The 109,546-nt window shown below is 43.3% G+C and overlaps 1 protein-coding gene across 1 annotated transcript; it reads left to right on the top strand.

The window, feature by feature from the left end:
- Positions 1 to 13,849: 13,849 nt before the first annotated feature.
- LOC124720356 (ankyrin-3-like) lies at positions 13,850 to 73,830 on the top strand. Its single transcript, XM_047245684.1, has 6 exons — positions 13,850 to 13,947; positions 25,975 to 26,089; positions 26,212 to 26,259; positions 45,412 to 45,973; positions 50,386 to 50,535; positions 73,168 to 73,830. Exons 2-6 carry the CDS (start codon positions 26,002 to 26,004, stop codon positions 73,673 to 73,675), a joined length of 1,356 nt encoding a protein of 451 aa, XP_047101640.1. The 5' UTR covers positions 13,850 to 13,947; positions 25,975 to 26,001; the 3' UTR covers positions 73,676 to 73,830.
- Positions 73,831 to 109,546: the final 35,716 nt, after the last annotated feature.

Here is a 109,546-nt window from a genome sequence, read left to right as displayed (position 1 = left end):
CAAGCGTAGCTAGCGACTGAAAAGAAGCGCAGGTCATTTTCATTTCGAAGAAGGTACATAAGACCGAGGTAAATAATAATATGCCTGTATCGTTGACATCAACCAAGAATTACGGAATATGAACTACGCTCACGGAAGCCTACTGTATAAAAATCAACATGGATTCCATGTATAGAGATCTTGGGACACTCAGCTCGCTGTGTTCTTCCATGAGGCCCACTACGGTGTATACACCGGCGGCCATGTTTGTGACGTTTTCCTTGACTTCAGGGAAGCATCCGACACAGCTTCACACTGCCGTTAGTGATAAAGCAAAATCGACGCTGTTATTGTGGGAGACCAAACACTTCCTATCTCAGACTGCACGAGCGTCTTTATAGCATCTGAAGTGAGCTGCTGAGCATTGTCATGAAGAGGGTCACTGCCCAATGGCAGGGTTCCTCTTCGCTTCTTCTGGACTGCCCCTTAAGGTCGATTCTCTCGAATCGCCTTATCCAACCAGTGAACAAGGACATCGGCTTTCATTCGCTTCCTTCCCTGACCGCCTGAATCATGGACATCCTGCTTCAAAGATGTTGCATAACTGCCACTCCTTGCTATCACACGTGAGAGTTGTGTTACATGGGCCGTATGAAATCAGGCGGAATCCCTCAGCATAAAGAAATCGAACTGCAGCACACACTTCTCATCTGGAGCGTGTCTCTATTGCTTACGCCACCAGCAGCTGCTCATTTTGTGCTCAGAGCTGGAAAGTGCGACGAGGCGCGACCAGAGACACTGCACAGCACAGCAAAGTTGCCTGGAGTCCATTTGACAATGAAATCCAACAAATAACCAGCATTTTTCCGGAAATATGCGCAACCACCGTTGTGATCCTAAACAGCAGCGAACGAAAAAAAGGAAAAATAAAACCAAGTGCAGAAAAATCGTCCAAAGAAATCTTAAAGCGATTTTGTACAAGCTTCAGTTATTACTGCTTACATTGATCAAAACTATGTTTGCTTCTAGATTTACGGCAGCATCAGGCCTAGGATGTATAGTTGCTGTTTCGTCCGTACACTGGCCGTGAAAGACGCTCTCCCACATTTGGTTTTCAACACAGCTTGGAACGCACAAATTGGTGTTACACTTTTGCCAGTGTGATAAACTCGGCCTTACAATATATCAGGTACGGTTTTAGTGAGAGGGAAAGTATCTGCGAAAGTATGTCGAATGAGGGAAACTAATACCTTGAATCATGATTTCAAATCCATGAGCAGAATTAAAGGCTTCATCGTTCTACTTATCTAGAGCTATATTGTCGTTGAAAAGTGAAGCTAACTGTCTGCGATATGAGGATTTCACCAAACGATATGCTGTACTGCACCACACGGCTCATGCTCAAGGCATTCGTTTGTTTAATTTCTCCTATAGAGCTCAAGTGAATTAGGTTCAGGTGTAACGGAAGGAACTAGACGATTTAAAGTGAGGAAACTATTACTGCACTTACCTCTGACAAGACTAGCAACAGCAATGAATTCAGATGACGAGCGAAACGGTGACCCAACATTGCATTAGAAAACGTGTCCACACAAATAACCGATAATAACTGCAGCTCCGTCGTAGCTCTGAGAATGTTCATTACCTTTAAAAAAAATCTTTGTTAGACTTCAGCTACAGCTGTGACCTAGCGAAGTATTGGGAAGACTACAAGAAAAACTAAGGCAAAATTCGATTCACATATCCCTTTCTGTATTTTATGCGTGAGCGTCTCTGAAACAGAAGTATTCGGTTCATTCTGTGTTAGATTTTACACTCCTGCAGGCACACCAAAAAGCTCCTAAATTTTGCTTAAGCTGTTTATTTGTTGTATTCACAGAAAAGAAATTCAGCAGTCCAGCGTTAAACCAGCTTCTTTATATTAGAACATCTTGAAAGCCTCTTGCGATGTATGATTCAGGTGTAGGTTACTCAGTGTTATGTTCCTCTCCTGTTGCGAACTGCGGGCACAAAAACTGTGCCGCAGAGTCCCGCGCACACACTAGTGCAGCCCTGCTTGAGGTTCCAAAGTTTCACCGCCTGGTTGTGGCTGCGCGGGGTAGCTGCGCGGTCAACGGGGGCGCGTTTCTACGGTTCGGGCGGTTACCCCCGTCGGAGGTTCGAGCCCTCTCATGGGCGTGTGTGTGTTTTTCTTAGCGTAACTTACTTTAAGTTAGGTTAAGTAGTGCGTAAGCCTAGGGACCATTGACCCCAGCAGTTTGGTCCCATAGGAACCTACCACCACCACCGCTTGCCTGTCCTCCTGTGAATCGGTGCTTAGTTACTATTTTTTCTAAGAATCATAAAGAAAACAGCATTTATCGAAATCTATTGTATAACATCGAATGTGATTTTACCGAATATTATGTCTGCCCCCTGTAGCTCAGTGATCAGCGCGGAAAAAGGGCAATACGAAAGGCCCGGGTTCGATTACCGGTGGAGTCGGAGATGCTTCCCCGCTCGGGGACTGAGTTTTGTGTTGTCCTAATCATCCCTATTTCATCCCCATCGACTCGCAGGTCGCCGAAGTGGCGTCAGCTCGAAAGACCAGCATCCAGCGAACGGTCTACCCGACGGGAGGCCCTAGCCACACGACATTTATATGGAATATTGTTATTCAGTATGTATAGCGAGCAAGCAGTAAAGCAAACGTAAGAAAAATTCGGAGTAGGAATTAAAATCCATGGAGAAGAAATAAGACATTGAGGTTCGCCGATGACATTGTAGTTCTGTCAGAGACAGGATAGTAACAGGAAGAGCAGCTGAACGGAATGGACAGTGTCTTGACAGGAGGATGTAAGATGAGCATCAACAAAAGCAAAACGAAGGTAATGGTATGTAGTCGAATTAAATCAGGTGATGCTGAGGGAATTAGATTAGGAAATGAGACACTTAAAGTAGTCCGCCGGCCAGTGTGGCCGTGCGGTTCTAGGCGCTTCAGTGTGGAATGACCGCTACGGTCGCAGGTTCCAATCCTCCCTCGGGCATGGATGTGTGTGATGTCCTTATGTTAGTTAGGTTTAAGTAGTTCTACGTTCGACTGATGACATCAGAAGATAAGTCCTATAGTGCTCAGAGCCATTTAAACCATTTAAAGTAGTCCATGAGTTTTTCTATTATGGAGGCAAAATAATTGATGATGGTCCAAGCAAAGAGGATATAAAATCTAGGAAAGCGTTTCTGAAGAAGAGAAACTTGTTAACATCGAGTATAGAATTAAGTGTCGTGAAGTCTTTTCTGCAAATAGTTGTATGGAGTGTAGCTATGTATGGAAGTAAAACATGGACGAAAAATAGTTTGGACAAGCAGAGAATAGAAGCTTTCAAAATATGGTGCTACAGAAGAATGCTGAAGATTAGATGGATAGATCACGTAACTAATGAGGAGATACTGAATAGAATTGGGGAGAAGAGTAATTTGTTCCATAAGTTGACTAGCAGAAGTGATCGGTTGGTAGGCCATGTTCTGAGCCATGAAGGGATCATGAATTTAGTATTTGAAGGCAGCGTGGAGAGTAATAATCGTAGAGGGAAATACACTGTTTCAGAAGGAAGTGGGTTGCAGTAGGTACTGGGAGATGAAGAAGCTTGTACAGGACAGAGTTTCACGGAGAGCCACATCAACCCAGTCACTGGACTGAAGATCACAACAATAACAACAATACCGAATTTGTTAAACTATCTAAGGAGTGATATTAAATTCAAATTTTCGTTTTGGCTTCACCTCTGTTCAGAGTTTTAAGGTGATGGGGTGGTGGTAAGTTCCTTTGGGATCAAACTGTTGATGTCATCGGTCCCTAATTTTACACACTACTTAACCTAACTTACACTAACTTACGCTATGGACAACACACCCACCCATGCCCGAGGGAGGACTCGAACCTCCGACAGGGGGAGCCGCGCGGACCGTGACTAGACGCCTGAGACCGCGCGGTGTAGAAGCCTCTCCAAGGTCCATACCTTATGTCACTTACAGAGTTAATTATGTGTGTTCCTTGTCATATTCCATACCGTCAACAACTATTTTGTTAATTGCTGTTCTTCCTGGTGTAGCGATTTTAGAGGAAGGCAGTCAATATACCGAAGCAGAAGTTGCCTTGCCATCTGGGCAAGCGAGAACATGGCTACTGTGCATCGAGTATACTTTTCAGCTAAAACAAGTTAGCCGTAACAAGCATTGCCAAAACTGGGGTTTAATGTCTCTTGCATCAGGGAGTGAGGGCTGTATCTAATTCAGTGGGCAGGCTGTAGAGCTGAACTTAACAACGACCTGCAATAAACCCTAGAGCCAACGGCCTCGCCGCAGTGGTAACACCGGTTCCCGTCAGATCACTGAAGTTGAGCACTGCCGGGCTGGGCTAGCACTTGGATAGGTGACCATACGATCTGCTGATTGGTGTTGCCAAGGGGGCTGCACTCAGGCCTTGTGAGGCAAACTGAGGAGCTACTTGACTGAGAAGTAGCAGCTCCAGTCTCGTAAACTGACATACGGTCGGGAGAGCTGTGTGCTGACCACATGACCCTCCATGTCCGTATTCAGTGACGCATGTAGGCTGACGGTGACACGGCGGCCGGTCGTTACAGTTGGACCTTCATGGCCTGTTCGGACGGAGTACAGTTTTAGTTTATAAGAATCCCTATTGTGTGTCGAGGGAACATAGATGTGTGGAGAATACATACATACTTCATTAAATATTTTGTCGTCTTTTGACGCTGCAGGATCAGGAAGAAAAGCTATTAACAAAATATTACTAGTTGTCTTCACTTTTCTGAGCGCCTGCAGCTTTGTGGAAATGTGTGTGAAATCTTATGGGACTTAGCTGCTAAAGTCATCAGTCCCTAAGCTTGCACACTTTGTAACCTATATTATCCTAAGGACAAAGACACAAACACACACACACACTCACATCCAAGCTCGAGGGAGTCCATGACTGCAGCGCCTCAGACCGCTCGGCTAATCCCGCGCGGTGCCTGCAGCTTTGCTGTATAGTTAAATAATGAGGGCACACTGTCGGGTAAAATGTTATGGAGGTATGGTAGTCCTCAATGAGGATCTCTGGGCGGGGGAAACTCGGGAGGATGTCATCAACAGAAGAAAAAAACGAAACTGGCGTTCTAGAGGTCACAGAGGGGAATATGTTAGCCGTTTAAGTTGGTTAGAGAATATAAAAAGAAAATGAACAGGTTCAGTTTATATGCAGTGGGAGTAGTGAAGTGTGGTAGGACGAAGGATAGGACTTCTGGGGAAGTCAATATAGGTTTACCAACACAAAGTCAAATGGGGTAATGTAGATGCAGGTCTAACAATGAAGAAGAAAACGGAAACGTGACTAACGCACTGTAAACAGCGCAGAGAATGCATTATCATGGCGAAGATAAACAGGAAGCTAAAACCAACCAGAGTAGTACAAGTTTTATACGTCAACCAACTTCGCAAATGATACATAAAATGAAACAATTTAATATGAAACAATAGAAATTATTCATAAGTTAACGGAGAGCAAAATTTAATATTGGTAGAGGACTGGTATTCGAGTGTAGGAAAAAGAAGAGAAAAAAAATTCGCAATGTGATCAAAAGTACCCGGACAGCAGCAAAAACATACGTTTTTGGTATTAGGTGCATTGTGCTGCAACGTACTACCAGGTCCTCCATACCAGCGACCACAGTAGTCATTAACCACCGTGAGAGAGCAGAATGGGGCGCTCTGCCGAACTCACAGACTACGAATGTGGTCAGGTGATTGGGGTGTCACTTGTGTCATACGTCTGTACGCGAAATTTCCCCATACCTAAGCATCCCTAGGTCCACTGTTATGGATTTGATAGTGAAGTGGAAACGAGGAGGGAGACGTACAGCAGAAGAGCGTACAGGCCGACCTTTTGACTGACAGAGAGCGCCAACAGTTGAAGAGGGTCGTAATGGGTAATAGTCAGACATTCATCCAGACCATCACACAGGAATTCCAAACTGCATCAAGATCGACTGAAAGTACTACGACAGGTATGTGAGAGGTGACTGAAACTTGGATTTTGTGGTCGAGCGGCTGCTCATTAGCCACACATCACGCCGGTAAATACCAAACGACGATTCGCTTCCTGTAAGGAGCGTAAACACTCGACGATTGAACAATGGAAAAACGCTGTGTGGAGTGACGAATCACAGTACACAGTTTGGCAATCCGATGGAAGGGTGTGGTATATCGAATGCGAAGTGAACGTCTTTTTCCAGCGTGTGTCGTGCCAACAGTAAAATTCAGAGGGCCAACAGTAAACTTCTACACGTGTTAGCTGTAAATAAGCTGGAAAACAGTAACACTAGACAGAACGGTGGACGAGTATACTCCCATATCTTGTTAGGCTGGTTTCTCAGACCCCAGCTTCCATACCTCAAATTGTTCAGTGGAGCAATCTCTATGTCCTGTTGAATTTTTGTTAGGCCTTACGGAAACACCCGGTATGTAATGTTAACAGTAGCGGTCCTTTGACACGTCCTTCTGATGCGAATGAAATCACCTTTCCACTTGACGATGTAGTTCCTTTAAGAGCAGCGTGCTGAATTCTGGCCGCAGGGAAGGCTTGAGCCTGGTCCCCTGACCGGCGACGTCTTGTTTCCTCAGCAAACGGAGAGCCGGCACTGTCCCAAGTGACTTCCTGAAGTCAGTAAACTAGGAGGAATCAAGCTGGCCGCCGATGTCTACAGCGCTGTGACACTCAAGGAGAGTATGTGATACGTGAGCATAAAACTTGTTCCATAACTCAACAGCAGCTTGACGTCAGCAACGATTGCTTCTAATTTAATTCTTGGAAAATGTCACGACTTGTGCTTTTTTCATTTACTTCGTTGCTCCACTTGTTCTTGTTTTAAAGCTGTTCTTTTGGTTTTTTCCATTCGAATTTTCATTAGAACGGCAACAAGAAATAAACTCTCCTTTACTTCGTGTTATCTGGTCGCAAAACGGCACGCTCTGGTGAAGAGGAGGCCAGCGCTATCGCTGGCGAACCCTACGCTGTTGACCCGCGACGAGTCCAGGGAGCGCCTGAGTGTTTTCCTGGTGGACAGTCACTCATCAGTGCAGCTGGCCAGTGGTTTCAAGCAAGCTGCGAAACCACAACTAAATAATTCGACTGTCATTCTACGACGAAAGGAGTTCCACAAAACCTTCAAAAATAATTGTATCTTAATGTCTGATGATGTGTTCATTGCACTGGTATGATTTCACGTTGTTACATTTCATCTCTCTCATTCTATTAAGTCCATTCATTTCAGATAATTTATTTTACTCAAATATGATATATTATATTTATTTTTCTCATATTAATTGAAAATATATATGGGTTTTGGGAAGATCAGCTATTAACATTACCATATCTACAGCATTTATTGCAAAATTACAAAAAGTCTTAATTGCATCATATATCCCCTAGGAGCTGAAGATACTGGTACTCCTGCCTATTTTCATAGAGGGCCCCAGTGAACACGCAGAAGTGCCACAACTCGACGTGTCATGGACTCCACTATTGTCTGAAGTAGTGCTAGAGGGAACTGACCCCATGAATCCGGCAGAGCTGTCCATAAATCCGTAAGGGTACGAACGGGTGGAAAGTTTTTCTGAACATCACACTGCAAGGCATCCCACATATGCTCAGTAATGTTCATGTTTTGGTAGTTTTGTGGCCAGCGGAAGTGTTTAAACTCAGAAGAGTGTTCCTGCAGCCACTCTTTAGCAATTCTGGACGTGTGGTGGTGTCGCATTGTCCTGCTAGAAATGCCCAAGTGCGTCAGAATGCACAATGGACAGAAATGAATGCAGGTGATCATACAAGATGCTTACATACGTGTCACTTGTCAGAGTCGTATCTATACATATCAGGAGTCCCATATCACTCCAACAGCACACGCCCCACACCATTATAGAACAGTGAACAGACCTCCGCTGACATGCAGGCCCCATGGATTCATGAGGCGGCGTCTAGACGCTAGATACAATTTCAAACGTGACTCTTCCGACCAGTCAACATGTTTCCAGTCATCAACAGTCAATATCAGTGTTGACAGGCCCAGGTGAAATATCCTCAGACCACTGGAAGAATGTGAGAGTTCCTATTTCACATAATGCAGATGCTCACAAGTGAAATTTCTACAGATCCACAAATTTAGTGAGGTACAGTCGCTATATGTTCAGACGAACTATTTACGGAAGAATGGAAAAAGTGACAAAAAACCCATGTCAGGGGAGATAAGCATATGCTCCAAGGAAATGCAGGCATACACCAGGCTGCACTTACCCTGCAACTTTCTCTAGAACAGAAAGGCAAACATTTTTTATAGCGTTTGTAGATTTAGGGAAATTTTTTGACAATGTTGATTGAAATACCTCTTCGAGTTCTCAAAGACACTGAGATGAAATGTACACTCTGTGATCCAACATATCCGGACGTCCCCAAAAACGTGCGTTTTTCATATTAAGTGCATTGTGCTGTCACCTACTGCCAGGTACTCCATACCTTCGACCTCAATAGTCATTAGACATCGTGAGAGAGCAGACTGGGGAGCTCCGTGGAACTTACGAACTTCGAATGTGGTCAGGTGAGATTGGGTGTCACTTGTGTCACACGTCTGTACTCGAGATTTCCACGCACCTAAACATCCCTAGGTCCACTGTTTCCCATGTGATACTGAAGTGGAAACGTGAAGGGACTCGTAAAGCACAAAAGCGTACAGGCCGACCTCGTCTGTTGAGTTACAAAGACTGACGACAGTTTAAGAGGGTCGTAATGTGTAATAGGCAGACATCTATCCAGACCGTCACACAGGGATTCCAAACTGCATCAGGATCCACTTCAAGTACTATGACAGCCGGGAGGTGAGAAAACTTGGATTTCAGGGTCGAGCGGCTGCTCGTAAGACACGCATCACGCCAGTAAATGACTAACGACGCCTAGCTTGGTTTAAGGAGCGTAAACATTGAATAGTGGGAAAACGCTGTGTGGAGTGACGAATCACCGTACACAATGTGAAGATCCGATGGCAGGGTGTGGGAATGGCGAATGCCCAGTGAACGACATCTGCCAGCATGTGTAGTGTGGTGGTGTTACGGTGTAGCGGTGTTTTTCTTGGAGGGGGCTTGCACCCCTAGTTGTTTTGCGTGACACTACCACAGCACAGGACTAAATTGATGTTTTAAGCACCGTCTTGCTTCCCACTGTTGAAGACCAATTCGGGATGTTGATTGCATCCTTGAACAAGATCGAGTAGCCGTTCATAATTGACGGCCTGTGGCGGATTGGTTACACGACAAGAACCGGGATGAACTGGCTTGCACATAGCCCTGTCCTGAATCCTATAGAACACCGTCGAGATGTTTTGGAACGCCGACTTCGTACGAGGCCTCAGCGATCGACATCGACCCCTCTCCTCGGTGCAGCAATCTGTGAAGGATGAACTGCTGTTCCCCAAGAAACCTTCTAGCACCTAACTGAAGGTATGCCCGCGAAAGTGTAAGCTGTCATCAAGGCTAAGGGGGGGGCCAACACCAAAAGGAATTCCAGCATTACCGATGGAGGGCGCCGCGAACTTGTAAGTCATTATGAACCGGGTGTCTGGATAGTTTTGATCAGATACTGTACGTAGTGAAAGGTTATTCACATTAAGTACAGAAACAAGAAGGTGGTTATAAGTGTCGAGAATGGAGAGAGACAGGATTGAAAAGAATCGCCGCTTCTATTGAGTCTGTACGTGGAGCAAGCTTTGAAGTAAAATCAGGAGATATTTTGGAAGGTAATTAAAGTTCAGGGTAAAAAAATAAAAACATTTAAGTATGATTACGACATCCTAATGTTATAAGGCTTGCAAAGGACTTGGAAGAGCACTTGGAATAAATGGATAGCGACTTGATGATATATTATAAGATGGACATCGAGATTAGTAATCAACGACAATTAAGTGTGGCAGAATTACATGAGGCAGTGCCATGGTAATTCGATTAGGAAATGAGACACTAAAAGTAGTAGATGTCTTAGACTGTTTGGACAGCAAAATAACTGATGAAGACTGTAGTGCAGAGGATATTCAGTGTAGAGTGACAATAGCAAGGATAGCTATACTGAAGAAGAAGTGTTGGTTTAGGTGTAATATCAGTTTAAGTGTTAGGGAGTATGACATGTAGATATTTGTTTGGCAGTAAATCGTGGATGATTAGCAGATCAGACAAGAAGTGAATATAAGGTTTTACAGCATGGTTCTATTTTTAAAAATGTTGAAGGTACGATGGACTGAATAACAAATGAAGAAGATAGAAGAGACAGACAAAAATTTGTACCAAGGCTGGGATTTGAAATGAGGATCCTGCGCACTTCGGAGAAGCAGTAACCACTGCGCCACGCTGGCACAATGGCTTTGCACAACTCCACAGACTATCCTAGAGCACCTCCCTCCACAAACCAAATCCATATTCACACCTGAGGCCGTTTGGTAGGAATGGGAACTTTAATTGAACATTGAGGCATGCAAGGGTAGTGCACACTGTTCTGCAAACCCACTGTAGCAGGGTGCCGTACTAACGAGCACATCTGCCTAGTGTGCAGGCCAGGCAGCTTCAGATTCCGGCCTTGGTATGAATTTTCATTTCTCGCTCCAGTCTACACACACACACACACACACACACACACATATATATATATATATATATATATATATATATATATATATATATATATATATATATATTACACAGATGTTTCAGACTTGAAGAGATCTCTGGAACCATATACTTTCATTTGATTAGGTGACGAAGTACTTAACGGAATTGTATATATTACACAGATGTTTCAGACTTGAAGATCTCTGGAACCATATACTTTCATTTGATTAGGTGACGAAGTACTTAACGGAATTGAGGGAAAGGAAATTTATGACGCAACTGGTTGATAGGAGACGTGTTGATACAATAATGAATTGTCGATTTCATTGTGGAAAGATACGTGGTCAATGGTGGTAAGAGTTGTGGAAGGAGACAGAGGCTTCAATAAAGTAAGTACGTTGAAATGGATATAGATTGCTGTAGTTATACAGAAATTAAAAGACTGACGACCTCATCAGAAACAATCAAGGGAAGTATGAGGTAGGACTACAACTTGAATAAAGGTGGCTGATTTGAGTGTATACCAAAGCGGACTGCCCAACGTGTCTTAACGTTCACCTCCATGTAATGCGACGTGGGGACAGTGATCGTAAGAAGCAAGACGAGTGTCACACCTCGTTAATGACAGCAGGCATCAAACCTATTATTAATTGCTGCTGCCACTGTGTGTCTGGCCACTTCGACAAGTTTGCGAGTGAACTTTGCGAATAGAACCGTATACAATGGCCATTTGGCGCTAGTAGACAGCAGCACACGAGACTGCAGGTCTTCAGCTGTGCCAGACAGCACAGGAACAGGGCAGTGGCCGGCTGGAGGTGTGCCGTTTGACCCGACGTATCACAGGTCTGCTCCCTCGTCAGATGACGCGAGGCCCTGAGTGCACCGAAGAAGCAACGAGGCGTTCTGCCCGGTACGTGTGGAGGCTGCAGTTCACGCTGGAAGCGGCTCAGTCAGCTTTTGCGGTGTTTCGTGTACCGTCACTCAGGCCCGTTCATTCAGGTTACCGTGAACGTGGACCACCGTGTGTACTTTCGTACAATCTCGGTGTCCAGGTGTTGCCGTTACTGAGCCGTGATTTCCTGCCTGCGATGCTCTTGTCAGGATAGTTTCCCTGTCGAAGTAACGCACTTTGCGGCGTCCAGGTTGGCCAGCGCCCTCTAATTAGGACGGCCGCGGCTCTGGAGGAGAGGCGGCAGCGACAGGGGGAAGGAGGCAGCGCGCGGGGCGCCGCGAGCAGTCGGCCGGCGCTGCGTGTACTGCGGGGACGCACCGCGCTGACACTCCGGCGCCTGGGTCTGGCGGCGAGCGCAACTGGAATGGAGAAGCAGTCACCGGCCAACACAGGCTCTGTTTGAGAGCTGGGTCTGTCTGGAATCCTGAGCAGAGCGCGGGAATTTACCCTGGCGTGCAAGTTAACGGCGATCTCCTGGACTAACTTTAAATGGTGAGCCATTTGTTGTAGAACTTTAGAATGTCGTTGCTCCGTGTAGCCTCTTTGATTTTCACTAGTCATTCCTTAAATCACTTGGACGTGGGTTCGGGATATTAGTCCATCTAACTGCCCTGGTTCCGTTGCCTTACGAGTGTGGCCGATAATTGACGATTCCTTCTTTTATTACGGTTGCTAATTCGTTAAGTGGTCAGTTTTACGAATCAAAGTTTATTGTCAGTATAAAACTTCAGCCACCAATTTAAGTCGGAATCGCCAACTTCCTTGTCGCTTTCAACTATAACAATTACAACTTTGCACCGTCAAACGACGCTTTGGTATTTAAGGTTGTATGCGGATTGTCGGATCATTATCATCTTGAACTGGTTGTGGTTTGTAAATTTATCAAGTGAAATTTGACGTCAGTCGAGATTGTGTAATCAACTATTGCTTTAACAGTAACTGCAATTGACACACTACAACGTTTAACATCTCCTCCTGCGTTTGGAGCTATCCAGTGCTCGGCTGTTAGTTTTAGTATTTTTGTGAACAGTGTATTAATACTGGGCCTGTGTGTTCTAGAAGCCGTTTTTGGCGTGCGCAGGTCCTCCTGCGTGTCGTTCTCACTTGAGCTCTCGAGCATGGAATTCACACGCGCGGCCATCGAGAATGTGCTGATTGATGTGTAAATCTTTCAGGCTATCATAACATCATATTCCAGAACGTTTCCCATAATAGTTAAATCACGTATTTATGAGACCTTGCTGTTTGAGTATTGTTCTTGAGTCCAAATACCTTTTACAAATTGTAATTTTTCATATTCACAGGTCACTAGTGAACTCAGATCTGTAGTTATGATACGGTTATATTTGTGTAAAGTAATTTTTTATGAATTTAAAGTTATGGCCATGTGGTTGTTTCTCTTTAAAATTATGTTCTGAATTATTCTCATTGTTTTATACAATTGAATAAACGCTGTAGATCATCCCAATTTGCAAATCCTAATTAAACACTGTGTTGTTAACAGTGCTCTGTTTTAATTATCGTTTTGAAAATAAATTCTTGTGTCCACAAATGAGATCAGCATTCCACTCCAGAAGCCCATGTGCCCTGCGTAGTGTTGTACCACCTTACCACTTACTTCTGCACTTCCTGCTGACCGTGCTGTAGACACTCCCGTTTGGATAGATGCGAACAGCCACATTCACAGGACTGAATGGACACGTCCCCCTCTTGACAAACGCTCAGGAACGCGATCACATCTTAATAGCCCCACTAAATAAATGGATCTTAGTCCCATAAAAATGCGAGTCTGTGAGTTCCTGGGACAGCGTGTGATCGCAGCCCATCACCGACAACTAGCTCTAGAGATGTAGTCATCATTTAGTGTATATCATACGAAATCCGTGAAATTCATTAGTCGCCGAATGGAGGCCACTGTCAAGGGCACACGCAATGTTGACGGTATTTGCATCCTCAGGGCGTGCCTCTCAGGGAATGGGCTGGAATGGGCTCTGATGTGAGCAGGTACCTGGCTAACACAGAGTCGTTTTGGAAGATGCCGCGAGGTCAGAATGAGCAGCAGAGCGGTTGCCATAGTTATCACGTGCCCTTGAGGTCAGTGCTGCGAGGCGTTGCGCAACAACGCTTCCAATGTCGGATGTCAGGAAAGTTTGACGACGCTTGAGGGGGAGGGGGGGTGAGAGGGGGAGGGGTTGTGGAGCAGAGGGCAGACTGCAGATACAGTAGGTGGGAGGTGTCAGCCGAGTCCAGCAGTGGCCAAGATAAGGATAAAAGGCTGTCTTCGCGACAGCCCACTACACTGGCTGCAGTGGCACAGAGCAGAACTCACACATCTGGTAAGTCTCTACGTGTTTCTTCCAGCACTGCGGCGGAGTGCTCAGCGTATCACTTTCCTCAACTTGACGGTCTCCTGCTCTCAATGCTACCCCCCTCAAAAACGGTACCTACGACCTATAGCGCAATAGCTCTTGATATGCATTCCGTCATAGGTTCACGTCATCTACGCATTTCAGCAGCTACTGATTCTTACGGCGTAGTCTACGTAATGGCGTCACTAGCCGCACTAATTATTGGTATATGTTGTATGCCGTCGAAACAGATTCATGAAAGCATTGTACTTTCGATACAAACTTGTCAGATCGGACAATGGAAGTAGTAGAGATCTGCTGGAATACGGCTGTACAGGCCTAATTTACAGGGTGATTCACGAAGATATGAAAATACTTTAATATGTTACGCTACGTTTAAAACTAAAGAAAAAAGTTCATAGGTCCGCTAATGTTTAGTTACGGAGCTACGGGTAGTAAAAGATTTTGCCTGAAATTTAGCAATTTCGCTAATATGAAGCCATCGCAAATCTATAGATGGTTAAAGTAAAGCATGATTTAAATTTATTTTGTTGTTATTGGTCTGGCGAATCTAGCAAAACATGTCCCATATGCACAGTAGTTTTCCAGAACATCCAGAGAAGCAAAGGCATAATTTCGTAAAATTTTGAATTTATTAACTACCTGGTCTAATTTGTTCTTTAAATTCCAGACAACTGCACAAAGTTTTCAACGGAAGTGTAGAGAATTTAATTTTGGAAAATTTATGGTAAAAGCGTTATCTGAAACCGTATGAATGTGTCACATAATCTGGTGTTATGTATACCACAGCACACGTGAATTCGTTTTAAACCGAAAAAAAACAAAGCTCACTGTTAAGAAACTTGTACAAAGTACATACAATTTCGCAATACAATCACAATCACAGTAAATGTTCAAAAACGTCTCCACCTAGTTCAGTGCATTTAGCTGCACGTGTACAGATTTTGTTGCTCGTTTCAGTTTCACAGGGTTGTTCTTAATTTCTTCTATTGCATTCATAATGTGACCGAGTCGTGCCTCACGTGTATTGATTTTGTCATTATAATCATTATCTTTCACCCATCCCCATACACAAAATCCGTTGGTGTTATATCGGGAAATCTGGGTGGCCACAGACGTGTAGCACCACCACCAATCCATCTCTGGGAAAAATGTTCATTTAATTGTGCAGTAACTCCGTTGGCGAAATGTGGAGGCATGCCGTCATGTTGAAAATACATTTGAATTTGCGTAGCAAGCAGAGTATCTTCGAGTAAGTGGGGCATTTCTTCTTGAAGGAATTGTAAGTACGACCCGCCAGTTAGACGTCCTGGGAAAATGAATGGTCCAATAAAGTATTTATACCATCTCGAGTAAACTGTGCCTCATCAGAAAATAAAACGTATTTGTGTAACTGTCAATTAGTTTTTAACCAGTTGCACAACTCCAAGCGGAGGGCTGGATCTCCCGGATAACTGATGCACTTTTTGTTTATGGCAGAGACACACATTATTTTACTTCATTGTACACCATATCTTACATTGTGAAATGCCTAATAGTTGAGAGATACGCCGTGTACTGTACACAGGCTAAGTTGAACAGCATCCATAATATCCTCATAATCGTCTTCACGTATCGAGCTCTCGTACTGATTATGAAAGCTAGGTAGAGAACATGTCTCCCGTAACATCGAAATCCACTAATGATTCGTCCATTTGGAAGCCATCGAGTTGAATAACGTGCGCCATATTCGTTAATTTCAGCTGTATCATTGCCATAACATTTTCCATAAATAAACACCATAGTGGCGTATTCCTACGTCGTAAATTTGAAAGGCATTCCTATTTCATAAATAATCTACAAACTACAACAGTTACTATGTGGTTTTACTTAAATACACTGTTCTCATTGTGTTCTTTCACTGAACAGTACAGAAAACTAAGTCGTTTCAAGGTTAGGGAACGTCTGCAACAACTCACTAAAGGTAGCCAACAATGACACACACGTTTCTACATTCTTAATGAAAAATAAACAAATTTACTTGTGTTACAACCTTTCCTTCTCTGGACGATACACTGCAGGTACACGTCTGGGACATGTTTTATTATATTCAGCACACCAGTAATAACAAAATAAGTCGAAATCGTGTTTTACTTTAACCTCTTAAAGTTGTGCGATATCTTCATAATATCGAAGTTGCTAAATTTCTGGTAAAACCTTTTATTACCCGTAACTCCGTAACTGAACAATTGCGGACCTATGTTTATAAGACCTTTTTTTCTATATTGTTACATATAGAACGACATATTAAAATATTTACATATCTTCGTGAATCACCCTGTATGGAAGATGTATTTGTGATGTGGCCCAGCTTGAGACACTCAGTATTGATAACTGACCCAACATGCAAATTCTTGAGTTTTGTTTTCGAACGTCGGACGTCATTAAAGCTTGACAACGGTGCGGGAGGAGGCTTCATATCAAAGGCCCCGGGTATGTGCCACCAGTTTCTGACGTTGGACCTCTTCTCGCCAGGTTACCTGCTGCATCTGACGAAGGTTTTGCCCCCCGTAGATGCCTAATGGACTCGGGAGAGCGCACCAGACTTCTCTGCAAAGACGTTATGCACTTCAGTGAATGTGACACTCGCAATATTGAAGACATTCTGCTGTACAAAACGTAAAATGTGATTAAAAGTGTCTGGACACCTGGCTGAAAATAACATACAAGTTCGTGGCCTCTCCATCTGTAATGCTGGAATTCAATATGGTGCTGGCCCACCCTTAGCCTTGATGACAGCTAACCCTCCCGCAGACATACGTTGAATCAGGTGCTGGAAGGTTTCTTGGGAATGGCAGACAATTCTTCATGGAGTGATGCACTGAGGAGAGGTATCGATGTCGGTAGGTGAGGCCTGCCACGGCGTTCCAAAACATAGCTAAGGTGTTCTATAGGATTCAGGTCAGGAATCTGTGTAGGCCAGTTCGTTACAGGGATGTTATTGTCGTTTAATCTCTCCGCCACTGGCAGTGCATTATGAACAGGGGCTCGATCTTGCTGAAAGATGCAGTCGCCATTACCGAATTGCTCTTCAACAGCGAGAAGCAATGAGATGCTTAAAATATAAATATGGGCCTGTGCTGTGGTAGTGCCACGCAAAACAACAAGGGGTGCAGCCCCTCTATGAAAAACAAGACCACACCATAACACCACCGCCTCAGAATTTTACTGTCGGCACTACACACGCCGGCAGATGACGTTCACTAGGAATTTGCCACACCCAGACCCTGACATCTGATCTCCACATTATCTACTTTGAGTCGTCACTCCACACAACGTTTTTCCACTGTTCAATCTTCCAACGTTTACACACCTTACACCAAGCGAGGCGTCGTTAGACATTTACCGGTGTGATGTGTGGCTTATGAGCAGCCGCTCGACCACGAAACCCAAGTTTTCTCACCGCCCACCTAAGTCATAGTACTTGCAGTGGATCGTACTGCAGTTTGAAATTCCTGTATCAAGATCTGGGAAGATTTCTGTTTATTATACATTACGACCCTCTTCAACTCTACGCGCTCTCTGTCAGTCAACAGAAGAAATCGGCCTGTACGCTTTTGTGCTGTATCACATTGGAAACAGTGGACCTAGCGATATTTAGGATTGTGGACATCTTGCGTGCAGGCATATGACACATGTGACACCCAATGACCGGGCCACATTCGAAGTCTATGAGTTTCGCAGAGCGCCCATTCTGCTATCTCACGGTGACTAATGACTACAGAGGTCGGTCATATGGAGTTCCTGGCAGTAGGTAGCAGAACAATTTACATAATATGAAAAACATATGTTTATGGGGGTGTCCCGATACCTTTGTTCACGTAGTGTATGTCTATGATCTCCCATTAAATCACTGGACCCATTTCACCGAAACATGGCAAACAAACAAACTACATGACTGTACGAGCATCATCACTGCTTGTCTTGTAGCCTTCCAGCTCGACAGGAGTGGGAATAGAGACAATATCGTATTTTGTCAGCCCATGCCATATTGGCTGAGCCGTATAATAGGCAAGTTGTGTTTAAGTAGTAGTGGATGGCCTTAGGAACCTGCTTTACTGTGAAGCCTACTAACCGAGAGTACGAAATGGTTTGACAGTGGGTAGGCTGTACTGAACGATAGTGTGTTGGGTTCAAGTAGAACCGACCTGCTTTATCGATCTTCTTTGCATGACAACTTATTTGACAGGAGCAGTGATTGGTTTCAAGCCCCTGATGTGTAAGCTGCACTTCACAATACGTATGTGGTGGGAATATTATCAGCCTGCTTTGTCGACATGTTTAGTGGGGGCTACATTTGTGAGTGGGCATGGCTGAGGAATGTTGAAATAGATAGAGGAGGTGATAGACTGAGGTAGGGACCAGGAAATGATGGACAGGGTAAGTGGAGGCAGGGGGAGATGATAGGAGGTGATGGACCGAGAGAGGAGGGGCAATAGAAAACATAAAGGGAGATGGGTGTGGGAGGAAATGAACACTGATAGGCTGGGAGTAGAAGATGAATGAGGAGAGGGGACTACAGTAGATAGGTGGGAGAGATGGGCAGGAGGAGAGGAACAAAGATGGGGAAGAAGAGATGGTTATAAATGGCTCTAAGCAGTATGGGACTTAACATCTGAGGTCATCAGTCCCTTAGACATAGAACTACTTAAACCAAACTAACCTAAGGACATCATACACATCCATGACCAAGGCAGAATACGAACCTGCGACCGAAGCAGCCCTGTAGTTCCAGAATGGAGTGCCTAGAACTGCTCGGCCACAATGGTCAGCGAAGAAGAGATGGGTTTGGAGAAGAGGGAGATGAGGACAGAAAGGTAGAGAGGTGTAGGTGATGATGGAAAGAGAAATGGTGGCAGAAGGAGATGGATAAGAGAAAGAGGCCAGGAGGATATGGACAGGGAAGGATGGAAGATGCGAAGGGAGAGGGTGCAAGAGGAAATGGATATAGAGTGGGGGCAGATTTAAATGGAATAACAGACTGGGGGCAGGAAGAGATGGAGAGGGAGGGTGAGGAGAGGCTGTTGACAAAGTGGGGTGGAGGATATGTACAGTGAGAAAAGGGGAAGGAGAAAATGGAGAGAAGGGGTGGAGAATATGGACAGTGTGAGAGAGGGGAGGAGGAGATGTAGAGAGAGAAAATGGAGGAGATAATCAGAGATAGAGGGAGAATGAGATGGGGGGATGCAGGAGCCAAATGAATAGTGTAGATGAGTAGTGGTAAGATGGAAAATGATGAGAGCATAGGATTAGATGGACAGACAGAGGGGTGAAGTGGAGATGGGTGAAGACAGCGAGTAGGCAGAGATGTATACAATATATGAGCCATACAGGTTCGCAAGTGAAACTGTGGGGACAGTGACATACAACTGGTCATCTAAACTGTACACATATATTACAGACATTATAGTCAGTACGATTTAGGAGCATACGGGCTGTTCCAACTTTATAAAGTACCTTGAATTATTGGCACATGGACAGCACTGACTCGGAAAATATCTTTCTTATGGAACGCTAGTGGATTTTTGTTCACACAAAGTAATTACTGCTATCGACAGAGGACCTGCAGTTGATTTCATAATTCTAGGCCTACCGATAACTATTGAAACAGTTGCTTACAACCAGCTTCTAATAAAATTACAGTCCTATCTGCGACTGAATTCGTGATTTCACGCTATAAAGCTCTCATTATTCATCTCTTGATGCTCCATCTCTCTTTCCATTCCTCTTTATCCCAATCCATCACCATCTGCCCTTGTCTCTAGCATCCCCTTTTCCATGTATTTCAACTTCCCCCAGCCATGCTCACCCAGACATGTAGCCCCTATTAAACGTGACGACAAAACAAGCCGATAATACTCCCACAACACACCTATAATACTGGGTGGCTTGAAACCAATTAATTCTCTTGACATATATGTGGTTGTGCTCTGTATGGCGTCTGCAGGGTGAACCATCTAAAGCTTGGACTGCAAATATTATGGAAATGGAAAGTGCTATTGACGTGCAGTTTTCACAGAATGAATTCGAAGCCAGGGTCTCGTACTGCTATCCAATAAACAGATTGTAATAATACTTAGAAAGTGTATTTTCTGTACCTGCGAGTTTCCTAATGAAAAAATCTTATTGCCAGTAACAAACTAAAAATAGGGTAAACTAGAATTTCGGTACTGTTTGCTGCAGAAGTCTAGTGCAAGCCAGTTATGAAATACCACATTGTGAGAAGTTTCCACACTGACACTTCTTTGTGCCATTCGACCTGCGTAGTTGTTAGATCGATGTTGTTATGTTCGTTTACAGTGAGCTTGTGTGTTCCCAGAGAGCAGTGCTATCAGTTTTCTATGTGACAGTCTAAGCAGTAGCTCATGTGTATACAACGGGATTTATCAGTGCAGGAAAAGCTGACATGCTCATGGTGCATGGAGAGTGTAGGAAGAATGCAGTTTGTTCTTCTACAGTGCTTGCGGCAGGATCCCAATCTCGACCATCTTCTCAATCAGTTGTGTGAAAGTGATAGTGTAAGAACTAGGGAACGTAACAGAATGAAGCAAGTGATGACAGAAGAGCGGGAAATTAACGTTCTTCCTGTTGTTGCAGTTGATCAACACATTACCTCTTGTGCAATCGCATGTGTAAGTGACATGGGTCAGGCAAGTGTCCTACACATTCCCCATCAGCCTAAATTCCATCCCCATTACATCTACCGCAATGAAGAGCTCCATGGAATCAATTATAAGAATCGTGTTAACTTCTGTACATGGGAATTGCGACTAGTACTCCATATGTATTACGTACCTTGTTTAGTGGTGAAGCGAGGTAAACCACCAAAACGTGCGCTATTGGTGTGTTGACAATCCCCATTGGCTTCCTCAGGTGGAACATCAGCGCCCATGGAGTGTAAACAGTGCTGTGGGATAGTAAACCGTCAGATCATAGGCATGAGTTTCATAGATAGAACACTGAATGCGTACAACTATCACAGCCTCCTAACAAACCATCTCCCACAGATACTAGAAGGCTTTCCTCTGCACACAGAGAGGAACCTGTGTTACCAATATGACCGCTGTCCAGTACATAGTGCGTGGAGTATTACAGCATGTCTTCACAAATTGTTTCCAAAACGTTAGATTGGATGCAGAGGACCAGTACGTTAGGTGCCCCATATTCCAGATTTGATGCCTGTTGACTTTTTCTGTGGGGAAAGCTGAAAGACGCTGTCTGCAAGGACATACCAACTACACCCAATGATACATAACGACGCATAACTGCAGCCTGCTCGGAGATGTTCGACGAAACGCTAGCATGTGTGCAGCAGTCGCTCCATACCAGATAGGAAACGTGTTCTGCCACTGCTGGTGGTCATTTTGAACACAACCTGTGATGGACAGTTACCTCGTTACGGCCCAGAATGCACATAACTAGTGCATGCATTTGTGTTGTTCTTTGGTGTGTACTACTACAGGTATTGTACAAGTGACAGTGTGGCAACTTTCCAAAGTATTTATATTGTAAGCAGCTTGCACTAGAATCCTGCAACAAATCAACTAACATAATTTACGCTATTTTTAGTTTCTTAATGTCAATAAGAATTGTTCCATTCAAAAAGTGTACTTTTGCACAAAAAATACACTTTATAAATATTATTACAAACTGTTTATTGGCCAACAATAAACAGCCCCTGACTATCTGCACGTTCTGTGATAACTGCGCATCAACAGCACTTTCCATCTCCGCAATATTTTCGGTGCTAATTTTATTTTAGTCGCCCTGTTTGTATACTTTAAATTTTCTTTTACACACATATCTGCAGCCAAGCTGCTATCCTGGAAACTAGCATGAGTTTTTGCAGCGCCTATGTGACCAATCGGTACATCCGAACATTATGAAGCACCGAGAAGAAAACGATTTATTGACACATAATCAGCACGGACTCTGAAAATATCATTATTTTAAAACACAACTAACTCTTTTTACTCACGAAGTAATAAGTGCTATCGACAGGGGATTCCTATTTTTAGATATCCAGAAGGCTTTCGACACCGTTCCTCACAAGCTTCTTCCAACCAAACTGCGTGCCTATGGAATATCGCCTGAGTTGTGCAACTGGATTCGTGATTTCCTGTCAGAAGGGTCACAGTTCGTAGTAACAGACGGAAAGACATAGAGTAACAGAAGTAATATCCGGCGTCCAACAAGGAAGTTTTATAGGCTCTCTAATGTTCCTGATCTATATTAACGACATAGGGAAAAAACTGAGTAGCCGTCTTAGGATCTTTGCAGATGATGCTGTCATTCATCGTCTTGTAATGTCATCGGATGACCAAACCGAATTGTAAAATGATTTAGATAAGATATCTGTGTGGTGTTGAAAATGGGAATCGACACTGAATAAAAAAAACTGTGAAGTTATTCTCATGAGTACTAAAAGAAATCCGCTAAATTTCGATTACGCGATGACTCACACAAATCTGAAGGCTGCAAATTCAAGTAAATACTTAGGGATTACAGTTACAAATAACCTAAATTGGAACGAGCACATAGATAAGGTTGTGGGTAGAGCAAACCAGAGACTGCGATTCGTTGGCAGAACACTTAGAAGGCGCAACAGGTGTACTAAAGAGACTGCTTACACCACGCTTGTCCGCCCTATTCTGGAGTATTGCTGCGCGGTGTGGGATCCCCATCAGGTGGTACTGACAGATGACACCTGATAATTTCAAACAAGGGCTGCTCGTTTTATATTATCGCGAAATAGGGGAGATAGTGCCACAGAAATGATATGTGAATTGGAGTGGGAATCATTAAAACAAAAGTGTTTTTCGTCGCAATGGGATCTTCTTATGAAATTTCAATCATCAGCTTTTTCCTCCGATTACGAAAACATCCAGTTGGCTCCCACCTACATAGGGAGAAATGATCATCACTATAAAACAAGAGAAATTAGGGCTCACACAGAAAAATTTAAGTACTGGTTTTTCCTGCGCACCATTCGAGAGTGGAACGGTAGAGAGACATCTTGAAGGTGATTCATTGAACCCTCTGCCAGGCACTTTATTGTGAGTAGCTGAGTAATCACGTAGATGTAGATGTAGATGTAGAACCCTGCATAGCATATGGGGCTCTATCTAGAAAAATCCGTTGACAGGGTACGATTTCATTCCTCTGCTGAATGTACCCCACAGCCATTTGGGAAGCTTGAGAAAGGGGTCACATGTTGCCACTGGGCGCGTCCTGTGGAGCAGAGGACACTGAAGTGTCGCCCTCTTGTGACGCAGTCGCCATGCAGAGCAGACGCTCCTGTATTTTCAGCCTTCTGTTGTAGCTGACCGCACTTTGCGGACTGTTCCCTTCTCTGCTCTCTGGTACCAGAAACCAGCTTTCTCTAAACGTGCGCTACCTTCTTCTCTCTTTCCTGCACCAGTACTTCACTAACAGACTGATGAACGACCCTCAAGTCCAGCCTGGACAAGACCTCGTGTACCCCGTAATTTTCAAAATGTACCAGAATGTTGGTTTCTCTGCCAGTGCTCTTCCCTCGCATTCTTGACACAGTGCACTTCCACAAGTGGTGCGATTTGTACAATTATTGTGAACTGGTTTTGACTTTACCACTATACAGGAAACTGGTAACATTCTGTGTAATGATGTGTAAATGCTTTGTTGTACATAAAGACAGTGAGTGAGTAATGTATGAGGGAGTGCCTGATTTTCTCTTAATATATGCGAGATGACTCATGTAAGATTTTGACCTTGAAAATACACAATGCGATCAAAAGTATTCAGACACCTGGCTGAAAATAACTTACAAGTTCGTGGCCTCTCCATCACTAATGCTGGAATATAATATGGTGTTGGCTCACCCTTTGCCTTGATGACAGCTTCCATACTCGCAGGCATACGTTCAATCAGGTGGTGGAAGGTTTCCTGGGGAGTGGCAGCACATTCTTCATGGAGTGCTGCACTGAAGAGATATATCGATGTTCTTCGGTGATACCTGGCATGATGTCGGTGTTCCAAAGCATCCCAAAGGTGTTTCATAGGACTCATATCAGGACTCTGTGCAGTACAGTCCGTTACAGGGATATTATTGTCTTCTACAGACGCCTTAGACTCTGCATTATGAACAGGTGCTCGATCGTTTTAAAAGATGCAATAGCCATCCCGAATTGCTCTACAACAGTGAGAAGCAATAAGATGCTTAAAATATCAGTGTAGGCCTGTGCTGTGATAGTACCACGCAAAAAAACAAGGGGTGCAAGCTCCCTCCATGGAAAACACGACCACACCATAACACCACCGCCTCCGAATTTTACTGTTTGCAGTACACGCGCTGGCAGATAACGTTCACTGGACATTCTCGATAACCACACCTGCCACCGGCTGGCCACATTGTGTACCGTGATTCGTCACTCCACGCAACGTTTTTCCACTGTTCAGTCGTCCAATGTTTACGCTCCTTACAGCAAGCGCGGCTTTGTTTGGCATTTACCTGCGTGATGTGTGGCTTACGAGCAGCCGATCGACTGTGAAATCCAAGTTTTCTCACCTCCCGCCTAACTGTCATAGTAGTTACAGTGGATCCTGATGCAGTTCGGAATTCCTGTGTGTTCGTCTGGATAGATGTCTGCTTGTTACACATTACGACCTTCTCCAACTGTCGGCAGTCTCTGTCAGTCAACAGACGAGGTCGGCCTGTACGCTTTTGTGCTGTATTTGGTGCTTCACGTTTCCATCTCACCATTACATGTCAAATAGTGGACCTAGGGATGTGTAGGAGTGTGGAAATCTCGCATACACACGTATTATAAAAGTGACGTCTAATCGCCAGACGATGTTCAAAGTCCGTGAGTTTTTGTGAATTTTTTGATCAATTTCAGCCAAAAATAACAGAGTTGCTCTGTGATATCCGCTGAAGATTGTGAGTATAGTTCTCCAATTACGTGCAGTGTAGCCATTCCGATTTTCATCTGAAATCAGAAAGGATTTGAATTTACATTACTAACTTATTTTCTAAGAATATAAGCCTCAATGCAGGTGAAAATAATGAAAATTAAAAACTGTGCAGGCGTTGGAACAATTTACTGCGATTTTCACGTTTTTTTCTCCATTTAGGCGAAGAAAAATACCCGTGCAATCGTGACATCTCCTCATAAGTTGGTTCATATAATTAGTAATTTTATACACAATCATATTATCACATATAATAATGATCGATTCAATACTTTTTGAGTTAGACTGGACGCAAATGTCAAAATAGTCATTTGGAGATGAACGCGTTTGAGAAATCAATTCTTGGAAACTGGAAATTCAAGGAAGTCAACAATAATGTAAAACGCTTACCAATTGATCTGCGATTCCAGCACCATATAGTAACCATTCTTCTTCCTCACAGGCTTCATTTTGCGCCTGCAGCAGTGCTTTCCTAGCTTTCCGACTTTCCTTCGATTCAATGAACTAGGTCGATTCTGCCGGCATACGCGCTGGTTACCCATTTGTTCGGCATAACTGAAGCTTTACGTGTCTCCTAAAATTCCTGCCTCGTTCATGGCCATCAGAAGGGATGAATTTCCTTCATTGAATAAGCCAGCTGCTAAATACGGCGCCAAATCAACCACTTTTAGTCCGGAGTGCAAGTGTTTGGGAGCTAATCACCAAATAGTGGAATTAAAAGTTTCATTAGCATTTTGTGTGTGGCCACCTACACATTTCTCCAGTAATTCATCCCCTGATAAATCTTATATGGGAAGAATTTCCTTCTGTACGAATGCGAATTTCGCTTTGAAATTTTGACAGAGTACTCTTGGATAGTTAGCTTAACGATTTCTCGAACCTCCTAGTGTGGTTTCCGCATTAACCATCGTAATCCAAATTAGGTTATTATATTAATTTAGATTTTCTATCCAGTTTGTTGAAAGTAAATGAATTGTGGAGATATATTTACTCATAAATTTACAGATTCTCCAGCAGCATTGTCCTTACATCATGTTCTGCAGAAGCGTTAGTTGGTTCATCTGCATTTTTGTCGCAGTTCTCACTGCTGCCGACTATAGCGACTCTCATCCCAGTACAGGTAAAGATTTTACTTGTATAAATTGACGTAAGTCTGTATATGATAATGAATAACCAGTTTTAGTAGGTAATGAAAAACATATTCAATATTTTCATTAAGTATTTTATATATTTGTTTTTCAGGATTAGATCCCGAAGTCACAGTCTACCACTTTGGAACTGACAATATGAGTAAGTGTCATAATTTTCCATTATTTCCAGAAACTTTTCATGGTTCAAGAAAATCATGCAGTGCAAACTTATCTCATTGGTAGGCGTATTTGATGATTTAATAACTGATTTGGGTCATTTGATTATTATGCATAAAATCTCTAAGTTCACTGAGTTTCTATATTATTACTTTTGTTTTTATAGTCGGTATGAGTTGGAATACAGTTTACATATGTGTTACATACGTGTTGGTAGACCTTGAGAGTGGTAATCATGGCCTTTTTCTAAATTATTTTCATAAAGGTTTAGTGCTCCCGTCTAGATCAATATAACACATGAATAGACGAAGCTAAACAGAATCTATTTCACATAAGTAGTCGTGATATACAGGTATTTGACATGTCTTCCAGGATTACAGTAGTACATTGTACACCGCCTTCCATAAATTTATATTGACTACAGAAAAACCTTCTCACGTTCACAATATTTATATAACCAATCAGAAACAGGAATCTGATAATGGTAATCATCTCAGGAGGTATCCATCAGAAATTGTAATGCTTGTGCTGACTACGTTATATCCCTGTTTCTTATCTGTTTAAATTCATTGAGATATGGGTTCAAAATTATGGTACGTTTGCTTACAACGTGTCCTTTCATAAGTGGCAGAGTTTTTAAATTAATAGTGGATGTCATTATTGTGGTTCAGCTGAAGATTTGCTTTCATGTAAAACATAGTTCCATAGAACCTTCACATGGACACAAACAGTAAATTTTGAAGGAGTGTTAAGTATTCCCATCTATATAGATAACTTGTAGCACTTACTCCTTCAGTTTATTTTGAACAACATACTAGTTTCTCTTTTCTTGGAAATAATGGTTATTTTAGGAAGACAGGTATGACCTTAAGAGCCAGTTACATGGCACATACTGCAACTATACCAGTAGCATTATGATTCTCTTGTTAGTAACATTAGTAAATCAATAACAAACCATGTTCCTCTTCACAGTGTGAGATATGTCATGTTCCCTATTATGATTGCTATCTGAGTGAATGTCCATCAAATTATTGCTATTTGCTTTCTGTAACAATACGTTACAGAAAGTAACTACAAGTTGGTCTACATTTTCGAAGCAGTATGTAGTTCAAAAATGGTTCAAATGGCTCTGAGCACTAAGGGACTTAACATCTGTGGTCATCAGTCCCCTAGAACTTAGAACTACTTAAACCTGACTAGCCTAAGGACATCACACCCATCCATGCCCGAGGCAGGATTCGAACCTGCGACCGTAGCAGTGGTGCGGTTCCGGACTGAGCGCCTAGAACCGCGAGACCACCGCGGCCGGCAGTGTGTAGTTGATACGTACACTGTTTCAAGGAACCACATGGTAAACAAAATGTCATTCTAGAATGGGACGTAATTGATGTCTGTAGATCATAAATTTTAAGTAACCACGTTGGTGTCGTCTGTAAGCATTAATTTAATTTCACACATAATTAACGCCTGCTGTGTGCAGATTGTTACCAGAAACTTGAAGCGTAAGGGGACGCTAGGCTATACAAAAATGTAACTCCTTGTTCTGATGTCACAGAAACTTCCTGTGATGAGACAAGTTTTTAGCCGGTTAACTGATGAGTTACTGATTTTATAATTGCTAATAGCAGGCTGAACAGCACAAAGGCTTTAGTCAAATCACGCAAGCTATTTACAGAAGAACAATTTCTGTGTCAACGCTCTAAGGTATACAGAAATACAAAGATAGGAATATTCCTCTGAAAGCCAAATTATTTTTATTCCTAATTGCAAAGAATTCAATACATTTGATTGTATGAATTAATTATTTTAATAATTTGAGGTTCTCCACATTTGTAACATCCAATTAGAGTTCCCTGGAATTTTGTGTAGGGCACCTTTTTCTAAAGAGTTCATATGATGGTGTATTTCGTTTTGATAAGACAAATACTGTGGTGAAGTGTTGCATTAAAACATGAATGATATCTATGTATTCCATCTAGTTCCCCAGAGTAGGTTTTCAGCTGTTTACATGATGTACTGCCACATCATGTGATGTATATTTCTGGAAGGCAGGATGGTTTGGTTGAGTTACCCAGTGGTTACAGACAGGTGACTCATAACTTTCATGTAAAATATTGGGAGTTAGTTGTTGTAGGATATACACTGCAAGTCTAATGTCAGTGACATCTGAGCATCTCATGTACCTGTTCAGTTTGTGTCATTTACCTTCTGCCTAGTCTGATGCACTGTCGCAACTTCCACCCTGTGCCAACCTCTTACCTTCAGAGTAGAACTGGTTATCTCACGTTCCATGTTGAAAATTCGTACCAGGACGTAAAATCTTAGAAATATTTTCCTTATGTTTGGTTGTAGTAGACACCTTCGACGGAGGAAAGCCATCTTTCCCTCTGCATGTCTGCCTCTGAAATCCGCCTTACTTTGTCCTTCATCTGTAATTTTGCTTTCAAGGAAGCAAAATTCCTTCATCTATTTTGTGATCCCAGACTTTGACGTTAAATTTAACGCTAATCTCGTTTCTGGTATTCCTCATTACGTTAATCGTTCATTTGTTCACACTAAGTATATATTTGCATTCATTTGACTCCCCATTCCACACAACAGACCTAATAATTCTTCCTGATCTTCACTGACAGTAATGTTTTCAGCGAATTTTCCCCATGGCACTTATAACCATGACTGTTAATCCATCTCCTACGTTTGTCTTTTATTTAATTACGGTTTCCTAAATGTACAGATTAGACAGTGGCGGAGAAACACCGTTCCATTAAGTTACACCCTCATTAAGCACATCTCTTTTCTCATAGTCTTCCGTTCTTATAGCTTCTTTTGTGTTCCTATATATATCATTGTATACCCAAATTTCCCGGTATTTCTAGTCATTTCACGCTGTAGAACGCTTTTCCTAGGTAGAAGAATTCTATACAAGTATCTAGATTCTTATTAACTCTTGAATACATTACGAAGTGCAATGCAGCACATGTGTTTTGGGTTCTGTCGTGTTTCCTATGCACTTACGCTACATCTGTTCTCCAGAACAGAGCTTTCTTTGTGGACCAAAGTCTCCTCCAGCCACTCACCCTCCCACGGATGCAAGACTCTTAAGCTCAACATCGAGGTGATAGCATGCAGGAGGATGGCACCCTGTAATACTTGAGAATCGAGACAATTCTCTTGGCGGCCAGATCTGTCCTTTCATTCCTCACAATTCCGATGTGTTTTTGTACCCAGCAAAAAGACACCTAAATCCCCAGTCGTTGTAGATGGAGCAGAGACTAGCTTCCCTGCTGAGTACAAACGTCTCACAGGGTGAAGGGAACGTAGAAAATCGGATGAGACAAGAAATTTATCACTGGAAGAACGTCTCACCCACTCCAATGACCGCAAGATCGCATAAAATTCTGCATAAAAGACAGTAAACGCTTAAGGCAGTCTGATCTTGAGGACAAGATCTGTCAAAAAAACATAGCAACCAACAGGATCCCCCTGTAGCGATAAGTGCATAAAAACAGCTATATTGTTGTGGTGCCCAGGTAAAATGTCAGAAAATATGTCACTAAAAGCGGAAGCAGGAGTGTAATCTCTCTTGTAGCGCCCCAAATCTAAAATCACTCTGGGTCTCTCCAGTAACCATGGCAGCAGGCAGTTAAAACCCTGGATTTGGGGCAGTACTGGCTCCTCACTGAGGGACTCCAGCACATGGTGCACGTGGATCGCAAATGGCATTGTGGCTCTTCAACGGTAGGAAATAAGTGGGATGAGCAACGTTATAGAGTGTGGGTGAAGTTGGAGCTGTGAGGAACTTGCATGCCTGATGCAGTAGGTGGAACTGCTGGTGACACCCCCCCCCCCCCCAGCTTCTGCACATAGGCTGGGTATGGGACTTGTCCTATAGCGACCTGTGGCCAACTGCAGACCCTCAAGGTGGACAGTGTCAATTCAAATCAAAAGGCCTCGTCAATGCATAAACTATGCACCCATAGTCCAGTCATGAATGCATGAAAGCCGTATAAAACTTCAATGCTCAGATACACATTGCTGCGGCTCAATGCAAGTTCTTTAGCTGTCAGAATCTACATTCCTAAATCAATATCTAGGGTCCGGGGTCTCTCCCAGGAAAGCTGGTCCCCATGTGCCACAATGCATCCCTTGTGCATCAGCTCTCATCTGTGACTAGATTTTAGCTCACTTTCCTGATGAAAACCTCCAATAGAATCTTCTGAACCTCAAAGATCCATTGCTCATCTCATGACTTCCTATCATTCGAGCTTCTGAGCAGGCTGCCACAGCAGCAGCTTTTATCGAAGACCCAATTCTGGTATTTGCCACATAACCCAAATTGGAAGAACATTGGTTGTAGCACAAGTCAGAGACAGTCCTCAATGCCATTTCCACAAGGTGAATTGTGTTACTAGGTGTTAGTGTGCCCACAAAGCTGAAATTTGCCACACCTCCACTTCTATGTCTGTGGACTGGTGACTGGGCGACACCAAGGAATATTCTTCCCAACCATATTTTACAGAAGCGGCGCTGGTACCTATCTATACTCTTGCAGTCCACTCAGTTGCTGTCTATACAAGTCAAGTTGTAAAGCAAGCCAGTCACCTTCCAGACTAACACTGGGCCATCAGCTACAGTAATCGACTGGGCTACACAAGCCATTAAGTCTCCTCCAGGCACCCCTGCACAACAGAGTTATGTAGTTTTAGTAAAAACACCATTTCTGTTACAGGACATACCTGTTAGAGGACTTTTCCATAGCAAACGCTACTGTGGCGTTACAGTAACTCCAGCTTGGATTCTGATGGTTGTGGCCCCTCAGGTCTCTAACCTGTCCAGCATAGACTTATTCCATGCCTTGGGGCTTGAGTTCTGCGCCAATTCTCATGCAGTCCAAGCACTGGGCCTCTCCCTACACCACCTACATCTTGGTTAAATTAGGACCAGTGTTCTGCCAGTGAGCAACCTGGGGATCCAGTCGCATATATCCCTTACACCTACTGCAGCTCCAAACTCCAAAATTATTTAAGGTCCGTAGCGTCGAGTTTGCATACCAGGATAAGCCTCAACAGGACTTGCAACATCTTCAGGATGCGGGCGTCTTCATCCCAGTAACACACAGCCAAAGGGCCCTTCCTATTTGACTGTGGAGAAACCATCAGGCGCTGGCTGCATTGGTGGTGACTTCCAGGACACTGTGAATGCCCAATCTGTAGTCGTCAGATATACCACTCCCATGCTTCAGGACACTGTTTACATCTCGCTGGGTCTATGGTATTTGCCAAAAATGATCTTCATTATGCTTATTTGCCCAAAATGATCTTCATGATGCGTATCTACACCTCACACTGCGTAACGGCTCCCAGGAGACTGAAATCATAAACATCATAGCCACTCCTTTTGGATTGCTCCAATATACATAGCTTCCGTTTGGCATCGACAAAGTTACATCAATTTCTTGGAGGTACTATGTTGTTGGTGTGGTCTTCAGTCCTGAGACTGGTTTGATGCAGCTCTCCATGCTACTCTACCCTGTGCAAGCTTCTTCATCTCCCAGTACTTACTGCAACCTCCATCCTTCTGAATCTGCTTAGTGTATTCATCTGTTGGTCTCCCTCTACGATTTTTACCCTACACACTGCCCTCCAATGCTAAATTTATGATCCCCTGATGTCACAGAACTAGTCCTATCAACCGGTCCTTTCTTCTTGTCAAGTTGTGCCACAAACTTCTCTTCTCCCCAATTCTATTCTATACTTCCTCATTAGTTATGTGATCTACCAATCTTCAGCATTCTTCTGTAGCATTACATTTCGAAAACTTCTGTTCTCTTCTTGTCCAAACTATTTATCGTTCATGTTTCAATTCCATACATGGCTACACTCCATACAAATACTTTCAGAAACGACTTCCTGACGCTTATATCAATACTCGATGTTAACAAATTTCTCTTCTTCACAAACGCTTTCCTAGCCATTGCCAGTCTACATTTCATATCCTCTCTACTGAGACCATCATCAGTTATTTTGCTCACCAAATAGCAAAATCCTTTACTACTTTAAGTGTATCATTGCCTAATCTAATTTCCTCAGCATCACCCGACTTAATTCGACTACATTCCACTATACTCGTTTTGCTTTTGTTGTTTTTCATCTTATATCCTCCTTTCAAGACACTATCCATTCTGTTCAACTGCTCTTCCAAATCCTTTGCTGTCTCTGACAGAATTAGAATGTCATCGGTGAACCTCAAAGTTTCTATTTCTTCTCCATGTATTTTAATACCTACTTCGAATTTTTCTTTTGTTTCCTTTACTGCTTGCTCAATATACAGATTGAATAACATCGGGGAGAGGCTACAACCCTGTCTCACTCCCTTCCCACCAACTGATTCCCTTTCGTGCCCCTCAACTCTTATAACTGCCTTCCGGTTTCTGTACAAATTGTAAATAGCCTTTCACTCCCTGTATTTTACCCCTGCCACCTTTAGTATTTGATAGAGAGTATTCCAGTTAACATTGTCAAAAGGTTTCTCTAAGTCCACAAATTCTAGAAAAGTAGGTTTGCTTTTCTTCTAAGATAAGTCATGAGGTCAGTATTGCTTCATGTGTTCCAACATTTCTATGGAATCCAAACTCATCTTCCCCGAGGTCGGCTTCTACCAGTATTTCCATTCGCCTGTAAAGAATTCGTGTTAGTATTTTGCAGCTGTGACTTATTAAACTGATAGTTCGGTAATTTTCACATCTGTCAACAAGTGCATTCTTTGGGATTGGAATTACTATGTTCTTCTTTAAGTATGAGGGCATTTCGCCTGTCTCATACATCTTGCTCACCAGATGGTAGAGTTTTGTAAGGACTGGCTCTCCCAAGGCCGTCGGTAGTTCTAATGGAATGTTGGCTACTCCTGGGGCCTTGTTTCGACTCAGATCTTTCAGTGCTCTGTCAAACTCTTCACACAGTATCGTACCTCTCATTTCATCTTCATCTACATCCTCTTCCATTTCCATAATATTGTCCTCAAGTACATCGCCCTTGTATAGACCCTCTATATAGTCCTGCCACCTTTCTGCTTTCCCTTCTTTGCCTAGAACTGGATTTCCATCTGAGCTCTTGATATTCATACAAGTGGCTCTCTTTTCTCCAAAGGTCTCTTTAATTTTCCCGTAGGCAGTATCTATCTTAACCCTAGTGAGATAAGCCGCTACATCCTTACATTTGTCCTATAGCCATCCCTGCTTAGCAATTTTGCACTTCCTGTCGATCTCATTTTTGAGACCTTTGTATTCCTTTTTGCCTGCTTCATTTACTGCATTTTTATATTTTCTCCTTTCATCAATTAAATTCAATACGTCTTCTGTTACCCAAGGATTTCTACTAGCCCTCGTCTTTTTACCTACTTGATTCTCTGCTGGCTTCACTACTTCGTCCCTCAGAGCTACCCATTCTTCTTCTACTGTATTTCTTTCCCCCATTCCCGTCAATCCTTCCCTTATGCCGTCCCTGAAGCTCTGGAAAACCTCTGGTTTAGTCGGTTTATCCAGGTCCCATCTCCTTAAATTCCCACCTTTTTGCAGTTTCTTCAGTTTCAATCTACAGTTTATAACCTATGGATTGCGGTCAGAGTCCTTATCCGCTCCTGGAAATGTCTTACAATTTAAAACCTGGTTCCTAAATCTCTGTCTTGCCATTTTATAACCTATCTTATACCTCCTAGTATCTTCTGGATGATTCCATGTATATAACCTTCTTTTATGATTCTTGAACCAAGTGTTAGCTATGATTAAGTTATGGTCTGTGCAAAATTCTACCAGACAGCTTCCTCTTTCTTTTCTAATCCCCAATCCATATTCACCTACTATGTTTCCTTCTCTCCCTTTTCCTATTCTCGAATTCCAGTCACCCATGACTATTAAATATTCGTCTCCCTCCACTACCTGAATAATTTCTTTTATCCCATCAAACAGTTCATCTATCTCTCCATCATCTGCAGAGCTAGTGGGCATATAAACTTGTATTACTGTGGTAGTCATGGGCTGCATGTCTATCTTGGCCACAATAAGGCTTTCACTACGCTGTTTGTTGTAGCTTACGTGCACTCCTATTTCTTTATTCATTATTAAACCTACTCATGCATTACCCCTCTTTGATTTTGTATTTATAACCCTGTATTTACTTGACCGAAAGTCTTGATCCTCCTGCCACCGAACTTCACTAATTCCCACTATATCTAACTTTAACCTATCCATTTCCCTGTTTAAATTCTCTAATCTACCTGCCCATTTAAGGGATCTGACATTCCGCACTCCGATCTGTAGAACGCCAATTTTCTTTCTTCTGATACCGACATCCTGTTGAGTAATCCCTGATCGGAGATCCGAATGGGGGACTATTTTACCACTGGAATATTTTACCCAAGAGGACGCCATCATCGTTAACCATACAGTAAAGCTGCATGCCCTCGGGCAAAATTACGGCTGTAGTTTCCCTTGCTTTCAGCTGTCCACGGTAACAGCACAGCAAGGCCGTTTTGGTTAGTGTTACAAGGCCAGATCAGTCAGTCATCCAGATTATGGCCTCTGCAAGTACTGAAAAGGCAGCTGCCCCTCTTCAGGAACCACACATTTGTCTGGCCTCTCAACAGATACCCATCCATTGTGTTTGCACCTACGATATGGCCATCTGTATTGCTGAGTCATGCAAGCCTCCCCACCAACAGCAAGGTCCATGGTTCACGGGGGGGGGGGGGGGGGGGGGGGGGCGATGAGCTACACTTAAAGACGTCTCAGGGACCATGAGCTACCTTGACAATTTTCTGGTTGTAGGAAACTATACAGCTGATGTTGTTCTTCTCCCCATTCACAGAAGCTTACCTTTGTTGTAAACTTGGCATATGTTGAAACTTCCTGGCAGATCAAAACTGTGTGCCCGACCGAGACTCGAACTCGGGACCTTTGCCTTTCGCGGGCAAGTGCTCTACCAACTGAGCTACCGAAGCACGACTCACGCCCGGTACTCACAGCTTTACTTCTGCCAGTACCTCGTCTCCTACCTTCCAAACTTTACAGAAGCTCTCCTGCGAACCTTGCAGAACTAGCACTCCTGAAAGAAAGGATATTGCGGAGACATGGCTTAGCCACAGCCTGGGGGATATTTCCAGAATGAGATTTTCACTCTGCAGCGGAGTGTGCGCTGATATGAAACTTCCTGGCAGATCAAAACTGTGTGCCCGACCGAGACTCGAACTCGGGACCTTTGCCTTTCGCGGGCAAGTGCTCTACCAACTGAGCTACCGAAGCACGACTCACGCCCGGTACTCACAGCTTTACTTCTGCCAGTACCTCGTCTCCTACCTTCCAAACTTTACAGAAGCTCTCCTGCGAACCTTGCAGAACTAGCACTCCTGAAAGAAAGGATATTGCGGAGACATGGCTTAGCCACAGCCTGGGGGATATTTCCAGAATGAGATTTTCACTCTGCAGCGGAGTGTGCGCTGATATGAAACTTCCTGGCAGATCAAAACTGTGTGCCCGACCGAGACTCGAACTCGGGATCTTTGCCTTTCGTGGGCAAGTGCTCTACCAACTGAGCTACCGAAGCACGACTCACGCCCGGTACTCACAGCTTTACTTCTGCCAGTACCTCGTCTCCTACCTTCCAAACTTTACAGAAGCTCTCCTGCGAACCTTGCAGAACTAGCACTCCTGAAAGAAAGGATATTGCGGAGACATGGCTTAGCCACAGCCTGGGGGATATTTCCAGAATGAGATTTTCACTCTGCAGCGGAGTGTGCGCTGATATGAAACTTCCTGGCAGATCAAAACTGTGTGCCCGACCGAGACTCGAACTCGGGATCTTTGCCTTTCGTGGGCAAGTGCTCTACCAACTGAGCTACCGAAGCACGACTCACAGCTGTGAGTACCGGGCGTGAGTCGTGCTTCGGTAGCTCAGTTGGTAGAGCACTTGCCCGTGAAAGGCAAAGGTCCCGAGTTCGAGTCTCGGTCAGGCACACAGTTTTGATCTGCCAGGAAGTTTCATATCAGCACACACTCCGCTACAGAGTGAAAATCTCATTTTGGCATATGTTATTTTTTCATCCACCAGATCGAATATTTAGGACACATCTTCAGGACATCAGGCGTATGGCTCACACTACATTGTGTGCCTACCATCCAAAAATTACTAGCCTCGATAGATGCATTCCAGCCGAAGTCAGCCAAACTGTTATAGACCATTCATGCCCCATGCTTCAGCGATGCTGGCACCACTCGCTCTGTAACAGAGTTCCCTGGAAGTGGCCATCCTAATGTAATAAGGTGTTCCAAAACCTGAAGAAGGCCCTCTTCGACCTACCTGTCTCATGGCATACAATCCAACGAAACCATTGGTATTAGTGGCCGATACTGACTGGCAGACTTTTGTCCCATATTGAGAATGGCGTGGAGCGACCCACTGCATTTGTATCCAAGATACTTACAGCAGGATAGCGGAACTACATAGAAAAGGAGGCTTTGGTCATCATCTTTGGCAGCAAACGCTTCCCTGCCTGCATCTATAGCCACCGTTTCACACTCATGACATATCATAAGCCTCTAATGCGTCTCTTCAAGTATTCAGCAACTTGCTACTGTGGGCCCCGTTTCTCTCAGGATATGCCTATTGTATCCAATATCACCCTAATGCCGCCCATGCCAATGCCGATATCCTATCGCGATTTCATGTTAGTCACAACCCAGAATTTCATGAGGATCCAGAAGTCTGTTTTCATGAGGACAGTGAGACTGCCATCATCAAAGACCCATCTTCCAAGTGATGCACGCTTTGTGGGATATCACACAGTGACAGGCCATGTCCTCCAGGAGGATTTGCATTATACAACAGAAAGACAGCCTGCAGACAAAGTAATGTCTCATGTACCCAGACCTCCAAGCCTTCTGAAGCATGCAGCAAAAAAATGGTTCAAATGGCTCTGAGCACTATGGGACTTAACATCTTAGGTCATCAGTCCCCTAGAACTTAGAGCTACTTAAACCTAACTAACCTAAAGACATCACACACATCCATGCCCGAGGCAGGAGTCGAACCTGCGACCGTAGCAGTCCCACAGTTCCGGACTGCAGCGCCTAGAACCGCACGGCCACCGCGGCCGGCACGCAGCAAAAGTCTTTATCCTTGCATCACATTGCGCTGATAAAGGTCGCGATGGGCCATGCTCAGGTCCTCATTCCCAGAACCCTATGGCATTGGGAAGTCATTTTGACTCTCCTAGCAATACATCCACTGGAAGGGTATGGAGACATTTAATGCGAGAATGGTGAAAGGGTGCCTCACATGTCAAAACAAGCAAGGTGTGCCCTCCTGTCAGTATTTTCCATGGCCTCCTATGGTGACTCATTGGTCCTGTCTTCATTTGGACTTTGCTGGCCCATTGCTTGGATCTGTGTGGCGTCTGATTTTGATTGTGAGCAGTGGGTTCTGCTTTGTGTTTTTCATGCCATTCACAACCTCAGCGAAGACGATCCAGATTGTTGCATGGTTGTTCGCCCTTAAAGGCGTCACACAAGCCTTTGTCACTGACAATGGCCCCAATTATCATCAACAGAATTCTGATTCTTGCTATTCAATTTAATTTCATCAGTCCACATGGTCATCCTCACAAATCACCATTTTCCCTAGAATCAGAACAGCCACATACCTTCTTGTATCAATGGATTGTGTAGGTTTTCTTTGCAGGATCCAGTGCAGCTGTGGACACCCTCCATTTATTCTCCATTTGATTTGGCAGGCAATGTTTGAATTCCAGTTGCTGCAAAGAGGCTGTTGCTGCTGGCATATGTATGATGTATGGGCCCATCATGGATACAAACCACTAATGGGTGCACTCCAGATGCCTGTAATGCGACTCTCTTTGCGCCATCTACCATTTCCCCCAACCCAAGACCTCCTGTGGCCAGCCACAATTCGTCACGTTCTCATCCCATATGAATAGAAGTGGATCCAGTCCCCCCCCCCCCCCCCCCCCCCCAGAATGGTGAATGCTCCAACACGGTCGAGGCCTCCAGGGACTGCTGTGGCCTAGATGCACTTTTGGGGGAGAATGGCGGGCAGTGGCAATATGAATTATGGTTGTACCATGTATGCCACAGAATGTAACACTCATGCAGTCCATAACAGCCACGCAAGATTTTCAGAAGGCGCACCAAGAACTACAGACCAATAGATATCTCGAAAGGCAAAAGTAAGAGGTCGCTGGCCTTATCGCAAACCGTGCCCGTATATGGTCACGAGTTAGAGTGGGACAGCACGGTTCTTCCTGAAGAATAACTATTTAAGGAAACCCAGGGATCACTGTGGACGGTTCCCATCGACGAGAGTTGGCCGATTCATGCTACTGTCTCTACGCTATCGATGACGACAACTTAGCGGCGAGAAGTAGGCTTCTGATTTGGAAAAGAGCTCTCACTGATTGTTGGTCATTTCAATGTTGAGTTCCGGCTCCAGGGATCTAGGTGGAGCCAAATCCACTGAATTGTATTTTGTTCGGAAACGCAGAGGAGGTATAGTCTGATTGTAATTATAAATTGTGACAGTTAATTTTCCTTTCGAACAGACAATAATGGAACTAAGAAATTTTTTTGCTTCAACTGGGATACTCAATAACGAAAAACAGATGGATTTTGCAGAAATTATGAGCTCCACAGTGAGAATAAACAGCTAAATGGTAGTTCTGTTGTATGAATGCATAAGGCCCACAGGAATTCCCCCACATAGATGCAGCACAGTCACAGGCCTGTCCTCAGAAACGTGCTTTATAATTGCACGGAAGTTACCCATGTACTTGTCATCTTGTTTATCAACTTCAGTAGGATCTAAGTCATTAAGGGGCCTTAATGCAATCTCCTGACATCCACAGATAATCACCACATCGATGAAAGGGTCTAGCCCTTTTCTGTTTCCTTCCCACCTGCTCCACCAAGCCTTAGTCCTGGCGATGTTTCATATCTTTTGCCTTGTTCATCATCATGTGAACAAAATTTTGACAATGGATTAGAGTAGCTATATAGTAAGTACTGCACGCCTGGATGTTGAAATATTGAAGATCATGCTTCCACACCAGAAACCTGGAGTTTTCCAGGGCTGTAACATTTTGATTACTACCTTTACCAGACTCGCCATAGCGAAAAACAAACAGTACTTACAGAAGACACCGTCCTCTTTGGCAGAGTATACTAAATAAAGTTGAATGTACGATACTGGCAAATTTGCAAAGTGAGGGGAAATATATAAATTGCATTAGGCACAGAAAAGTTTTGGAATTGTTGTAGCTTCATGTGGTAATCAATTTTTTTTTTATACTTAGCGAACAAATACTTATCTCATAGTTACAGCCCGATCGTGTATTGTCTCCACGCAGCCAAACATAACCATTTCCAGCCAATGATCGTCTCAGTTGGACCAGAGGACCCAGTCCACTCCATGTAATCACAGTCCACACCAGTATGAAGCTAGCACCAGCTTACGCTGTGTCTTGTTGACAACTTGCGCCATGACTTCGTCGGGGTCTGCACCATCCTCGAACTCTACAATCAGATCTTACCAACTTTAATCGGGACTCATCCAATCAGACCACCGTCTTCCAGTCGTCTAGGGTCCAACCAATGGGATCACGAGCACAGGAGAAGGGCTACAGGGGAAGTCCCGCCGTTATGCAAATGCACTCACGTTGTCCACCTGCTGTCATAGCCCATTTACGTAATTTCGCTGCACTGTCCTAACGGATACGTTTATCGTACGTATCACATTGATTTTTGCGGTTGTTTCGCGTAGTGTTCCTCGCCTCTCAGCACTGACAAACGCCGCTGCTCTCGGCCTCTAAATGAACGCCGTCGACCACTGCCTTGTTTGTGGTCAGCGGTACTCTTGACGCTGTGGATCTCCAAATGTTGAATTGTCTAACGATTTCCGAAATGGAATGTCCCATTTGTCTACCTCCTCCTCCTAATCAGCGTTCAAAGTTTATTAATACCCGTAGTGCGGCTATAATCAAGCTGGAAACCTTTTCATGTGAATCACCTGAATACAATCGACAGCTCGGCCAATAAACTGCCGCTTCATACCTTTTGTAGGCTGGACTACCGCCATATGTGAAAGTGCATACCGCTATCCCATGATTTTGCCACCTGCGTGTGGCTGTAGCAGCTGGCATCTCTCGTAGTTTGATTCTCGAACTTCAACCGTGGACTTCCTCTGGTATTTTTCTGATGATATATATATATATGTCCATTTCACCTAAACAGATAATCAACAAATCCCTTCTAGCCAGCATTATTTTATTGATTTCGTTGTTTGTTATCTTATTAGTCCCTCTGACTTTTCACGGTGTGCCTTTAACAACACATTTCAAAAGTATTCCGTTTTTCAGTTCCTTACATCACAGAGTCCAGATCACACATTTACAAGATGCAACACAACAAACGCGCTTTTGGAAGCATTTTACTGGCGTGTTAGCAGTCAGTTTTAGAGGCTAACATCTTTTTTCTATGTTTTGTTCGGATTCTTACTTTTTCCTCTCTTTTTACTCCTCCAGCGATTTTATTTCCTAAATCAGCAACAAAGTGTCGGAGTACGTGGCCATCCACGACAGGTACATGGACGCTGATTTGTCGCCGTTTTGTCACAAACCATTAGTAATACAGTTTCGTCATGACTTTGTCCACTTCATTGAAGGTGGAATCTAAGATGTGCTGGATCAAATGGTGTCGTTAAGGATATGTGGGTATTCACGTGACTTATTATTTTGACACAGGAAGAATGTCGTATTGTTGTACAGACTTGTGAAGAACAATATTTCTACTAGGAGTACTATGTGGGTCATTTTTGACCCACAATGGATTTTCGAGGCCGTTACCCGCCTCTCTAATCATCGCACGACGAAACGCTCCCGTGACTTTTCATCATTTATGGGGTTGTACAACTTACCAAAATTTCATCCCCCCTAGCTCACACACCTGGAAGTATGAAAAATTTATCTGTTATACCAGTAGTACGATGTGGGTCATTTTTGACCCATACCTATTTAACGCACAGTTTGATATGAGGTAACACCGGTTTGCTGTCACTAAATATGATCTGGGCACGCCTCGACGTTATTCACGAGCTGTTAGAGTATATTATACTTCGGGCCAAAAAGAACATTAAATACGAAGTATTCGGTTCTAGAATGATACATTATGTCAGCGAGGCTTTCCGTTTTCTATGGACTGGCGACATGCAGAACTACGCGGAGTAACATTGCAAAACTACAGAATAACATATGACATATTATACTTCATTACTTTCATCGTGGCAGCGACAGTATAACAGAGGTAGTGGCGGAGGACATACGTTGCCATATGTAATTTTATTTATGTTCGAAACAGGCTTATGTGTTTTGAAACTATTTTATTTGTCTTGACAGAGCTGCTGGTCTAAGACATTATTCATTTATTTGTGTGTATGAGTTTTGAAGACGGCTATATTATTATACCAGAAACCTTGGTCTAGATTTAAAATAAACAAAATTTAGAGCAACTGTGGGCTGTTTTTCATTCGAGACAACATATTATACAGTGCAGAATCCCACCGCCCCCCCCCCCCCCCTACACTACTGTCTGGAGCACTGCTAACAGTTCTCTTACACTACAGCAGATGTCAGTCGCGTCGCCCTTATGGAACGTCACGACTGACAGCTTCTTCACCTAAATTAAACAGGCAGATGAGCGCTGAAGTGGAGACGACACACTGTATGCAACACACTCACAAGTCAGGCGACCATCTCCTCACAGATTACGATGGGAAAACGTAAAATATATCCGTATCCTGAGTAACATGCATGCTGGATGTCAGAAGACTGAGAATACTGAGAAGTAACTTCCAGAAACAGTGAAGTTTTATAATGACACTAAGGATGGAGTAGATGTTTTTGACCAAATCGCTAGATACTACAGTCTCAGAGTTGTTACCCAACGATGCCCTGTAAGTAAGTGTCTTTTCTTTGACCTCGCCATGATTAACGCTCGCACAATTTTTAAGTTACGTACCTCTACGATTAGATTACATCATGGTCAGACAGAGATTCCGAAATCAGATACTGGATTGTAAGGCGTACCCAGGAGCAGATATAGGCTGAAATTCAAGACTTTAGTCAGGAAGAATCAATACGCAAAGACGTGGGATACGGAAGTACTAAGGAATGACGAGATACGTTTGAAGTTCTCTAACGATATAGATACAGCAATAAGGAATAGCGCAGTAGGCAGTACAGTTGAAGAGGAATGGACATCTCTAAAAAGGGCCATCATAGAAGTGGGGAAGGAAAACATAGGTACAAAGAAGGTACCTGCGAGGAAACCATGGGTAACAGAAGATATACTTCAGTTGATTGATGAAAGGAAAATCAGGAATACAGAAATACAAGTAGCTGCGGAATGAAATAAATAGGAAGTGCAGGGAAGCTAAGACGAAATGGCTGCAGGAAAAATGTGAAGACATCGAAAAAGATATGATTGCCGGAAGGACAGACTCAGCATACAGGAAAGTCAAAACAACCTTTGGTGACATTAAAAGCAACGGTGGTAACATTAAGAGTGCAACGGGAATTCCACTGTTAAATGCAGAGGAGAGAGCAGATAGGTGGAAAGAATACATAGAGAGCCTCTATGAGGGTGAAGATTTGTCTGATGTGATAGAAGAAGAAACAGGAGTCGATTTAGAAGAGATAGGGGATCCAGTATTAGAATCGGAATTTAAAAGAGCTTCGGAGGACTTACAGTCAAATAAGACAGAAGGGATAGATAACATCCCATCAGAATTTCTAAAATCATTGGGGGAAGTGGCAACAAAACGACTATTCACGTTGGTGTTTAGAATATATGAGTCTGGTGATATACCATCTGACTTTCGGAAAAGCATCATCCACACAATTCCGAAGACGGCAAGAGCTGACAAGTGCGAGAATTATCGCACAATCAGCTTAACAGCTCATGCATCGAAGCTGATTACAAGAATAATATACAGAAGAATGGAAAAGAAAATGGAGAACGCGCTAGGTGACGATCAGTTTGGCTTTAGGAAAAGTAAAGGGACGAGAGAGGCAATTCTGACGTTACGGCTAATAATGGAAACAAGGCTAAAGAAAAATCAAGACACTGTCATAGGATTTGTCGACCTGGAAAAAGCGTTCGACAATATAAAATGGTGCAAGCTGTTAGAGATTCTGAAAAAAGTAGGGGTAAGCTATAGGGAGAGACGGGTCATATACAATATGTACAACAACCAAGAGGGAATAATAAGAGTGGACGATCAAGAACGAAGTGCTCGTATTAAGAAGGGTGTAAGAAAAGGCTGTAGCCTTTCGCCCCTACTCTTCAATCTGGTCATCGAGGAAGCAATGATGGAGATAAAAGAAAGGTTCAGGAGTGGAATTAAAATACAAGGTGAAACGATATCAATGATACTATTCGCTGATGACATTGCTGTCCTGAGTGAAAGTGAAGAAGTATTAAATGATCTGCTGAACGGAATGAACAGTCTAATGAGTACACAGTATGGTTTGAGAGTAAATCGGAGAAAGACGAAGGTAATGAGAAGTAGTAGAAATGAGAAAAGCGAGAAACTTAACATCAGAACTGATGGTCACGAAGTCAACGAAGTTCAGGAATTCTGCTACCTAGGCAGTAAAATAACCAATGACGGACAGAGCAAGGAGAACATCAAAAGCAGACTCGCTATGGCAAAAAAGGCATTTCTGGCCAAGAGAATTCTACTAATATCCAATACCGTCTTTAATTTGTGGAAGAAATGTCTGAGGATGTACGTCTGCAGTACAGCATTGTATGGTAGTGAAACATGGACTGTGGGAAAACCGGAACAGAATAGAATCGAAGCATTTGAGATGTGGTGCTATAGACGAATGTTGAAAATTAGGTGGACTGATAAGGTAAGGAATGAGGAGGTTCTACGCAGAATCGGAGAGGAAAGGAATATGTGGAAAACACTGATAAGGAGAAGGGACAGGATGATAGGACATCTGCTAAGACATGAGGGAATGACTTCCATGGTACTAGAGGGAGCTGTAGAGGGCAAAAACTGTAGAGGAAGACAGAGATTGGAATACGTCAAGCAAATAATTGAGGACGTAGGTTGCAAGTGCTTCTCTGAGATGAAGAGTTTAGCACAGGAAAGGTATTCGTGGCGGGCCGCATCAAACCAGTTAGTAGACTAATGACCAAAAAAAAAAAACCTCTAATAAGATTTCACGGCGGGACCTTATCCTCAGAGTAGCAGATGACCTCGCTGCCTCTTACACACTTCAGACAAAACTCAGTCTCCCCGTACAGGCACTCCATACTGGCATTGGCCAATAAGGAGTTCGAAGTTCTTCTCAAATTCAGGTTTCCTGCAGATAACAAAACTACAAAGGGAAATAAAACGTCAAGTGCAACAAGTATGTGTGCAAAAGATGCCGAACAAAAACTGTTGTCCCAGAGTAGGCAATTCTGTCACGTCCTTTTTCTTAAATATACTTAAATATTTGTAATTATAGTCTGAAGTAATTTGTTCTTATGTTTTTTTCCTTCATTGCAATAACTACAAAAAATGCAGAGCATTTTAGTCATCTACTGCTTTTTAGAATGTTTCACTAATATTTGGTGCTTATCTTATTCTTCTATAAAAGGAAAAATACTATTAATACTCACATAAACAATATGTTTTGATTCAGTTTCAATCTTTTTATAAAGAAAAACATTACAACATTGCTTTACCAAATTTACGAAATATTGTGGAATTTCTTCTGTAACATTTAAAATAAAATAAAAATGTTTACTTAGAGAAAATTCATATTTGACCGTGTACTATTCATTTTAGAGACGTATTGTCAACATGAAGACACTCATAATACCACCCAGATACGAACAAAATGGTGGTTTTCTACTGCGGGTAAAAATGACCCACATGGTATTACCAGGGGTATGGCGAAGTCTAGTTCATTTAGTGTTAGGAAGTGATGGTTGACGCAGATCCACTTGTGGCTCAAGCATGTTCTCACATGGAGGGTGCTGTGCAAGGGGAAGGGTCTACTCAGTGACGCTGTGTTTCAGAATCGCCCACAGCAGGACAGGTCCAGGAGGGGAAAGAGGCTGCAGCTGTGGACCTGGGCGCCCTGCTGGACGCTGGAGACAGCGCCATGGTGACTCTGGTGGCGGGCGACACCCGTCTGGCAGCGCACAGGGCCGTCCTGGCCGCCAGGAGTCCCGTGTTCGCCGCTGTTTTCAGCCACGGCACGCTGGAGGCCACAGTCCCAGACGTGGGGGGCCAGTTGCTGCGCCATATCGTGGCCTACATGTATACCCTGCAGGCCCCGCAGCTGGCCAGAATGGCCCCCCAGCTGCTGGTCGTGGCTGATAAGTACGGCTTGTCAGGCCTGAAGGCACAGTGCGAGCAGCAGTTGGCCTCACAGCTGTCTGTTGAGACTGCGGTGGCCACAGCTGTGCTCGCTATTCGGAACTCCTGTAGCAGCCTTAAGAAGGCCGCCGCCGCCTTCATAAAGACTCATATTTTACACGTGATGGCCACGAAGGGCTGGACAGATGCGCTACATTGTCAGCCTGAAGATCTGATTGAAGTGCTCAAGCTGCTGTCTGAGCCAGCAGCAGAAACCGGGTAAGCACAAGACAAGCTACATGCCTACGTTGTCCAGTCCTGTGTAGTTCTGTGTGTGTGCGTGTATTTCCAGCCCCTGAGTATCTTTACGTGTATGTGTGCTGCAAAATACACCATCACTGACAGACATTTTCTGATATCTCGCGATGCTTTCATTGATTTCTCATGTTAGATTAATGTTGTTGTTGTGGTCTTCAGTCCACAGACTGGTTCGAAGGAGCTCTCTATGCTACTCTATCGTGTGCAAGTTATTTCATCTCCCAGTACCTACTGCAACCAACATCTTACTGAACCAGCTTAATATATTCATGTCTGGGTCTCCCTCTACAGTTTTAACCCCCCCCCCCCCCCCCACGCTGCCCTGCAATACTGAATCAGTGATCCCTTGATGCCTCAGAATATGTCCAACCAACGGATCCCTTCCTTTAGTCAAGTGCTACAAATTCCTCTTCCCCCCAATTCTATTCAATACATCCTCATTAGTTATGTGATCTACCAATCTAATCTCCAGCATTTTTCTGTAGCACCACATTTCGAAAGCTTCTATTCTTTTCTTGTCTAAACTATTTATCATCCATCTTTCACTTCCATACATGGCTACACTCCATACAAATACTTTCAGAAAAGGGTTCCTGACGCTTGAACCTATACTCGATGTTAACAAATATCTCTTCTTCAGAAACGCTATCCTTGCCACTGCTGGTCTACATTTTATATCCCCTCTACTTCGACTATCTTCAGTTACTTTGCTCCCCAAATAGCAAAACTCATCAACTACTTTAAGTTTGTCATTTCCTAATCTAATTCCCTCAGCATCACCTGATTTAATTCAACTAAATTCCATTATCCGCCTTTTGCTTTTGTTGATGTCCATCTTATATCCTCCTTTCAAGACACTGTCCATTTCTTTCAACTGCTCTTCCAGGTCATTTGCTGTCTGTGACAGAATTGCAGTGTTGTCGCCAAACCTCAGAGTCTTTATTTCATCTCCATGGATTTTAATTCCTACTCCTAATTTTTCTTTTTTTCCCTTTACTGCTTGCTCAATATATAGATTGAATAACATCAGGGATAGGCTACAGCTCTGTCTCAGTCCCTTTCCAAACACTGCTTCCCTGTCATGCCTGTCAATTGTTATAGCTGCCATCTAGTTTCTGTGCTAATTGTAAATAGCCTTTCGCTCCCTGTATTTGACCCCTGCCACCCTCAAAATTTGAAAAAGAGTATTCCTCTCAACATTCTCAAAAGCTTTCTCTATGTCCCCAAATCTTACAAACGTAGGTTTACCTACCGTTAATCTATCTTATAAGTCGTAGGGTCAGTATTGCCTCACGTCTTGCAACATTTCTATTGAATCCAAACTGGTCTTCCCGTGCTCGCTTTCTACCATTTCCATTCGTCTGTAAAGAATTCGTGTTTAATATTATGCAGCCTTGACTTGTTAAACTGTAATATTCACACCTGCTTGATTTAGAGAAGTACTAGATCCAACTGGGTTTATTAACGGATAGGTTAGGTTAAAAAAGTCATCTTAGAACTAAATTATTCGTTGATTTATAAGTGGTTTTAACATTATTTGCGGTCATTACTTGTACTGAACTGCATATGTGGAACAGCCTTATAGGTTCTGGTGTAAAGTATCTGAATAAGTGGTAAATTTGCCATTTCAGTGGTGGACACAGTGATGTGCTGCTCACAGCAGATGTACCGTGGACAACAAGATGTGTAGTACGAGCAGCCAGGGCAGCGAGCCTACAGGCTTTATTCTGTGTGCTGTGCAATTCACTATAAATCTCTTTACTCACTATTACATATATTGTTCTCTGCTGTCTCTGCTGGTGTTCACAATGAGATACTTACAAGTGACATATGCTGCATAAAGGAAAGATGACGTTGATCAACAAGCGTGTAGTCCGACATTAACACCAGGAACTCTGCAGCGCAGTTCAAAGAGATCAGAAAAGAATTTAAAACTTTCCATCTCTGATGTTGTCATGACATAAATATTAAACCTTGGAAAAAATAGGTGCTGTACAGAAAACGGTCAGACTGATCGCTATTTCCACATTACTACTGCAGTTTGATTTCTATGTTTCTCCTTCACTTTCTATGTTCATTTCTGAAATATACCTACGGTTACAGAACAAACTTTGTTTATTCTCCCCAAGTAGTACAGTGTTATAAGATACACGTCTTAAGATGTGTGCTAGGTTCCAAGAAGAAGGGTGCGGGGCTGAATAGAATCATGAGGAAGACTTCCGTTGCAGGAGGTGACACAAGTACGTCTGCAGGAAGCTGTAGGTACTTACTCCTCAAACAGCCTGCGGCCACTTCAGGAGACAACAGACCAGTCTCTACAACTCAGAAAGATCCACAAAATGCGCAGATCCACACAACGCTTCCCATTTCCTTTCGCATTTTGTTCAGTTGTTCCAAAGGATATATGCTGTAATTTGGACATTCCCATTCTCTAGCACATTAGGAGAGGTGGTTTTATTAGTCAAAACGCTGTATGTGCTTCTTGGTGGAACATCTGTCAGTTGTCTAGCAACCTGCCGGCCTTGCTTGTACTTCTCCATGCTGTTTCTAAAGGCTGCCCAAAGAACTTCACAGTGTTAGGACCTTCCCTAGCCCATACATTGCAGTTACAGATACATCTCCCACAATATGAGTATTCATAAGACCTTTTGTCTCATTATCATTTTTATATGCTATATCACTTAACAAATGCACCATTAAATCCTAACGCCCAATAGTTTTCAATATATATATATATATATATATATATATATATATATATATATATATATATATATATATATATATATGTGTGTGATATATATGTGTGTGTGTGTGTGTGTGTGTGTGTGTGTGTGTGTGTGTGTGAGTGTGTGTGTGTTCAGAAATTTCCGTTAGAGACTTATATGATTTGTAGAGGGGAGTGAGAACTGGAATCCATGTCCAGAAACATACCGTTTCCCTCCTATGACGGTCTCAGTTCAGATGTTTAACTCATCCAGTTCTGCTTGAGCAGCTGAGTTGGGCGTGATGCAGTACAGTTATTAGATAAAAATTCGAAAGAAACACAGCGAAAGATCCCTTTATCAGCTAAGCCTCTTGTTTGTATTATCACTTAAATATTGTGTGTTCACATTACCCCAAAACAAAAAATCTACCTAGCATACTGTACATGCAGAAGGTAATGTTTAAGTTTTAATGAAAACAAATGTGCGGAACTGATAAATGGATGCTTCGTTATGTTTACTTTCGGACTGTTACCTAATAACTGTACTACATCATGCCTAATTCACTTCCTGAAGCAGAATTGCATGATTTAAACATGTGAACTCAAACTGTCGTAGAATGCATACAGTACGTTTCCAGACGGGGTTCCTGTACAAAATACTACGTGCTCTCTCCCCTTTAAAAGTCCTAGTAGTTTGTAAAGAGAATTTCCAAACACGCTATGTATGCTTCCATCACTGATAGAGTTTCCACTTATCAATCTGTATCTTCTCCTCACTTGTAGCAACCACAGTTTACTTTAGTCACATGTAATGACTAATAATGATTTAATGCGTCTTTACACAACTTTACATTGTCTCCTGTGTTATGTAACCCATGTCTCCTTAATTTAAATCCAACTCTTTCCTTCGTTCTACAGCAAATCTCCTTATCACAGTCTCATAGAACTGTATATGTAGAATATAAGAATTAAACAGAATTTCTATTTTCATTCGAATAACAACTTACGATTACATATCTTGCATAAGTGTATGTATAGAGTACTTTGCCTTTTTTTATCTTAATGCTCAATGTTCGCTAGTTTATTGAGAATGCTCGTTGGCCAATGTGAAACAAATATATTTACTTGCCTATTTTGGTGACAGTTAAACGTATTAAGGGAGTAGCTGCTCAGTATCACACATTCTGTAACCCTTGCTTCTCTAAATTTCTTTTGGTGCACAGTTCAGAATCTACTCTTCTGTAGTTTACCAACTGTGCATCCTACAGCCAAGTCGCTAACAGCTACCGATACTATCTGATGATAATGGTACAAGTTGAACATGTAAAGATTATTTCCATTTTTATTTCTGTGGGAATGTTGTTTTTATGTATTTAAACTACGCTGATGACTAGTTGTCATATCAGTTCTACCTAAATGTTGACCTTAGCTTGTATCTTTTATTTGTACTTTAATTTATTCAGCCTGTTGTTTGCTAAGCGATGCTACTAGTGTGGGGGCTAAACCGATTAGCACAGGGGTAAGTGTCTCAGAGGACCCACTACTGATGTTGAAAGTGTGTGTTCTATTAGTTGTGTCTGGACAAATTCTCAGCAGCATTGTCTGCAGTAGGCTGCCCTCTGTCCTCTGCGTGCACTGCGTGACCACACCCTGTGTCTCTGCACAGCACTCCAGCCGCTGGAGACAGCGAGGTCACCCCCACCAGTGAGCTGCACATGGGCCACAAAAACTGCAGCAGGGCTCCTGTTCCAGATGCAAAGCACACAGCTACCTGCCCCACTCCCACATTTGATGATGCTTCCGTCTCTTTCCTGAGGTGAGTACTGTCGCTATACATGCACGATTTCCACATTCACTATACCACTTATGAGGGCGTTAGCCAAGTGATCTTATCCAAACACAGAATTTCACTTTATTGTATTTTTCGATAAAATACACTCCTGGAAATGGAAAAAAGAACACATTGACACCGGTGTGTCAGACCCACCATACTTGCTCCGGACACTGCGAGAGGGCTGTACAAGCAATGATCACACGCACGGCACAGCGGACACACCAGGAACCGCGGTGTTGGCCGTCGAATGGCGCTAGCTGTGCAGCATTTGTGCACCGCCGCCGTCAGTGTCAGCCAGTTTGCCGTGGCATACGGAGCTCCATCGCAGTCTTTAACACTGGTAGCATGCCGCAACAGCGTGGACGTGAACCGTATGTGCAGTTGACGGACTTTGAGCGAGGGCGTATAGTGGGCATGCGGGAGGCCGGGTGGACGTACCGCCGAATTGCTCAACACGTGGGGCGTGAGGTCTCCACAGTACATCGATGTTGTCGCCAGTGGTCGGCGGAAGGTGCACGTGCCCGTCGACCTGGGACCGGACCGCAGCGACGCACGGATGCACGCCAAGATCGTAGGATCCTACGCAGTGCCGTAGGGGACCGCACCGCCACTTCCCAGCAAATTAGGGACGCTGTTGCTCCTGGGGTATCGGCGAGGACCATTCGCAACCGTCTCCATGAAGCTGGGCTACGGTCCCGCACACCGTTAGGCCGTCTTCCGCTCACGCCCCAACATCGTGCAGCCCGCCTCCAGTGGTGTCGCGACAGGCGTGAATGGAGGGACGAATGGAGACGTGTCGTCTTCAGCGATGAGAGTCGCTTCTGCCTTGGTGCCAATGATGGTCGTATGCGTGTTTGGCGCCGTGCAGGTGAGCGCCACAATCAGGACTGCATACGACCGAGGCACGCAGGGCCAACACCCGGCATCATGGTGTGGGGAGCGATCTCCTACACTGGCCGTACACCACTGGTGATCGTCGAGGGGACACTGAATAGTGCACGGTACATCCAAACCGTCATCGAACCCATCGTTCTACCATTCCTAGACCGGCAAGGGAACTTGCTGTTCCAACAGGACAATGCACGTCCGCATGTATCCCGTGTCACCCAACGTGCTCTAGAGGGTGTAAGTCAACTACCCTGGCCAGCAAGATCTCCGGATCTGTCCCCCATTGAGCATGTTTGGGACTGGATGAAGCGTCGTCTCATGCGGTCTGCACGTCCAGCACGAACGCTGGTCCAACTGAGGCGCCAGGTGGAAATGGCATGGCAAGCCGTTCCACAGGACTACATACAGCATCTCTACGATCGTCTCCATGGGAGAATAGCAGCCTGTATTGCTGCGAAAGGTGGATATAGACTGTACTAGTGCCGACATTGTGCATGCTCTGTTGCCTGTGTCTATGTGCCTGTGGTTCTGTCAGTGTGATCATGTGATGTATCTGACCCCAGGAATGTGTCAATAAAGTTTCCCCTTCCTGGGACAATGAATTCACGGTGTTCTTATTTCAATTTCCAGGAGTGTATAAGTTATAATTGTCAAGGATCGGAATTTTATTTGTTAATTTTTGATGTTTGTGTAAGCATGTATCATAGTGTTTCTCGAGATATTTTTGTGGGAACAGAGTGTGAATTACAACCTGTTCAGACCACAATTGGTCCACTCATGCAGTTATTTGACAAAGGTACCATAAACAACTTTTACTCTCCAAATGTAGTGAATGAATAGGTGTGTCGGGTGAAAGCTATCATTTCAGTGGTGGTTTCCCATCTCCTAAAGTAAATTTGTATCAAATTGGTGTTACAGCTACATCTTTGCATTGTAACTAAAATATTACTTTAATGTGAATAAATAATTATGTACAAGTTCGTTATGGTCGTCAAAAGGAAATGATGATGGGTCATTATGAAGGAAAAGATGTAAAAATAATATCCATCAGGAGAATAAGGTTATGGAATGTTGTAGAGTGAAGTTTAATTTTTATGTGATTTCCTGCACTTTTTCTTCAAATTAGTTTTTGACGTTTCAGTATTTAGTAACAGCTGAAAACTTGCGCCATACTGGGTGTACAATACTTGTTTAACATTTGCAACAAGCAGCCTTAACTAGTAGGCCATCCTATCAAACGACCTCACTTATTTCCATGTTCATTTTGCAGACACTCTAATTACGTTTCACGGGATGAGCCGGAATAGCACCATTGAATGAATGGCGTCTGTAAGAGACGGAGGTTCAGTCTGCCACGAGAGCTGAATATGAGGTCGTCTAGCAGTAGTTGTTGGAAATCATTTGTTGGAACATCAGCCTCAACGAAACTGGGAGTCACACGTGCAGTCGTGTGGCGAGGCAGCCTAGTAGTAAAGGCGACTGCTTGTGATGAGCGAGAAATACGTATTCGACATCCAGTATGGGACAAATTTTCGGTGGTCACTACATAATGGTCAAGATGGCTGCTCATGTTAATCCGGCAATCCAGCTGCGCGTGTGGTCAGGTCGAGTCGTGTGTAGTGGCGTACGACGTCTTCTGTAAACAAATCCCTGCAATTGACAGTGTGTCACAGGTGTTGTGGGTACAGATCTTGACTCAGCATGGGGAAATTTCTGCGTAAATGGATCCTGATATCGACTTATATTAATGCAAATCGATTGTCGATGGTAGCAGATAATGGTAGATGACTTTACGAAAAACTGTGAGTGCACATTGCATTACATTTGTTACATATTTAAAGACCTGCTACCTGACATTTTAAAAAGCATGTCGTGCATTATGCAATTTTACATATAATACTGCATTGTTCTACATCACTAGTAAAATTAGTTTTGAACTATAAAAGGAGGGTAATAACAATGAATTACAAAGTAAATTAAATTAGTTGTAGGAAATAGAGTATTAATAAATGATATTAATTAGAACAGAAAATAGAAACATGGGAAAGGAATGATCTCCAAATATTATTTTACTGTTAAAACAAAATATAACATATAAATTATGATTTGTGTGGTTGCCATTCCATGTGGGAGGGCCTTGGCAGAAACCTTACTAAATGAAATACATCACGAGTGACTGCGAGTGTATTTGTTTATACTGTCTATGGAGCAGCGACACTAATTAGATCTTGTCTAGGGCATACTATTGCACTATTTGTGTTGCCATGGCTAGATGTAGTTACCCATATACATGTCGTATGTGTGCTGTTATCTTGTATGTCTCTGAGCATGATGTTTTTATCTTTAAGCAATGTCATAGGCTGGAGTGGAACCACAGTACCTAAAGATTCGCCTCACCATATAGCATATTCCTTAGATGTAATGAGTGTCTCAGTTCTTCAATTAGTCGTTTTCCTTCCCATTTTTAACTGTTGCATTGAAAATGCATATCAGGTAAATGAAAAAATCACATGCGATGCCTCCTTTCTTATAGTTATCTTTCTTTGTCTGTTTCAGGTATTGAACATCTTATGAGTCTTTGTCTGATGTTGTTGCTGTGCTTGTGTCATTTTCTGTTCCCGCATTTACGTCAATGTCTGTGGTGTGTCTGAGTTTGTGTCCTCCCAAGGATCGTGTTGTTGTGGTTGTTATGTGCTTGTCTGAGATCTGCCTTATGAGTTTCCTCGTCTGTAGATTTCGTGCAGTGTTCTTGAAACATTAACAGTTGCGTTGCTTAGAGCACACTATTTGTCTGGGTCTCGTAGCATTTCTTTGATGTCGTTATGCTCTGTTACAGATCTTACATGTGTGAGGGTGTTGAATGTAATGTCACATGTTCAGGAGACCCATATTCCCCACATGTGCGTGTAGTACTTTAGCTAAGGCCCACTCCGTTCAAGCCCAGTCGCAATGTGAACAACGGCACGGCTTGGATCCGTATGCTTCTGATGAAGCTGTACCTGTAAATTGTGGAAGAAGGAGAAAACACGATGGCCTTTGTCGGTCATCTCCCAGTCCATTTTTCAGGTCTCAAGGTGGCTGTTATTTAATTGACTCGTGTCTGCAAAGTTTTCCCCTGTTATTACTGGAATCTTGTAGTGTGTACCCCTCATGACCCAGCACACCGCCGCTCTGTGGTGGATAATGACGTCAATGCGGCAAGACCCCAGATCCACACACAAGGCTTCTACTGACGTGGTGCCAAAAGCACGCAGCATTCTGAGTAGCATGCTCCTCTGTCCTAGCCTCACTGTGCTTCCATAGGCCACTGGACACAGGCAGTGTGTTTATGCACCTGCTGCGAAGCATAGTAAGGCTCCCAAGAGAGCTGTATTACATGTTTGTAGTGAATGCACAGGACCATATAGTGATTTCATTGCTAATGCACTTACTGTTAAAGTCAAATACTATGTATTTTGCATGTGAACAATGCGTATACATGCCCTCAATTAGCAACAATGACAGTATTCAACATGCTTTCTTAATATAATTAAGGTGTAATAAAATAAGCTATTGTGTGACATACGAATTTCTTTATTATTCAAGGGGATATATGGGAGCGAAAGAAGAATTGTAAAGTTTATAGTTTGGTACAAAGTCCATACGTGAATTTAAGGAAACACAACGCCTGCTCCACAGAGATTCCAGTACTTCGTGCTTTGGTGAACCAGGACAGTAAGCCATGGGCATGCATAAACTGTAGATTCAATTTACATTTAGAAGCCTCGTACGCCATAGGTGGACAATACAATTCACACACAATGATACATAATCATGGAAGACAGGACACTTATTCTGAAGTTATATCACGAACTGGTAACTGACAAGCATTTGCCAAATGTCGTGCATAAAAGTAATGCAGGTGATGTAACACAAGAAGAGGTGCATGCTAACAGCCAACGAGAAGAAAGTATACAAAAAAATTATTAAAGAGACAGACCACAGCGGGAATCTGTAGAAATGCCAGGTACCTCTCTGCTTGAGGTGACAAGCAAACATGCATACCGCAAAACATACAACATCGTTATGCACAGTGTACATACTGTTGAGGAAAAAGTTTAAAATATATTGTATGTAGTATATTCAAAATTAGTGAATCTCAGTAAAGTACGTGACAGAAAAGGAATTATACCAATTTATAGAGTTACGAAAACCTGAGGGACGCAATCCTAATAAAATATCAAAAAGCGATGAGGGAACTACTGGAGAAGGAAATAAATGTTAGAACAGAACACAAACAAACTACGACAGTATTTAAAAGACTGGTCGAGAATTGTGTTAGTAAGGATAACAAGAAGAGAGCAGAACGTGTATCGAGAAAGACTTTTGTTATGCATGGTTCCAATAAGCACATCGATGTACAGGTAGAAGAAAGTTAAGACCTTCCTCGCTGACGGCTGTGCGAAGGCGTAAAACAACTTACATAAAAGATCACAAGTTATGAAAGACTAAGTGCCTACGAATGATAGCCTCAGAAACGGAGAGGCTTCGAACGTGCCAATGTCGTCGGCATCTAGAGAAAGTGGCTGGAGACCAGTAAAACCACGAGCAGACAGTGATGTGTTGAGCGCCCACATCCCATCTCAGAACACTGAGGTCAGAGTTTTGTACAGCAGGGCAGGTGGTGGTCTGGCGGCACAGTAGAATTCTGGTGCCAGCACAAGTGGTTCACAGCAAAAACCTGGCACACGTTGTTGAATGTGAATATGCATACTGCATGATCTGATACAAGTTTGCATGTGGACAGATTAAATCATCATTGTTGGATCTTGCCCACTCGTCTTGTATAGGGTGCCTAATGGATGCTGCATTCTCAGAATTCTACACAATAACTTAAGCTTAAAACGTTAGTAGCTTTATTTCTATAAAGCAGATTGACAATACTTAACTTTAATGTAAAAAGGTGTCACAAGCGATGGGCGACATGCAATATAAAGTAGTCTAGTGCAATATGCAATGTTCAAGCAAGTCTGTCTCTCAGTTTGTGGATCACAACTACCAGTTCTCGTAGCACTCTCTGCTAGTCCATGCTAATGCTGTCCACTAATGTCTGGCCGCAGCTGGCAGGAGCGGCGCCTATATTCATTTCCCGCAGGTGTCAATCCAGTCATGGTGCGGTCCTAATCAGTGCACCATTGGCCCATGTCGTTTCACTGCCTTCTCTGGTCTTGCGTTCTTCGTCTTGGTTAAAGGAGTCTTGTATTGAGTGCGACCATGGTGGCGGATGAATGAGTGTAGGCGCAACGATGGGCCGAAAGCTGTGGCTGCAGAGGACATCAAGCTTCCAGCCGTACCCCGCCATCCGGCCTGTGCTCTGGCAAAAATGGCCCCCTGGATACCACCAGAAGGGTATGCGTCCACCTCCTGGTGTAGAACATGTAGAAGGCGGCGACTGTTGTGTTGTGGGCGGATCCAGCTCTATAGGTAGGACGAGAGGGGACGGAGGAGGCGAAGGCTCCACCTCAATGGGGTCGTCCTGCAGTGTCTTGATGTGCTGTGGCCACTTTGCTCTCTGGACCCGTGAATCAGGGGGAAGAGACACTCAAAAATCGTTGTGTACAGGACAGTGGCGAAGTTGATTTTGATGGCGGCACTGCAAAGCATCTGGAACTTAAAAAAGATACATGCAAGCGCCAAGTCGATGGACCATCCCATCCTTGTCGCCCACTGTTTGGTCTTGCCCACTCGCCTCGTATAGGTTGCTGCCTTCTCGGAATTCTATATAACAATTCAAGTTAATAACTTTAATAGTTTCACTTCGTTAAAGCAGATTGACAATGCACAATTTTAATGTACAAAGGTGTCGCAAACGATGAGGGACACGCAATATAAATCAGAGTCTTGTGTAACATGCAGTGTTCAGGCAAGTCTGTCACAAAGTTTGTGGATCACAACTATCAGTTCTCGTAGCACTCTCTGCTATGCCATGCTAATTCTGTCCACAAATGTCCAGGCGAGGCTGTCAGGAGCGGCGCTTATATACACTTCTTGCAGGTATGGTGCGGCCCTAATCAGTGCACCATTGGCCCATGTCGTTTCACTGCCTTCTCTGGTCTTGAGTTCTTTTTCTTCGTTCTGGCGCTCGTGGTTATGCCAGAACCGTCACTACCACTGTAGTGGCAGCAGGCTCATCGAGACTGGACAGTGGATCACTGGAAACGTATGTTCTAGTAGGATGAATCATGTTCTTTTGGTTACATTATGCTGATGGCCATGTCCAGACATGCCATCGTCCAGGTGGACAGTTACCCAAAAGATGCACAGGTCCATATATGCTGCACAGTGAGAGCCGGAGTATGTGGTGGGTGCTATCACCTGGGCTTACATGACATCTGTCACCGATGCCACCATGACAGCTGAGGATTACCTGTACACTAATGCGGATAACCTGTACATTTTCATACTTTATGTCTTCCTCAACGACTATGACCCTGTCACGAAGACAGGATTGTGGTACAGTGACTGGAGGAGAATGATACTGAACTCCTCTTGTCTCGTCCACATAATTTGCAGCGTGTGAACCTGATGGAACACATTTAGCTAGCTCTCAGACGTCACCTCCACGAATACAAAGCAGTAGTCCATAATTTTCGAGAGCACAGTGTTGTGTAAATGTAGAGATAACACACACATAAATTTAATCAGAATTATGCACAGAAAGGCTAAATAAGGGTGACAGTTACACTGAATCTGATTCTTTGGCATTACACATTGCACACTACAAGCAAAGCAAAGTAGGTGCCAACAGAACAGTTAGTGGCCGAGGACGGAACGCAACAGCAGGCATAGTAAGGAATTACACAACATGTCCCCACTGTCCTCTTTCATCCCCCTCACCATAGAGGATTTCTCTGCATCTACTATCCAGCATGGTAGCCATCCATCTTGGGCAGCTGTCAGGTACCCTCTTGGTCCTAGCCCCCTAACAACACAGGGATCGCACTGCTGATGTCTGAGCTGCAAACTCCCCACATTTGCCAAGCACTACATGCCCATCTTCTTGGGGAATCAGGACTCCTGGTCACAGCCATCATGCCAGGTGGCCTTTGCTGTGGCTGGGCGGCGCCTGTGGAGAGACCCTCTGATCAGAGTGCGTGGCATCAGGGCGCACGACCTACAATAAAGTGCACCAAGTCATCTCTTGTTGGTGACTGGCGCCAGCAATCTCTAAGAAGGGCAGGGTAAACTACAATGTTGACAGATATGATCCTGAATTGTTCTCCTCCGTAGTTACACCATGAGAGGAAGAAAGGAGTATGGAAAAGAGAGAACATCGTTCGCCAAGTTATTTAGTCTGCAGCAGAATAGATGGGCACTGCTTTCTGGCTATAAAGCCTCTATTTTCTTTATCAAGAACCTGGAGGACGAGTTTGACGAAGTGGCTGTATTATCGAAAATGAGAAATGCGGCAGTCCTAAATTAGACAGTATCCTGAGCCCAGCCCTGGGCGTTGCTCGCCTGTGACCTGCTCAGTCATATTCCTCTTCCTGTCATCCCCCATCAACATGGTCCCCCACAACATGGTCGAGGGGATTATTTTCCACCAGGACCTTCTCTTGCAATCTGACGACAAGCACCACACCAATTTAGAACAGTGGGGTGTTCATGTCATTCGGCATATCTATACGGGACTGAAAAACAATATGGTTGCTACTGGTGCCTACATCTTGCCCTTTGAAGTTGGTTCATTTCCCAAAAAATCAAGGTGATGGTATATCGATGTGATGTAAAACCATACGTCCTACCCCCTATATGGTGCTTGAACTGCTGGTAATTTGGGAATATGTTTTCCCACAGCAATTCCAGCACCACATGTTGAGACTTGCAAACCGTTACAACATTCTCCTTTCAAGGCAACAATTTCTACCCATAATGAAATGGCAAACTTTTGCATGGTAAGAAAACACACTCATAACCAACTAACTGTATAAAACACGTAAGCACGTTGAGTAAAAGCCTTAAAAGGTACTGAATAGAAAAAACACACAACAGTTCTTGCTGGCTATAAACAATATAAAATAATCCACTACGGCATACATTAACAACCTTGCTTGATTATAGCCATATATACATAAACACAAATTTACGTAAGTTAGAGCTTCCAGATGAGCAGGAATTCCTTATGCAATTGACTCGTTCTTACTACGAGGAAAAAGGAATTACTTCTTCTTTCTTGGAGTACCTTTTACATGTGAGTCTAGTAATACCAGTTATGGTAGGCGAGAGAATGGATCACTCTTAGTGCCTTGCATTTTAAACAGTACAACCATTGGTGCCTTAGACTTTCACAGACATAGCAGAGGCTAACAGTCGAATAAACCCGTAGGTGGCCGGCCGCGGTGGCCGAGCGGTTCTAGCCGCTTCAGTCCAGAACCGCGCGACTGCTACAGTCGCAGGTTTGAATCCTGCCTCGAGCATGGATGTGTGATGTCCTTAGGTTAGTTAGGTTTAAGTAGTTATATGTTCTAGGGGCCTGATGACCTGATGTTAAGTCTCATAGTGCTCAGAGCCATTTGAACCAAACCCGTAGGTAAGCTGGGAGAGGAAAGAAGCAATCCGAACCACAGATTTACTCTGACTCGCCCCCCTTTGGTCCTCAAAAGGGGACAAACGGACCACCCTTTCTAATATTACCACCTTCCCGCAGGTGGGCAGACGAGAATGAATGGCGGGAAACCCCCAAAATATACGGTTGATATAATTAACATGAATAAGTACATTGAATTCAATTAAACTTCAGAAAATCTGTAACAATCAATACTCAACTTCTGGTGCGTTACGACTCCCAGGCTGAACCAACGCAACACCTCTGCCGAGCCGCCCGCTGCCAGGCATTTCAACGGACGCAGGAAGGCGCGCCGATTTTCAGAACCTCCTCGCCGGTCGACAGCATACGGCCGAACTGCAAATTAGGCCCCTCGCAGACCCACGCTCAGGAAGACTCCTTTCGCGACGAGCAGTTAATGCCGCATACCATGGAGCCGCTGTTCGCGTCGCTTACGCTGATGCCGCGGTCTGCGCGCTGTACCTCTGGCACCAGCAGAGAAGTCGCTTCTTCATGCCGCAACTGCAAACTCTCCACAAGAGCCCACACAGCCAAATCATAAACCCACGCGAACAGCCCACTTTTCCCCTTTCCCTCTAGACGGAGACACCGAAGCCTTCAATTGCGACAACAGCACCACCGTCAGAGAAAGGAGGCCGACTGCTTCACGCTACGTGCTGTGGCGCGCTTTTCAAAGCTAACTTTACTATGGCTCACCAGTGGTCCCAACACCACCAGTCCCTAGCAGTTCCAGGTCTGAGGACGAGGTGGAGATCGTAGAATCCCTCAAGGTCCTAGATCTTGCTGACGCTTCAGACGCAACAGTCCTGGATACCAGCACTCGTGGTGACACTGAGGCATAAACTTTCTCCTTGATCCCTTCATGCATTCCCAAATGACTGACTACCTATTGCTCCAGTGGAACTGCGGCGGTTTTTTCTCCCACCTCGCTGAATTATGACAACTTTTGAGCATTACATTTGCGTTTTGCATTGCTTTTCAGGAAACGTGGTTTCCTGTGATGTCGACCCCAGCCCTTTCTGCCTGACATGGGTACTACAAAAAATGTACTGACTGTGACAGACTGCAAGGTGGAGTCTGCATCTATCTATGTCTGTAGCGAACCTATGCTCTTTGAAACACTTTTGGGAGCTGTGAGGACAATGCAGGAAATTACCATCAGCAGTATATACGTCCCTCCAGACGATGAAGTTTTGCACCATGTATTAGCTGCCCTAATTTCTCAAGTCCCACCCCCACCCCCACTTTTCCTACTTCTGGGTGATTTTAATGCCCCTAACTTTGTTTGGGGTGGAACCAAGATTGCTGCTGTGGTAAGGTTTTCAATGATCTACTAACTCACCTCAGTTTTTGCCTCCTCATTACAGGTGCCCCCATTCACTTTAGTGTGGCATATGACACATACTGAGCCGTTGATCCCTTGGTTTGCAGTCCTGGTCTGCTCCTTTATATCCACTGGAGATCTCACGACGAATTGTGTGGTAGTGACCACTTTCCACTCTTTCTGTCCCTACCCCAGCATCGCCTGGACACTTGCCCATATGGGCTCTTACCAAGGCTGAATGGGATGCTTTCAAGTGCACTACAACTGTAGAATCTCCTTTTTATAGGACCACCATTACTACCATTGTTGCCCAAGCTGAATCTTGAATCTCTAGTTCCTCAGGTTGCCCCAGTGGAAATCAGTGCCTTGGTGGTCACTCAAAATCGCTGTGGCCATTAGAGACTGTAGGTGGGCCCTTCAACATCATAAGCACCATGGATTTCTAGAGCACGTCATTGCCTTCAAACAGCATCGTGTCCAGGTATGTCAGCTCATTGCATGATGGTAGTATTGGGGACGATACAACTCCACCATTGGCACAAGAACCTCTCCTTCCCAGGTCTGGACCAAGTTCAGATGCCTTTACGGATATGAGACTCATGCAGGTATACATGGAATTTCGAGATGGAGCTGTATATGCCGATCCACACATAATTGGAGAATGTCTCGTGGATCATTATCTTCGCACCTCAGCATCTGAGAATTAAACAGTGATGAAACGACAATTCCTATCTCTCGCTCCACACCAGTCCGAGACATATGGTGCTCCCTTCAGTGAGTGGGAATTGCTCAGTGCCCTTGCCAATTCTCCTGACTCAACCCCTGGGGCAGACCACATCAATTCCCAAAAGCTTAAACGTCTGTCAGTGGATTATCAGTGCCACATCCTTGTCATCATCAACTGAATCTTGAGCGATGGCGACTCCCCATCGCAGTACCAGGAGAGTATGATCATCCCAGTGCTAAAGCCTGGTAAGAACTTGCTAGATTTGGACTATTATCGTCCTATCAGCCTCACCAACGTTCTGGGCAAGCTGCTTGAATGTATGGTGAGCTGGCCGTTGTGTTGGCTCCTCAAGTCTCAGGGCGGTTTTTGGCGAGTTCGCTCTACCACTGACAACTTACTCTACCCGGAGACTGCGATCTGAATGGTCTTTTCCCGGCGTCAGCACCTCATTTCCACCTTTTTTGGTCTGACGAAAGCCTACAATATCACTTGGCGACACCACATCTTCTTTACTCTGCATGAGTGGTGTCTTTGGGGCCCGCTCCCGATTTTTATACGGAACTTTTTGTCGCTACGCATTTCAGAGCTCGAGCTGGTGCCTCACACTGTTCGCCTCACATCCAAGGGAATGGGGTCTCTCACGGCTCTGTCCTGAGCGTTCCAATCTTTTTAATCATCGTTAATGGTCCTCAATATCTCCTTACCTATATTCTGATGATTTTTGTATTTCCCTTTGCTCCTCTTCTGTTGGTGTGGCTGAACGTCGACTGCTGGAAGTTATACAAAAGGTGCAGCAGTGGGTCCTCACTCACAGGTTTCAGTGTTCAGCTGCCAAGACTTGTCATGCCCTTCTGTTTTTGTTGTACTGCCATCTCCATCTGTAACTTTACCTTGATGACCAACTACTTAATGTAGTGGAGACATTCTGCTTTTTGGGACTGGTCTTTGATACTTGCTTAACTTGGCTTCCCCATCTTCGTCAGCTTAAGGAAATGTGCTGGCAGCATGTTAATGTTATTCAGTGCCTGCACCACAACGAATGGGGTGCTAATCGCCCTACACTGCTGCAGCTGTGCAAAGCACTTTGCAGCCCCTTCTTTCCTATAGATGCCTGGTGTGTGGTTCTGCTTTGCCATCAGCATTCCAGCTGCTGGACTCTATACACCACTGTGCGACAGGAGCTTCCCAAACCAGCGTCCTTGTAAAGGCTGGTGTTTCTCCATTGCGAATTAGGTGACAGCAGTTGCTTGCAAATTATACTTCCCATATTCATTATTCGCCTTACCATTCAAATTATGATCTCCTTTCCCTAATATGGCTAACCATCCCTGACAAGCCGGCCGCGGTGGTCTAGCGGTTCTGGCGCTGTAGTCCGGAACCGCGGGACTGCTACGGTCGCAGGTTCGAATCCTGCCTCGGGCATGGGTGTGTGTGATGTCCTTAGGTTAGTTAGGTTTAAGTAGTTCTACGTTCTAAGGGACTTATGACCTAAGATGTTGAGTCCCATAGTGCTCAGAGCCATTTGAACCATCCCTGACAACAGCAGCGCACATTGTGGATGCCAATTGCAATTTGTGTTTGCTTCTTACTGATCTCGACACTTTCCTTCTATCACTTTTCTATGTACAAAATTGTTAAGGCTTTCGTGGCCACTTGTTGACAAACTGCCTATTGGCTTCTGTCTCGGGTTCTTCGGCCGACGTTCATCTAATGATTTTTCTGGAGTTTCGCCAGCACGAGTGGCTGGCATTGTCAAAGCTTCACCCTCCATTGCCGGTGGTGAACTGGAGGCGAGCTCGCGGCCGCAGACTATATGTAAACACGGCGTAAAGACGATTTTCAAACCGACAAGGAAGATCAAAGAGTGTCTTAGATCGGCGAAGGAGAAAAGAGACCCACTTGCAATGTCGGGAATATACCGTATTCCATGCACATGCGGAAAAGTTTATGTCGGAATGACTGGACGATCAATTAACACCAGGATCAAAGAGCATAAGCGACATTGCAGGTTGGGGCAGGTGGAGAAATCGGCTGTGGCAGAGCATGCACTGAATGAGACCGACCACGCAATAAAATTCTCCGACACGCAAGTTCTGGCTGTAGAGAAGCACTATCACACGCACTTGTTCAGAGTAGCTGTAGAAATACAAAAACACGCTAATAGTTTCAACAAGAAAGAGGAAAGCCTTAAGGTAAACGGATCCTGGCTGCCCATACTGCAGCGAACGACCGTCGCAGGTAGCAAGAGGAGAACCGCACCGGAAATGACCGCGGAGAAGCCCTCGGACGTTGGCGCGCCAGGTACATATAGTCTGCGGCCAGAGCTCGGCCCCAGTTCACCACCGGCAATGGAGGGTGAAGCTTTGACAATGCCAGCCACTCGTGCTGGCGAAACGTCAGAAAAATCATTAGATGAACGTCGGCCGAAGAACCCGAGACAGAAGCCAATAGGCAGTTTGTCAACAAGTGACCACCAAAGCCTTAACAATTTTGTATTATGCATCTACGGGGAGGAGATTTGCAGATTGTACCGACGCCTTGAGTACGACGGAAGAAGAAAGCGCGACTGATGTCCTCTCTCGCCTTTCTGTCACGGTGCCGAGATGAATGTGCTACACCGAAGTTCTTGAGATGCAAGCGCCTATTCACCACCGCCCAAGCACATCGTATCTACGACAGAATGGAACGAGCTTTTCTTCGTGAGCGAATACATACAACACGGAGAGACTTGGCAAGAACGGATCGGGAACTTCTGAGCATTTTCTATCAACTAAGTAGCAGAATGCATCGAGACGACTGGGACAAGATCGACAGCATCACTCACAGGAGCATGCAGAACGAACTCGAGCGCTGCACTGAGCGGCAAAAGAAAAAGTTTGAAAGATGCCGGAAGAAGACCGACAAGGCGATTCCTGACATGTCACACACAGTGGTCAACCTCACTGAACGACAATTGACCGAAGAGGAAGTGTCTGTTCTTCAAAAAGGAGGGAATTTCGCTATCATCCCGAGAACTATACCTATGGAGGACATCATTGCCTACACCGAAGCAGCCATTCGGACCCTTCCTTGTGAAAGGGCAGAGGAAATACGCACTGTAACAGCCAGGATACTGCGCCGAGCAAAACCACCAGCTTGCAACATGAAGAAAGAAGAGGTACAAGCCATTAAGAATCTCAACGCCGACAAGAGTGTATTGGTACTGCTTGCCGATAAGGGGAATGCGACCGTCGTAATGAAGACCGAAAATTATGAGCAAAAGATCCGAGACCTATTAGATCCGACGACGTACCGAAAACTAAGCGCAGATCCAACGCAGCGTATCACTCGGAATACGAATCGATTAATCAAGGCGTCTTCTCTGCCGGCGGACATACAGAGAAACCTGCGCAACACAGAAGCCCTACCGCCTCGGCTGTATGGATTACCCAAGATCCATAAGAACAACGTTCCACTGAGACCGATCGTTAGCGCTCCTGGCTCACCAACGTATAAACTGGCGAAACACTTGGCCTCTCTGCTCCAGCCACACGTGGGGAAGACCGACACATACATTAAGGACTCAGGACATTTCATTGAGAAGCTGAAGGAACTGAAACTTGCACCAAACGACATAATGGTCAGCTTCGATGTTGTTTCGTTATTTACGAAAGTACTACTCAGTGACGCTCTGGAGCACATCGGTTCCATGTTCCCGCAAGACATCAAAAAGCTCTTCCATGCATGTCTCACCACGAGCGATTTCACGTGGAATGGCGATTTCTACGAACAGCTGGAAGGTGTCGCCATGGGTAGTCCTCTCAGTCCAGTGGTGGCCAACTTCTTCATGGAACAATTCGAAGCACAGGCACTGGACTCGGCGACTTGCAAACCTAAGGTGTGGTACAGGTACGTCGATGATACTTTCGTGGTGTGGAAACCACTCGGTGAATTCCTAAGACACTTGAACAGCCTCCGTGCCAACATAACATTTACCATGGAAGTAGAAAAGGACAAGAAACTGCCATTTCTAGATGTGCTGGTCACAAGGGACGGCGAAAACCTGGGACACAGCGTGTATCGGAAACCGACACACACGGACCGATACCTGCTCAATCTGTCAAACCACCACCCCAGCCAGAGAAGAGGCATGATTAGTACGCTCGTAACGAGAACAGGACGAATATGTGAACCTCAACACCTCAAACGAGAAATGCAACACCTGGAAACTGCTCTGCGGAGCAATGGGTACTCCACAAATTACATTAGCAGTGTAACAGAGCCAAACACTCGGCGAAGTAAGGAACCAGAAAAAGAAATGTCGGGCACGGCCTTTCTGCCATACATTCCCAGAGTGACGGACAGAATCGGCCGTATATTGCGCAAACACGGCGTAAAGACGATTTTCAAACCGACAAGGAAGATCAAAGAGTGTCTTAGATCGGCGAAGGAGAAAAGAGACCCACTTGCAATGTCGGGAATATACCGTATACCATGCACATGCGGAAAAGTTTATGTCGGAATGACTGGACGATCAATTAACACCAGGATCAAAGAGCATAAGCGACATTGCAGGTTGGGGCAGGTGGAGAAATCGACCATGGCAGAGCATGCACTGAATGAGACCGACCACGTAATAAAATTCGCCGGCACGCAAGTTCTGGCTGTAGAGAAGCACTATCACACGCGCTTGTTTAGAGAAGCTGTAGAAATACAAAAACACGCTGATAGTTTCAACAAGAAAGAGGAAAGCCTTAAGGTAAACGGATCCTGGCTGCCCGTACTGCAGCGAACGACCGTCGCAGGTAGCAAGAGGAGAACCGCACCGGAAATGACGGCGGAGAAGCCCTGGGACGTTGGCGCGCCATGTACATATAGTCTGCGGCCGCGAGCTCGGCTCCAGTTCACCACCGGCAATGGAGGGTGAAGCTTTGACAATGCCAGCCACTCGTGCTGGCGGAACGTCAGAAAAATCACTTTTCTATGTGTTCACTTTGTGGTCCATACCACAGCCACTGGTTCGTCTGGACCTATCGCAAAGCCCAAAAGGCTCAGTTCTACCTGTGGCCTCCACTGGCAGTTTTTCTCTATTGTTGGTGAGTTTCAGGACTCAGAAACAGTCTACACAGATGGCTCAATGGCTCTTGTTGGCTTCACTTACGCTCACGTTGGAGATGCTGAACAGAGCTCCTAGCTGGATTGCGTCAGTGTTTTCACTGCACAGTTGGTAGCTATCTCGCGCACTCTTCAGCATATCCATTCCTGCACAGGTGAGTCCTTCGTCATCTCTAGTGACTCTTTAAGTAGCGTACAAGCTCTCTATCAGTGGTTCCCTCACCACCCTTTGCTGTTAACTATCCAGCAGTCTATTTGTGCCCTCGGCGACAGCGGACATTCGGTGACCTACATTAGGACCCCAGGACATGCTGGGATCCTGGGCAATGAACTTGCTGGCAGGCTGACCAAACATGCTACCAGTAAACCAACTCTGGAAATCTTCGCACTGGAGACTGATCTCCAGTTGGTCTTATGCTGTAAAGTTTTCAGGATCTGGGATGCTTAATGACACACGGTCAGTACACCAAATAAACTATGTGTTGTCAAGGAGAATACAAATCTGTGATAATTATCCATGCAAGCCACTCGCAGGGAGTCTGTTGTCCTTTGCTAACCCCACATCAGCCGCACCTGGCTGACACACACACACACCTCCTCCGTCGCTAGGACGTACCTCAGTGTTGCTGTAGGTCCCACTTGACTGTCGTCCTCATCTTACTGGACTGCTCTAGTTTAGTTGCTCTGCAGTGGACTTTTAACCTACCCATCACACTGTTAACGGTGTTGGGAGTCAATGTCTTAACAGTTGACATCGTTTTACGTTTTATTTGTGAGGGGAATTTTTATCACACAATCTAATGGTGAGCATCTGGCTTTTTCTATCTTTATTTTAACTCTTCCTCACTCTTTCTTTGCTGTTTTTTAGCCTTGGTGTTCGTATTTTCCCTGTCCAAGTTCGTCTAGCCATGTCTTTAAGGCTGGAGGTTTTAGTGTGTTGCCGAGTGGCTCGCTCATCCTTTATTCCTGTTGTGATCACCCAGTCCTGGCCATCTGCTGCATTGTTCTGATACCATCCACTGTTTTTTCTTTTAGTTTACGTTTTCCACTTTTGTTAGCCTTTTTTGTTTTCTTCTTCAGTGTGGTTTCCAGTCAGTCTTTCGCCTTGTACTTTCCCGAAATCGTTTTGGTAATGTTTTTAACCTGAGAGCTGTTTGAATGTTGGGTAATGGACAGATGACAGCGTAATTTGATCCCTTTACTCACCACACCAACCAACCAATTAAAACTGCTTCTCATAAAGAATCGAGCTCAATGCAGTTTTCGTAGTACTATAGCTAGGAACATGTCAGATCTATTGCCAGAATGTACAGATATATTTTATATCAGACCTCAGCTTGTAAATCACATCCAGCGAGAATGATAGTTGGGTTTGACAATGCATATGACTGAGTGAAAAACAATTTTTAATATGACTGTGAGCAAAATGCGATTTAACGGATGAGTGACTAACATGATATACAGTGTTATAATTAACGAGGCATCCACAGTCATCGTTAGTCAGCATCTTATGACAACACTATACCCAGATTAGTATGGGATGGCTGCTGCCAGCAACATCACATGCTTCTGATTTTAAATCACATCTCGTAATATGACAAGGACTTCAGGTTTCCAAGATGAAGAAGATATGTAAGGAAAATGCTCATAAATCAGTTTGCAGTTCAACAGGAACTAAAATTTGCAGAAAACTGCACACGTTTGAACAGCGAGACCAGTAATTGACTACGAAACAGTTCCAGCTCATAAAACTAGCCTAAATATCATATCCATAAATGCTTGCGGATCTTATGTATTTTCCCACAATTTACAATATGGTTTGAGTTAGTTAGGAACATAACCGTATGTCAGTGCTTCAAAGGCTAGACGGCTGTGACACAAAAATTACTTATAAGATACAAGTGGTAACTTTCATGAAGACTTATACCATTGGTAAAAGCATTTAGCAGTAGTATTTCCACTGTTCACAACATTTCCAAACAGAACACAGGCAGTGGTGTATTCCTTCATGTGTAATGACAGCACCTTCAAGACCATCTTTAGTGTCACAATGCTACAGGACTTGCAGATGTTGGATCTCAAGCCACGGAACTGAACGTCACGAAAGACAAGAAATTACTGCTATGTCCAAATGCATTCTCATTCCATATGAAGCATCTAGCAGATACACTTCGATCAATGTAGATCTAATAAATCACAAGCTAGATTCTGTTTCAGAGTATTAGTTGGACACAGTTTTTTTTCAGGGAATAATCTAAATAATCCCTTGCTGACCACAAAACTCAGAACCAGCAGGTAGGAGGTAATTTGTGATAATGTTCCCATCACAGATAAATTATACAGTTTCCTATCCCTCCAAGTTTACTTTGCCTGCAATTCTGAATAGTAGACAAACGATGAATGGAGCTGCATGGTGGAAAAAACATGTTCACCAACAGAGCAACTTACAAACACACGGAATTCAAGTGCATTCCTAAACCGAAATATACTGATCACCAATGCACTAAATCACTATTTTAAAGAAAAGAAATCCTATTAACTGTCTCTCAAAGTGAAAGATTAAAAAATCTGTTAAAGTCCTTGTTCATGCTAAGCAGGAAATCTAACTTGCGGTTGTGATGTGAAACAAAATTTAAACTGTCACTAATGTTCATTACATTACTTTGCAAATTCAACTTTTCTGAGTGGTTTTCCAGGGTATCATTTCACTTCAGTGCATGTTCCTTGTTTTCAGTGTGATTGGCTTCTTCTTTCTTAGTGCATTAGATTAATTTCACTTCAATTATTGTTTATGGCACATACTGTCTCTCAAATGGTTCAAATGGCTCTGAGCACTATGGGACTTAACTTCTAAGGTCATCAGTTCCCTAGAACTTAGACCTACTTAGACCGATCTAACCTAAGGACATCACACATATCCATGCCCATGGCAGGATTCGAACCTGCGAACGTAGCGGTCGCGCGGTTCCAGTCTGTAGCGCCTAGAACCGCTCGGCCACCCTGGCCGGGGGCCTCTCAAAACATCTTATTATAAGTGAATTATATTTTTATAGTAGGTTTGTGTTCCTGCTACTTTCATGAGGTGAAACATTATTTTTCATCACTAGAGAGGAAAAATTGTGCGCCAAAATTATAAATGAAAAACACTGTTTTGAGAATCATTCAGCTAAAAGTCCGTTAAGTATAACAAATATTTTATAAAGTCATTCTTACATTTCAGAGTGAATCATAAGTTACCCCATTTCCTGTTAGTATTTTACGTACAGTAATCCATATGCAGAGAGCGAACTTTTAATTTATGGGAGCACAATCAGTCCCATGGTTTGAGATCCTACATCTGCATGTACTGTAGCATTGTGACACTAAAGGCAGTCTTGAAGATGCTGTCATTACATAGAAAGTGACACACCACTGGCTGTGTTCTGTTAGGAAATTTATGGGAGCACAGTCAGTCCCATGGTTTGAGATCCTACATCTGCATGTACTGTAGCACTGTGACACTAAAGGCAGTCTTGAAGATGCTGTCATTACATAGAAAGTGACACACCACTGGCTGTGTTCTGTTAGGAAATTTTTTGGGCAGTGGAAGGACTGCTGCTAAATACTGAAAGAATTGGGAGTGACTCATTATTACTAACAAAGTTTATATGTATGTAATATTTGTCAAAAATATGGGAGAAAATGCTAGGAAAGCTTATGGCGTGTAGTTTTCATTTTCATGCATTCAATTTTGGGCATGGTTTGCAGGTCTCCACCAAATCCATTGTACATCAGTGCTAGAAACACCACTCAATAAATTGCCTGCTACACCACACCCCATCAGAGATCACTCGTGTACAGAAGGTGGCTATCATCGGTTCACAGTTGAGGCACGCCCATGCTGGGTGGTACCAATACCAGCCCCAATAACCACACATATGAACGGCAAAGACTCATCGCTCTGTAGAAATTGTGTGTGGCTGCTTCAGCAACAGATTTAGAGTACAGAGTAGCGGATCATTTTTTAACAGCGATAAACTTTGTGGCCCAGAAGCCCACATACGACTGATCTAACAGAATATAGACTTGCAGCATCTTGTCCACCCAGAAAATCTGTTGGGTTGGAGGAGAGGGGATCATGCACTGGGTGTACTCATGAGCCAACGAGCTGTAATTAAAGTGGGGATTCCACAAAATATACAGTCGTAATGAGAAACCGTAGTAGATCAAGTGTCTTAAATTGTCACTGATTCTGGTCAGGTTATAAATGATTACCATTAAAGTACCAGTAATGATAGTTTAACGCCTGTTTGTGAAGCAGCTTCCATAGCTCCGTATTAAATTGCCCAAACAGCTCAGAGACTGGCTCTCATCTGTAGGAGTTTTTTGAATCTGGAGATGTGACTTTGACTCTGTCAGTGATCTGTGCATTTAAAAACTAAGTAGCACTACTTCAAACATTCAGTGTCACACCGTGGGTACACCTTCACCAGACTACACACACACACACGCACAAAACACACACGCACAAAACACACATACACTCAAACATATGTGCCAGGCAAACATAAATACACTGCCTTCACCGGGACCACACCAAGTGAAACACTGTGGGAGTCAAAAGGGCTTCAGAGCTGTTGGTTCCTGTACAGTCATTCAGGATTCACGTTTGTTTCTCTCTATATAGAAAAGAACCATTATTATCTCATGCAGTTATCATAACTATAAAATGAGTTTTGAGTATGTCAGCTGTATGATTTTCAATAGAATCAGCAACATTTGCAAATCTGTCTGCCCAAAATATTTCTAGAAAAAGGAATTATATATTTTATCGATCAGCGGATATTGGATTCATTAATTTAATACGTCATTTACCATTACTTCTTAATTGACTTTAGTTTCAGAAAATGTTACTAAATTCTTCTCCTGAACACATGTCGCACAGTGTGTTGTATCAGCATGTAGGTATTTTCGTTTAGAACCATCCTAGCGAGATTGTCGCATGTAAATTACATACTGCAGCACTTTCCACGAAACAAGATTTACTTTCCAACGTTGTCATATCGAGACAAGTACATTAAACTTTAATTTACTCTCATGATCTCGCTGTCGCCTTAAGGCGCATCACGGCCAGAGGAATATAAGACGAAAGTTTCTCTTTCTCTCTCTATCTCTCTCTCTCTCTCTCTCTCTCTCTCTCTCTCTCTCTCTCTTTGTCTCCCTCCCTCCCTCTCTCTCTCTCTCTCTCTCTCTCTCTCTCTCTTTCTCTATGTGTATGTTTCTGTGCGCGTGTGTGTGTGTGTGTGTGTGTGTGTGTGTGTGTGTGTGTGTGTGTGTGTTTGTTTGTTTGTTTGTTTGTGTTAGTTCTTGTGTGTATGTTCATCTGTCAATGAGTGTGATTGTGTGTAGGGGTAGAGGAGTCCAGTTTGGTATCATTGCTGTACCCTAAACGTCACTACTAAATGGTTTCCTGGTTAACAGTAGCTTTCTCTGTTTGACGAGTTTGTGTCAAGAAACTTGTTGATAATTGGGTTTACTTTTGCTCCTGTAATAACAGAAACTTATCTTTAAATAGCAGGAGACGTCATTAGCATTATTTGTCACATTTGCAAGTGTCAGAGAGGACTGCTGCACACAGAGATGTAGTAATGGCTGAACGAAGTGGAAGGAAACAACTTCTATAACGACAGAATTCTAAGGTCAAAAAACTAACGATCACGAATTAAAGTGACCAAATGTGATAACTTTGTATCTTGAGAGTTGGAGTGTAGGAATTTTTTGTGGAGAGTGCATGAAGAATTTGAGAGAATGACGTAACTGTGCATCTGTACGTTAATATAAAACAACTTTCTCAGTGTTCTGTATCACAGATGGGAGATTTATCAGTTGTCAGAGAGATGAGTTTTAGAATTGGTTACAGTTGTACCACTCCGATACGCTTCTTCATCGGAAGTGTGTGTCTGAAGGAAAGTATGAGAGTTTCTGTGTTTTGTGTAGGGCCCTCTCTGCAGCGGAGAAAGGCAGGAGGCTGATCAAGGCAGCTAACGATGGGACAGTGCAAGAGCTGCAAATGCTGCTGGCAGCTGGGGCTGATGTGGGTGCGACGGATGGGAACAAGAACACTGCGCTGCACTGGGCAGCCTGGGAGGGTCACGTGGAAGCGGCGAGCTGTCTGGTGGGGGCTGGCGCGGAGGTGGGGGCCGGGAACTGGGTCCAGAACACGCCGCTGCACTGGGCTGCATGGGGCGGCCGGCCGGCCGTGGTGCGGCTGCTGGCGGCGTTCTCTGCAGACCCCAATGCCAGGAACGTGGACGGGGACACGCCGCTGCACTTCGCGGCTGAGCATGGCCGCACGGAGGAGGCGACTGCACTACTCGATGCAGGGGCTGACAGCGGGGCCAGGAATCACAAGGGGAAAACCCCAGTGGACCGCGCCAGGCAGTTCAACCACCAACACTGGATAGACAGGATAACACGAGACTGGCACTACAATACACGCCTCTGAAGTAAATAGAACACTGCTCTAGTAAAATCACCACAGTAGCGACAATCTGAGATTCATATACACTAATGTGTGTAGCAAGAAGCGAGTTTCCTTCCATGAAAACTCAACAATAATTGAAACGTATATCATTAATAATAAACATGTTTTTAACTAAATTCATTATTGTAAAGTAATTGGTAAAAATATGCTATTACACATAACACCACAGCCAGTGTGGTAGTAAGGCGCTGTACTGTTGCGGTAAGTTGCTGGACTACAGTAACAATAAATCTTCAATTTAATCAACAACAATTTATTTATTCAGCCAACTGCACAGTTTGCAAACACTGCCAGTGAGTGTCCGTCAAGTATGACTTTAAGTAAACAGTTATGATGAAAGTCCAAAGACAGTCATCTGAACAGAAAAAGAGCACGTTGTATTGAGCAGGAACATCAGTCATCCCCAAGGAAACCATAGAGGCTTAGTTTGTGTCTCAGAATACTGTGATACAGTATCACATTAGCTGTGGAAAAAATAACAATGATTACTAAAACAAACCATTCCTCTTACAATACCATAAAGATATTACAGCACTTCTTAAAAACATCAAGAATTTTCTTACTTGCCAAGGACAAGCATTTACAAGAGAAACACACTCACTAATTATGTCCATGTCTTGCGGAGATGCAAATGTGTTCACAATGCAACAATTTCCAAAATTTATGATAAGGCATACACCCACAGAAATTTTCATTGAAGGAGTCCACATACATGAAAATAAATCATCTTTGGTAAAACAATTACTGACTGGTTCTTCCGTGTAGTATGCTGCACAAAGTGGAAACCGTAAGATAACGACAACTTAAAGAAATAAAAGGTAAAATATTATTAATCTGGCCTTAAGAGTCAATGTAACAATCTATCAAACAATGCTCAGAGCTGTATCTCATCTAGAGTAATTTAAGATTATGTTTACATGTTATTCTAAGCCAATTACATACATGAAAAACAGTTTTGCATCACCCCAGTTCCCAGAACTCCTGAAAATAGATGTTGACTTTGGCTACTGTATCACGGAAACAGTCCATTTTACTGTTCAGAGTTGTCTATACCCACCCAAAGATGTAAATAACCATGTATGAGCAGCGCCTATTAGACGGAGGGAGTCCGACAGCTGATCAGTTCCAGTCATTCCACCAGGAAGGAGGTGCATGGCTAGTGTTGTCTGTAGTTCAACCCTGCCTAGACGGTCAGTACTACGGTCTGATTGCGTTCGCATTGTTTGTGTCAGGAAGGGCTCTCAAGAAGGGAAGTGTCCTGGCGTCTCAGAGTGAATCAAAGTGATGTTGTTCAGACATGGAGGAGATAAAGAGTGAGAGGAACTGTCGATGACATCCCTCGCTCAGGCTGCCCAAGGGCCAGTAATGCAGTGGATGATCGCTTCCCACGGATTATGGCTCGGAGTAACCCTGACAGCAACGCCATCATGTTGCATAATGTTTTTTGTGCAGCCACAGGACATCGTGTTACAACATAAACTGTGTGGAATAGGCTGCATGATGCACAACCTCACTCCAGATGTCGATGGTGAGATCCATCTTTGCAACCACAACACCATGCAGTGTGGTACAGGTGGGCCCAACAATATGTGAATGCATCCCTCAGGACTGGCATCAAGTTCTCTTCACCGATAACAGTCGTATATGCCTTCAGTCAGACAACTGTCAGAGATGTGTTTGGAGGTGACCCAGTCAGGATGAACGCATTAGATACACTGCCCAGCGAGTGCAGCAAGATGGAAGTTCCCTGCTCTTTTGGGGTGGCATTATGTGGGGCCGACATACGCCACTGGTGGTCATGGAAGGGGCCATTATGGCAGCACGATACGTGAATTCCATCCTCCGAACAATAGTGCAACTATATTGGCAGCGTATTAGCGAGGCATTCGTCTTCATGGACCATATTTTGCGCTCCCATCGTGCACATCTTGTAACGATTTCCTTCAGCATAACGACATCGCTTGACTAGAGTGGCCAGCATGTTCTCCAGATATGAACCCAATCGCTCATGCCTGGGATAGGTAGTGCGGTTTATGGACGACGTGACCCTTGAACCACTCTGAGGCATCTACGCCGAATCGCCATTGAGGAGTGGGACAATCTGGAGCAACAGTGCCTTGATGAACTTGTGGGTAGTGTGCCACGACGAATACAGGCACGCATCAATGCAAGAGGACGTGCTACTGGGGATGAGAGGTACCGGTGTGTACAGCAATCTGGATCACCATCTCTGAACGTCTCGTTCTATGGTGGTTCAACATGCAGTGTGTAGTTTTTATGGGCAATAAAAAGGGAGGAAATGATGTTTATGTTGAGCTCTATTCCAGATTCTGTACATATTGCGAAACTCTCCGAACCGAGTTGATGCAAAACTTTTCTTGATGTGTGCATTTTAGCTGGTCAAGAGGCATCAGATAAGGCGCTCTTGCTTAACTTCTCTCTGTAAATAAATGAATGTATGAAAAGGAACTTCATATATGTCGGTCAAATGTGACCATACATATAATTTGGCATAAACTTCTACCTATTGTGTGAAACTAGTAGATAAAAAGAAGACGAAAATGAACTTAAGTAACCAATTGCTCTAACTGGAACGACTTAGCAGAAGTCTTGTTGGGCAGAGTAGTGCCCAACAGCCAACAGCGTTCCACAGGTTACAAACAGAGTAAAGTTAACACTACGCTGGATACCTGTAGGAGGCTCACGAGGAAGAGTAAATAAGCTTACCTTGCAATTAATACACACTGGCCTACGGTTACTATTAAAGGAAACGTAATATATCCAAATACCTCAATAAACGATACGAACGAAGAATGAGTGACGATGGATAAACAGTGTTACGTGGATTAGTACAATTTTGAACTTAGCCAGACTCCCCTTTAAGACAAGTAATGACCTTGGTCACAAAACCTGGCTTAGGCCTGTACTATTCGTATTTTCATTTAATAATGGACATTTATACTAGATCTTAAGTCACTGGCAAGAATAGTAGGAATTAGTACACAACAACAAAAATAAATAACAAGCAGCCAAATCAGTATTTTTCTCAGAAGAGTCCATCAGTTGAGTCACACTAAAACAGAGCATAGGTCTGTAAGAGAAGCGCGGAATACTAACACAAATCAATCACAACTAACGAAATCTGCAGTTAACACCGAAGATCAGTTACTCTCACAGCCCATGAATTGACCACACAGAAATGTATCTGAAGTTCCACCACTGCACGCAATATATAACTGCCCAACTCCGTACAAATTGACCAGGTAAAGGTGCCAGCAAAATCATAGAGGAGAACATTAACTGAACAAAGATAGAGGTGGAACCAGAATGCGATGGATTACTGCGATGTGAAACCAGTACTTGGTGAGACATATCAAGTGTCACAGTTAATTACAAGAATCGCAGTATCGGGCAGTCCAAACCATTTTCCTTCCGCCTAAGGCCTGAGTTATTAATCACGCAGCTCCATTGGTCATCTACAATCCAAGACTCTGCAAAGTCCAACAACCGCAAACACAGCAATAATAGGTCCCTGTCAGCGCCTATGACTCTGACCACGAAATTCTCCATCGGCCATGTAAAATTGTCCTTCATGTGCCCAAAATACCCTGTGCTCGGGCATCTACAGCTGACCAGCGGAGCTAGGAACTCTTAGCTTCGCTGGAACCAAAGAGTGCGCGTGAGCTACTGATACACACTGGTACCAAGGAAACAGAACACGTGTGTGGCAGATCCATATTACTGGCATATGAACTCTAGGGTTAGAATGCATTTTCACTTCAAATCTAAGACTGCTTCTGTGTGTGTAGACGATGCATTAATTGGCGACCTCTGTTATAATATGACATTAATAGCAATATTCACAACACTTAGTTCTGATCCCAGACTAAATTTACTCATGTGTCAGCAGTAGAGATGGTTTGAAAGCTAGTGTGTTCGTAGCATGGCGTTAGTACCAATATTTGCACCATATCGTTTGCGCATGATATGACACAATATAATAGGATTACGTTTATTTACAATGAATTGTAGAAAACCGTTAGTAACACATGTCCCAACAGAGCTGTAAAACTGTAGTTCCACAACACATTACGATGTGTGGGGTAAAATAGACCTTCACGGTGACATTGCAGGGTGCTGCAGCATATTTTCCCTTTTTCAATTTTTGCCTTCCATCCGTCGTCTGTGCATCTCCCTGCACCAGGCGTCTCAGCGGCAGAGCGCCTGCAGGTGCCGAAACTCTGGCAGGGCGGGTGCCCTAGTCAGCAGTGTGATGAATTGCAGAAAATGTACGGCTTGTTCAATATGCAGATTGAATAACATTTGGGATAGGCTACAACCCTGTCTCACTCCCTTCTCAACCACTGCGAGGGCTTTGTGTGTATCTTGGCTACAATAATGAATTCAATATGCTTTTCGTAGTTGCTTACCCGCACTCCTTTTTTTTAAATCATCGTTAATCCTATTCCTGCATTACCTCTATAACCCTGTATTCACCTTACCAGAAGTTTTGTTTCTCCTGCCAAAGAACGTCGCTAATTCCCACTATATCCAGCTTTAACCTGTCCATTTCCCTTTCTAAATTTTCTAATCTACCAGCCCGATTAATGGATCTGACATTCCACGCACCGATCTGCAGAACGCCAGTTTTCTGTCTCCTGATAAATATGTCCTCCTAAGTAGTTCCTGTCTAGAGATCCGAACGGGAGACTTTTTTACCTACAGAATATTTTACCCAAGAGGGCGCCATAATCATTTAACCATACAGTAAAGCGGTGCCCTCGGAAAAATTACGGCTGTAGTTTCCCCTTGCTTCCAGCCGTTCGCAGTGCCAGAGCAACAAGGCCGTTGTGGTTAATGTTACAAGGCCAGGTCAGTCAATCATCCAGACTGTTGCCCGTGCAACTACTGAAAAAGCTGCTGCCCGTCTTCAGGAACCACACGATTGTCTGGCCTCTCAACAGATACCCCTCCATCGTGGTGGCAACTACGGTACTGCTATCTGTATCGCTGAGGCAAGCAAACCTCCGCGCCAACGGCAAGGTCTATGGTCCATGGATGGGAAATGGAATATATTACACATCGAAAATGAAATTGATAGCATCTTCATTGCATCATGCACTCATTTCATCATCCAAATAAAGTTGTCAAAAGGGTAGACGTTCCCATGCAGACAAAAGTGAAACTGCGACCTATGAACACAAGACAGTCAAACAAATTTCACAAAGATAGACATGAAATGGAACCCACCCTAGGCAGAATGGTGCAACTGAGGTGGTAATTCAAATAACACAAGTACAGGGAATAATTTACTACTTTTTCTATAATTCAAGTAAATAATTGTGATTAAGTTAGTGATCGTCAGCTGAGTTGCTGATATCCATATTGATGGAAGCTAAACAGCTTCTTTGACTCTCCGTGAATGATAAAGCATAATATGTCTATCAAACGTTTGTAAAAGTTAAGCTATCAGTACCTATAGATAATGAGGAATTCATACTTCAGCTGCACAGCTATTGACCTTCACTTGGGGAGTATCAACAACATATACGTCTACATGGATTCTCTGCAAATGACATTTAAGTGCCTGGCAGAGGGTTCATCGAGCCACCTTCACAATTCTCTATTATTCCAATCTCGTATAACGTGTAACGAACGAGCAACTGTATCTCTCTGTACGAGCTCTAAGTACCCTTATTTTTTCGTGATCATCGTTTCTCCCTATGTAGGTCTGTATCAACAAAATAATTTCGCATTCGGAGGAAAAGTTGGTGATTGAAATTTCGTTAGAATATTCCGTCGCATAGAAAAATGCCCTTGTTTCAATGATGTCCAGCCCAAATCCTGCATCATTTCAGTGACACTCTCTCCCATATCTCGAGATAATATAAAACGTGCTGTCCTTCTTTCAATTGTTTCGATGTACTCCATCAATCCTATCTGGTAAGGATCCAACACCGTGCAGCAGTGTTCTAAAAGGGGACGGACAAGCGTAGTGTAGGCCGTCTCCTTAGTAGGTCTGTTACATTTTCTAAGTGTCCTGCCAATAAAACGCAGTCTTCAGTTAGCCTTCCCCACAATATTTTCTGTATGTTCCTTCCAATTTCAGTTTTTCGTAATTGTAATTCCTAGATATTTAGCTGAATTTACGGCCTTTAGATTTCACTGATTTATCGTGTAACCAAAGTTTAACGGATTTCTTTTAGCACTCATGTGGATAACTTCCCACTTTTCTTTATTTAGGGTCAACTGCCAATTTTCGAAGCATTCAGATATTTCTTCTAAAGTGTTTTGCGATTTGTGTTGATCTTCTGATGACTTTATTAGTCGATAAACGACATCGTCGTCTGCAAACAATCTAGTATGCCTGCTCAGATTATTTCCCAAATGTCTATATAGATAAGGAACAGCAAAGGGTCTATAACACTACCTTGGGGAACGCCAGATATCACTTCTGTTTTACTCGATGACTTTCCGTCAGTTACTACGAACGGTGACCTCTTTGACAAAAAATCACAAATCCAGTCACATAACTGAGACGATATTCCCTAAGCACGCAATTTCACTACGAGCCGCTTGTGTGGTACAGTGTCAAAAGCCTTCCGGAAATCCAGAAATAGGGAATCAATCTCAAATCCCTTGTGAATAGCACTCACCTCTTCATGCCAATAAAGAGCTAGTTGTGTTTCACAAGAACGATGTTTTGTAAATCATTGTTGACTGTGTGTCAATAGACTCTTTGCTTCGAGGTAATTCATAATGTTCGAATACAATACATGTTCCAAAATCCTGCTGCATATTCAATCCTCAGTGCGATTTCATTTAAAACCTACACATGAGTTGTTTTAGCGTAGACGAGTTAGAATTTTTTTTTTTTTTTGGCCGCCAGCATAGCCGAATAGTTATCGTCATTGCCTTCAGTGTGGGAGGACGGGAGTTCGAATTCTGGAACCACCTCATCTTTTCTATGCGGCCAGGAAGTCTGGAGAAGGTTCCACCCAGCCCTGTGGGGCCAGTGGAGTAGCTGCTCGAATGAAGAACTGGTGATACCATCAGGATACATCTGTGGCAGTAGCAGGTGGAATTATTGGCTGTATGGCGATGACAAGGACCACGGTCATAGACAGCTCATCAGTCTGATTTGTAGGCATAAGTTGCCCAGACTGAACAGACCTAAGGCTTAACCTCTTAATGGTTTACGTTCTACATCCAATATTTTGTATCTACAGTGTACAGGTCACTAGGACAGAATGTACACTTTTACACGATTTAACACTATGAGGTAACAAAAGTCTTGAGATACCTGCTAATACCGTGTCAAACCACCATTTGCTCGCCGGCGCGTAGCAACTCGACGTCGCATTGACTCAACAAGTCGCTGGAAGGCCCCTGCCGAAATACTGAACCATGCTCCCTCTACAGCTGTCACTAACTTGTAAGGAGTGGGTCAGAACTCTCCACTACAAGAAACAATATATCCAACTCAACGCTATTCTTCCCATTGTGTAAGCACTCAGATATCGGTAGTAACAATATGAGGACGAAAGATGGGAGCGCATTGTTGTGGGACGAGGTGCGTCTGCAGGAGTGGAAGCAGTGGTGTCGGTCGAGAGCTCGGAGACAGAAGGCGTGTCACGGTGCCCTCACGGCTGTGACGGCGGATCTCACCAAACTCGAGGCCTGATGTCATTTATACAGCCAGGAGAGATTTAGATGGCTTAACTATGCTTGGAGATGGAATTCCAAGTAAAATTCGCAAGCCTAGCGCAAAAGCAATTACAAGGTTAGACTCGTGATTGTTAGTCCGAGTTTGCAATAATCCCATGTTTCGCTTGTCAGTGAAAGAAGGCTCCTTATCTTCCAAATAATAAAAAATATTCTCCACATATAAATAATATGCTGTGGTTACTAAATGTTAACGCAATTATGAAACTGAAATAATTAGTTAATCTGGCACTCAGCCATTATTGACACATACGTCATTTGTCATTGTCACTATTAATACTTGTTCATGATGATTCTGAAGTTTACAATAGAGTTAATTGATAAAATCTGTTCTCACAAGTTATTTAGTAGTCAACAGGGCCCGAGCAAACTACTTTTTATTAAATTTACTCTTAGTAACAATAAGCTTTAGCCGCTGCTGCTGCATACTGCTGAGAATTGCTGTAAACGACATGGAAAAAGACAGTCATCTAAAGAGGTGAGTGCAGAACTTAGGGCCAAAACAGAGACACTGACTCACCACAACATGTCATGTACTCTAATCCAGTGAGTTCCGTTGCACAAGTCAGATTCTGTATTACCTGTAAATTCTGGTTCAAAAACGCAGTCAGATAATTTGGGTACTGTTTCAGGTTCATTTGTTCCTGTAGTTTTTCATATTAAAATACGCATACAGATAGCTTATCCAAATGTTAGTTTTAAGGTTTTATGTAACGATCTGCTGAGGGCTGATATGACAGTGAATATGACACTCATACAACACGCACACAGCGTAATGAAGGTTAGATTCCGCTTACTGATAGCCCACGTTGCTTACCGAGTCCAGTTTCACAGATGAACATAGGCAATTTTGGCTATAGCCACGTTACATATATTAGTTGAATATACGTTACAAACTTCAGAAATGTTGCCATTGGAAGATTTTATGACAAAGTGACGTCTCGATTATGTTCCATATTTTTTTCCATTCATGTCGGCCGATCTGGGAGGGCAGTTAATCGCGCGAACTGTGCAGAAAATTCTTAAAACCAGTCGTGAACTTTTGTGGCCCGGTGACATGGGACACCGTCATCCATAAAAATTCCGTTGTTGTTAGGCAACATGAAGTTCGTGAATGGCTGCAAATGGTCTCCAAACAGCACAACATAGCAGTTTCCAGGCAACGATCGGCTCAGTTGGACGAGAGGAGCCAATACGCTCTATGCAAACACAGCCCACAACATTGTGGAGCCGTCCCCGACTTGGACAGCGGCTTGCTGTCAACCTGGGCCCATAATTACGTAGGGTTCGCTCTTAGCAACTGAAATCTGGACTCATGTGATCAATTCGCGGATTTCCAGAAGTCTAATGTCAATATTCCAACAGAGGTGGTGCAGGCGATATCGAGTTGTTTACAGAGGTACCTGCGTCGGTCGTCTACTGGTACAGCCCATTAACGCTAAATTCTGCTCCCCTGTCCTAACAGATACGTTCATCGTACGTCTCACAATGACTTCTGCAGTCGTTTAACGCAGGTTAGCTTGGCTGATAATACTGACAACTCTAGGCTGCTGCTGACAAACGCTGTTGTTCTCGGTCGTTAAGTGAAGGCCGCGACCACTGCGTTGTCCGCGGTGAGAGATAATGCCTAAAATTTGGTATTCTCGGCCCAGTCTTGACGATTTGGATTTCGCCATATTGAATCACCTAACGATTTCCGAAATATAATGTCCCATGACTCTAGCTGCAACTACTATTCCGCATTCAAAGTCTGTTAATTAACGCCGTGGGGCCAATCACGACAAGAACCTTTCCACATGAATCACCTGAGTATAAAAGACAGCTCTGACAATGCGCTGTCCTGTCATACACTGTGTGATCATATGTGTCCGGACACCCCCAAAACCAATCGTTTTTCATATTAGGCGCATTGTGCTGCCACCTACTGCCAGGTACTCCATATCAGCGACCTCAGTAGCAACCAGACATCGTGAGAGAGCAGAATGGGGCGCCCCGCGAAACTCACAGACTTCGAACGTGGTCAGGTGATTGGCTGTCACTTGTGTCATACGTCTGTAAGCGGGAGTTCCACACTCCCAATTATCCCTAGGTCCACTTTTTCCGATGTGATAGTCCGATGGCAGGGTGTGGGTATGGCGGATGCCCCAGTGAACATCTGCATAATCTGTAGTGCCAACAGTAAAATTTGGAGGTGGTGCTGATATGGTGTGGTCGTGTATTTCATGGATGGCGTTTGCACACCTTCTTATTTTGCGTGGCACTACCATAGCACTTTTCCAGATTGGTGTTTTAAGTACCTTCTTGTTTCCCACTGTTAAAGAGAAATTCGGGGATGGCGATTGCACCTTTCAACACGATTGAGCACCTGTTCCTAACGCACGGCCTGTGTCGGAGTGATTACACCACGAAACATCCCCGTAATTGAGTGGCCTGCACAGAGTCCTGACCTGAACCCTATAGAACACCATTGGGATGGTTTGGAAAGCCGACTTCGTGCCAGGCCTCACCCACCGACCTCTGCCCAGTGCAGCACTCCATGAAGAATAGGCTACCATTCCCGAAGTAACCTTCCAGCACCTGATTGAACAGTGGAAGGTGTCATCAAGGCTAAGGTTGGGGCAATACCATATTGAATTCCAGCATTACCGATGGAAGGATCCACTAACTTTTAAGTCATTTTCAGCTAGGTGTCCGGATACTTTTGATCACATAGTGTACTTTGTGTACGCGATACTACCGCCACCTAATATATGCATATCGCTATCCCATGACACTTGTCGCCTCAGTGTATTCTCATTGAATGATTATCAACGAAGTAAGACCTCATACATGGCAACCAGAACGGATTTCCATCACGCATTTCTCCCAGAATACCCCGACAGCAATGGATTAACGGCCGCACGATGTCGTACAATGGGAAGCATATACTGCCATGTAGTTCAACATTTTTTAGAGTGCGGATATTGCTGGAGAAATGTTGATAATCCCAAAAGCACAATGTATAGTAAAACACCATACAAGTACTGATTCAATTTATAGCCTTTTGTACCTGCTGCATTGAGTATGTCATTCAAGGACAATATGTAATTATATTTCTAAAAGCGATGCTACAGGAGATCGTTTTATTCGTCACAATATGCCTGCTATGATAAATAGCTATCGTCAGATTATCTGCAAATACTTGGTACATAGTTTTGGTACAATGCTCCTAGAATTGGCTGTCACTTGTGTCATATGTCTGTAAGCGGGAGTTCCACACACCCAATTATCCCTAGGTCCACTTTTTCCGATGTGATAGTCCGATGGCAGGGTGTGGGTATGGCGGATGCCCCAGTGAACATCTGCATCATCTGTAGTGCCAACAGTAAAATTTGGAGGTGGTGCTGATATGGTGTGGTCGTGTATTTCATGGATGGCATTTGACAGTGTTGACTGGAATACTCTCTTTCAAATTCTAAAGGTGGCAGGGGTAAAATACAGGGAGCGAAAGGCTATTTACAATTTGTACAGAAACCAGATGGCAGTTATAAGAGTCGAGGGACATGAAAGGGAAGCAGTGGTTGGGAAAGGAGTGAGACAGGGTTGTAGCCTCTCCCCGATGTTGTTCAACCTGTATATTGAGCAAGCAGTAAAGGAAACAAAAGAAAAATTAGGAGTAGGTATTAAAATTCATGGAGAAGAAATAAAAACTTTGAGGTTCGCCGATGACATTGTAATTCTGTCAGAGACAGCAAAGGACTTGGAAGAGCAGTTGAATGGAATGGACAGTGTCTTGAAAGGAGGATATAAGATGAACATCAACAAAAGCAAAACAAGGATAATGGAATGTAGTCGAATTAAGTCAGGTGATGCTGAGAGAATTAGATTAGGAAATGAGGCACTTAAAGTAGTAAAGGAGTTTTGCTATTTGGGGAGCAAAATAACTGCTGATGGTCGAAGTAGAGAGGATATAAAATGTAGGCTGGCAATGGCAAGGAAAGCGTTTCTGAAGAAGAGAAATTTGTTAACATCCAGTATTGATTTAAGTGTCAGGAAGTCATTTCTGAAAGTATTCGTATGGAGTGTAGCCATGTATGGAAGTGAAACATGGACGATAAATAGTTTGGACAAGAAGAGAATAGAAGCTTTCGAAATGTGGTGCTACAGAAGAATGCTGAAGATTAGATGGGTAGATCACATAACTAATGAGGAAGTATTGAATAGGATTGGGGAGAAGAGAAGTTTGTGGCACCACTTGACCAGAAGAAGGGATCGGTTGGTAGGACATGTTCTGAGGCATCAAGGGATCACCAATTTAGTATTGGAGGGCAGCGTGGAGGGTAAAAATCGTAGAGGGAGACCAAGAGATGAATACACTAAGCAGATTCAGAAGGATGTAGGTTGCAGTAGGTACTGGGAGATGAAAAAGCTTGCACAGGATAGAGTAGCATGGAGAGCTGCATCAAACCAGTCTCAGGACTGAAGACCACAACAACAACAACAGCTCCTAGAATTACAGGTAAATATTAACTAGAATACATTATTATAATTATTTTTGCATACGTCAGAGAGGTTTGACAACCATAAATTATCGTATTTCTATCACTGTCTCTTGGTTTTAATTATATTCCATTAGTGCTCTTGGAGTAATACCGGTCGGTTGTACTAGATGTGAATTATTATCTGACGCAATTTTCCAATTGTCTTCCACTTCTGAGTAACAATTATCTGACAGCATATTTAGCAGACGTATCAGCGTTATTGTATGGTTACTATCAGTTTATCATGCTGTAACTGCAGTAGCCTTTACTACCGGTATCATGAGTGGACAGCAAAAAGAAAATAGTCCCACTATCGTATTCCAGAGATCTCTGCACTGATAAAGAAAGCAGCCACATGAAGTGTAGCACAATTTACCTTCAATACCGGTTTTTATATTTATCCAAATTGGGTTTACGGAAAATTTGTGTTGTGAGGTTCTCAACGGCATAGCTATGAGCGCCCAATCTTTTCGCTGTTTGGTCGCGCTATTTCCCGGATGATGATGAAATGATGAGGACAACACAAACAACCAGTACCGGGCCTAAGAAAATCCCCGACCTGGCTGGGAATCGAACCCAAGACTCCGTGATCCAAGGACAGCAACGTTAACACCAAGAACTGCGGATTTTTTTACAAATAGTGCCATCGAACTTCCCTAAAACTCGTTTCCTGCCTACCGACACGTCTGCCTGATAATGACTCCAACCAGTGGTTCACTGCCCTAGGATACGAGTAAGTTGCAGTTCAAATAGTTTAAATGGCTCTAAGCACTATGGGACTTAACATCTGAGGTCATCAGTCCCCTAGACTTAGAACTACTTGAATCTAACTAACCTAAGGACGTCACACATATCCATGCCTGAGGCAGGATTCGAACCTGCGACCATAGCAGCAGTGCCTAGAACCGCTTGGCCACATCGGCGGGCTAGGTTGCAATAGTCTGTTGTATGCGAATTATTATTGATATGCACAACACTTTGAAGGAACCTTCCAAACAAACGTAATCGACCCACGCCGCATGGTGTGTATACAATGACGAAGTTGATAACATATAGTGTGACATTAATTTGCAGCCCAAAGTAGTGTCACAGTTTTGATGACTAAAAATTTGAAAGGTGGGAAGTGAAAATACATCCAAAATTCCAAGGAAGTGGCTGTACCAGTTATTTGTACAAAACATTGTGACACACAAGGCAGAAGAATGGACACTGACAATGTGAATAAAAGAAAGGGTCCACTCAGTACAAATGATATGTTTGATGAGGTGTTGTTGTAGACAGAAAAAGAGAACAGACCATGTGATGAGGATATCAGACAAGTTATGGAAAGAGATTCAGTATGTATACTGATGCACCCATACTCTTGGGATAGCATCTATGATTAGTAATCAAACTGTCGTCGGTCCCTGGTTAGAAACACGCCATCACTCTAGTTTTGATTAATGATCAGCATTGGCGGCCAAAGACTTCTGGCATAAGAAGTCAACCTCATTCTGCCAACGGCCTTGTCAAAGAGGGCGCAGGAGTGGACAGAGGTTCATGGTACTCTCTTGTCCTTGATGTGGGAAACTGCCCCTAAAGGCGGAACAATCAGCAATGATCAACGGCATGAGGATGCAGAAGGTATAGAACTTGTGAACTGTAATTGATAAAGTGTCGTGATGATCTCTCCATTGGCAAAATAATTCATAATAGTCCCCCATTTGGATCTCTAGGACGGGGGTGTGGGGAATATACTGAATAAGTGACTGTTATGGGGCCCTCTGTAGTGGAGGGTTGCTGCCGAATATGCTGAATAGGTGGTGCCAGAATAGTCCATGGTAAAGAGGGTTGTTGGCCAGGGCCATCGTCAGAGGGGTCGGGCCACGTTCTTTAACGTGGGAATCACTAGTAACCGAGAGCCTTTTGGCCACGATGTTACCCTGTCAACTGCATGGCAACTACCCTTAGAACTGTCATGTTTCTACCAAATCCCTAGCTCACATGAGTTAGGTCGTAACGGGCGAGACTGGCAGATCGTCAGTGCAGTAGAGGATCGCGTCGGCGACCTCGGCGGTAACTCGTCACGCGCTGCAAGAGGAGTCTTGCTAACACGAGTAGCGTGGTGGTAAAATACCATGCGAACAAGCGGTAAACGCTGGGATAGCCGTCTGAGGTGTCAGTTCACGTGGTGGCGTGAACTAGTATCCGAACCCTGTGTGGTAACGGCGATGTCCCTTGGCAGACCACACGGGGTTTACTCACAAAACTGCCGGAAGCTACCCAATCCCGTGCCTCAAAAGGTAGAACCCACGGGCAACGGGCGCTCTCTGGTATGTAGGAGTGGTGTGGTAGAGTTTCGCGATCGCGAAGCGACCTCGGACAGTAACTCGTCAATGTGACAAGAGAAATCTTGTTGAAACGAGTACCCTTTAAAGGGTAGCTGCTGGGGTAGTCGTCTGAGGTGTCGGTTCACGCGTGAACTAGTATCCGAGTTCTCCTACGGGAGATACGATGAGCCCCTTGGCAGACCGCACGGCAGTTACCCGTAAAACTGCTTGTTTTCTACCTCATCCCTGGGTATCGCGTTTATCCAGGGCAACGGGCGACTCAGGCAGTATGAGATGTGCGGTAGAGGACCCGAACTAAAATGTCCTCGGCGGTTACTCGTCTAACGTGGCGGGACTAATACGCCAACACGAGTAGTAAGTAAGTAGTAAGTAAGGGAGGGGAGGCGGACTGCCAAGGGGGAGGTGACTATGAGGGAAATACTGAATAAGCAAGTAAACGATAACGTTCCACGAGGCTGGGAAAGGAATGTCAGGAGCTTTATTGTGGTAGAATGCTAGAAAATCAGAAAAGGGAAATATAAAGTCTCAATCTAGATATAGATGGTATCAGTGAAGTTAAATGGAAAGAAGACCAGGATTTCTGGTCAGATGGGTATAGAGCAATATCACCAGCAGCAAATGATATAACGGGAGTAGGATCTGTTATGAGTAGGAAGGTATGGGAAAGAGTGTGTTACAATCAACATATCAGTGATAGGGCTGTTCTTATCAGAATCGATAGCGAACGAATATTGACAACGATAGTTGAGGTATACATGCCGACATCGCAAGTTGAAGATGAAGATAGAGTAAGATATGAAGATTCTGAAAGTGTAATGCAGTATATACACGGAGATGAAAATATAATAGTCATTGGGGACTGGAATTCAGTTGTAGGGGAAGGAGTAGAAGAAAAGGTTAAAGGAGAATAGGGACTTGGGACAAATAATGAGGGGGTGGGAAGACAAACTGACTTCTGTATTAAATTTCAGCTAGTAATAGCGAATACTATGTCCAATAACCACAGGAGGAGGCAGTGTACTTGGAAAAGAATGTGTGATACAGGAATATTTCAGCTAGATTGCATCATAGACAGAGACTCCGAAGTCAGATACTGGATTGTAAGGCGTACCCAGGCCCAGATATAGACTAGATCACAGTATACTAGTGATTAAGAGGAAGCTGAAGTTCAAGAGATTAGTAAGGAAGAACCAATACACCAAGAAGTGGGATACGGAAGTACTAAGGGATGACGAAACACTCTTGAAGTTCTTTAAGACTACAGACACAGCAATAAGGAATAGCTCAGTAGGCAGTACAGTTGAACACGGATGCACGTCTCTAAAACGGATAAGCACAGAAGTTGGAATGAAAAATGTAGATTCAAAGAAGGTAAGTGCGAAGAAACCATGGGTAACAGAAAAAATACTTCATGAAAGAAGGAAGTACAAAAATGTTCAGAAAAATTCAAGAATACAGAAATACAAGTTGCTGAGGAATGAAATAAACAGAAAGTCCAGGAAAGTTAAGACGAAATGGATGCATGAAAAATGCGAAGAAATCGAAAAAGAAATAGTTGTTGGAAGGACTAACTCAGAATGTAGGAACATCAAAACAACTTTCGGTGACCTTAAAAGCAAGGGTGATAGCATAAAGAGTGCAATGAGAATTATTATTATTTTGAGCTTTTCCTCATTACAGAGGCTTATCTCCAACATAATAATTTATTTGGAAATTACAATACAAACAATAAACGTTCTTAAACTATAATCTCAAAATATTTCTCCAGGTGTTTCGATCTTGTGTGTCCTCTTCCTCTGCGCCCATTCTCCTCATTGTGTGCTGTACATTTTGGAGCCAGGTTGTCATAGGTCGTCCTCTTCTTCTTCTCCCCTCCGGTTCCCACTCCAGTATCAATTTTGGTATTCTGGTTTTCTCCATTCGTCGTATATGCCCGTACCACTGTAATTTCTTCCTATCCATTACATCATATATTCTTTCTTTTATTTCCATTCTCCTTATTACTTCGGTGTTCTTTATCTTTTCTTTCCTGGAGATTCTTGCCGATCTTCTCCAAAAGTCCATCTCTAGAGCTTGTAATTTTTTAATGTGCTTCATGTTAATTGTCCAGGTCTCCGTTCCATACAGAACCACACTCTCTAACATGGATTTGTATATTAGTTTTTTAGTTCTGCTCATTACATTCCTGCTCCATAAGACTGAGTTAAGCATCCCAATGACCCTCCGTCCGCTACTAATTCTTTTATTGATTTCTGACTCTGATTTTCCCTCGATTTCTAAAATGGATCCTAAATAACAGAAAGTGTTTATCTTTTTGATTTTCTTTCCTTCAATGTATAGCTCATCTGAATCATTAGTCAAGTATTCTGTTTTTTCGTAATTAATCTTCAAACCCCAAGTTTTGTATGCTACTGCTAGTTGATTGCACATATAGTTAGCATCCTCCCCATCTTGTGCTACGACTACTTGATCATCAGCAAATAATAAATGATGTAGGTAAACTCCATCTCTTATTTCTAATCCCATACTATTACATTTACGAGACCATGTTCTAAGGTTAATATCTATATAGATTTTAAATAATGATGGTGACATGGGACAGCCTTGTAAAAGGCCTTTGCTTGTTCTAAATTTCTGTGAAAGTTTATTACCAACTTTCACTTGGCAAATGTTATCTTTATACATCTGTTGTATTATTTTAATCAAGGGAGGGTTTATGTTTGCCATATGTAGTGCTCTCCAAAGTAATTTTCTTGGAACAGTATCATATGCTTTTTCTAGATCTATGAAAATTAATCCTATATTTTTTGATTTTTCCCTATGTTTCTCCAAAATCTGTCGTAATGTGAAAATATGGTCTACACATGATCTCCCAGCCGTGAATCCACATTGTTCTTCTTGGGTTCTAAAATTTTTTTCCAGTTTGTTTTTAATTACTTTCGCAAAAATTCTCATTAATGTGTTTGTAACACAAATTCCTCGATAGTTTGAACAAATTTTGCGATCCCCTTTCTTAAATATTGTATTAATGTAACCTAGCTTTATCTCGTTAGGTATTGAATCTCCATGTATCATTTTGTTGAAGAGCTGTGTTATCAGTTTCACAATTTTGTCACCACCATATTTCAGACACTCCAGATTGATATTGCCTGGTCCTGGTGATTTACCATTCTTTCCTGTTCTCAACGCCTGAAGTACTTCACTTTCTAAAATCTGGATCTCATCATCTTCATGTCCTTTATCTTCCCCTGTTCCTTCTCCTAGATATTCTTCTCTGTCCTCATTTAATAATTTTTGGAAATACTCTTCCCATTCCTTTTGTGTTATCAGTTGGAGATTAGTTTTGCTTTTTGTATCCTGTCGAAGCCCTTTCAATACTGACCACGCTTCTTTTGCTCTCCCAAATCCTAATTTGCTATTCTCCTTGGCACATGTTCTTTCCCATGCTTCATTTTTTGCCATCCTTATTTTTTTCATCACTTCATTCTTCTTTTCCTTGTATATTGATCTTGTTTCTTCTGATTTATCATTCAACCACTGAAGGAACGCATTTCGTTTTTCTCTAACTAGGACCTCTAGTTCCTCTGACCACCACTCTGCTGCACGGTTGTGGTTGCTATCTTTTTTACCCAACACCTCCGTTGCTATGATTTTCACATTAGCTTTTATATAGTCATATATTTCCTCTGTACTTCCTTCAAATGATTCAACCAGTTTCCTTTCCATCCTGGCCTCAAAGAGTGTTCTGATACTTTCGTCTTGTAGGCTGTCAATATTAAAAGGTAAATTTTCATCTTTCTCAATGTGGTTTGTTTTATTTATGTTACTTGTGTCACTCCTTGCATTCTTCCATGGCCAGAAAGACTTCATTTTAACTAGATAGTGGTCTGATCCACACTGGGCTCCCCTATAAGATCTGACATCTACTGCTTTGAAACTACTTGTTTGCCTAATGATAATATAATCTATTATAGAACGAAGGTCTTTGGTGTTCTGTTGCCAAGTATATTTATGAATGTCCTTATGTTTGAAAAATGTGTTGGTAATTTTTAGATCAAATTGTTCACAAATTGCAATCAATCGTTCCCCATTGTCATTATATTCGTCCTCTCCATGTTTTCCTACTATTCTACAAGATTCTCTAATTCCTACCCTTCCATTCAGATCTTCCATGATAATCAGTTCCTTTCTTCTTGGGATTTTTTCAATAGTCTCCCTGAGGGTGTCCCAAAATGTATCTTTCTCCTTATCTTTTGTGTCGTTCGTGGGTGCATATACGCCAATAATCATAACTTCCCTAGCAAATAATGTCATTTCAACAGTTATAATACATTGATTGATGAATGTCCAATTTGTGATTCTTTCTTTCCATGATTTCTTTATCATAATGGAGACTCCTGCTTTGGCTCTTACTGCTTTTGATACCCCACTCCAGATATGTAAATAATTATCCAGTTCTTCTTCTCCTTGGCCTTCCTTCTTTGTTTCAGAGAGTACGACAACATCCATGCTGAACATGTCAAGTTCTGCAAGTAGTAAATTTATTTTAGTGGAAACATTTGCACATTCCAGCATCCAAACATAATTTTCCGTTTCTCATCGCCAGTTCGTCGTCCAAAGTTCCAATTTTTCCGAGGCATATTATTAGGTTTTTTAGCATTTTTATGTTTTTATGTGAGTGAGGAGCTGGCCCACTGCACAACCCCCAACCCGGAGGACCAGGTAATTTTTACTCAAGGTTTTCTTCCTTTAGCCTTTGATAAGCCAATATCATACTACAAGGCAGCAGTTGCTAGTTTTGGTCCACCCCGGGTATTTTATTTCCCCGGTACCCACCATATCTGGTGAGCATTCCCCTATCCGCCACCTGGGGAGGCGCCCGATGGGAGACCAGCAAACTCCACACGGGGCAATGAGAATCCCCTATCTCTTCTAAATCGACTCCTGATTCTTCTTCTATCACATCAGACGAATCTTTCCCCTCTGCATTTAACAGTGTAATGAGAATTCCACTGTTAAATGCAGAGGGGAAAGATTCGTCTGATGTGATAGAAGAAGAATCAGGAGTCGATTTAGAAGAGATAGGGGATCCAGTACCAGAAAAAGAATTTAAGAGAGCTAAGGTAGAAAGGGTAGATAACATTCCATAAGAATTTCTAAAATCACCATCAACAAAACGACTCTTGACGTTGGTGTGCAGAATGTATGAGTGTGGGGACATGCCATCTGGCTTTCGGAAAAACATCATACACATCATTTCGAAGACAGCAAGAGCTGACAAGTGTGAGAATTATCGTACGATCAGCCTAACAGCTCATGCATCCAAGTTGCTAACAAGGATAGTACATAGAAGAATGGAAAAGAAAATTGAGCATGTGCTAAATGACGATCTATTTGGCCTTGTAAAAGGTAAAGGTAAATGACAGGTAATTCTGACATTGCGATTGGTTCTGGAAGGAAGATTAAAGGAATATCAAGACACATTCATGGGATTTGTCGACCTATAAAAAGCGTTCGACAATGTAAAATGGTGCAAGATGTGGGAAATTCTGAGAAAAATTGGGGTAAGGTATAGGGAGAGACGGGTAATATACAATATATAAAAGAGCCAAGAGGGAAAAATTAGAGTGGACGAACAAGAACGAAGCGTTCTAACCGAAACGGATGTAAGACAGGGATGTAGACTTGCCCCACGACTGTTCAATCTGTACATCGAAGAAGCAATGATGAAAATAAAAGAAGGGTTGAGGAGTGGTATTAAAATACGGTGTGAAAGGGTATCGACGACATGAATCGCTGACGACACTGCTACCCTCAGTGAAATTGAAGAAGAATTACAAGGTATGCTGAATGCAATGAACAATCTGATGAGTACAGAATATAGACTGAGAGTAAATCGAAGAAAGACGAAAGTAATGACAAACAGCAGAAAAGGGAACAGCGTGAAACTTAACATCAGGAGTGATGAAGCTGATGAAGTTAAGGAAATCTGTTAGCTAGGCAGCAAAATAACCAATGATGGCTCTAGCAAGGAGGACATCAAAAGCAGACCAGCACTGGCAAAAGGGGCATTCCTGGCTAAGAGAAGTCTACTGGTATCAAGCATATGCCTTCATTTGAGGAAGAAATTTTTGAGAATGTATGTCTGAAGCACAGCACTGTATGGTACTGAAAGATTGACTTTGGGAAAACCGGAACAGAAGAGAATCGAAGCATTTCAGATGTGGTGCTACAGACGAATGTTGAAAATTAGGTAGACTGATAGGGTAAGAAAAGAGGAGGTTCTGCGCAAAATCGGAGAGGAAAGGAATAGGTAGAAAACACTGACAAAAAGAGAGGACGGGATTATAGGACATCCGTTAAGACATGAAGGAATGACTTCCATGGTACTGTGAAGAGCAAAAACTGTAGAGGAAGCCAGAGACTGGAATACGCCCAGACGTAGGTTGCAAGTGCTACTCTGAGATAAAACGGTTGCAGAGGAGAGGAATTCGTGGCGGCCGCATCAAAGCAGTCAGAAGACTGATGCCCCCCCCCTATAAAAAGTTTCCTGATTATATGAAAGAAACAACTGAAGCAATAGGACCACTTTAGACATGTGGATGGTAACCTGTGGCATGGTGGCTGTATTAAGCTTCCCGTAACTGTGCTTATTTAGGCCTGTGCGTTTCACAAATACAGTCTCTCGTCTAGGGCGACGAACATTAATTCGGTCAAGAAAAGATGTAGAAAAATCAACTGAAGCATTCGTGTCACAAAACTGTATAATATTGAGTGTTGATCTGCTGTAGGTTTGTTTCACATGTCGGATTTAGATTCACTAAGTAACTGAAGTAAGCACTTTGGAAAACATATGTTTCATGTGTTGGCATAAAGTCACAAAAACTGTCACCAAGCTTGTAACACGCAATGCACAGTACTTGCTACAAATGTCAACTTTAGTTTAAAGCAATCAGTCCTTACGCTCTAACCCACCATTCAACTGAAGACTATCTTCATAGTGCCCTACATGGCGATTGGAAAGGCTAGATAATGGACGAGAATAAGAAGGAGAATACCGTTCAGTAATAATGGTCATGCAGCAGGATGACTTTCCGTATCATCTAATAGTGTCAGTTACAGTGCAGAGGCTATAGTTTTTATTTACAAAATTCAATTTTCATAACAATTTTCTGTGCTTGAGTCTCTTTATTTGGCAGGAATAGCTCATCATACTCTGCATTTTATTCAGTTTTGGAAGGTGCAAGTGTAGTAAAACACTTCGAGAATGTAATTAAATACGCAAATAGATCGGATATTCCTATCGGGTGCGCAGTACCACCACAAACCTCACCATAAATCACCACATGTAGCTAGACTGCTATAGATCGCAATCCCAATCTAGCAATAAATATAGTCAGTCCAGCCATATGTGACAAAACAACAGTTTCTTTTGACGACGCATTAAACGAGGGTCATTCAATAATTATAGAGACAAATTGGTCTGGAGAAAATAACGTTTATTTTTTCGCAACAATACTTTTTCTACTTTTCAAACATAATTCCCTTGAAAATCTAAGCACATGTGCCATTGGGCTACAAGCTTTTTCATGCCGGCTCCCAAGAACTATTTACCTACATGTTTCAACCAATCTCCCAAAAACTTTTTCATGTCCTCGTTGTCCTCGAACATCTTCCCATGTAATGCCTGATTCAGTGCACCCAACAAATGGAAATCACTAATCACTAGGTCCTAAATCAGAACTGTAAGGGGGGTGAGGCTGTACTTCCCAGCCTATTTTGTCGATGGTTTCATGTGTTAGTTGAGCAATATGAGGACGTGCTTTGTCTTACTGGAGAATCACACCTCTCCTTTGAGATCCACGACCTCTCTCTCTCATGGCTGGCTTCACCTCATTTAAAAGCAAATCCGAGTAGTATTAGCTGTTGATTGTACGCTAATCGTTGAGATAATCACAAAAAACTGGACCTTCAGCATCCCAAAACTCCGTCAACACGACTTTTCCTGCTGATGCTTTGGTTTTTAATTTTTTCTTGACAGGTGAGTTGATGTTCTTCCAATCGGTGCTTTGTCTTTTTGATTCTGGCTCACAACAGTGAACCCAAGTTTCATCACAAGTTAAAACTTTGTTGAGGAAGTGCTCACCTTCTCTTTCATAACGTTCCTTTAGCTCTGTCCACACTCTCAACCTTGTTTTCTTGTGTAGCCGCGTCAACTCCTCTGGGGCCCATCTTGCACATGTTTTACGGTACTTCAGCTTGTTACCGATAATGTTATGAACTGTACCAGTAGTAACTGGAACCTTATCGACTATAGTTTCCACAGTCACACGGCGGTCGGCACGAGTAATGTCTTCGATTCGACTTTCAAGTGAGGGAGTTGAAACAGTGTTCGTCAGTCACTGAGTAGTGACCATTTTTTAACTTCTCTGTCTGAGAAAGTATCAAGGGCGGGTATTAATTTCGAATATGGTCCTTGTATCATTTTCTAGACTTACTCCAGATGCAACCAAAAAGTTATAGAGAAAACCTAAGTTCACTAGTACATAAGTTTCCAAGTCATACTCTCATTGCTGAAGTAGATGTTAATTGTGCAACAGTCAATTGGCAAAATGACAGTTCTGTAAGAGGTGGGCGAGACAAGACGTTTGGTGAAACATTTCTAAATGTTACCGTATTCAGCAGCCACTGATGAAGTGAAAGCACTTCTCAACCATCGGTATTACGGCAAGAGGTACAAATCTGACTTTGGAGATGAATATGAATGAGCGACTGCAACATGATGCATTTGTTGAACGTTGTGCTGCACAGTTGTTTTATATTTGGAATGGGAGAATAACAACCGATAAATCATCACACTGTACCACATTGCCAACAAACATCCACAAAGTCAGAGCAATCACATACAAAATGATCCTCCAATTTCTCGAAATATCCCACAGAATTTTAAAAAGATCGTTAGACATTTTGTACGCAAATACTCCTTTAGAGGTATTTCTTCCTATTGAATTAGTTCGATCAACCATTTCAAATTAGTTACATAATTAATTTTTATGTAAAGGGGCCAAGAAACAAGAGCACTAATAAATGCCTACAAACTAATAATTTGAAAGCAAAATTTAATAATTTCATTGCCTACAAAACTGAATAAAATGATGATGCATGTGGCCAGGCCAGGAGACCCACTTGTGCAGAGTACAGCGACTTGTTGCAAGGTATTTCAGCTGAAGCCACTTTGGCGACTGCGTGTCAATGTGGATGAAATGATGGTGAAGTCAACACAACAACCAATCTCTGAGTGGAGAAAATATCAGCTACGCTGCACTGACCACATTTTTTACCACATTCCTCACATTCCTTACTACACCTAGGCCTACAAAGGAAAAGAAGCCAATGGTATCGCCACTGTTACCTTAAACTTAATAAGAAGCATCCCCCCCCCCCCCCAAAACCAAATAATATCCACCACTTCATGTGTAGGCCCCAATCAGTAAGACACCATTAACATCTACCACCTCTTTTTTTTAGTCATCTCTGTCGCACCAACACATCCTCACAAAGACATCACCTTGAACATCACTGGGAGATGTATTTATAGGTCACTGATGCTTATCTCTTCACAAGTGTGTATAAATAACTGCTGTGGGAATCTCTGTACAATGGAGGAAAGAAAGGTATGTCAGATGCTTGTAGTATGGGTGATCCAGCTACAAGGGTTGTTGCAGGAAGTGCTCTGAAGAAATTTCGATTTATATCGTTGGTACTTACGGTTGTTCAAAACTTCACACTGTTGGTCGTTAAGGTATTTCCAGATACTGAGAGATCATTTTTCACCACCACCTGACAGGTAGTGGACAGTGTGTCCACGAATCCAAATTACTGAGTAGATCTTAGTCCACAAATAATAGTCCGTGCCAGGGATGAGAATCATTTGTGCTGTAATGATGTCAGGATTCATGCATGAGATGATATCAACATCTGGTGGACCAAAGGCTAAACATCACTCGCCTCGCTTAGATGGCCATCGTTGTACTCCACATGTGGTACATAATGGCGATGCTACCAGATGTATCTGGTAGAGACGTGTCTTTCATACTTGCTTTCCACTGACAGTCATGTATCAGGTGGACTGAACATCTGACATGAGCATAGGGGTCTGCACTTCCCTCCACACTGAATTCCACCAGAAGAGGTCATATGTTTTCTCAGGTATATTTGGTGAAAGGTGCGATTGCAGCAACGCATACACTACACTAGGCTGTGGAGGGGGAAGCAGGATCTGGATGTAGCTGTATTCAAGAAAGAAATAGCATAAGTAGGAAAAAGGTGCTGCGACATCTGTCAGTGGCTCTGTAGCAATGAGAGAGATTGGGGTAAGGGTCCTCTCAATAGGCTGGTGAGGCAAGTCAGAATACGTAGCCGCATCTTGACATGCAAGATTGTTCTTTGATCTAGGAGCTGACAGATATTGAGGCCTCCTTTGCCCTTCACAAGTATGAGGAACTCATAGCTGACCTTAAACAACATGCCTCGACTCACCATTGATGGCAGAATTGGAAAGTCTGGGCCATGTGCAGGATTTGTAATGTGACATAAATGTTTGCATAGCACGTCCTTTGCAGCAAGCCCACAGTTCAGAGTTGATGGTCAAAGAGCTCTGGCCGGATCTAACATAATACATGCCTACTGTTAAGGTCCATAGATCAATACCTAGATATGTTGTCATGCCACAGACCTGCACGGGTGTGACACAATCAGTAGGCAGCCCATGTACTATAGGTAGTGCACGAGATTTGGTGAATGTAATGACGCTACTGAAGGAGTATGATACCTCCCCACCCACCCCATTGCTGCTTCAACAACGTTGCTGTTGCGTAGGTGGACGACCAGGCCACCCCCCTAGGCCATGGAACGAGAAGTGTCGGTGCCAAGAGTCAATGAAGTGTCGGCAGACGCAGCAAAGTAACAGATCTATGGTGCCAACGTACAGGACTGGGGAAACAGGGCATCCATTCCATACCAGTCCTTGGACCAGGATAGATGGTATAATACGACCGACGACCATAGTACATAATCCAAGATGTCGTATCCCAGAGCTGTCTGGGAATTCCATGTTCTGGATCTTCACTGCCAGATAAGAGTGATTAACCCCATCAAAGTCCTCGCTGGAGTAAAATGAGGCCGAGAGTACCATCACGCACCATGTCTGCATAAATGCAGTCCTGTCACAGTATCGACTTAAAGAAGTCCAGAAGTTGTAATTACCTCATGATGATGCCTAGTTGTGGTGTACCACTAAGCAGGTAACACTTTTCAAATTGGCTGCCAAAAGCCAGTGAAGAGTTCATGGAAGACAGAGCCAATAGTCACTGACGCTAGATCCTCTGTTTGGTTTATCAACAGAATCAAGCAACCCTAAAAGGAAGCCAGGAGGATGCAGGATGTCCACTAGGCTCCCATTAGCTGTTGACATACAAGAAAATGTAGTTGAGACACATTCAAGTTCCAGTGGCCTCGCCAATGCCATACCATCTGGCACTGAAAGGTGAAAGTACCTATACAGGCTGCATGATAGGAAAAGCCAATGAGCCATGTTTAAGTGACTTCTTTGCCCCAAACATTGGAGCATGTGAGATAGTTACGATCTATGTGGCTGGAGGAGTGGCTGATATGGTGTGTGAAACCCTCCCTATCGACATGTACATTTTCACACACATCAGTGAATTGTGGGGTGATTCCGATGGTGGAGAGGGCTACACATAGAGTGTAGTGTGGCAGTTGGCCCTTAGCTACCTGGATGTAGTTAAAATCACCACCGAAAATGAAATCCTGACACCCATCAAGAGTGGCATGAAGGCATCCTGAAATAAGGAGACCATTCTCCATGATGGCCTAATCCGGAGGGTGTGTAGATGTTTATGGATTTGGTGCTATGAAGAGTGTACGCAATGATGCTCCTGCCAAGGAGAATAGTGATGTCTTTGGCACTTAAGCCATCAATAGAAGAACCCCATGCCACTGCCAGTGCCAGATGTGTGGGTGATGTGTGTGTCGTATTCGAAACGCTCTATAAAATCCCTGACATATACCTCCTGAGGGATGGCTATGTCTATATCTGCTGTGTTCAGTGTATTATGTAACCTCGTCAGTTTATGCTCCACATGGATGTTATTGACGTTGAGCATGGCCTGTCGGTACTGCTGAGTTCCCATGTCTACCTGGAATGTGATAATGCACTCTGTCAGTAGCTGTCTTGGGTGTACCAGCTGTGGCATCCACAGTGTGGTCAGTAACTCTGTCGTTGCTCTGCCCAGTACCTCCTTCAGGACATTATCTTTTGTGGTACAAGGTGGTAGTATGGTGTCATCCTATACCTTATATGCCCAGAAGCTCATTAGTACAGATATTCTGTCGTTTGGTGGGTCGTCTACTGCACACACAAGTGGAGTTGGTGTCACAAGAGGGAAGTCATGTGGGATGAGCCACTGTGTTACTATTACATGAAGCATTTGTGGGCCAAGGTGACAGGAATTTGTGTCATCGAACATTTTATTGCCATCATACAGCCATTTGTTGAAGGTAATCATCTAAGTGTCACGTTTCCACTTCTGGCGCTTCCATGGCAACCTTTGTTTCGAACATGCAGCTCAGATTTAAAATGGTAGCAATTGTTTGTTGACTCATTGCCCAATGGAAGGAAGGCAGAAGTCGCTACAACACTAGGTGCTCTTTCTGTATTGTTGCCATCAGTACTAGGCAGGAGAGTTCTCCCCTCATTGAAAACTCAGGTAACAGTGATGTTACAAGTGCCGGATCAGTCACTGTGATGGCAGTCTTTGTTTGTAGTGGATCACGTAAGTTGTGCTGAAGATCGTGTGGTGACCACGGCATAGGTCACGGGATGGACAGTGGACGTCGCAATGGGGGCAGAGTCGTTGAGTGGTGTCTCTCTAAGCTGGCGTCAGAGACAGTTATGGCGGAATGTCCTTCCTAGTTACAGCCTATCATATGTGATGATGACCCTCCGTCGTCCTATAACCAGGTATAATGGCACATGTTTCACTAATTCAGTTTTCAGTTAATGGACACTACAGAGAGAAGTATAGGTATCAAAGGTTTTCCATTTGTCGACCTGGTGATTGAGTACATTGGCATATGACTTGGAAACCAACATGATGATGTCTGGTGGGACCTCAAATGGAAGGTCAAAGACACTGATCGAATGGAGGCCTCTACATGTCCGTCAGGTTGAGGTGTTGCACGTGCTGATTCTCAATATCGGTACACAATTATGATACCTACAACGTTTCCGATAATGGGAAAGTGAATGCCAGTCACGTCCCGTGGGTCCAGGCAAACATCATCCCGAGCAAAGTTCTCGATTCAAAAGGTCGTAATTATGCATATTCAACTTGAAATGTTATTTTGATCGCTACCCAGTGTTATGTGTGCGCCATGGCTCGCCCATAAGAGGGACGCAGTACTCGAAACCGCGGCAAGAGGTAAACAAGGAAATGGCGCGTGTGCACTCCAGAACAGGCGGGGCGCGAGCAGACGTCCGCATCACACGGCTGCGCGAGCCGAACTCAGCGATAGAGGCGGGGTACCAAACTGAATGACCTTCAGAAACAAACCAGAGTGCACATTTCTACGACTTTTTTACATGCAATCTTTTTCACACACATGGCTGAGCGTTTTTAGTTTTAACCTAGGCCTTTACTTGGGAACCCGGGATGTGGGAGGCATTAAAGATGGAAGTATTCTCCTTGCCACCAAGAGTGAGTATCTGCTTTCTAATTTTCTTATCTAACAAGCCCTAGAAATAGAAAAAACTAGCTCTTATTGAATATATAAGTCTTAACACAGGAAAGAAATGTTTACATACAGGTACTGTAGACTGAGGTGAACTAAGTGAACTAAGGGAACAGTTTCTCTCTTCTATCCTACACAGTTGGCACAGTTCGGAAATGGAGCCTGAACTTAAGTAACAGAACTTCTGACCGTGTCCTCCTCTAGCATTTCGTTTTCCTCAACAGTATTTGTCGATACCAGTATTATTTTCCGAATTTAGGACAGATCAGTATTATCTCAGTTGGTTTTCTGAAAACTTTCAGATAATTTTATATACAGTATGTTATATTTCGAGCTAAAATTTACGAAAAGTAACTATTTTCATACGATATTTTAGTTTCGATGTTATAACCGATACGTACTACTTCTGGATATATAGTTAAAATAATTTTTTTGCAAACACTTCAAATTGATAATTATTGGCACACTTAAAATTTCTATACTTAATTACATAGCCCTGTACTTTTTACTGTATTTGTTTCTCGATTCATTTATGAAATAATAATACAAATTAATAATGTAAATAAAACTACAAGGGATTCATTTGTTAAGAAAAGTAGTAAAACATTTGAAATATTGTTATTTCCTCAGGGTAAGAGAGTCGTAAGCATGCCTATGACGTGATGGGAGGTATTTTTGTGCGAACAATTTAATTTCGGCTTTGTTAAGGTGAAAACTCAAAATACTGTATGATATACTTAAATGTGAGAAAATACATCTACATACAAAAATTTTTCCAACAACAATATTCAAATTTATTTGGTTTAAACCAACCGAGAGGATCTGATCTGACATTTACATCTTAAAGAATCAGACCCCAAGACAAGAAGAACTGGAGCCAACTCAACATGGCACGCTAAGCATACTAGAAAGATTATTGTAAACTACGCACGTCTCAACTCCTGATAAAAAACTTTGCTTAATGTGGATAATAAATGGAAAGGGAAAGGAGGGGTGAGATTGCAAACTGACGGAATGGTTTCAGTCTTCCAGTCAGATGCCGTCCGCACAGTCCACCATTAGGATGTCAGGACTAAGGACACCTAGGTCCTGGGAGTCGGCTGCGCTCAGTATCGAGGGAGGGGAAATTCGTTCTCACGGATTCTAATTTCCAATATGCAGGGGAAGGCAGAAGAAATGAACTACATGTTAGTAAGAGAAAGGACACTTCTAACAGATCCTTTCTCAGAATAGTTCATTTTAACTAGTTCTTTCATGAACTACGGATCCCTAAACATACCTATTCATCGATGTCAGTGCCGTCAACTTCTGCGTTTAAAACAAAGTATCAGGCGAAGCGACTGTATTTCTATGTATTGATACTGCAATGAATCAGAATTAAGTTCTTAAAAATTCAATCAAGTTCCTGAATTTATTGATTTGCCAGGCCTTTCGCTGCACGGTTTAAATATGAAAATTTTCTTGGCTGTCATTCCTCTTCGAAACATAAAGAAACTACGATTTTGCTGCGGCACCACGTTTTCTGCAAAAAACGATGATAATATCATTGAAGCCACTATGTTAAATGGGAGCATGGCAGGAAAAGATATACTGCTACGACGCATCCCAATGGTCCCAGCAGATATGCCGTTCAAGCTGAAAGGTTTGCTGTTCCCGATGCGTCTCACATTTTCAGAGACCACCAACAAAGCACAGCGATGTTCGCTACAAGTCTGAGTACTAAATTTTGGCGAATCCATGCTTCTCAAATGCTGCAGGTGGCCTTATGAGACGTTGGAATGTGTTCTGATTTATTCGTGTGTGCACCAGACAGAAAAGGAGAAAAAATTCAGTGACCAAAATATTTGACTGCACAGAATTTAAACAGAAATACTTCCTCTGTTTTGAGCGGCATGAATCACTTGCCCAGTACTCGGTATAACTCGAAAATCCAGTCTTAAGTAATTAACGTGGCTGAAATAAAAGTACTGCGTTGGTCTGTGTATATCAAACGATAAATATGAAAAGAAGACGATTGTCTGTGATCAGTACTTTTAAAGGAGTACGTGTGTGTTCACAGGAAGACATATGAGAAGAACATTTAATGACCAAGCCTGGTAAGTTATGTCTGGATATAAATACGAAGCTACATAACCACCGGAACGTTTTTCGCGTTGTTACAAGTGTGTGAAAGGAAAAGCCAACGGGCAATACGCAAAGAACGTACTGGAGTACCAAAGAAATTGATATAGTCCTGCGTAATCTAATACAGAGACATATAAACTGGCAGAACACGACGATGTGGTCGGCAACGCCTACAAAGGCAACAAGTGTCTGGCACACTTGATAAATCGGTTACTACTGCTACAATGGCAGGTTATCAAGAGGTAAATCAGTCTGAACGTGGTGTTATTGTCGGCTCAGGAGCGACAGGACACAACATCTCCGAAGTAGCGATGAAGTGGGGACTTTCCCGTACAACCATTTCGTTGAAAGTGACAGAAGTGCAACGCTTCCGCAAATTGCTATATATTTTAATGCTGGGCCATCAACAAGAATCAGGATGCAAACCATTCAAGGAAACATCATCGATATCGGCTTTCGGAGCCGAAGGCCCACTCGTGTACCCTTGATGGCTGCATGACCCAAATCTTCATGCCTCGCCTGGACCTGTCAACACTGACGTTGGACTGTTGATGACTGGAAACATATTGCCAGGTCGGGTGAGTCGTTTCAAATTGTATCGAGTGGATGGAGGAGTACGAGTATGGAAACAACCTCATCAATCTGTGGATGCTGCATGTCGGCAGGAGACTGGTCAACCTGGTGAGAGCTCTGTAATGGTGTGGGGCGTATGCTGTTGGAGTGATATGGGTCCCCTGATACGTCCAGATACGATTCCGACAGATGACGTAAACATAAGCATCCTGCCTGATCACCTGCATCCATTCGTGTCCACTGTGCATTCCGACGGACTTGGGCAATTCCAGCAGGGCAATGCACCACGCCACACGTCCAGAATTGCTACAGAGTGGCTCCAGGAGCAGTCTTCAGAATTTAAACACTTCCACTGGTCACCAGACTCAACAGACATGAACATTACTGAGCATATCTGGGATGCCTTGTAATGTGCTTTTCAAAAGAGATCTCGAACCCCTTCGTACTCTTACGGGCTTATGGACAGCCCTGCAGGATTCATGGTGTCAGTACCCTCCAGCACTACTTCACACATTAGTTGAGGCCGTGCCACGTCGTCTTGTCTTGCGGCACTCCTGCATGATCGGGAGGGGGGGGGGGGGGGGCGCTATACGAAATTCCTTTGGTTCTTCAGTATATATAACATGCAAATGCTTAGTGTGTGTAGTTAGTTATACGTCCAAATCATATAACTTCCTACAGCCGGCCGGAGTGGCCGTGAAGTTCTAGGCTCTATAGTCTGGAACCGAGCGATCGCTACGGTCGCAGGTTCGAATCCTGCCTCGGGCATGGATGTGTGTGATGTCCTTAGGTTAGTTAGGTTTAATTAGTTCTAAGTTCTAGGCGACCTATGACGTCAGAAGTTAAATCGCATAGTGCTCAGAGCCATTTAACTGCCTACATATAGACAGACACACATGGTGCAAGGTGTATAAGTACAGATAGTTCTATCGGTGAGTGAGAACAGTCTACTAAACAATACTATATCAGTACTTACACCATTTGCAGACTTATAATTATAGCTGTTACAGAGCGTATGTTTTTATACCTGTTAGCATATGCAAGTACGGATGGCACAAGCAAGTCATTAAAAATGTACCTTCCTGTGGTCAGTAGGTCAGGTGCTGAAGTGTGGATGCATAGAGGCGAAAAGAAAGTTTGTAGCGACAGTGGTAGTCCACTTTGAGGTATAACTACGATGGTGCAGTACGTAAAATATATAAAAATCTAGACATGGTTCCTAAATACTTAAATGCCTATACAAGTAAAGTTAATCTTATTAATCTTTAAATTCTGTGTCATAAATCTTTAACATTGTGTCAGAAAAATCTGGTAACAAACAGAGTTAATATGTATACAGCAGAGACATCCGTCGTTATTCAGGAATGAGACCAGATATTATAGATAAATCCTAGAGAATTAATAAAATGCATATAACAGTATAGTGTTCACTGACGAATGAAAGGCGTAGACTGATGCAATCGCCTGATCTGTGCTGACCCCCTCCCCCCCCCCCCCCCCCCCCAGGTGCAGAAACCCCAAAGGAGGAACGTAAGAGAAGAATAGAGAGTGCATTTGGAGCATCGAGGAACACGATCTGTAGTCTCCAGACAGACTTGCATAGAGAGCAAAACAACTCTCCAACCTTTATTCAACGGCTCAGCTCCAGAAACCGGTGTTCCTCCAGCAGCAGTGCGTGTCTACGGCCAATCACGCACTGAAGACAGTTGACAGTGATCAAGGACAGCGACAGGTCATACATAAAGCACGCCAGTGGCGAGACGCAATCAATACCTTCACTGCACGATAACAACGGGGAAGTCATTGATGATAGTGCCACTAAAGCAGAGTTATTAAACACGGTTTTCTGAAACTTCACCAAAGAAGACGAAGTAAATATTCCTGAATTCCAATAAATAACAACTGCCAAGATGATAAACATAGAAGTAGACATCCAGGTTGTAGCAAAGCAGCTTAAATTAATTAATAAATGCAAGGCTTCCGGTCCAGATTGTATAGCTGTCAGGTTCCCATCAGATTATGCTCATGCTATTCCTCCATATTTAGGAAATATATACAGCCTCTCTTTCGCAGGGAGTTCCGTACCGAAAAGCTGGAAAATTGCTCAGGTCACACCAATACCCCAAAACGGAAGTAGGAGTAATCCGCTGAATTACAGGCCCATATCACTAACGTGGATTTCCAGTAGGGTTTTGGAACATATATGTGTTCGAACATTATGAATTACCTCAAAGAAAAGGATTTATTGACACATAATCACCTTGGATTCTGACAATATTGTTCTTATGAAACACAAATAGCTCTTTATACTCATGAAGTAATGAGTAATGGGGGCAAGTGACAGGGGATGTCAAATTGATTCTATACTTTTAGATTTCCAGAAGACTTTCGGTAGCATTCCTCGTAAGTGTCTTCTAACCAAACTACATGCTTATGGAATATCTCCTGAGTTGTGCTACTGGTTTCTTGATTTCCTGTCAGAAAGGTAACAGTTCGTAGTAATAGACTGAAAGTCATCGAGTAAAACAGAAGTTATACCTGGCGTTCCCCAAGGAAGTGTCATAGGCCCTCTATTGTTTCTGATCTATATTAACGATTTAGGAGACAGTCCGAGTAGCCGTCTTTAGATTATTTGCAGATGATACTGTCATTTACCGTCTTGTAAAGTTATCAGATGACTAAAGCGAATTGCAAAATGATTTAGATAAGATAGCTGTATGGTATGAAAAGTGACAATTGACCCTGAATAAAGAAGAGTGAAGTTATTTGCGTGAGTGCTAAAAGAAATCCGCTAAATTTCGATTACGCGATAAGTGACACAAAACTCAAGTAAGTAAATTCAACTAAATACTTGGTGATTAAAATTACAAATAACCTGAATTGGAACGATGACATAGATAATGTTGTGAGTAGAGCAAACCAAAGACTGCCATTCATTGGCAGAACACTTAGAAGTTGCAACAGGTCTACTAAAGAGACTGCTTACACCACGATTTTCCCCCCTGTTCTGGAGTATTGCTGTGTTGTGTGGGTTGGACATCAGGTGGAACTGACGGATAACATCGAAAAAGTTCATAGAAGGTCAGCTTGGTTTGTATTATCGAGAAATAGGGGAGATAGTGTCACAGACATGATACGTGAATTGGAGTGGCAATCATTAAATCAAAGGCGTTGTTTGTAGCGACGGGATCTTCTCATGAAATTTCAGTCACCAGTTTTCTCCCCCGATTGCTAAAACATTCTGTTGGCGCCCACCTACATAGGGAGAAATTAACATCAAGATAAAATAAGATAAATCATGGCTTGCACATAGAAATTTAAGTGCTCGTTTTTCCCCCGCGCCTTTCGAGAGTGGAACGGGAGAGAGACAGCTTGAAGGTGGTTCATTGAATCCTCTGCCAGGCAGTTTGTTGTGAGTAGCATAGTAATCACGCAAATTTTGATGTAGACATGGACCTTGCAGCAGCAAGAATTAACGACCAGCCCCATGCATCCTTCCATCGCCCATTTGTTCTAGGTTCCAGGCATCGCCATTGCAAGCCAGGTGGCTCCCTCCAAAAGGACCCACAGGTAGTGACACGATCTGCCTCCCTCACCCCTTGCGTTTCTTACGAACTACACCCTGGCTGTCAATTCTGTGAGCCTGTTTCAAAGGTATCTGTATGCGATAGCTCTGTAGTTAACAAAGGAACACTATCCATGGAAGTAAGACAGACAATGGTTGCGTCAAGGCTGCTCCTGCGACCACTGGGTAGTTGTGATAACCTGTTTTTCCAGCAGACTTATGCTCTCCTGTCCTGCACTCACAACCCTACGTTCGTTTTTCATTTATAGTTGTGTCTTGCCTTCCAAAGTTGAAGAAAGTGTATTTCCCTAAGGTGAGTGATGTAAGAGCAAGACACTGGCGTATGTTTATGATTATATGGTTTATTAACGAAAGGCAAAACCTACGTTACTAGCATTTGTAGACTTAGAGAAAGCTCTTGACTATGTTGGCTGGCATACTCTCCTTCAAATTCTGAACCTGGCAGCGGTCAAATACAGGGAGCGAAAGGCTATTTACAATTTGTACAGAAACCCGATGCCAGTTATAGGACTCCACGGCATAAAAGGGAAACAGTGGTGACGAGGGGAGCGAGACAGGGTTGTAGCCTATCCCCGATGTCATTCAATCTATATATTAAGCAAGCAGTAAAGAAAACAAAAGAAAAATTCGGAGTAGGAATGAAAATCCATGGAGAAGAAATAAAAACTTTGAGGTTTACCGATCACATTCTAATTCTCTCAGAGACAGCAAAGGACCTGAAAGAGCAGTTGAATGGAATTGACAGTGTCTTGAAGGAGGATATAAGATGAACCTCAAGAAAATCAAACCGAGGATGATGGAATGTAGTCGAATAAATCGAGTGATGCTGAGGGAATTAGATTAGGGAATGAGACACTTAAAGTAGTAAATTAGTTTGCAACCTGGGGAGCAAAATAACTGATGATGGTCGAGAGGATATAAAATGTACACTGGCGGTGGAGAGGAAAGCGTTTCTGAAGAAGAGAAATTTGTTAACATCGAGTACAGATTTGAGTGTCAGGGAGTCGTTTCTGAAAGTATTTGTATGGAGTGTAGCCATGTATGGAGGTGAAACATGGTAATAAATATTTTAGACAAGAAGAGAATAGAAGGTGTCGAAATGTGCTGCTACAGAAGAATGCTGAAGATAAGATAGATAGATCACGTGACTAATGAGGAGGTA

Source organism: Schistocerca piceifrons, chromosome 11, assembly GCF_021461385.2.
Source record: "Schistocerca piceifrons isolate TAMUIC-IGC-003096 chromosome 11, iqSchPice1.1, whole genome shotgun sequence".
NCBI lineage: Eukaryota > Metazoa > Arthropoda > Insecta > Orthoptera > Acrididae > Schistocerca > Schistocerca piceifrons.
Note: the sequence above shows the minus strand (reverse complement) of the source record. Positions and strands in the feature narration are given on the sequence as shown.

What these genes read in the sequence shown, in the direction of transcription:
- LOC124720356 (XM_047245684.1), top strand. Translation starts at nt 26,002, where the DNA reads ATGTTCTGCAGAAGCGTTAGTTGGTTCATCTGCATTTTTGTCGCAGTT. An exon ending in GAGCCAGCAGCAGAAACCGG is followed by an intron (nt 45,974 to 50,385) that starts GTAAGCACAAGA and finishes GTCTCTGCACAG; the next exon opens with CACTCCAGCCGCTGGAGACA. An exon ending in GCTTCCGTCTCTTTCCTGAG is followed by an intron (nt 50,536 to 73,167) that starts GTGAGTACTGTC and finishes TGTTTTGTGTAG; the next exon opens with GGCCCTCTCTGCAGCGGAGA.